This window comes from Papilio machaon, chromosome 5, assembly GCF_912999745.1.
Source record: "Papilio machaon chromosome 5, ilPapMach1.1, whole genome shotgun sequence".
Lineage (NCBI taxonomy): Eukaryota > Metazoa > Arthropoda > Insecta > Lepidoptera > Papilionidae > Papilio > Papilio machaon.
Genome location: NC_059990.1, coordinates 4,785,634 through 4,929,812, shown reverse-complemented (window position 1 = coordinate 4,929,812; position 144,179 = coordinate 4,785,634). Strand labels below are relative to the sequence as shown.

Sequence of the window (144,179 nt, the reverse complement as noted above, 5' to 3'; positions counted from 1 at the left end):
TTTTTTACTTTTTTCCTTATATTAGATTTGAAAGTCATACCACAAAAAAGTATAATTGTGGAATAAAATTTAATTACATTAAAGGCTCGGCTATTTGTCAAGTTACAAACTTTAGTGTAAAGTTTTGATCGCTCAACTTATTACTTCTTCCACCATGCTCATTAATTTTATTATAAAAAAATTTCAGAAGTAAACATTCTTAAACCTCAAATTGAATAAATTTAACAAAATTTTCAATTTCAATAACATAGGAATAAATTCGAAGTTAACCAATTGCGTCTTACCTAGCTGAAGCAATGCTATGCGACATACAGAACACGTGGCGTAGCGTACACAAGGTGACCTAGTTCCGGCTACAGACAAAATAAAAGCGTATCAATGAGCCGCGAGCCGTGAGCAGCGCGCGACCGGGCTGGCACGTACTGCACGAAACAGGAAGCGCGGGCTTTAATAACTCAGGTTAACTAGATCGATCTTTAATGCAGAGTGATTGTCCGACTTCTTGCAACAAATGATTTAATTAAATTAAATACAAAATATCGCACCAGAGTTTTTAAGTCTACTTTTGTAAAGGTAACATACTAACCTAGCCTGTGGGCGCTTCCATACAAATATTAACGAAAATGATCTCCAGTGAAAAGTTAAAAGCTTCTATTCTACAATGTGGTTCAACAACAGATGGACAATTTATTAATTTTTCCTAACGTCTTGAAGAAAAGAATTTGTCTGCAAATGTTTTAATGTACTGCGCCTATACACAATATAATAGATTTCCATTCCCACAGTTAATGTAATTGATAGCAAGTTTATGAAATAAAAAAATATTTTACTATTGTGATATTATTGTATTTCCACATAAGTGATACTTCTCCAACAAACAACACATTGGATAATATAATGTTAGGTAAAAGTAAATGATATACGGACGACAGTCCGACATAAATATTACTTGAGAGCATAGATATTTTATTTTCATTGTAACCGAGGGCAATATTCCATCTCGCAAAATTCTAAATGTGCGTTTTATTGAGTAGCTTTATAAATGTTTACGACAATTTTATAGCAACAGCTCGCACAATGAAACATTACCTTCGGAGCAACATTTGAAAATCAACCATTTTTAACGCTTTCTTATGGTTAATTTACAAATTTATGAAACCGCAAACAAACTTGTATACTTTTACCAAAGTTAAATAGGTTAGTTGCTTGTACAAAACATATATTTCATGAAATCCTGACACATTTTTCACTTCATTCATAATAATGAATTAAGAACACACTAGTTAGTCAGCTACTAGCCTAATAAGTAGTCGTAGTATCTCTTTCATTAAGAGAGGCGTCCACATTGAAGCTTTCACGTCATAATTTTATACTATATTTGTATACTTTTCACTTAACATTTACAATATTTTAATGATTAATGCAATAATGAAAAATTAAAACTAAAGCTTTAATTTTCATTAACACAAGGGTAGTAGAGTTTTGTATACAATTAAAATTATGAGATACCGCAAAACCATAAATTTTGATGCTACAAAACAATTCACCATGGAACATACTGAACGTTTTTTTAAATAAAATAGCAAATTACAAATGAAAGAAAAAGACTAGTTTTTTTTTGTAATCTTAAAGACGATTACTCTACGTAACGTTATTTAATATTAAAAGTAAAATAATTCAATATTGTAAGTAAACGTTTTGTCCAGTACTTGCGGTCTTCATTGTCTGAAAGGTCGGAAGCCGCGATTAGCAGGCGTTTGAAGTCTTTATAGCCACTCATTTCCAGAATAATGTGCCGCTCAAATTCAAATTTCAAAGAGGGTTCTTAGGAAATGTCTTTAGCTCTGTTACTTTCAAATACCGAAACTGTTCAAGTATTTTTGTTTGAAAATTATGAAAGGTTTTTCAGAGCGTCTTAATGATAAATTAATCTCATTTTAAAGCAACGTTATAGGGTTGAAAAATAGCTATTAATTAGTCAAATTAATTTTTATCATTCTTTTTCTCCCATTGTGTTTGTTGTTATAATTTAATTTGAGAAAATTATTTAAAAAGCACTAAAATTATAGAATGAAATTATTTACCATCATCCGTATATTTTTTATCATAAGGTAAAGGTAATAAGCTCTTACTAAGGATTTATGAAGACACAAATAACGTAGCTATAATGTTATTTATTTTAACAGTTGGCGTCTTAATCTCGCCACCTCGCTACGCGAGCAAAGATTGCATGCACCTTAATCGACCTTATAGTTTACGCGATAAGTGATCATTCATGTCCTATACATTTATCATGGAAAGGCTTCTTACAACGGCCATTAATGTGTGAATAATCGAAGTTCTTACGAATTTATATACCTATATATTGGTTAATAACATTATTATTATAATTTAACATCACTTACGTCCGACTAGCTTTCAAACATAGATGTCTGAACGTAAAATAAGCGAAGGGCGTATACAAGGACTGCGCCAAATGGAAATTCGTGATCTCTGCCTACCCCTCCATGTGGCAGGAGTGTTGTTTGACGAATACTATTTTAGATTTCTTCTCGTAAAACATTGGATTAATCGTAATAACCATAAGAGTGTATACAAAATGAGTAGTTTTAATATTTATGTTATTTTCCGTGAATATAAAATAAAGCACACAAAGAGAGAAAAGTCATAGATAAAAACGTTGAAAGGTATTTGCGATGAGTGCGTGACCTGGATAATTCGTATGAACGAGCCGCTGAACCTGTCTCCCATTTCCCTAAAGCTCTAATGCGAGTGACTCATTACATTATAGCAAGACTTATGTTAGTGCATTTTCATAAAAAACGCCGTCCATATAATATCGATGATTTTCTAAAATACTGAATAGATATTAAAATTTTCATTGTATTACTTAATTTAGTAAATGACTAGACAAACCTTGTTGTAGGTTAAACTTTATTACAGTCCAAATTTTAAATTAAAATTTAATTCCAAGGAATTTATTTCTTATAGAAGTTTTTAATAATTACTTAATCGTTTTACTCGTAATTATGCCCAGTGTAGATCAAAAAAGAAGTCTTGAGCTAATTAAAAATGTCATTATCAAAAACTTTAAAATTTGACATAAGGATAGCACCCGCGGTTACGTAACTTCTGTGTTCGCAAAGAGAAAGGTGGCGTAGCGTGACTAGATTTATGGATGAATTTTTAATAGACAGTAACAAAATTTCATATGCATGGAATTAATTTTTGGGGTCAACACCACAGACAAAAGCTGATTGCGTTACATAAATTATAATAACGTGGGATTTATGGAATGGTCGACGTCTTTTTAGAGTTCCGTAGTTATTTAACATAGAATTCGGATGATTTTGCCATGAAACTAGCTTTATTGTACTTATGACATCAAGCAACAACATGTAGAGATTCCGCTTATTATCCTTTTACTTTTCTTCCATGCGACTAAGTATTTTTATAATGTTCATTGTTGGAAAACACATGAATACAAAGACAGAAAAAACAAAGAATTATCTTTCTTTGTACTTCTAGATATCATACCACCTAACCTTTTAGCTATCGTGGCTAATTTGAATGTTATTAGTATTACTATTTTTCTGTACGGAACCTTAATTCCGACGAGCTTGACACACTTTTGTTGAAATTATTTTTGAATTTATTTCTTTGAAATTGCATACGCTTTTGTCGTATTTAAATATGAACAAAATAATGGTTTTAAATAAAACATTTGTTTGTTTGTTATTTCAATTATCGTTAATGATCATTAGTGTTATTGTTGAATTTTATATCTTGTTTATTAAAATGTATATTTAAAAATTTGTTTTACATTTATTAAGCTATATGTTATCTATTGCTATATTTTTTATGGTTAAAGGTTATATTATGATATACCGAATAATTAACCCAGCAAATACCTTTTTTTAAAATACCTTAAACAAAATTTAAAAAATTGCATAAATTTATTTTATCAACTGTAGGTTTAGTAAATAATGCATTCATAGTTTTTCCACTCGTTTTTCCACCACTAAAAATATTTTAAAATACATTTTATAGATAAAGTAACAAAATGCCCAATAAAATTTGACTAATTGTTTGGAAACTTATTAATGTTAAAAATCATCTGCGTAGTTTCCTAAGTTCGAAAGTTAAAAGTTGACGCGGTTTTTCAATATTCAATGATGGCCGCGGGCACACCATCTTGAGCGTTACACAGACCCTCGTTCCATCCTGTGTTTAATACTTTTATGGCCCCTTCAAGTTAAGAAATAAACTTATAAAATTTTTAGACAGCTGGGATTTTTAATGTCATTATTTTTCCAATTGATTTTCAAATATCTATATATATAAAAGAAAGTTGTGTTAGTTACACCATTTATAACTCAAGAACGGCTGAATCGATTTGACTGAAAATTGGTGGGCAGGTAGCTTAGAACCAGGAATAGGACATAGGATAATTTTTACCCCGTTTTTTTTTTTTTTATTCCGCGCGTACGGAGTCGCGGGTAAAAGCTAGTTCTGTATATTTTTTTAAACAACGAGAACAGCTTATGATTATTCCCTTTTAGTTATTTTTTTTAGTTTCTATATTAAGTTTCACAAACACCAAACTTTGAGACAAAAATTAGTTTAAAAGATCACACTATCAAATTATTTAGGTCTGCCAAATTTACCTAATCAATTAGACCAAAACTTGCAATTCTTCGCTACTTAATGAAATAGTATGCTGTGATAATATTTTTATAATTCAAAATAAAATTCAAGTCGCTTAAAATTAAACAGTAAGTACACAAAAAGTGCATAAGCGAGGCAAGGGAAAGTCATAGCGTAGCGCCGAGTGCTCTCTCGCTTAGCACGACAGTCGTTACACCGTCGCCGGTGCCAAATTATTTACTTAAGCCTCATTTCACTAAATCTTTGTTAAGTTTATTTAATTATTATGAAAATAAATTATTTACTTACTTACAAAATGTTCATACGTACAGACAAAACAGGACCACACTATTTTTAATTTAATAATAGCATTTTATAAATGTCCTCATTGCTAAATATTTTATGCAAAGACTACATATATGCACGTTACCATGGTTATTTTTACCAATTTATTGTAACGAAGTCATCCCAGCTTGCGATCTCAAATATTATAGTTATTAGGTATATTAAAAAACTCAAAAGAGTTAAGGAAAATTTGTAACAGAATTATTCAATGTTATATTAACAATACTCGTAATTTAGTAATATCTACCTATTATATAATGTTTATTTTCAAACACAATACAGTCGAATTAGTAGAATCGATGATGACTTGCTACGTGTAACACCTTACGCTTCGTTATGTCGCCAAGTAATCCCCTCTTAACCCAATTGCTTCTACACTAAAATAACAATAGTTTCATAGATAAATAATTCGCGCTTCGGATATGCCTTTTAAAATAAATTGTGAGATACTGGAACGTTATCAATTTATATTTATCATAAATTTAGGCAAATGAATTAGGCTCCTAGCGTTTAAATTCTATTTTCAGTTATCAAACTAAATTTAGCCTGATAATGTTTATACTAAAAGTCTTTGTTCATAAAGACCGTATAAAAATGAAACCTTTGCCTTACGCGTCCTTATGAAAAATACAAACGAAAGTCAACATGAAAACGTTGTAAATATCGAATCATTCGGCTTTTATTACATGCAGTATGCATTTATTCAAAAGCATTTTTATATTCAAAGAAACCATTATTAATAATTAAATCCAGACAAAGAAAATTAAACGTTTTCTTGGAATTATTTGTAACTATAAAAAATATATATTGCATCGCTCCCGCTGTAACAAAATAGTTTAAGTTTAAAGTTTAAGTTGAATTATTTTTTAAAAGAATTATGGGAATCAAAGGAATAAGATGATGCATGATAAGTACATTTAATTCTGAGATTTTAGCACAAATCCCTTATCTCGTGGCTTAAAGTAATGTTATGTGATTTTATTTTATTTAAAAACATTACAAAAGTATTTGTAAGTAACCATTATTGTCATCATTTGTCTTCAATAAATCTTGATTCAATCAAATGACGCTAATATAAAATCATAAAGAAGTAAAACAACTTTTTGTTAGATATTTGTCTAACTACAACTTACAATTTTATTCATAGAAACTTGTGTGTACGTGACATCATATATCTTCATATTTACACTGTCCCTGTCTTTCTGTCCTTATGTAGGCATAGCTCAAACGCCATCAATCTATCTATCTACCAATAAATCATAATACGTCTATTCTAAACATACATTGGAGCATATTAATGATTACAATCGCATGAATGATTACAACTATTGATAATTGCTACCTTAGATTATTCAGTGAAACGAAATGTAGTACACTAAGTTTAATATAATTATCTGTAACTAATTAAATAACTAGTGGGTTTGTTCGGTTATTTTTAATACTTATTCAAAGAAAATTACACAACTATGGTATTGGTATAACGATTTTATGACACAATTTTCAGTACTACACATGAAAAAATACACAGTTTTTCTGTATAAAGTCTTTGTTAAGTTGTTAGCTTTATTCTAAAAAAAAAATAACGCATTAATAAGCTGCTAAATCATCTGGAACAATTCCAACATACATTTTTCGTTAAACCCTAATATTCAAGCAATAAATTCTCTGGATAATTAAACGTTCGTATTTCTTCTAAGAGATTGCTAAGAACCTTTCTCCTTGCGATTTCATCAATTACTCGTTAGTTAGCGAGGGCTCTTTAATGATGCACGTAAAAATAACTAATGCGAAGACAGGTTAGTAATAGTCCGTTAATACTTAATTCTCCTCCCTCCTAATTTAAAAGAAAACATATTTTAAGTTAGTAAATGAGAAAAAAATTGAGAATGGCGCGTTAAAAAGTGAATTTTACAGAATTGTTTTCAGTAAGATAACGTTATCTCTACTTTAAAATATAAAACTATGTATTTATTTTACAAAATCAAGACTTTAGTATGAAAACATATTTCAACAACGAAATGTTTCCACACAAAATAATGCTGCGATATCTTGTCGCTCGTAAATTTTAACCAGAAACAATTGAAATAGTTTTCACGACAGCCGTCTATTACTGTAAAACTTTTAACATCGCTTTTAAACTCTTGTTTGTCTTGTTCATTTATAAAATTCTTAGTCAAATGTATATATACCATATATGTACCAGTTATAAATGACAGAATAATCTATTATAGCACCTTTGAAAACATTTTTATTATGTTTAAATTTCACATTATTAAATAACTTTTATTTTTATAAAAGAGTAAAATTTAAATATTTTTCTTAGGAACGGGAATATGAAAATATCTTCACGGGCTGCCTCGTCATTTAAACTTTGCAAAATTCATCTAATACTAAATTCCACAATAGTTATGACCTACAAGCTCCGGTGTATTCATTATTAACAATTTTTATGATAAAATACCAAGAAAAATATAACACAAATAATTTTAAATATATGTAAAGTTTATGACATAGCCGTGCACATTTCTTTCGTCGATAAATCTAACACAGGTCAAAGTGTTTATCAGAAACAAGACATTTTGAAACAAAATAATAACTTAAGCTTAACATGAGTATTAAGTTTTATCTCAAAAAATATAAAGAAAATTAAATTACTACTCTGTTTTATGATAATTAACTGTTTGAATATTTACTGCTAAAGCGAAAAAGAGAGAATTATCCAAATGAGATTGAAAGAATTAAATCCCAACATTTATGTCAAGAAAAGCGATATTAGTAATGACAAGAAACAATGTAATACAACAAAAAGTAATCAATACTGAGTAATAAATTATTAGGAAATCTATGAAAAATTAGTATACATAAATTCCTAATATTGTATATTTTCGACACATTCGTACATAATACAGTTCTATAAAAGATGGTCAAAATCATCCGACAGATGTTGGTTTTACGCACGAGGCCGGGTAATGGTGCGCGGAATGTATTGAAAAGATAAAGTAGCATTGTAACTCACGATCTAACAATGTTATCTCTCGAGCGTGACCGAATTTGGGTCAATGTCTTGCCGATTACGAGCGAATATCCAAAGCACATTTCTTTCGGACTCAATTTCAATGATACTTTGTTGACGAATAGATTATGTTTGACATTAGCTTCAAAAACAACGCAGTTTATAACGAAAAATAGAATTTTAAAAATTTTTGACTGCCTGTCATTCGGTTCGTTATACCGCGTTTGTTCCTTGTAATCTCCGAAACAGCTGGACCTATTTTGACATCACTTTTACTGTAAGAAGATAGCATATGTATGCGGGAGTAACTTAGGCTTTTTCATTTCGCACTGACGAAGTCGCGGGCAACCCCTAGTATTACACAGTCATTGGTAACTATTTCCCTATTACTTATAAGCCACATGAACAGTACCTAAAATATTTTTATATCAGTGTTTATTTGAACGAGAGTAGTAGTAGTACATGAGAAAATAATCTTTTTTTCCCTTGTAATAATTTTTCGCAACTGCATTTCTTTTGGAAAAAGCCAATGTTGTGACTTTGTTGTTTGAGAAGAGGGTAAGGACCTGTATATGGGGCGCGACGTTCATGGCAACTCCCACGGGAACACCTCGTGATAATCACGCCGACACCGATACCGCTTTCACACAACAAAGTATACGTGAAGCTCGCATTATGACCCTTTTTTCAGTCTTCGGTAACAATTGAAAAAATATTAAAAAGATCTCTTTTCTCCGATGTAAATTTTAATACGTATGTTAAGATTAATCTATAAATCCATACATTATCTCAATATCCCGCTACCGATTTTTAGCATTAAAACTATTATATCTTTTACTATATTTAAATTAACATAATCATACAACAAGAACATCGTTTTTCGCAAAGAGAAAATATTGCTAGTTTCTTTCAATAGAAAATTTGATGAAAAATTTGCTCAATCGACTGTAGAAGATTGCTGTTTTATTTTACTTCGACGCAGTCAATCAGCTGTAGCAACTTGTTCGTTACTCATTTACTTTGCGAAATGTTTACAAAATATTTCCAAAAGATACTTTGATTGATGAAAAACTTTAATAATTGCAAAAAATAAGATCACCTTCACATTCAATTCCCGTAGGAAAACATTTTCTAACTGATGTCTTCAACTTTACTGACACATTTCTTTTGCATTTTCTGATTTCATTTGTCAGTTACTAGTTTTACTAAATTTTTTTTCGGTATAACAGTGACGCCGTAGAGTTAGATCTGCTGGAGCTACAAGCGATGGACTGGCAGGAGACGGCACAGGACAGACGACTCTGGTGATCACTTGTGTCGGAGGCCAAGACCCACTTTGGATCGCTGCGCCAGCGGAGTAAGTAAGTGAGTGATATAATGAGACCTTATCGAACATAGAATCTCTTCGAAATATATTATTTAATTTTAAAAGACTATATTTCAAATATAAAATAATATATCACACCAACATTCACAAATAAAATATGAGTATATCAACGAGAGTTATTCTCTACTTAATACTAATTGCTTTTAGCTTTTAATAGATTTTTACGAATCAATTCTATAGCTAACAATCTTGTTCTAAGAAGTGAACATTCATGAGATGTTTTATCTCTTAAAATATAGCTTTTGTTTCTTTTTATTTTTAACTAGATAAAGTAAGAAAATTGATCCAACAAATTAGTTTAACAGATCAATTTTAAAGAGCCATTAAGTTGATGCTATTAAGTATATCTCAAAATCAATGCAATACTAAGAACTAGTTAAAATATTTTCACACCAAATTTTCAGCCGCCGACTGTAAGCCTACGCCTAAAATAAACCTGTGTGATTGCGTAACACAGAATTTGGTCAGCGCCTACGCCTTGCGTAATGGCGTAGAGACAGTTCGGTGTGATCCTGCAAAGAAATGTGAATAAGGTAACTGAAAAAACATAAAACACATTACTCTCGCTAACTGTTGATGACGTAAATGCTTGTATGTAAATGGAATATCATTAACGTTCACTTAGTGTAATTTACCCGTAGGTATAAACCTTCCTCACACGAACCATGCGGTTTGCTTCCATTACTTAAACTAAAGCTATTACCGTCAATATCTTCTGAGTGTTTATCTATTACTTGAAGGTATTGTTATCTAATATTATAACAAATAAATGGCCTTTGTTTGAGTGTGCAATACCGAATATATAGGTACATAATTTAAGATGAATTATCTCTATCTTGTAGTTACCATACTCCTCCGAGACGGCTTAATCGATTTTTATATGCATATTGTCATATTGTTCACCCCTAAAATTTTATTTTATTTTTTGGACCAAATTTAAATTATAAATTCCTCAGAAATCATTTATTTATGGCAAAACCATGTTTGCGGGGTTCATCTTCAGAGTTCTTTAATAATTATTTCAATCGTCCTTAAAAATAGAATAAGTGCAAGAATTTGCATTAAAAAAGATTTTAAAGTAATATTAATAATTGAATTGTTTCATTCTTATTTCGATTTCTATTGGTTTCTACATTTGGAATACGTTAAATTCAATTTTAGGTGCGGTCGTAACGGTTAGTGTTATGTTTGCAATAGTACTCGGGTCTTAGCTTTCTTGCGATAAAAGCATTTCCTACAATCGTACATAAACAAAACAATAAAGATATAACCGTAAAACTTTTAAAAATAAAATGATAATCAATTATGGAAATATTTCTCTGAACTTAATAGAATAAAACTTCATATAAAATACATAAATATTACGTTTTACATAGGTCCTGTCATAAACATAAATTTAACACTTGTTTACCTCAACAACTATTATCTAACTTTTAATTGTAACGAAATAGGATGGTCACAAAATATAATACAGTTACGGCAACAGAAAAGGTTGTGAGAGAATTTCATAAGGAAGGGCGAACGAGGGTATTATCTCTCTCGCTTGACCGAATATTGGATCTCACTTCAATGAATTCCAAACCTTTGTTTAAAATGAAACGACGCCAAAATAAATTGGATTAACACTTTGTTACCTCTTATAAATTTGTAAGGTCGAGTTAAAAACAAAAATAGATTAATACAATTTGTGGTAATTAATTGAATATTATTTCATTTATTAAGTACGGATTATTACAAATTAATAGTACATAGTATATTTCAGTTCGTAATAGTTGGTACTCAATCGCGTTGACCAAAATCATAATAGAATAAAACATGGTACCACAAACCAGAGATTATTACGATAGAGACATGTGATATTTATCCAACGGATTCTACTTTTGTCCTTACCAAAGTCCTACCCTTATTAAGATAAACAATTGAGGTCATAATTATAGTATTAAAAATGAACCATTGGTATTTTGTAGAGCAAGTTTGGCCGCTTATAAACTTAGTATATTGTAGTAAATTAGAAAGTTAACAAGTTGTACATCGCATAGTTCACGCGTTCAGCTCGCAGCGGCCAAGCGAGCCTTGTTAAACATGCTATTATTAATATTAGTATTTTCATGTTTAGCATAACCTAACTTTTTACATGTTATATACTTTTTTCAAGTTAAATTAAAAGCTTTAAGAGATAATAACAACTAATTAAAAAATAAAGTAACTCGATACAATTCTTATGTTTTTTAATATGCACTTAAAGGAGATGACGTAAAATTTCATTAGAACTTCTGGGTTTATTTTTAAATTTTTTAATCCACAGTCAATAAGTTAAAACTATAGAATACTAATACTGCATGCATGTAGAATAATTTTAAAATTCGTTTTTTTTCAGATATGTCTATCCCACTCAGAAAATTCACCACTTTCTGAAATTACATATGAAGGAGAAACATCGACACGCTGAACGAGTAATATCGTGGAGAGGTTTCATCCTTTCAAATTCTCTTACGTATTAAATTGAATCTCAAAATGACATTATATACTTCCAATTTATATATTTATTCAAACAATTTATATATTTGTTTAAAAAAACTTCAATTGTTGTTTAATTTATCCAAATACGCAAAACAAGCAAATATCTACAAATATATAAGATATTATTCATATCTTAATAAAACAAAAAAGTTTTACTAAATCACTAGTATTAGTTATAACATTATATTCATTAGATTGCTCTCTTACATAACTACTTGAAATTTGTATTTGAACATTGTAGCCGGAGATTTCATAAGAGTTTACAACTTTTAATTTGAAAAAAACTCCTTATATTACAGAGAATAACAGCGTTTTAACTTCGTATCTGTTATTAAACTCGAAACCCTCACCTCAAGAAAATGATTTAAAAATATTACTTAAAAAAGTTTCATACGTACTTCACGAAAAAAAAAAAACGTTAAATTAAAAAAAAAACTTACGTTTAATGTAAAATTTAATTTATTTTTACTACAGAGAATTATTACAATATACTCGTAGTATTTTTGTAACATTTTATTTACGATGAAAATTGCTTTATTTTATAAATCGGTACAACGCTCCAATCGGGGATAGGTGTGCCCGATTGAATTGTTACCTCGGTGGACCACCGGTTCCGGTTAAAGTTTTCTCATTGCCTCTCAAAGTCCCGCAGCTCATTCGAGATTCTGTTGGCACTCTGATATGCAGCACTCTGCTACTGTTTAGATGTATGTATACATATGTACGAATAACTTGTTTTTAACATATATTTTTATTGCATTTAATTTGGATAGTAGATTATGCCTTGTAATTTAGTCTATTCGAGTTTTTGGCGTATGGTAATGTTTATAAATCAAAACTGAAACTGCAACTTGCTAGGTTAAGCTATCAAATCGTTAAGCATTTTTACAATGGATAAGTTCCGGAGTTAATTAAATTTACCTTAATTATTTTGTAACAATAAGACAAATATAAAATATTTAATCCGAAGTGTATAAAGAACACTGGCACAATATTTATTTAAACCTTGGCACACCCAATTCGCAAGAGACCAAAATTTATAGGGCCTTGCGGAGACTTCCGTCTGAATTATATCCCGGTGATAATGACGGGCTTTTAAATTCCAAATGGAACAATTTCCTCTGACAAATCTTAAATCTCTTTCATGCTACTTAAATATCGACGTATTAAGAAACGTTTATGCCGTTAGATTACTTGTCTTACGATCTTTATTTAAATAGCTTTAAAATGTACTTGAGATAATAAAAGATTCAATATTAAATCGCCACTTCCTAATAAAATAAAGAAAAATGTTTTGAACTAAACGAATTATTTGAAAATACTTTTAAATCCGCTGGGACGTGTCCATATGTTGGGCTTACACTCGTTAATATTTTATAAAATTTTTTACGAATCAGTTAATATTAGTTGATGGAGGACCATCCATGGACATCGGCAACACTAGAGGAACCGCAAATACTTCGCCAGCTTTTAAAGTTGATTTAAGCTCTTTTCTTGAAGGTCCCACAGTGATAACTCCAAACACTGCTGAGGGCAGAGTATTCCAAAAACCGCCTGTGCGATTACGCGAAAAAATTGTCGTGGAAGTCCAATTCTTGAAGTAGTAACGATGGAACTTAGCGCTCTGTCGTGCGATGGCGGAAATTATTCCAAACAATTCTTCGGAACACTTCCCTTGGTATAGGCGGCAAAAAAAAAATGATGTTACTTCGCAGGGCCAGTGAGTCAAGTCGATAAGTAAGACCCCGGTCGTTGACGATTCGAGTCGCACATAGTTGTACTCGGTAAAGAGAAATGAATCGGTTGTAGTAAATCTTTGACACTACTTCCACAAATTTACGATTACGAATTAATTATACTTTAGAAGTTTTCTTTGTATATTTGAATCACATAAAATACTTTTCCTAAGTTTAGATCCAACTACAGTAAATATTCAACGCCTTATTCACACACTATCAGCTATTTATTCGTACAGGATTGAAAGCAATTTTAAATAGTATTATTTTAAAATTGCATTTGCAAAAAATGATCATTGTAAAACATGAATTTTAATATAAATTGTATCGAACGGCGACGCTCGAGTCATAAATACAGTACCGCAAAACTATTCAAATGTTATCTCTATGGACCGTTATGGTTAAACTTTTCGCGATACTTTACAAAGTCGAGCTTTGAAAATATTGTAGCAATGATTTACAACATAGCGGTCTACTGGTTACAAATGCGTTGTTGAAGAAACTTACAAATTTAATTAATTAGAAAATTATAATACTAAAGAGTTTAATACTGAACTAATGTAAACTAATGAAATAATAGAAAGACTTTATCCAATGAATATTAGTAATATGCTAGTTTATGAAGTAGCAGAGAAGTTTATATTAGCTTAAATTAAAAAAAATAGAATTCCTAAACTGGTCGTTCATAGCTTGTTGTATTAAGAGGGCTTCTTTATCGCTTACTTTATACTTATGAGCTTTTTAAACTAACATATTTTATTTATTGCATTCATGTTTTACAATAAATTTAAATGTTAAATGTTATTTAAATAATAAATGTAAAGGTGAAATGTACAAAATACAACACAAAGGCAAGCCAATTATCCGCACACGAAGCTGTTTCACTTTACGACTATCTGGAGCAGATTCTCTAAGGCTACAACTATGCAAGGCAATTTAAATCTTTATACAATATACAAGAACATTCTTTAATAGGTTTTACCACTTTAGTATTTTTTATTTGATACAAATCGCTTAACCTATATATTGGTAAACAGAGTAACACAACATTGAAAGTCCTAATCAAGTTCTGTATCCTATAATAAAGTTAAGTTGTATATAATTTAAAAAAAAACACCGAGATGAAACACCCTGGAAGATAAAATATTGTACATAATTTAGGCAAATTTGTACCTTTTCCACGGTGGCGTACTTTACTGGGTGGCGTGAAAAAATTAAGATTTATAGTCAGACAATTGTTATGGGCTTTAAAATGAATACTGAAGATATTTGACAATTACATTATATTTTTTGGCTTTTACACACTATTTAATTATATCTTACAATAATGTACGTGATACATAGACTACAATACGTATTACAGTTTAAACACGTTGCCTTGGGCGGGCATCACAAATGCCAATCAATCAGTCGTCTTGCGGCCATTTCACGTACGATGTATGTAGTTAGCACAGTACACACGGACCATAGTAATTTATAACAATATCGTAATTGTCTCTGGTTTTCACTTAAGAACGTTGATTGAGTTGATGCAAATTGTATCCTTTACATATAGTGTTATTTTACGTCCGAGTCAACGACCACGATCGTTTAATAAAAATATTATGTCAATCGCATTTTGTTTTAGTTTAAACGCTAATTGTCACATCTAAGAAACTAACTAATCGTTTAATCGTTAATAATATAATTTGCTTAGTATACATTTTAGTGAAGAAAGAAGCCCTTAGGGATTGCTAAGTAATGATCCCTGATTGTACTTGATTAAGTCTGAGTTTCTCTGGTAATAGGTAAAGCCTTGGTAGTAATGCAAACGTAACCGCATGCTGCTCGTGGCAGACACATTTGACAGATTCGGTCAATGGTGTCGCATGCGGGTAGCATGTGACATTTACTAAATGAATCCGTTACCTGAAATAATTACTATACGTAACATCTATCAAATGCATAGAATAATGATTAATAAGTATAAAATGGAACTGAAATAGAGTATTGTGCTACATTCTTTTAATACTTTGATATTTACTTTCATGTTAAATTATAAATATTCCTTCACATTTGTTCCTATTATGACAAAAGACTGTTATTAATCCAAGACAATAAATAATACTAAAAAAAATTGCTGACGGTACCAATCTTGTTTGTATTTAACAGCAAATGAATACAACAAAATATTATCATGCTCCGAGGTTTGATTGATAAACAAAATTCAATCACGTTCATTGCTGAGAAAACATTTCATCAATTCCTCGATCTCAGCGGACTTGAAAGAACAAGCCAATTTACTTTGTAATCTCTTTGAGAAAAGCCGTAACGTGTTTTATTCCCATCTGTGTAGATAAACAACAATTATACGCATAATACTTGATACTAACATTTTAAAAATATTCTATAATATAATTCTTCGTTTCCATAAAATACAGAACTCAGATTATATTTGTTTATATAAAATTTTGATTTCTTGCTTGTAATTTTTTAATTTTTACATCTAACTAATCAGAAACAATTACTACGTTAAAGAACAGCTTTTTACACAGCCTTGATTTTTTTTTTCATGATGGATATGAAAAGGTCATTGGTTAATTAATTAAGAAACGGCTTAACTCACGTTTTGATCGTCCGGTGGCGGCACCGACTAGTTTCGGACCCATCGGGGGTCCATCTTCAGGGCGAGTGTTTAATTCGAGGACTTCGCGGTCGCGTCGCGTCTCGCACTGATTAATTAATTATGATGTCTCACGAAAGTTTAAACAATTTAAAGGTCATTGGTATAGAATTTCGCAGAGCAATATTTCAAAATGACAAAAACAAAATAAATCGCTTGGTTAATTTTTGATGTGAAACATCTATAGGATCACTTGTAAACCGAATCGTTGGGTTGGCGACGCTTGCCGTGGCGACGGGTCGCCAAGCTATACTGAGGTATACATATATATATTTTATGTGTTTAGTTTAATAATATTGAATATTGAATATTATTTTTATTATTATTATTATCATTATTATCATTAATATCTAATATCATTATTATCATTAATATCATTAATATCTTTAATATAATTAATAACATTAATATAATTAATGTCATTATTATCATTATTATCATTATTTTCATTAATATCATTAATGTCATTTTTATCATTATTATCATTAATGTCATTTTTATCATTATTATCATTTTTACCATTATTATCATTTTATCATTAATGTCAATTTTATCATTATTATCATTTTTATCATTAATGTAATTTTTATCATTTTTATCATTTTTATCATGAATGTAATTTTTATCATTTTTATCATTAATGTCATTTTTATCATTATTATCATTAATGTCATTTTTATCGCTATTATCATTTTTATCATTATTATCATTTTTATCATTAATGTCATTTTTATCATTTTTATCATTATTATAATTTTTATCATTAATGTCATTTTTATCATTATTATCATTAATGTCATTTTTATCATTTTTATCATTATTATAATTTTTATCATTAATGTCATTTTTATCATTATTATCATTTTTATCATTAATATCATTAATGTCATTTTTATCACTATTATCATTAATATCATTTTTATCATTATTATAATTATTTTCATTTTTATCATTATTATCATAATTATCATTATTATAATTATTATAATTTTTATCATTATTATCATTTTTATTATTAATATCATTTTTATCATTAATACCATTAATGTCATTTTTATCATTAATGTCATTATTATCATTATTATCATTAATGTCATTATTATAATTATTATCATTTTTATCATTATTATCATTGATATCATTGTCATTTTTATCATTAATGTCATTATTATCATTTTTATCATTTTTATCATTATTATCATTAATATCATTATTTTCATTTTTATCATTAATGTCATTTTTATCATTTTTATCATTAACGTCATTTTTTTCATTAACGTCATTTTTATCATTTTTGTCATTAGTCATTTTTATCATTTTTATCATTTTTATTATTATTATCATTAATGTCATTTTTAACACTATTATCATTTTTATCATTAATGTCATTTTTATCATTATTATCATTTTTATCATTAATGTCATTTTTATCATTATTATCATTTTTATCATTAATATCATTAATGTCATTTTTATCACTGTTATCATTAATATCATTTTTATCATTATTATAATTATTTTCATTTTTATCATTATTATCATAATTATCATTATTATCATTATTATAATTTTTATCATTATTATCATTTTTATTATTAATATCATTTTTATCATTAATACCATTAATGTCATTTTTATCATTAATGTCATTATTATCATTATTATCATTAATGTCATTATTATAATTATTATCATTTTTATCATTATTATCATTGATATCATTGTCATTTTTATCATTAATGTCATTATTATCATTTTTATCATTTTTATCATTATTATCATTAATATCATTATTTTCATTTTTATCATTAATGTCATTATTATCATTTTTATCATTATTATAATTTTTATCATTAATATCATTAATGTCATTATTATCATTATCATTATCGTCATCATCGTCATCGTCATCGTCATCATCATCGTCATCGTTATCATTATTATTTCTTTTATATTAATTCTGTCTCCGCCTGGCTGGTTTTTATATGAAAGATAAAGTAAATAAATAATGGTAAAATATAAACTATATAAATATATTATTATTATTATTATTATTTATTTAATATTTTATGCATATTACTTGTACACGATGTTTTTTTCTACAACTGTAACTATACAACTTTTTATAATTCTAAATGGCCTGTTATTTTACACACAACCTCATTCCACAGATTATAATCAGATATTATATTTAATTAATTAAGGTTATAAAATGAGTAGCAATTGCCTTTTAGCATATCTCCGTTTCTCAAGACGCATCAAAACCTTAATTACACATGTAAAAACCTCGAAAATATTGATGTGTGATATATACAACTTTTTGGTTTAATGTTTATTATATTAAGTACTGGCCGTGACTAAGGTATACATGTATATATTTTATGAATAGTTGAGTGAACGGTGTAGCTTCTCACTCAGTTCGACGTTGTTGGTTACTACGGTACACATAACCTGCGTTTTATTTAATTTTGATGTGAAAATTTTTATATTATATTTATTCATTAATTATATTCATATTAATCATATTAGTAATTATATAAATTATATTAAGATTAATAATTATATAAATTATATTAATATTATCTTCAATTAATTATTTTTTATAATTCATGAATGAATAGGTATATATATATATATATATATATATATATATATATATATATATATATATATATATATATATATTATTTTAATATTATTTAATATTATTAATTATTATTATTATTATTCATTCATTCATTCATTCCTGCATTCATTTTTATTTATTTAATATTTTATGCATATTACTTGTACACACACGATGTTTCACATCTGCCAGGCGTCCCGTGACGGCTCACGTTTTTTTTTATCCATTGGAAAATTTGTTGTTCATTTTCGTGTCCTAAAAAGATGTTAACGCCGACTTTTGGAAAAACGTATTACTTATTCACAGATGTAGCATTATTTATTCGATTTTAGAACAGTAATATACGCTTCTGAACACCAACCGTACGGAAGCAATTTCGAGGAAAGTATCATTAAAAGTTTCGTAATAGACCGCCAATTAAAAGTCCATGTTTCCAATACGTACGAACTTTTAAATTTTTTAACGAAACTTTTCCACGTCAATTAACAAAGAAATTGGAACTTAAGTTTACTTATTAATACTATTTTTTGAGACATCTTAGCAATATACATAGTTATTTATCGATAAATTGATCCTCTTTTTGTACAAATTATATTTTTATAACAAAAAAACGTAGTATTTCAAATAAACTTTGTAAATACAAAAATTGGCGGTCATTTCGACACTTATACATAATTCATAGACACTTGGATAGAGTGCAACGGGCGTTTCACTGTATTGAGTACATACATAATTTAATTTTCATATCATAAAAGCTATTGTTTTTAAATTGTGAAACAGTACAATATTTTGTACATTTAAGTTAACTAGAAAACTAAGAAATGGACAAATTATTATCATTTAAAATTTACTTTAAATAGTTGCGTAGGAATTATATTATTATTTTTTTAATGAAGCAAATACCATAATGCGACAGAAATAGAAAGTACATTTTTTTTATTTAGTATGCAAGTTAAAGAAAGTTCTATATGGGTAACAATTATATAAATCCACACAGTATAAAAAGTAACAATTTACAGACATACTTCACTTAAGTTAATGTAAAAAAAAAACTCTACGTAACGTAGGTAATTCTCCAAATATACAAAACTAAGGGCTTCTTTGAATAAACATCATACTGTAAGTTTGACAATAAATGTTTATTTAAACGTTAGAGCACACATAAAGATCAAGTTAAAATTCAGCTCAATGTTTAAAAGTGTATTCAAAGTTAGTTTAAGTTGTATTAGTTACATTCCCCCCGGGCCCAGTTCGCATGTTCAAACTTTCCAAGCCGGACTACTTTACAATTATCCTTATTTCTTCTAATTTTATGGCTCACATTTATACGAACATAATATATCCCCAGATAACACTAATCGTATAACTTAAATTGATTTAGTAAACGGTTAAAAAAAAATTAAACTAATCAGAATCAAGTAACAATAGAACAAAAGGCAAGTAATCAAGCAGTTTGAAATATCGCTAGTAACTAAGTTCACAACCGATATCTGACAAATGCAATAACTTGCTTATTGTAAACTGCATAAAAATATGCAACGCAAAAAACTCAATAAGCTTTTTTATAATTTATGCGAAATAAATAAAATATTGCACAGTACGCAATCAGCGCTGTTAGTCAAGTAGATACTCGAACACCTGGATTAAAACGTTTTTCTAGGAAACTTGACCTATTTAAACCTTAATGCTATCACGTTAAAAAAATTAAATGTAAAATTCGTTGCAACAATATTTTCTTCTGTATATCTCACTCAAAAGCTTTATAACAACTAACGTTATTTAGTAGAAAAAGTGCTATATAATTAAAAAATAATAATTTACACACACGCACACGTATTTTATGGCATAATTTATAATTGACTTTTCCAGATAATATAAAATCAATCGTTTAAGCTACCCGACACCGCGACCCGCGCGGCCCCCCGTAACGGAAAACCGCTTTTTGCAACCTATAGGCCGCGTCGGTCAATGCTGCCTGACGTAAATTATTACCATAAATAATGGCTCAAATTGATTTTAGTTACAACCAAATAACATTTGAGGAAAAGATAAATAGATATAAGCAAAAAAAAAAATGTTTTTTTGAACAGATTTATGATTTTTAATCAGCCTAAGGGGAAACTACACTGACGGTCAGCACTGACCGCGTTAGCAGAGAACGTGTTAAAAATCTTCTTAGAATTTGTACGATTTCAGTGATATTATTTCAGCCGACTGACTCCGCAGCAGTAAAATGAACGCCGTTTCTGCACACACCACTGAATAAATATTTCATATCTTTTTCCTACTTCATTATTTCGCTTTATCAACAGCATCTTTATTTGTACAGAAACTTTTCATGATTACATTCGCATCTAAACTTTTCATCCAAAGAAAGCTAACGCTCCTAAAGTATTAAAATACACTAGTCATAATTTAACAGCATGAACTCATTGATAATCGTTTAAAACATAAAATGAGGTAGTATTAACAATTTAAGTAATTCAATGACAATCATGAAATCTTTATAGATTTAATAAAAAAGAAACGAACATTGCAGTAGTCTATCTATGTCTACACAAGACATTGTAGTGCATCACAACTGTATGTGTGCTCTCACAATGCTACAAGAATATCTGTGTCGGTTTATCTTCTATTCATAGGAAGTGGAGTGGACGGAGCCGGGCTGCGCGCGTTGTCGGATTGAAAACGAGCACGAGCCAAATCAAATAGCGCTCTCGTTCGAACGAATGACACAAGGAAAGGTTAAGGCGTTATATTTACTATACTACGCGATTATTATAGGATATATATCATAATAGGAACTTAAACTTCATGTATTTTATCATATCATAATTTATTTATTAATTTATCATATCATATTATAGGTGTTAAAAATTTCTCTGCTTATAGCGTTAACAATTTAAAAAGCTCATACTGCAACATGTTTACAACGATTTAAACAAAGTGAAAAATCCAAGATACGAGAAGCTTGCAAATCAATTATCAGCAAAGATAAATTTTCTAATTATTTTGTGTATATTAAATTTCGTTTGAATACGCTATTGGTCAAGCTCTACAGCTAATATATAGGTACATACATGCGCCACTCGAAACGTTGAGAGCACTCAATGTACCAAAGTGCCATTGCTGCATACATCGACTTCGAATAAATTATGGGTTTATATTAAAAAGGAACTTTAAATTTTAACACGCCGCCCAAATTTTGTTTTGTTGAAAATAATGAAACATAAATTGAAAATTTTTTCATACGCGTATATTTGTCCCAATATACTCGTATAAGCGAATACCCTATTATTTTAATCATCTATGAAACATTCAATCGTTTAATATTTAATCTTTGTGAGGCTTAGAGAATATAATCAATTTCAAATCTCGTAAAATGAAACGGCCTCGTATATGGATAATTGGTTTGGATCTATTTCTGCCAATTATCTCGTCGCGTTGCAGCCGTTAACTAAATATAGGTCCTTAATCCCAACATAGTTAACGACGGATTGTTTCAACTAACATAAACTGATATAGTATATATTTGCATTAAAATTTGATAACTTCGAGTAGCTCAATCATACCCTGATTTGCATCAAAAATGTTGTAATATTTATTGTAATATATACTAAAAGTTTTGTTCGAGAACTAAACGTACGATAGTCTATTAATCTTACTAATGCGAAAGTTTAAATGGATGAATGGATAGGTGTTTGTTAGAAGGTATCTCCGGAACGGCTCAACAGATCTTGATGAAATTTTACACAGATGTAGAACGTAATCTGGCCGAACACATAGGCTACTTATCAAGTTTTTTTTATTCCGCGCGGACGAAGTCGCGGTTCAGCTACTACAGTACTAAACATAAAGCAATGAATACTAAACATCTTATACTAAATTTTAAAAGGAAACAATTGTTCACTAATACCCGTCATCCGAATTCAAGAAGTGAAACGGTTGTCATAATTATTACCTTTTGCCTTCTAGTTCAGCAACCGATTGCAAAAAATATTTTAACTTTCCACCTTCATCTTTTTAAAACTAAATAAGTGGAAAATTTTCCGATTTTATACTTTCTACACTTGTAAGGTCTCAGTTAACAAAAAAAAATAGAGAATTCTTTCCCACGATGTTATGTTTTGCAAACCTTACTTTTAGGTTAATGTCGCTTTATCTAGTTACTAAACACGAAATTGCTTGTAATTGACGTTAAAACTGTGTTGCAGACTGTATTTCCCAGTTGAACAACACTCGGCTTCCCGGTAACATGCCACTACAACATGCAAACATAGCCGACTTCATACACAATAAGTTGTCCTTCTAATTTACGAAGAATCATTTCATCGTAACGCATCAGATGATAAAGCATTGAGAATTTTACACAAAAACTTAATTAACATACCTAATTTAAAAAAGTTTCTTTCTCTCAAGGCTAAAACTTTTTAAAACTACGAGTATAATGGTTGATCACTTCTTCTTTTGAAAATTAATACATATTAAGGTTTTACTGTTTTGTTCTTTTGCCATAAGACAGTAAAACGTTATTCCCTGGAATATAGAAAAAATTACGTCACGAAGAAGTATCTAAACTTTAACTGTCGGCAATTTTCACAACTTTTAATGACACGAACACGTTTGATATTGGAAAGTGAATTTATAAAGAATATTTAAAACGTTGAATTTATTTTCTGTTAAACTCTATTTTAAATCTACAGCTATAAATAAGCATTTCGCGATTAATAAAATTGCAGCACTGATACTGGGAAAGACAATTTCGTCATCACCCGTATCAACTACAAGAAGTGATCTTGTGGGACACTGTGGTCGATTTCAAAGAATCCAAAATTTCATACAAATTAAATGAAAGTTCATGGAAAATTTTCTTAATACAGATATTCTCATTAAATTATATATTGCGTATTCAAAAAATTGAACTCCAGCGCGTAGGCAAGGAACGCGAATTATTGCAGATCGTCAAACAGAGAAAAGTTACATTGGGCCATATCTTGTGACTGAAAAATGCTCATATTTTTTCTTCAACTCATAATGATGGACAACATCGCAAAAAACGCGTTTGAAGGAAACGAAAATCAGGGTTAAGAAGCATCCGGGAATGGACTACTATTGCCAGCGTTGAACAACTTTTTCGCTTGGTACAGGACAAGCATGAAAAATAAAAGTTGTTACTAATTAACTTGTTTAAAGAACCTTTTAAAAATACGAATGTGCTAAAGGAAGAGCAAATTAATGAACCCTTTCGTAGTAACAACCAGTTATGGTACGGACCATTGCAACTTAAAGCCTTTTCGATTCCTGCTTTGACAATGCTAAACGCTTTAATTTACTATTTCAACTTCTGCTCTGTTTGTTTTCTAATACTTTTGGGTTGATATAAAAAGCTATGGCCAATTGTTTCATTTAAGATTAGGTTGTTTCAGAGGAAAATGTGATTATACTAATTTGTAAATCTTGTTTTTAGTATATTCTCTGATATTAAAAAATCAGTTAAAATATGTAGAATTTCATCATCTAACAGCTATACTCCATAAATCATATTGACAAGTCAAGGATGGGGTAGCTTGGAGGGAGCATGTTGACTTCCCGGTAAAAGCACGCCAGACTGCAAAAATATTTATATCGGTAGGTATATCCATTGACAATAAATATGAAAGCCATTATACATATTAATGTATATAAGTATTCCTAATTAAATAACCGTTTACCACGAATAGATTTTATTTTATAGCCCTTTAAAACAGGTTCGCCATTAGTATTCTAATTAGTTGAAAGCGTTTCGCGTTGAAGTTGTAAGTCTAATTTGGCCAAACATAAAAGCAAATTAATTAGTTATTCAGATCCCGTTCTGTTTATTTTCTAATGAAATACATAAATTCAAAGGACTCGATACATACCTATAAGATTTTATTACTTCTTTCTAAATGGACAATGTTTAAGAAATGGTTTTTGGGACTAAAATTGTTGTACAGTGTCTAATTAAAAAAATGATGAAACGTTTCCTTTAGGACATATATAGGACTAAATTATTATAATAAATTTGGTTCTCTTCCCCTTCCCACTTTTTCTTGTAAGGGAGGGATTGGAAGGGGAGGTGGAAGGAAAACAGAAATGTCTTGTCTATCTCTGTCGATTAACGGTAGACAACGCATCTGCAAAAGCCATGGTCACTTTGCTATTTTGCCGAAATAAGGTGGCCGCTTGTTCGTTTGCCTAAAATGCTTGCAAATATCACTGACAAGTAGCGTACCATCTTGTAGAGAGAGTTGCCATGATTTTCCACTGTTAAATCACTTGTGAAAACCATATTGTCGTCTCTGTCAATATCTTTGAGATAATGATATGCTTACATTCGGTTAATTTTTCCCCTAATTAGAAATACGCACATTGTTCACAAAAATGTACACCTCTTTATGCTTAAATTAAATTGAGTAATTAATACCTAAAACTGTTTTGTTGTTACATATATACGAGTAGATATGGGATTAAACGCTAACAGATAATTGGTGAAAATAGATTCTAGAAAACAATTATCCCAATGGGAGGTTGTTTCATTTTACGAGCATTGATTTTCTCCTCTCTGTTTTCAGCAACCAAATATTAAGCGAGGGAATTCTATTTTTAAATATTTTAATTCTTTTTTCAAAAAAATGTCTGTTGACATCATCTCACAACTTTATTGAGACAGGCGTAGAAATAATCATTTGATTCCCAACCATATTAATGGCTGAGTCTGTAACTATTGTGGGATAAGATGCTAATAATGCATCAAAATGTTGAGTGCTATTCTTTTACAAATATTGTTTATTCTATAAAGGGCTTATTCCAATAATACTATTGTACACAGAAAATGTAAACAACATATTTTGGCTTGAATCTTTTTTATACGTCACCGAGGTTTTTTGGTAAGTTCCTATAATAAAATGTGATTACGTGAGAACATAGGGCCTGGCCCAAATTAATGTTTACTGCAAATTGAAGTTTTCCATTGCTCTGGTCGATTTATTTTGTGAGCGCTTACGGTTACTATATTCCGAAACAGAAGAAAAAAAGTTATAGTGTAGCTTTTTAGTACAATAAATTTTCTATTTTCTATTTAACTTTGTATGCACGCTACTTAATACCTCTTTAGTAATACGAAACATTGGCATACGTTTATTAATACGATATTTTGTAATTAGAGTCATGGATTTAAACCCAATGTATACTAATCAATCTTCTCTTTGTTTCTTTCGTATAGTCAGTGTCATCCGTAGTCCTAATAAAAGTATAACTACGATGTAAAATGTTGTGTTAATATGACTTTTATTAAAGCCTATCGTAACACAGAAATTGTAAATTTTCATGGAAGTTTTACATTAAAATAGTGTATATTATTCCGGTGTCTATGTTTCATAATACATAACTACTAGGTCCTGTAGGTCATTGAAAAATTCCCCAGTGAATAATATATTTTTACGATAAATTGTATTGAACAGCTACGACGGTGCGTCGTAAACATCACGCCGCAAACTATTCAAATGCTATCTCAATGGACCGTCGTTTGCGATTTAACTTCTAGCGATACTTTACAAAGTCGATCTTTGAAAACATTTTACTAAAAACTGTTTGGAAACGCTCACTGTTATTCAAATATTTACTTGATCGACGGTTAAGCTTTTTTCTTTAGAATATAACTAATAAACATGACATGATGAATAACAGATGGGTATCTTAGGTCTTCCCCTATCTCTACGACCCTCAGGATTGGTCGCCATAAAACATTTGGACACCCTGATTATGTTCATCCTCTTCACATGGTCAACCCATTTCACTCTAGTTAGCTTAAGATGAGAAGCAACATGAAGTTCTTGTAGGAGGTTGTACAGAGCTTGATAAAACTGCTCCACTATTTTTTCTCTCATATACAGCGCCAAATATACGTCGCAGGATTTTTATTTTACTTTATTTAAATCCCGTCATTCAAATATTGTCGTGAACCATTTCCTACATATTGGAAACCTATTTGGAACGGTTCTAAACGGGTTTTGAACCTTCTCATTTCTCTTCTCTCGGTTTTGAACGGGCCTCTTTTTGGTTGTATTTCTTAAATAGGCCCTTATTGATTTTTACTAGTAACATTGTAAGAAGTCGTCCACGCCATTATAAATAATACACTAGCATGTTTTAGCTAAAGGTAAATCCAAAAGCAACCCTCCCACCCATTTACCACAATCATGTCAATAAAATATTGAATTGCCATTTTACATAATAATTGACATTATCACACGTCGAGTTCGGAAATTTACCTGTCATGATAAGCTTTAAATTTCAACCGATGTTGTGTATTAAAAATATAATAGCGGATTACTGGAGAACACAGGTGTTGATTTATTATTTTAACCAATTTACATTTATCGATCCACCAACGCTTAATGCCAAAGAAGACTTTATTCTTTTTGGTGTTACTTCTTTGTTTTTTTTTAACACATAGCTATCGATTTTTTGAACATTTGTGTCCGCTTTGATACACATTTCCAGTATTAAATGAAGGGCGAATTTTAGAATTGTTTCTATTTCAAATTTGTATGTCAATCATAATCAGAACGTTGAAATATCAATATATTATGTAGGTGTATACCTACTTGTATGTGTCTTGTACCGCACATGTAATGACGACCCTAAATAAACAATACAATATTATTGTTAGTCCAACCGCCACAAGGCAGGTCCTGAATAAATAGAACTAACCTAAAACATTCACGGCTCACCGGTGAACGTAATCAAAGTTAAGACGTTTACTTCATTGCAGAAATGTCGCCTGATTACAGGAAATACAAAAAAACATCAACGACGTAGTTCTTAAAAGGATAGATAAAAGTCAAAGTACTTAATCAGTCTTTTTGTAATAGTTACGAAAAGCAATTTCCTTTCGCTGATAGAGATCTATTGGCTTTAATAAATTATATAAAATAATATCCATATTTTAAATTTTGCTTTCAAATTTGTAGCACACGTAAAAGACATAAATCATGGTAACAACGGCAAATCGCTGCAGTGTTCATTTAAAAGCCCGTCCCAATTGTCGGACTATAAATCGGGCTCTCTTCTCCACGCGACCCTGTAAATTACGTCTTTCTGTGAGGAGGGCGGGTCCGTTTAAAATATGTATGACATTACCTCCCTAAGGTCTAAAATTTTCACTTTCATATCTGTATTGTACACAAATCAAAACACTAAGGATACGGTTATAATTACTGTAAAATATAACGACACAATAGGAATCGGCTAATACCTCAGGCTACATTCTCTGTTTTACATATAATCTCTTGTAATCAAAGGCTCGAGATTCCCTAACTGGTAAGTTCGATTCCTGGACAAAGGAAAAAATTTGTTTTGTAGATTTACGAACTGCTAATTCCGAGCATAATCTTTATATTGTAGATTATTTGAGTTATATCACATAGTAGATATTTCTTCGTAATAATATACACGGTGAACTTGCATGGACTTTTAAGTGGAAAATCTCATCATGTAAAAGATAAGATAAATACCAAAGCGTTCGGACTCCGTTATACGAAACTAAACGAACAAAAACTATTTATCCCAAATAATCGACATCCACCTAAACTCTGCACCATAAAAATATCAAATAATTTACAACAGTTGGACGCATCAACATGATGAAAAATTATGAATATGCTACTTCCTCAATTTTTTTTTATAAATACATTAAAATTATTGAATACTGTACAAAATCTAACACATCAGTGGAAACTCGGAAAAAAGTAAATTTAAAAGTATGAAATAAAATTTAATACAGTAGTTTATTAATTTAATATACTACAGCAGTAATCTATTTCATATATATAAAAGAAAGTCGTGTTAGTTACACTATTTATAACTCAAGATCAGTCGAACTGATTTAGCTGAAAATTGATGGGGAGGTAGCTTAGAACTAGGAGATAGGAACTTTTTTATCTTGTGTGCATTTTTTTTATTCCGCGCGGACGGAGTCTCGGGTAAAAGCTAGTTTCATATAATTCTTAAGCAGTTGTATTCAGAAATAAATTCTATTGAATATTATTCAATAATTATTAAAACATACACATTTAATGCTCTCTTCCACAAAAACCAAGCAACTTTAGATGATAAATAATGAATTACTTTTACTGCTTTAAATTTCAGGTCATTCATTTTCAAGCAAAGCTTATCTTGGGCATGTAGCTAATTTTTAACTTTTTCTACTGCCAAAACACCCAAAGAGCAACAAACTATTATCCTTGTTCTTACAAAATGAGAATGACCAAAATATGACTTGTATAGCTTTATTGTGATTGCAACTTATCTATTATAGTGAAATGTCCAAAAAATTATAAAAACATTTTTACAAATAAAACACACAAGTATCCTTATATTAAGATTTATTCTTGGCTAGCATCAACATTCTCTGTCTGCAAGCCCTTGATTGAGGCGACTGGCACGTAAGTCACAAGAGTGAACAGTTTGTGTGCAGAGTCTTCATCATCATTGCGTCTACGCGACAGCCTGACGCGGACACGGAAGGGGACATTTCTGAAAAAAATAAAAGTAAAATTAAGTTTCTACATTATTTCATAACTAAACCATCATAGTATTTATGGCATTAATAAAATGTTAAGATTTTTTTAAAACATTGATTGATCAAGTCATTGTCCAGTTTTTAAATGAATTGAAACTATGTGAGTTTTTCTTTACGGACATGTCAAGAGACAAAATTATGTAGCTTTAAAGCACATATAAAACCAAAGTGACAAGCATAATTAAAAATATAATATCAAATATTGGCAATATGTGTTACTAAGTGATATGACAATGTCAAATCAAAGCAATGTCTTCAATCTTTCTTTGCTGTCTATGTTAAAAATCTTATATGTGAAGTGATTTCAAAGTATACTAAAAGTTCTATCATACAAATATAAACAACAGCACCTTAACTTTTTGTATTAAAATGAAACAATCATACTAATATTATAAACTAGCTTTTGCCCGCGACTCCGTCCGCGCGGAATAAAAAAAAAAAAAGAAAACGGGGTAAAAATTATCCTATGTCCGTTTCCTGGTTTTAAGCTACCTGCCCACCAATTTTCAGTCAAATTGATTCAGCCGTTCTTGAGTTATAAATAGTGTAACTAACACGACTTTCTTTTATATATATAGATATAGATGTTTAGATAGATCTATGGATGTTTGTTTAAAGGTGATGTTTGTTTAAAGGTATCTCCAGAATGACTCAACAGATCTTGATGAAATTTGGCATAGATAAAAAACATAGTCTGGAAGAAAACATAGGCCACTGGTTAAGTTTTTTTTATTAAACGCTGACGGATTTGCGGGCAACAGCTAGTCTATAATATCATAGACTCCCTTATTACTTCAATTTTATAATTGAACAACAAAACTATAGAGAATGATATGTCTTATAGATTTTCTTTTCTTAAAGTGTGTGTTTCTATTTAGATCTTTTCTATTGTTGTTCAATAATGCTATGGAGAGCGTTTGTATTACTTAAATTAATAAACATTTGAACATTCATACAGTGAGATTGTAAACCAACCTGTTTATGGTAACAATGTAGTTTACTTACTTACGTTTTAAATAAAAACCGCAATATTATATGGTTTAAATAAATCAAATAGCAAAAGCAACTAACCTTACACCCTTGGACCACAGAAATTTGTTTAAACGAGTGTCGACACGAACATCAGGGGTACCCATTTGTTTTTCGGCAAATTTGCGAATTTCCTTGATTGCTCGTGGAGCCCGTTTCTTAAAACCAACTCCATGAAGCCGTTTATGTAAATTCACAGTGTATTCACGTGTAACTACTTCGTTAATAGCAGATTTACCCTTCCTTTCTCCCTTTGGTTTTGCCATTGTGATCTGAAATTACAAAGAGGAACTTTAAAAATCACTTGATTTTTTAATACATCATACACCACTATTTAGATATTTAATGATAAATAACTATTTGGAACTGCAATTATTATGATTTATTAAGATTTTCATATATAAACACACCTCTACAGACACTCGCCGAAACGAAAAGAACTGTCAAAATTAACTGTCAACTCGTTTCAGACTGTTTTGACGTTAAACTTGGCTCCAAGATCTTCAAACCTTAGCCCTATTTAATTTTTTTTTTTTTTTTGCAGAAAATGTTCTGAAATTTTTATGGTTTTGATGACATAAAATTCTTTGTAATAGTATTTTTCATTATATCGAAAAAACTAATCATAATTTATTCGAAAAGGAGAGATTTTATAGCATATAGAATAATAGCAGTTTTTTTTTTCAATTTCAGCCGAAATATAATCTATACTAAGGCTTATTTAAGCTTATATAATATAATCTATACTAATTCTTCATCTGAGACTAAGGCGGATGTCAACTTCACATTTACACGATGACATTGACAATAAACGTCACAGTATGAGATTTGTATTTTAATTTGTATATAAAATTGAGATTTTCATAAGTTTCTGTTAGTTTCTAAGTTATTGCGAATTTTAAGCAGGTTCCATATGTAGTATGCTTACGATCATAATTTTGTTTTATAAAACAATGAGCATTATAACACTCGTTTTTTAGAACAAAAAATAAAACTAAAGGAATACCTTCCAACTGAATTTACTTATATTTTGAATTTATAGAGATCATGTTGCTTTCCGCGAGTACTCTTATTTATAGAAAAGTCGGTAAAAAATGTTTTCGTATGTTAAATGTGAGATACATGTGCATTGGAAATCGTGGACATTTACAGCAAACTGGCAATATTACTCACGTTATGAAAAATGTAATCTATCGGCATTTGAAGACTTCGACTTATATTTTGGATAAAAGTGAATCTGTAAATCTTAAAAATAAAGATCCAGAATCGGAAGACAAGTTAACTAAAGGTGTGAGAGAAATTGTAGTTAAGACAGAAACGGATGAAAATAAAGTTGTTACAAAAGTCACTATAGAAAAACCACAAAAGACTGCTTCAACATCTAAACAAGAAATTGCTCCTCAAGGTAAACATTATTGAGTAAAATTTAATTCCTTAATAAATGGCCTTTGTCATATCAAAGTATCATTGTATTATTTTTGTTGTAGTCAAGAAAAGGCTATTGATTGATTTTTCGGCGTCCTACACTGAACGTAACTTTATAACTCCAATGCGTGCAATGACTGAGTATTTGTTAAAGCAATCTGATTTAGAATCATTACCAAAGGTGCTACGAAGATCACCATATGAATCTGAACCACCTATTACTGTTCATTACCGTAAAGATGTTGAAGCAAAGGCTATTGAGGTTAGTAACATTTAATGCAACTGTCAATGTCACTAAGATCCTTATGAAAGTGAACTTATACAGTGGCACAGTTAGTTGGCACAAAATGTATTGAACCTTTTTTCTGTGTTTTTCTTTAACCAACAGATGTTTTCAACAAAAAAATATTGACAAATTTCTCTAGGAATTAAAGACTACCACAAACTATGTTTTATTCTATATTAATCATATTTTAATTAAACATATAACTTCAAAATTTGATTTATATGATAGGTGTGGGGATCAAGAGAAGTATTGGAGAAAGAATTATTGCGAAGAGAACTAGACAGAAGAAGATATGAACAAGGTATTGCATTGTATCATGCAATTTATCTTTACAATTTGTTTAGTACTGATCAGATTTGCAAACTTTATATTCTTAATTTCAGATGTATTCACTGTTAAACGACGATTACGTAATTATAGAAGGGAAATGAGTGATAAGCGGCTAAAACAAGCTGAGGAATTAGGTTTGAAGACAAGATCTGGAAGAGTTGTCCTCACTGCAATAGGAATGTAAGTTGCACGTCTTGTAGAAATCAATTTTGCTTTGTTAATCTGCCTACAAATGCTATTTCAATGAGCCTTGCTACCAAGCAAGTGGAAGTGCCTACTGAACGAGGTGTTTTTTGAAGGGGAAAAAGTAATAATATGTAATAAGTACCAATATCTTCTATATTCAGATGATTATTAGTCTAGTAAATACCACAATTTTTTATATGTTTAACTATTTTTTTTTATTATTATCACTTCATGTCATGTAAGTGGACAAGGTGGAATAGTGTAAATTTGTAAGTGGACAGTTTTAAAAATGATAATTAAATATTTTGTTACAGAAATGGATGTAATTTTCTATTTAAACTCTGTGCTTGGTTCTACACGGGTTCACACAGTCTATTCTCAGAGTGCATACATTCCCTCGCAGACACTGTTAATCAACTAATACTAGCTTATGGAATACACAAATCTGTTCAAGTATGTATATTCTTTAATTGGTAGTTTGTTGTTAGAGTATAAATGAAAGATAAATTAAAATAAAATATTTTTTTAACACATTCAATGCTACAAAGCCATCTTGCAAGTTCACTTTAATATGTACTTAAAAAATAATCATAGTGACACTGAACATGTTAAGGAAATAAAGCAATGTTTCATGTAATTTATTTTTCAGATAGCAGATCCAGACCACCCATATGGTTATACAAATATGAGATATGTTTCATCTCTCATCTCCGGAGTGGGAATATTCTGTGTGGGAAGTGGCTTGTCATTTTACCATGGAGTAGTGGGCATATTGGATCCACAGCCCCTTCATGACTTTTTCTGGGTAATTTTACTTTAAATTATATCTAGTATCAACATTTTAAATCCAAATTTACTTATTTAAATCTTCAAATTTTATCAAGTATCAAGGTTTTTAATCCACATTTTTGTAGGCTTATTTCGTCCTTGGTGGAGCTGTAGTATCAGAAGGCGCAACTCTAATGGTTGCTTTAAGTGCGATAAGAAAGGGCGCAAAAGAAGCGAACATGTCTTTAAGAGAATATGGTAAGTGTGTTTTAATATTATATAACACATTAAATGCTACTATAATTTTAAACATCAAAGTGAAATAACACGGCAAATCGGCAAGGAATGTTTGCACATTTCACCTACATTGTGGTTAAGGGCACAAACTTTCCCTGTTAAATACAGTCATCTTGATACTAAGTAAAGAATTTGTTTTACAGTTATTCGAAGTTCAGACCCATCAGTGAATGTAGTGTTGTTAGAAGACACAGCGGCTGTTGCGGGCGTTGTAGTGGCAGCCAGTTGTATGGCAGTCTCACAGTACACCGGTAACCCACTATTTGATGCCGTTGGCAGCATACTGGTGGGCACTATACTGGGTGGTGTTGCCTCCTTCATTATATTGAGCAATGTTGGAGCACTCGTTGGCAGGTAAAGTGTTAAGTTTCACTACTTATCATTATAATATACATGATATGAAAACTACTATAATTGGATTAAAACTGTGATATTGTTAATTGTATATATTTTATTTCAGATCCATTCCACAGGAACAATTAGATGAAATAAATAGTGTACTGGAAAGAGATTTTATGATTAGAGCAATTCATGATGTGAAGGGAATAGATATTGGTAGCAACTTGATAAGATATAAAGTAAGTATTCCTCCTTTTATATATGTGTACATATTAATAAAATTGAAATGTCTGTATGTGATTTCGAAAATAATATTTCGTACACATGATGGATTTGCGTTGCTAATAACGAAAAAAGATTTTTAATAATATTTGTCCATGTCTGTCCACATGGTCGCATTTGTTGCGGGTAATCTCCGGAACTACTGGGTTGATTTTGACGGAACTTTGACGGGAAGGTAGCTGATGCTATACAGATTAAAAAAGGCTTTTTTTAATCTGCGCTTGCAGTCACGGGCGATCGCTAGTCTTAAGTAAAAATGTTTGGTTTTTATTATTATTAGTTGGCAAACGAGCATATAAATGTTAAAACAGACGTACATTTCGGCAGTTATATTTCTTTATTATTATTATTTACTAGCTGTCGCCCGCGACTCCATCCGTGGCGGATTAAATAAAAAGTTAATAAACTAATAAATAAAAATTGTGTCAAACAACCATCCATCCATCCATCTAAACATTCGCATGTATAATTTTAGTAAGATTAACTGTTATTATTTTAAATAATAATGTTTAATGTTTTTATATTTTGTAGGCCGAAGTTGATTTTGACGGTCGAGCGTTGACACGATCGTATTTAGAGAAACACGATTTAAATGTCTTGTTAGAGGTAAATTGATTACATTATTTTGTTGTAAAGTAGAATTTTCATTGGAAAAAGAATAATTTTAATTCGATTTAAAAATTGTAATCTCAGGATATCAAAAAAATCGAGACCATAGACAACGTGGAAGCATTCCTTCTAAAACATGGCGAGAATATTGTGGACATGCTGGGCGGAGAGATTGACAGGATAGAGTTAAAATTAAGGGTAATTTTTATTTACAGCAATTAATAATTAAACTAGTTTTCAGATTCTTTTATGAAACAAAATGAAGCATACCATAATGTAATTGTTTTTTTTTTTTACAGAAAAAGTTTCCACAAATACGACATTGCGATTTGGAGATTCTCTAATACAATATGTGATCTATAACCAAACTCCACTCTTCTTGTTTTTTTTTTTTATTTAACTAACTTATTTTTTATTGTTGAGATATAATTTGTAAGCCACCATGTACACAATAGTTATAATTTAAGTTTTACTTTGTGAATTTTAACGGATTACTTTAAAAATATAAAGGAATATTATTAATATTTGTTATTAAATTTGACTATTTACTATGAAAAAATACATAATTATTTTATTTGATTAAGTACAAAAAAAATATTAACACTGTAATTTTTTCCATGAAAATAACAGTAGTTGAATTTCTATCTAGGTTATTTTTCAGTTTTTACTACAGCTGGTTATTTCAGCGCATACGTATGGGCACTTTTTTTTTTTTTTAACTCTCGAGCTATGAATGCTTTAACATCAATGTTGTTTCCTTAGCCTTCGCCTAGTGCTCAAAATGCAACGCTAAATTGTATGGTAACTACAGCTATGTAATTTATGGTGTTACGACTGTCGTACAAAGTACAACTATTATTATAATTTTGCGTCCTTCGTCTAATCCTCTAAATTATTGAATGTCAACAATTTTGAAAATAAAATTATCATTATCAGTCCCTTTTGGTACTTCCTTTATCAAGGTCACGTTAATTCTCGAACTTTGCACGTCTATAATTTTTGTTATATTGCATTCGGATTATTTTTACCTTTAACTCTTTAGAGGTGCTCCCAAAAAAGCCTTGATTATTATATTCAAAGATAAAAAGAGGTTAAGAAATGTGCCTTTTAGGTGACAATATAACCATGAGTTTACACTGCGGTAACACCGGTACAAAATAATATTGTTACCTCAATTTTTACAATAAGAATGAAAGGGATATGTTTGTTGACGTGTTACGGAAGTGGAAACCGACGGTACGTTGAAAACTTATATATTAAATTAGTCAACATAGACTTGATATTATCTCAATGAAATGTATTTGAAAATTATACATAACTAGCTTTTACCCGCGACTCCGTCCGCGCGGAATAAAAAAAATAGAAAACGGGGTAAAAATTATCCTATGTCCTATTCCTGGTTCTAAGCTACCTGTCCACCAATTTTCAGTCAAATCGATTCAGCCGTTCTTGAGTTATAAATGGTGTAACTAACACAACTTTCTTTTATATATATAGATAATAATAATATTTCCGTTAATAATGTTTAAATGCCGAGTTTTGAAGTACAATTATTAATTTAATATCTGCTGTGCTTATAGTTCAGTCTTAATCTTGGAGTCCCCATTCGATGAAAAGTTACATCTCATATGAGATGTAAATCTGTCGGATCTGTCTCTTAGCACATGTGTTTATGACCAGTGGAATATTTTAGCTTATAGATTCGTCTCAACTTAGAACTCTGTGATTTTGTTGTATATACATATATATATGATAATGGTATGTTATAAGAACTAAGGGTGTTGTACCTTTTGTGTACAGATTGGTGTAAATAAATTAAATGAGCTTGATTTTGTTTCTAATTGAATTGAAACCCTCTCATTCCCTTTGAGTAAGAGATAACTTGTTTATGAACAATCTTTTTAGGCAATGGACAATCTTTGTTATGTTTTTCTATGTTGTTTTGGGGTAATGCCTATTCCTATTGTATCTTTTTTTTTTTTGGCCGCAACAAATCATCTACTTTAAAACCAAAGCATAAACTGATGTGCACTAGATTGCATAAAATGAAAAACATGACTTCAAATTATAATTTTTAATTAGTATAAAATATAACAATTTCATTTAACTTATACATTTCTTTTGTCTCATTATTAAAATACATATAAAATAAACTTAATATTATGCAACTCAAAATTACCTTCAGTTCAATTATATTTAGATAATACTATTAATAAGTAGTGCAAATTATTATTTTATTAATGGTGCTCTAATGTTTTACTATTATATAAAATTTTACGGATTTTGAAACAACCTTAGGTAATGTCTATCTTCATTCAAGATACATTCATTATATTCAATAAAATTACTTTCTTTTACTATATTCTCATGCAATTCAGTACATTATTGGAGGGAAATATGAATAAGTTACTTTAGTTGAGAATTGAATACTGGACCCTTGACAGACAAAGAAGCTAAGCGTAGTAAATAAAAATAACAAACCGTTCCAACATTATTTAAGTTGTTTAACCCAAGTAGTTTAGAGCATAAAATAAAAAGAAATGCATATTAAATAATTATACCTAAATACAAGGTCTAGTTTGTGGCAAACAGAGATTATAATGAGCGGTTTTATTCCAAAAGTCTGATGTCTTCCATCCGCACCAGCCCTTACCTACCACAGTTGTTATGTCATCTGCACCTGTGTAATGAGGGTCAAGAATAAGGTAGCGAGTTTCATTTTTCTCAGAGTTATATTCAACACCTATGATTGTATGTGCTAGTACTCCGCCCCCTGTAAATAGTGTCAAAAAATAAACAAACATTATAATATATTCAATATCACCAAGTCACTCTGTGAATACATATTAGAAGGAGGTCTAATTATAGTCCTCTTTCCCTTCCCACCTTTTTCTTATAAGGAAAGGATGGGAAGAAGAGGTGGATTTGATGGAGGAGATGCATAAAAAGGTTAAATATTCTCTTTTTGTGCATCTCCTCCTTCATCGATTGGGGGTAGGCAACGCATCTGCAATTGCGAATGTCTATGGGCAGCGGTCGCTTCGCCATTTCGGCGAATTCATGTGGCCACTTGCTCGTTTGCCACCTTGTAATATAAAAATAAGAAAAATAATATGTGAAAATCGTTGTGGCACTAAATTGGGTTAAGATTTTCATACAAGATGCTATACCAAGGTATATCTCTCTCACTTCCTCTTAATTCAAACATTTACAGTTCTGAAACGGCTATAGGTCCTTTCTTCAGTATGTCAATAATCTAAGCTAATCTAAGATATGACTGTCCCAGTTTATTTTTGACTTGTGACCCTAACAACATTCATCCATACAACATGACAGAACTAATGAAGCATATATAATTTTAACTGTATTTATTTTGGGAATAGAGTAACGAGTTACGTGAAAAGTCTCTCTTTGAGATTACGTTTTAAGTGATAGTTCTCATAACAACAATAATAAGACTCACCAATCATAATAGGGCTACCATGCTTTTGGAAATGATGAATCAACTCTGGTGTGTAACTCTGCAGCTCCGCTCCGGTGTTAGCAAATATGATCCTTGACTGAACTCCGAGGAGAGTCTCCAGACAAAACATGACTTCTGTGGAGCCAATCCATTGCCTGGACCCAATGAATGTTGTCGGCTTGTCACCAATATTAACGAGGCACTCTTGGATCTCTCTATGTGTTGGTATATTGGTCGTGTTATAACCTTGATACCTACAAAAAAACAGCAAAAATTAATGTAAATATTAATAAAATTATAGTAACATTTAGTTCAAAAAATATAGGATTTTAAATAATTTTACCTGAACCATGAAAAAATCGTTTGCATAGAACGATATGCACAACCCCATCCATCATCATTGAAGTTGTCCTGCATATAATGATGGTAAGTGTACCGGCCTCTTACTAACGCCACTGTCACATGCGGCACAGAGGAGGGCATTGGTAGAGCTTCGTGAGGGTTAACCAGACGACCACCATATGTGATGTATGCATTGCCTCGTCGGAATATAGGCTTGTCAGTAGGTAAAGCTAATTGCTCGTGTAACTGTATTCTCTCGCGTTCTACAATCAACAACAAATTTATTTATCTTTCCAATATTAACTCCATTTATGGTAAACTGCTGCTGCTCTTAATGCTGAGATGTTAAATATAAATTGTAGGAAGGTTATAATAGACTTACCCATGCTCTCGTCCGGTATAGATTTGGGCACAACTCGAGTTAAGAAATGTCCAAGCTGTTCAGGTAAATAGTGGAATGTTTCAGGCAAACGTAATCCAGCTCCATCACCAATACCTTCTTGACCTGTAATAAAAGATAACATGAATTACAAAAATTTACCATATTTACCATATTAATTTACCATATAAATATAGTATTAATGTATCCTATATAGTCTCGCCTCTATAAGCGAGAATCATTATCCGGTCCTCCGTAAGTGAGAAGAGATTAGAGAGAAACCTCTACAAATCAGAAAAATATCGCAGTCCTTGGACTCTTGCTTATCCAGGTTCGACTGTACTTGTTTTCCATTACCTCCTTACAATTTTTTCCCACCCCTCTTGTTCTCTCTATAAAAAAACTGATATAATATGCTTGCATGTTTTTAGCCATGCGAAGTAATTATTACGAGTCTTAACTAACATTATCATAAGTTAACTTAATTTCCATACCTAGTTGTTCAAGCAGTACACTCTCCAGCAATCTGAGTGAACGACACGCTGCTTCCACCAATACTGTGTACAGCTCCGACAACTTTGTGTTACAGTGTATCATTGCCAATGTATCCACTTTCAATGGCATACTGATGCAAAATGCAGCTGAAATACATTTCTTTCTTCATTAAATTACAGCTTTAATTAAAGTAACAAAGGAAACTTTTGTCACACTCAAAACTTTGGTGTGGATATTATTATTTCTATATAAGATGCATTCATTACAAAATTTGTACTAATTTTGAAACAGAAAATGCCAATGAATTTATCTAAAAAAAAAAAATGACCGTGGAATTTACCCTTACGTTTTCTTTGCGTAGTCATCATTTTAACAGCTGTTTTCACAAGCTTATCAGATAAAATATCCTTTGTTGTCTTCATAACTAAATTCACAGGAATTATATTCTGAAAATATACAATTATCATAAAAACTCATTATTAAACTAAAAGAATTGTGAAGCAAAAAGTAAGGACTAAAATTTTTTTCATAGTGCAACACTTGCAAATTGCAGAATATTGACTGGTTTACATTACACCAGTACAGTCATGCTGGCCTGGTGGGTAATGTTTTGGGGCAATGGTGCAAGTTAGTATTTACATTATAATACTGTACTGGCTTGTAAACCAGGCATTTATCTTTTACTGGAAAAGAAGTCTATGTTTGGCAGATTTTATAATTATAAGTAACACATACCAAAGAATGTATATTAATTTTCTTCTTTTTAGATGGTTGCTCTGCACTCATGGAGTCTATCAGTTCACCAATATTTGCCTCAGTGCTTGTACCAGTTACTCCAACATCTGATGCTATACCAAACAGATATACAGCTGTACCATCTATGTGGAATGATACTTGACCAGAAGCTATCTGAAATTAATTAGCTTTCTTTAATATATCTTGTTGTTACAATTAGCATACTAAACCAACAAATGGAAGCTTTATGTTAGAAACCTTACAGACTACACTGCAAATAAACCAAAGTTGGCCTTAGGCATAATTTGAGGGATATATTAGCCATAATAGGAAGTGATTTTTTTTAATAAATATAGATCTAAAAAACTCAAGTTTAGAATAGAGACTCAGTGTTTTATTATGACATCATGTTATTGGATGTTAGATAAAGTTTACCTTTTTTCTTTTATTTTGTAGTGTATTCTTCACACCAGCTATAGTAGCCTCACATGTAAGTGGCAATATAGTATTTAGACGAACATGAAGAAACTGTTTCCATAGCTCATCATTTTCCATAACCTCATAGCTTGTCTCCTCAAACTTGTCATGTACTAAGAAATGTGCTTTTATATTTTTCTCTTTACTTATGATAATAACAAGAGGATTGTCTGTTATATCTACATCCTAAAAAGGGTAAATTGTTTAGTTGTCTTTTAATTGTTTTATTTTTCACTATATTCATGAGCATTAGTGGCTCAGGGGTTAAACATTTGATTTGCAATCTGCAGGTCCTGGGTTTGAATCCCTCCATGTACCAATGTGTTTTTCAATTTTCAATTTACATATGTACATTTATGTGACATTCTTACGATGTAGGAAAACATTGTGAAGTAACCTGCACATATCTGAGAAGAACCAGTCACCCCTAACTTGGGGTAGGCTCCGAGCTCCTCAGTGGGGATGTATAGTGAGCTGATGATGATGACTCTATTCATGTGTAATTAACCAAATGGAAAGGTGATTTTAAAGTTCTTTGAAAATTCTAGATTCTAGATTTCCTGTGCAGTGTTCTTTTTTGCACAGATCATGTCAGACCTACATATTTTTCTTGTTGTGGAATCTACCAGTACTATGCACAGGCTCTGCTGTAGCCATGGTCGTTGATACGCACAGTGTAGTTCCGAGGACTTCGCAATACTTAGACATACTTTTGAATACTAAAATAGTGTTAAAAATAAGAAATTAAGCTTACCTGCAGTATTTCTTTTGCTTTATTTTCTATAGTTAAGGAGTCGCTGAATTTAATGACACCGCAAAGTTCTATCTCGGCGGGCAAATTGAGGAGCAATTGGTTATATGTGTTCTTTTCTTTTTCAAACAATTCTAAACTCAGTCCTACGACAAGTAGGATGCCATCGTACATAAGCCCATACAAACATCCTGTGCTCTCCTCCGTATCTATTAGAGACAACCTCTGAAATCATATGTACCCGGGTAATATTACGCATTGACATTTTTAATTTTGATAAATTACGAGCATTACGATCCGGCAATGCTGACTCCTTTGATGACGTATGAGGTAAAAAACGAATTTGTACAAATATTTTACAATTTAGATAAAGACATTCCCATAGTATTTAAGGTAAATCAATATGAATTGATAAAACTATATGTTAATCAGACAAAAATTTAAGAATTTACCTCAATAACATATTTTGATATTTTGAGACGTGGTGACATTTTGACCGAGTGTTGACATGTCAACGTCAATTGACAGAACATTGCCATTACTTACCATACTCTTTCATCACCACATTTTCTTTAAGTAATCTCGTTGTAGTGTTGAGTCAACTATTTATAAGTTACTAGCTTTTGCCCACGACTCCGTCCGCGCCGAATAAAAAAAAGCTTAATTAGTAGCCTATGTGTTATTCCAGGCCTCATTTCTGCGAAATCCGCTCTGGAGATACGTGGTTGCAAACATTCTCATTTATACTATATGTAAGATAAAGCTATTCGAAGCAACTCTATTTTATAATCTACTGGTCAGATCTCGACAAGGTTTGGGACATAACGATAAGCAACAACTTTCGCTTAAAAAAATCATCAGAATACGTTCACCAGGACTTGGTACAGTAGTTCTCTGTTATAGACTTCAACTTCGACCCCTTCTCAAGTTTTAATTCGATTAAAACAAACAATTACTTTCGTCGTTATTTTTTATTTATTTATTAAAAAATACTCTTATTAATCCTTTTTTAAAATACATGTATCTATAAGTTTTTCAACAAGCTGTGTTCTTTCCTTTGCTACTTTTATAGCCTCCTTTTCTTGTTCAATTGAAAGTGTACCACCTCCAGATTTCAATATTCCACACAGGAATCCATTGTTCCAAGAAACTATCATGTTAGCACCATTGCCACCACACATCTCTTCTTCAAAAGTATTTGGGTCAGTTAATAATATACTTCTGCAATTAAGGAAGTGAATTAGAATAACAAGGATACTAGGGAAAATACACTATTCAACATTTTTTATGATAAATGTAGTAATGGCAAATACCAACTTTTCACAATGGGGAAATATTGCAAAACTCGTAGCAACTGGCAAACCATTTACTTTCAAGGATATCCTATTGTTGGTATCAACTTTCATTTCTTCTGTTTCTGGATCATATGTTACAGTTGGTAGTGACACTGAAATTTTATCATTTTTGTATAAGAAAAATTACACTAGCATAAATTAACAGAAAGAAGTCATTGGGAACAAATTATGCATTTATGAAATTTTGAGAATACAAAGATGTTTTGAAATAAAAGTAAACTAATGCTTACATGTTTTTAGACTTGCAGTTAAAGCTGTTATGCATGCATCTACAATATTTCCATCATTATCTAGACAAACAATATCACAATATAGTACCCAAGCCAGTTTGTCCGATACAATACATAAGTCTTTTAAGTTGACAAACTTTGAATTATTAATGATTTCAGATACAACATTGCTAACAACTTGAGCATGATCTGATGGAGGTCCTGGCCTGAACTTTGGTGAGCACAGTGATACCAATTCAACATTTGTTACTAAAAACCCTGAATCTGGGTCTTCAGCTTTTGGTGCAGCCAACTCCTGAAATATGTTAACAACAAATGATAGTACTTGTATGTTATTCTGCTTAAAACATAGATTAATGTGTTTTTTTTTACCAATTTTGTACCACAAATAACTGTTGTATTTCCATATTTTACTAGTGCACTTGTTTCAGCAGATTTTATTGTGTTGATATTAAGTTTTATATTACGATGTTCATCGAATTTTCTTCCATCAGGACGAACATTTCGTTCAATATAAGAAGTGAAATATTTTACCGGATGTATAACTCTGTAAATTATAACACGTTGAAAAAAACAATAAGAGATAGTTGTGGTTATTGATATAAATTCAAAATAAAGGAACAAACTTGTAAATTTCAGCCATTTCTTATAAATACAATTTACACTTCAATAAACAAAAATTTAATAGATCCAGACTGATGGACTTCTCATACTTTACATATATTTTTCCTTTGATATAAACACAACATATATCACAAATACGTTAATAGTAGACTCAAGAGGTTAAAAATTATAATAATCAAACGACAAATAGATAAATTGATCCACTAGTGATAGAATAAACACATCCAAAAACTAACATAACCTAAAATAATAAACATCAACATCTGTTATTGTCAATGTCAACAGCACCAAAGAGAAAGAGTCAATGAGCACATAAAACATGCGTCACGGTTCAATGGCTTGGCTCCCGACAACAATATAATTTAGCTTTTTTTCAATTTCAGTTTGGTGTTCAACTACCTTAATACATTTCTTTTCACTTTTAATATGATTATTATTATTCATTTCATAAATAAAATATGTTTCCTTGCCAAAATCGGACTGATTTCTCTGCGGTTTTGAGGAGACCGGAACCGGAACTATGCTCGCAGAGTTCCGGTGCTGCTCGTTCTCTATGACTTGTTATTCTTTGCTTTGACTTGGCTTGGTGGAATAATTAGGTTAGAAGTTAGAAAATAAAATAATATTAAAGTTAAGGCATTAACTTGTGTTCATTTTAATCTTTACCAATTGCCAATTATTTACATATACCTTTTGACGCTCGTTTCAAACTTTTCGATCAATTTTCAATAACAAGTTCCAGCAAGTTGCAGTGTTCAAAGTTGTTACTAAAGTTTCAAATATAAAAACTTAATAAAACAGTAATATCATCATACAAAAAGATCTTTTAGTGGAACACAATTACGCAAATTTGAAAAACAGCAATGCCAGCCAGCAGCATTGACTTGTTTCACATGCAGGATGCCAAAAATAATTTCAACGCCATGCGACCTGCTCCAGTTTGCAGTGATTCTACTAATCAATTAATGGGCCATTGCCAGAACGTTCACATATCTAAAAACTGCTACTATGGCTATCAAGAAACGAAGAATTCAGAAAACATTTACAATACTGATTGCGAAATGAAGGAAGCAACTGTAATCAATGAAACGAATTCGTCACAAAAAAATGCCAAGAAACGATGTGCAGAATTTTTCGTCTATCCTGAAAGCAAGCGGTTGCGAGAAGGTAAATATATTGATAATTTTTTATACGATTTCTCATTGATAATGAAGTTGTTAAGGTAAACACGAAAGTGACGTCACAATGAGTCAATGCTATATTTGTTTCATTTCAATGAGAAATCGTAAAACGCTAATGTTGCATTTCTATTTATATTAAACGAATCAGCGAAGCAGAAATAAAACTGGTAAATTTAATATCATAGTGACAAACATTTCAAACGATGCAGCAGGGATATAGTGTAGTCACTGTATGTGGGAAGTCTTGTACTTTATAATAAGTATGAAATACAAATATATTGAAGTTTTGTTGCATTTTCAAATTACCTTGTTTTTCTTATAAGTATCACAAAATACATATACATACATGTTGTGAATGCACTTGATAAACCTGTTGCATTGAAAGTTATTTTTGGGCAATGATTAAAAGAAAATCAATGATTCCATTTGATGAAAGTTCCATAGTTTGCCTAGTTGACTTTAATGCATGCGCACAAAACAGACTCGTTTAAGTAGTTGCAAGAATTTTAGTTTTATGAGAATAATTGAAACCAAAAATAATTTAAAACTTTTGTACCCAATCAAGTTTTTTTTTTGTTCTTTAATTTACAATGAAAATACTACAATAGCAAAAAAAGTATAAAATGAGTATGGTGTACACAAGTGTGTCAATGCAAGGTAAGTCATGTGCATAAATGTTATAGTGAAAAACAATGATTTTATAGTCCAATGCTTCTACATTAACCTAAATAGGAAAAATGTAGAAAAATATCTACGAGGCATAAAATGTAAACATGTTATAGTATTTTTCAACTGTGCAGTGCATCCCTTTGCACCCGGATACAACTAAAATTTTGTTTTGTTCAGTGACTTGCTGACAAGATATTAGATAAATACTGTATTAGTTTGGAATTTCTTTTATATTTACATCAGATATTATTCTACAGTAAAATTAACTGTAGGCTTCTGCTGCCAATGTATAAAAACACAATGTTATGTTTTTTTAGGGAGCATGATATCACAACATCTTTCATTAGTGGTAATATACCATCATCTAATAAGGTAAAAATTCATAAAAATTGTGAGAACTTGGCACGAAAATGCTGTATAATAAATAATTAACATTTACAATAATTTGAATAATGTCAATGGAAATAAATTATTCACTCACTAATGCCACAAATAACTTTGTACACTTAAGCAAGGATAAACATTCTATGAAAGTGATATAATGTACAAAAATAAATCTAAATCTTTTTTACAATCTTGTCTTTACTTTGTAAGATTTTTTTAATGTAGTATAATAGGATAAAGTAAAAAGTTAATTGCATTATTTTTAGCAGACTTCAAAAAGAAGGTTATATACCATTGATATGGGAAAATACAAATTTTAAAATGTCCTCTTATACATAAGCATCTAGGCAATATAGATTTGATTTTTGTGTATTGTTTTTATAAACAATTGTTATTGTTATGAAGTATAAAATAAATTTTGTTTTATAAATGTGAAATATGGGGGATGTGGAAATATAACTAAAGTATTGATGAATCCATTTTTTTAATTTAAAAAATTCTTGTATTAAGCTATTGTTTCCACATAACTTATAAAAATTATTTATTTCTCACTGTTATAGGCAATACTTTCAAGAAACAGTTGATGAAAGTGAGAAGTAAAGTTATCAATTAATTTAGAAATAATATAATGAGTGGTTTGATTTGTATAGGGTGTCTCAGTAAGAGTGCACTTTTTAAAATTGGAATATTTTTTTTTCCATGCAAGTGGCGAGTCTGAAATTTTACAGTTGTCACCTCTGTTTATTCCGATTATTAAAAATGGAGCGCTTTTCGAAAGAACAACACGTTATAATTGTGAAAACTTATTACAAAAATGGGGAAAATTACAGCCGAGAAAGTGCACCTAATGTGTCAACCATTCGAAGAGTGGTCAAAAAATTGATATGATAATAAGAATCCTTTGTGTCAACGTACCGGTCGGTCTCTGAAAACATTGCTGCTGTAAACGAGAGTGTCGCCGAAAATCCGAAAACATCAATCCAACATCGTTCTCAACAATTTTTTGAAAAAAATAATTTTCTCCGATGATCCATATGGATCCATGAATGGCTTCGTGAATACACAAAATTGTCGAATTTGGGACTCATAAAATTCTCATGCAATCCATGAGAAACAAATGCACCCCACAACAAGTAACTGTCTGGTGCGGATTTTGGTCAGGCGGCGTGATTGAACCTTACTTTTTTGAAAATGAGGCCGAAATTGCAGTGACTGTGAACAGCATTCGTTACAGGAATATGATAACGGACTCCTTGTGGCCTCAACTGGACTGCATGAATCTGGACAACATGTGGTTTCAGCAGGACGACGCAACCTGCCCAACGCGAATGAAACAATCGACTTATTGCAGCAACGATTTCCAGAAAACGTTATTTCACAAAATTTTGATGTCAACCGGCCACCAAGATGTGCGATTTTTTCTGTGGTGTTTTGTGAAATCTCGGGTTTATGCGAATAAACCCGAAACAAATCCTAAACTCTGATCGGAAATCCAACGCGTCATCGGTGAGATACAACCACATATCTGTGCAAAAGTCATGGAAAATTTCATGAAAAGAGTAATGGCCTTTCCTCGGAGCCGTGGGGGTCATTTGCCAGATATTTAATTCCATACTTAATCGGAATATGTCTTCTTTACAATACAATAAAAATATCACAGCTCTGTAATAAAATACTTGTTTTTATTTTAAAATGAAAAAGTGCACTCTTACTGAGACACCCTTTACATGAACCTGAACTGTAATGTTGTGATTCATAAAGTTTTATGATTGTTATATTCTTTCTTTTACTAGTAATTTTATAATTTAATTTAATAATGTTTGTAATAGGTAAAGTTTGAATGTTACTAAACTCATATTATGTATTACTTCAGTTACAACGAATGTTTAGTGTGAATTATCAAAATATACCTACTTGTAATAATGTAAAGATTGAGTTCTGTATGTTGATAGAATGCAAAAAAGTGGCAAAGTAACAGTATCAGTAACAGATTGTTTTTAATAGACTTGAGTCCTTCTTTTAAAGGAATTTGAAATGGCAACACAACTTAATCTGAGACTTCCCACTTTTGGCACTTGAGACATAGAGTGATGAAATTTGACTTTATTTCAGAGGGTATGGTGCCAACGACCTCCACCCACAATCCGCGATTACTACGACCAACTCACAACAATCCAGATATTTCTCGTTGTCTCATGGTCCATATGATTTAAAAAATATTCAATTCTCAGAAAGATGACAAAAAAATTAATTCAGCAATGTCCATTTTATCTGCAGAAGTACAAACAAAGAAAAACATTGAACCTGAGACAACTGAGAATCCAAGAATTAATTCAAGCACTGAAGATTTACTGGAAAACCTTTATTGGAACCTGCATGGAGGAAATATGTTTCATCTTTGTTATGTCTGTGACTAATATTAGTGATAAAGTGTGATAAGACTAAAAGGAAGATATCAAAATTGAAATTTTACTATGTTTTTGTTAATACAAAGTTCTTTAGTGATTTAAAATAAAGAATGCATAGGAGAGGGGAAGCTTTTTATTTTCATTATAATAATAAAATACAATGTATTGGATATATGTAATGTTTATTATAGTAAAATAAATATTATTTAAACAGATACAAGATGTACAGTTTATGAGATAATAAGAAAAAAACATTAAATTTTCATTACAAAATATGCCAGCAATTCCTGAAACTTCTTGGTTATTTAATCTGTAAGAAAGAAAAAAACTGTAATTAATTTCTGTCCATTTTATTTTTTGTTACAGATGCTGATGAAGATCTAATAAGATATAATTTCTTTCAGGCTCCACCTAAACGACATTGGAGCTCAAACAGTTCCATGTTTAGGTGTTTAGTGATTATTTAACTAAATATTAATATCACCTTTTTGCTTTTCAGATGATTCTTCCATGTGCAGCCGTGTTGGCACACGGTCAAGCCCGAGCCACTCTGCCTCTGCCTTTAATATAAACATATCACAGTTTTATAATCTGTTTTGGATATTTAAATTTTCTTTTGATATTAACTGATAGCAAATTAATAAAATTGTTTTCTGTGTAAAATTATTGAAATTTAGTTGTTATGTGATGCAACTGTAGCCAGAGATCAGAAGAATAAAGAATTTGTAAATTAAACTGTACTTTTATTTTTAAACCTCACTTTTATTTAGTAATAATGTAAGATTAAAAGACCTGAGAGTGTAAAGAAAAAAATCATTTTATATTTTCGTTTTTATGCACTTTTATTTATATCTAAAGATTACATGTTGGCAAGAAAATTTGAGTACAAATATGACAAATGATTAAATTAATTAGTACATGACATTAAATACGTTTTTATCGATAGCTCAAAGTTATAATGACATAAACTCTACGTATTTCTGTTAGCACAATTAATAAGGGGTAGACATCTACAGTAGAGAACATGTTGCATTACCTCTGTGGGAGTGACTTCGTCAGTGTCCACCACATCGGGCAGGCCTTCCGCATTGTTGGACACCTCGTCGTGGCTGTTTACGCCGCTGTCTCCCATGTCCGCATGGCAGGTCTGATCCGCCTCCGCTAAATCACCATTGTGCATTTCCGAACAATTAATGAGATCAACTTTATCCTCTTGGCTACAACGAGCTCCATTTTCATTTAGGTCAGCTCCGTCGATATCCATGTGAACATGTCCAGGCCACATCTCATATGGACAGCCATTCAGTTGGTGCAGTTGGGTCTCGCTAGAGCTAAATAAGTTCAATGAACCAGCTACATCTTGAAGTATAGAAGTTTCCGAGATTTCACTTGTGAGGTGCGCGGATTCATCACCGTCGCTACTACCAGAAATAAACAGCGACAAATTCTCTATAATGTCGCTTGATATGTCGCAAACTCTCATGCCCTCGTACTTTGACAATAGTTCCTGTAGTCTCTTCTTTGATTGTTTACTATCCGGCGCACTGGTGAGTATGAGCGACGCCAATGCTTCCAATAACTCAGGAGTGCATATCTCCTCACTTTTCATAAGCAAAAACCGAACGATTTTGTTGTCAATTTGCATTGTATTCGCACAAGCGTTGTCAATGGAGTGAGAACTACATTCATGGTAATTACCCGTGTCTCCAGATGTTGTAACCACCTCAGATTCGGAGCCTTCGACACGGTCATTGTTTTCACTTTCCATAATTGAACTGTACTGTGCCAAAACATTTCGTATGGATTGCAGAACTTTTTGTCTCAATGGATCGGAACTTATCAGTTGCAGTTCTCTGAACAGTTGTATTAAAAAGTCGGGATGAGACTCATTGACTCCGATCAAGGTGGTTACTTCCGAATAAACATTTTCTCTCAAAAGGTCAAATAATTTGGATGTAGCTTTTTCCTGCACCTCACGACTCGTTGACGCCAAATTGGGGTTTGGCGTGTCTGTAGTACTCGTTATGTTGATGTTACTAGTTTGGGAGAAATCTAAGGTACAGTTCCTTCTGTTCGTAGAATTTTTCGAAGGTAGCTTCGATGAGGACTTTTTCTTGGCATTTGTTGAATTGTTTAAGTTGTTCGAATGAGATTGTATTATTTCTGGTATCGGATTTGTAATGTTTAGGTTCCTGAAGGTGGTCGCGGTTTCCTGTCGGTTGATGTTTAGATTCAAGGCAGTAGCTTCGTCTACGTTCCTGGAGTGAGAAGGTGCGCTCGCCTCAGCTTCTGTGTTTTGGTTCACGTTCAGTACATCAGGGGCGGATGAAAACGAGAGTGATCGTTCGTAAGCAACATTTCTTCGTGAATGTCTGTTCGATGTATCGTCGTGGTTTACTTGTGGGGCGGGTGCGGTGACCGGGCATTGTGAGGAGCTCGCCGTGTTTGTGTTTCTTTTGGGTGTTATAGAAGGTGATGTGGACGAGGATGTGTGATGTAGTGTGTTGTGCGATCTCTCCACCAGGGGGTGTGGGTTGTGAGCTGTTCCTGTACCTAAATGGCCGTCCGCATTGGTTTTGCTGTTAGCTGAGAGGAGGTTTTGACGTGAATAGCTGTAAAAAATAATTAGATTCGTTAACACTTCTATTTACATATGAAAAATTCAATAATATATTGTTAGCACACGTTTTTAGTGTAAATCATAAATGTGTATATTTCTTGATCAAATAGCAACATTGTGATAATATCAAATAAAAATAGTTATAAAGCTAAGGGCAGGGACACACTCACACAACGCTCACCGAAATTTATATTATGTCGTCTGCAGTGATAAATACTTAAATAAATAATATATAAACTATAAAAATATAAATAGGTTTTCTAATATCTGAAATAGAAACGGACATATGATAATAATTTTACAAAGTAGTAAATAAATTAAAAAAAAAATACTTAGAAAATGGTTACCTTCGGAAGTTGTCCCAATAGTTATTGGCGCGGTTGCCAGGTGGTACTTGGTTGTTTAGAGTATGAGATGCTGTCTCGGCTCGCCAACGTTCCTCGAGCTGTACACAAGAAAAAAAATTCGTTCTTACTACAAAGAAAACAGTGTACAAATACAAATATTTAAGAGATATAAAACATTTACATGATTGAGTTGTTCCCTTAGCTGGTGTATCTCTCTCTGCTGCATGACGAGCTGCTGCCAGCACCACGCGCCCCACAACCCACAGCCGCAACCACACCCGCCCACCATTCCTGATTAATTATATTATGAGAAAACGTGTTCTATTGCTTAATAAACTAAAAATATATAAGTAAATTTGTTTACAAGTTCAAAAATTTCAAAGTTAAAATATTTTTAATTGTGCTTTTCTTGGCTTTTGAATGGAAAATGTTTATAAATATGAAATAGGAAGGATAAAGGCTATAAAGAATATCTCACCATAGGGCATCATCATGCTGTAGGGCATCGCTGGAGGAAAAGACATCTGCGGCGTGCCCAGCAAACGATCCATCGTCTGCGAGTGACTGTTCTGGGTGAACTGATTTGTGCGCATGTCCTTTATATAAAAAAATTAATTTAAAAATATACAGGTCGTCAAATATCTTATCGGCTCGGTACATTGTACGAGTCTATATATAGATAAGTGTGGTGGTGCGTACAACTATATGGGGGAGGTCACTTAGCAGCGCACAGATGACCTTGAGCCAACAAGATATTTGAAAAGTCCTATACTTATTACAATATCAAAATATAAATCACACTAAGTGAAATAAGTCGCAGAATATATATATATATAAACAGAGTTATATATTATTTACCTGATTAGATTTAGTTCCATTCCAACATTGTGGTGGTATTTGTCCATACGGCATGTTCGTAGGATTGTCGCCTAAAAAATAATTACTATTTACAACAAGTCTATTGTTTCAATTTCAAAGATATTTCAAACAAAATTTTTAAATAAATTTTTAATAAATATTATTGTGAAAGTAATTTGTTTCATACCATTTTGCGCAACGGGTGATACCATATTGACATTGGATGCTTCAGGTCTCGGCTCATGGCGAATATTGGGTGTGGCATTATTGACCTGCGGAGTCTAACATATAAATAAATTTAAATATGCATTTTTATTTATTTAATATGTATAAAAAGATATAAGAATTAAAGAATATATTAAACAAATTCAACATATCTGAACACTTACATTATCTTCAGATTGACGATCTTGAGTTTGCCGACGACGTGGTCTGTTCCTTTGATTTGATTTATTCCTTGAAGCACTGTGAACAAAGATCCTTTATAATCCAAGCAACAAAGCCATGAAAACATACAAATTCTACAAAAATATATATCTAACTAGCTATCGCACACGACTCCGTCCGCGCAGAATCAAGAAGACATAGGCTACTTATTAGCCTATGTTTTTATCGAGACTATGTTCTATATCTGTGCCAAATTTCATCAAGGTTCATTGAGCTGTTCCGGAGATATCTTCTAACATACAAACATACATACATCCATTTAAACCAGGGATTCCCAAAGGGGTCGATATCGAACTTAAAACATTGCTAATTCTCACTCTGATCTTACAATATTACGATATACTCTTGATCTTAAAAGTAGATAATTTGGCCATTGGGGTTCTGTGGAAACGATTCATTTTGGAAAAGTGGTTCACTTGTCCAAAATAGTTTGGGGATCCCTGATCTAAACTTTCGCATTTATAATATAAAGTAAGATTAATGTAAAATAATATGAAATACCTGTCAGTATCGCTGCCATACGCACTCTCCAAACAAGATGGCCCTATGTTAATGGATCTGCCGCCGATTGCGTTGTCTCCACCACCCTTTAATACACAAGTCATTAAATTTAACCAATTGAAGATATAATATAATCAAATACATTTAAATAAATAAATACGGGATAACACCAAAATGTAATCCACTTGTTACCACTAGTTAGCAAGTCTAGTGTCAAGTGGCATTTGATGAACTTGTTTAAAGGTAGATTAAATGATTTTACCCGGTAGTTCTCATTTTCCCTGGAGGTTTGTGAATCAAGTGGCAGCTGTTCAGATCTCGATTCCGGTTCTTCTTGTTCACTAAAAATATAATATTTCATCAACACCGTAGATATTTTATATTTTATATTATTCAGACACAACAATTTAAAAAGCAAAATGTAAGTAAACGTTACCTATTATATGACTGGTTAACAACTGACATTGCTCCAGAATCAGGTTTGTTCTGTGACTCCGCTCCCACACAAAGGACCTTCTGGAATTTGATCATTTATTTTTCTTCATATTATCTCACTCTGTATAGAATTCCAATCTTACTATCATACTAATATTATAAATGAAAATCTTTAGATCAGTGTTTCCCAAAGTGGGCGATAACGCCCCCTTAGAGGCGTTTGAAACCTAGGAGGGGGCGATAAGAGGCCCAAAAAATGGGGGGCATTGAAATTAATTAAAGCAATGAAACTGTGGTTTTTAAGTTTTAGGGCTGAATAAAAATTAGGGACACTGAAATATAATTGATTTTCAAAGGGGGGTGAAAGAAATAAGTTTGACAATCACTGGTTTAGATGGATCGATGTTTGAACGTATCTCCGGAATGGTTCAACGGATCTTGCTGAAATTTGGCATAGATGTAGAACATAGTCTGGAAGAACACATAGGCGTTTTTTTATAATTCTGTGCTGACAAAGTCGCGAGTGACAGCTAGTAGTTTTATATTTAGTCTAATCTATTGTATTTTTAAAGAAATATTTATAACTTAAGCATATGTTATAAAGGTATTTAAGGGCCTATCAACTAAACTTGTATATATGTATTGCACAGAGAGCCAGCCCATTCTCTCCTTTGCTCGTGTCCCTCACCTCCTTGTTGAGTAGCGCCTCCAGCTCACGCTGCTTGTCAGCTAACAGCGCTCGCAGCTGCATCTGTCTCCTCTCTGCCGGGCCTGGCACACAGCTCGGACCTGCGCGTACTTCCTCGTTCACCTTCTTCTGCTTTCTACTTACTTCTGCAATACAAAAGTTACTTACTACCAAACTACAACAGTCGTTAAATGATCATTAAAAGTTAAACCCTGAGTTCTGATTATTTATTAGAAGCCTTGTTTGAGTAATCTTGTAACAACAGTGAAAAATATGTTCATTCCTCTCATCATTGCAAACTATACCGAGATAACGATATTTGTTTTACTGTTTCGTTGTTTGATTAAAGGGAATTATTTATATAACTTTTTTTATGTAAAATGTACCTTTATTAGAGACCATATCTTTAATACGCGCACGCTCGCCCATTATCTTTTCAGTCTCCATACGTAACTCTTGCGCAAGTTCTTGTAGACTTGCGAGATTAGCCTCGTGACCTGTTTTATAATCAAATTTGTGAATAATCGTGACAATAAATAGAAATTAACTGAACAAAATGTAACTGGTAGCTTACTGGCTTGTTGTTGGAAATGCTGTTGTTGGTTGTGTTGTTGTTGGTTGAGATGTTGTTGTTGGTTGAGATGTTGTTGTTGGTTGAGATGTGATTGCTGGTTGAGATTTTGTTGTTGGTTGAGGTGTGGTTGCTGGTTTAGATGTTGTTGTTGGTTGAGATGTTGTTGATGATTTTGCAGCTGTTGTTGAAGTTGTTGTTGTTGTAAATGTTGTTGTTGTAGCTGATGTTGTTGCTGCTGCTGAATTTGTTGTTGATATTGTTGCTGTTGTTGATGATGCTGTTGCTGCTGATGATGTTGTTCGTTGGTGAACTTGTGTCGTTGTGGCAAAGTGTTGCGAACACGACAGACGCTGCCTTCGTTAGACCAGTCACCGATGCTACCACCGCCATCAGATTTGCTACAAAATCAAAGAAATGTTATTACTTTCTAATTCAATTCTTGATAATAGAGTGAAATCACAGTTACTTTTTTGAACATTAATCCAGTTAGATCATATTACCTTAGGTTAAAAACGTTTTTTTTTGTTCATAGTACTAGTAAATAGAAAGAAAAACGAGCACATATTTTTTTAAACTTGATAATACTTACTTGTCATGTATGTTTGTATTATTCGACATCGGGAAAGACTCCTCGTGTAAATTTGACAAATGATCTGTTTCAAAAGCCTCTAATGACCTCATCAAATCTAGAAAAAATAAAAGTAAGCATTAATAAGTGTTTTAACTAAATTAGTTCCTAAAAAACAGAAGTAGTAAGTAATTTATTATTTACCTTTAGCTTTATGCAAAGATGATGTAAGTTTTCCACCAATTCTTTTATTTTCGTTTTTCAAATTTCCCGCAGCATTATTACCTATAACATTAAAATGCATACTTTTTCATTGTTTTAAAAAATTACACATAAAAATGCAAACAATTACAGTAACAATCCAACAACATACACTTTCCAGATGGTTCATCTTCAGCGCTATCCTCTCCTGAACTGGAGTATGTATTGTGAGAGCCGACCAGACCTGATGCCATCTGAAGTTTTTGAAATTCAGAAACCTGTAAATGACGTACCTATTAAACCAGGCAACATACATACTCTATTACATCACATCTATTGATACATATATACTATGAAAAATATTAAAAACAAAATCCAAGTCGTCATGTAAAACGTGTGTGGCTTGCATTACAGAGAGAGAAAGAGAGGGAGAGAGAGAGAGAGAAAGAAAGAGAGGGATAGAGAGAGAGAAAGAAAGAGAGGGATAGAGAGAGAGAGAAAGAGAGGGATAGAGAGAGAGAAAGAAAGAGAGAGAGAGAGAGAAAGAAATAGAGGGATAGAGAGAGAGAGTTAAAGAGATATTGCGAGTGTTACCAAATTCTCCATATGTTGTTTTTTGAGCTGAAGCTCGCGCAGCTTGAGCTGCAGGATACGGCCGCGCTCGTGCAGGGTACCTTCGTCCTCCTCTGCCTCACTGTCCCGACCACCGCCGCCAGCCTCCTGCAGTAGTTGTACATAAGTTGTATATATTTCTCTAATTTCACAAGGTAAAATAAATTTTCCAGCAACTCTTATAAGACATTTAATTTTTCATCATAAATAATGTACTATATTATATATGTATTTACATTTATCTAACATCACAGAATTAAAAACGTGATCCCTCATACCGTAATATATTAAGTTGAAAGTTTGTCAAAATTTAAATATATTTTTAATAAGTTTACGGATTTTTAAAAAAAGGTTATGTTAATATTAGGAAATAATAATATTACCTCGCTACTGGCAATGTTGTCATCTCTAATAGAGAATCTCTCATCTTGACTGTGAGTAGATTGATTGGAACGGCCATGTTCTGTTTCCATGTTATTTATCAATTGTCCACTGTGGATACTGTCCGATGACTGAGGCAGTGTGGTCGCTACACCTATCTGATTTGATCCAAACAAACGGTTCGGATGATTGAAGTTACTCGAGAAACTCATATTTTGCTAAAACACAAAATTTTACTCAAATTTATTATAAATTAGGTGACTTTTCGAGAGAACATTTTAAAAGAAAAACGTTCTTTCTCTCTTTAATACTTTTAAAAGTTATTTGTAATTAACTACACACCTGTATGCCAGTAAAGTTGTCATTGGCAGTTGGTTGGTTTATTTCTTGAGCTTGTCTTTCTTTTAATTCTTCTAGCTGTTGTTTAGCTTCAGCCTAAAATGCAAAATATTTGAAGTAAAGGTGGTAATAGTCCTATTTTTCTCATAAGCAAGAATATTGTTTAGTGACCTTAAATATCATTGTAAATACACACAAATGAATTATATAAAATTACCTGATACTTTAGCAACCTCTTTTGTTGTTGTTTCAAAGCAGACAGACGTATTTGAGACATTTCCATTTTGTTTTTAATTTCATTCTGCCACAGTTCATTCTCGCTGTAGGTGGAACCATTGCTCTGTACCGATACAGGCCTCACCACAACATCCTGTTAATATAAAACTAACATGAAATAAAATACGATATAAATGGATCAAACAACAAAACAGTAATGTTAAATAAAGGTTTTGAGTTGTTAAAAGTGTTAAAGATGAAGATATCAAAAACAAAAATATTAATTATTAGAATGTTTCAATTGAAAATCAAACTTTATATAGTTTTGAGGTATATTTCAACAAAGACAAATCCCCTTTTTGAACATTTTATGGGATACACTCACATTTAAAATTAGGATAACACACAACATTTGGAAAAAAAATAGATATTGTTAAACAAAGACGTAACACTGATATTCAAAGAATCATTCAGTACATGCTATGATTATTTCAATCGACAACAAATATGTCACACTTTTTAACAAAGATCCACAAAACCTGGTCATTGTTGTTGCCAAAATCATTGACTTTGTTTTTAATTTCTTCTATTATAGCTACTTTCTCAACACAAGATATTATATTTTTTCTGAGCTCGTCATTACGTTTTTGATTATTATTTGTGATTTCAGCATCACCAGAAATATTTGTTTCTATCTCTTTTATAACAACACCATTTGTATTATTTTCTGCAAGTTGTATTTCATTTGTTCTCTGTGTTGTTGTTTTATTTAATTGTTCATTCTCTATGTTTGTAACTTTTTTAAGGTTGTTACTTATTGAATTACTTTCATTGTTATTCTTTGATGAGTTTTGATCTAAGTTTTGATTAGCAATTGAAGTATCTTCAGGAATATTTTTAGATACATCAGTATCTACTTCTACTGGATTAGCAGAACCTAATTCCAGTAAAGGTACTTCTATATTATCAGGATTTTGGTCATCATCTAATATGCTTTTCAATTTCTTTTCACTATCTCTTAATTTAGTTATCATTTGAAGAAGTTCATCATATTCCTCTTTAGTGTGTTCTATGTACGCCTAAATTAGAAATATAAAGATAATACTATTAATTGCTATGTTACATTAAATCATAAAAATTGCATGAAACATACCTCATCTTCAGAGTTCCGCATTGTATCCACAAGTGAGGATGTTACGCGTATGTATTCTCTAATCTGACCAAGTCTTCGCTCAACCGCAGCAGCGTCAGGACAAGCAGCTACAATCGCCTCTCCTAATGCTCGTGCAGACTCTCTATGAGTCTGAGAAAAATATTAACCATCAGAATCAAATAGAAACTTAATTAAAGTATGTAGCAATTTTTTCTACATAACTACTGTATATTCTGTGTAAATGCAGGCAGCAAACCCCTCTTACTGGAAAACACTATTAACCCTCTGATGTGACTTGCAATCTCCAAATCTAAGAGTCGGAATTAAATAACACATTGCATGCTACTAAGATTCTGTTTTTTGTATGAAAGTGAATTCACAAGGCAAGTTGGTGATACTGAAGGTATTCATTTTCTACAAAAAAAAATAATAACCTCAATATGTTTTCTTACCGGATTATTTTCGTTTATATTATTAAAGCTCCCTTGGCCTTGTTCATACATGTTATTCATTAAATTCACAGTTTTAGTTCCAGTTCTTGAATTAGAGATTGGCGGAGTAATATTATTATTACTTGCGTGAATATTACCATCAAATGAGTTTCGTGTAGAGTTCAGATTTCTTGTCAAATTATTTCTATTCTGATTCGGTGCCTGAAATATTTAACTAAATATAGCTTTCTCTTTATCACTAATGTGATTTTCACATTCAAATATATCAGCATCTTTTTATAAACTAGGAGGTGAACTTTAAAAATATATAATAATTAAGTCTCTTGGCTCTCATCTAATGGACTTTTACTAAAGACTATGTTCACAATTTTAGCCTTGGTACCCCTGACTTAGGGTAGGCTTCAAGCCCCTCAGTGACGACATAGTGGGCTGATAATGATATGCACATATCACAATATCTACATTTGGTAATATTTAAAAAGTAACACACTGCAAACAGAATCCATCATATTTAGAATACAGAACAATACTTACATTAAAAGGTTGAGACATACTCCCAGTCACAGCATTAGGTGTGGTAGGGTTCACTATCATCACAGCAGCTGCACCATGATTGGAGTGAGGAATTAGGCCTAAAAATATTGTGCTCCTTTATTTATATATAATAATTAAGATCATATTAGAAGTGGCAGTATGTATTATACACATACTATTGATATATCCATAAATAACACAAAAGTATAATATTTAGACATATGTATAGAATATATGCTTTACATAATATTGTTTATTATGTTAATGAGTCAAAATAAGTAACATAAAAATATTTAATTAACTATAATAAATGAACTATACAGTACCATTTTGAAAATGATGTATTGTATGGGAAGAAATAGATGAGCCTGCACCATCATCATTATGATCAGAAGAAATGTTTTCTCTATTCTGTACAGTCAAGGGTAACGCACGAGGTTGAGGTCTTACAGGTACAAATCTTCCAAAACCACTTTCAAATGAAACTGAGTTGTCTATAAATAGAAGTAAGTTTTATATTTAATCATTATTTTTTTTATTTGAAATAGTTAAATTGTTAAATGTACTCACCTAAGTCTGTTAATTCTTGATCTGAAGTATTGTTGGTTGGTTTTCTTGATTGATTGAAATTTGATCTTGTATTATACTCGGAAACGGGAACCCAATCCAAAGAAGTCTAAAAAACAAGAATTAAAAATTGCATGTAAGTTCACTATAAAAAATAAGGTAAGATTTAAAATGTGCAAGAGTTATTACAGGCTATAAAAGTTTTTATATCTGTGCGATGAACCAATACCTTCTTCTGGCTGAATTTAGAAAAGCAAGAACCCATATGGCTAATAAATAGATTGAATAAGTAATAACTGGTAAACACACATTGTTATACTAGATTTAAGTATTTAAAATACCTTAAGAATATTATTAGGTTACAATATAGTTCTGAGCTCTATTCACTAGTATTTGAAACTACATCAAATTGGCCAAAGTCCAAATTCTTAACTCTTCCAAGATTCTAAAAATATAATGCGCCATGCGGCTCCAAAAACTGCAGATTGAATATTTGACAGAAGTATTTTTAGCATTAATATTATTTAACAGACAACAAAGATTTGTTATTGTATTGTTGTGCTAGGTAATTTTTTCTTCATGAATCAATAAAATTTATATGTAATTGTGTATTTTAAAAGAATTCTGTCACTACCGTTACAAGGTTTGTTGTCATATCTCTTCTCGTCGGTGTCACAGCTTCTTGGGGAACATTGCAATTGTTTCTGGCTTTCGTTTTGGGAATAGTACCCGTGTGTCCTGGGTGGCGATCTTTGTTACCAGGAGCCATAACACACTTTTTACTGTTACTTTAATTGGAGAAAGTAATTATTTTTTAAGACATATTTTGACAAACATTTTTTTATTCTTTCTCTAATGGTATTATTTTTAATATGTAACTAGACACTAATCTATATTTTTAAAGAAATCATATTAAACAAGTTTTAATTATTTACGGTTTGTTTTATTTTACGTTTTCTTCAATGTAAAATATCTCTTCAAATATTTTACAATCAAAGTTTAAGCAAAACGCAAACGAAACATAAAATGACAGACAGATGCAAGACAGGTGGATAGACAGAGAAAAAGATAAATGCAAAATGACATTACAATAGGATGCGTTCGTTAAAATTTCTGTGTAACCTGACTTTAAAAAGAGAAAATTGATTTAATCAGTAAGTATTAGTAAGCCATGATAAAATATGTAAGTGAAATTTACATCATATATTTTTGCGATAAATTTTATGTTTCTATCCTAATGGCCACATTTCGCGCAAATATCTGGTTAGTTAATAATAACCGTTATAGCTAGCTTTTCAACTGCTATTTGCTATGTAGCAGTAAATATCGTTATCCTGTGTTGCGTTCATAGGCGTTCGGTCGCGTTTATTGAGTTCAAATAAGTTTTTCTAATCTCGTATAAAATTTTCAAAATAATGATTGCTAAAGTTGTGATAAATATTGACATTCTTTTTTGTGCCCAGTGAAAAGTGTCCAAGTAAAATATATTGTGAAGGTAAAATATTTGCGATTGTTTTAGGTAAGTTTTTTTTACTTAACTTTTAAATTTTGCGCCTCTGCGACCATACGAAATAAATAAGGATAGGATAATGCACAATTCTTATTAGCTTCTACTTACGTTTAATAATTATTCTCATCTAGGAAATACGAGGTCAATATTTGGACAGCAATAGAATACATTAAAAATATAATTACATATATACCAATTAATATCATACCAACTTTCTGAATGAAGTTGGTCATAAAAAGGATAACAGTAAATTCTATCGTACACGTGAGACGTTTACTTAAATCATACAGTCTTAAGAAGCATCTCTAAAACTTGAAAATAACGAGTTCATTTTTTTTTGGGAAAATTAATTCACTATATGTTTCACATTTTTTAAGCATAAGCTGAAGCGATTTTCAAATAACCGCTATGAGAAATGAAAGAACATGCTTTTCAATTTAATAGGTACTAATAGTAATCTTTTAGCGCATATAGCTAACAGACTTCTTTTCAGTGTATATAGCCTCTTTCCGAAGCTGAATTATCTAGATATTACTAATAGGGTATCATGAAAGAAATAACAAATTATTTATTTTCTACATATTCGATTAAAATATTACCACCTACGCTTGCTCTACTAATTGCATAATTCTGTTATGTGTATGTCTACAAGGGGTAATGACACAAAAAGCATTGTATTACTAAAATCCGTTTTTTACGGTCTGTCGCACTTGAACCATGACACACGGTGCAGAATATTTTGTAAGACTATTTAAAATATTCATTTTACTATCAGGGTAATTTAAAAATAAGTTTTGCATCTTGTTTTTATGAATTACAATAATGTTTTACTTTGGAATCGAACTCAGGATCTAAGACTTAACTTCGGGGCACTGTTTACGGTTCGTTCGAGTTTTTCGTTCCTGTCTTTAGCTGTATAATTACTTAAGATCGATATAAAAACGTAAATCAATAACTTAATTACATGTTATATTCTATGAAAGTTAAGAATTTTGTGGTTTTTTTTGTAGGAAAATTTATAAGAGTCATTATACTATCTATGAAATAACAAGCAATTTGTCAATCTTATACTTTTTATTTGACCGCGTCGCCGATACGTGTGTAGAAAATAGGGCCAAAGACATTTCAAAGTCAATACCCTCGGACCTCGCGTCGCTTGCAGCTGCCTTTGCCATCGTATTGTGTTCGCTTCTTTAATTTGATAATATGATCTTGGTCTTTATACCTACTTGTGTAAGAATTTTCGCATTAGTTGGGCAAGTAATCAGAAATTTTTTTGATAGTTTATTGTTAGGGCGACGTGCATTTTAGTCTATGAAAGAAATAATACGAATTTGCATTTTTTTTTGTTTTGCATTTGCTTCACACAGAACAAGAGCCTCCGAAAAGGTCCATAGTAAATTATTTTATTTAAGAAAAAATATTAATAATCTTCGACTGTTTCTTTCTTATCTGATTAATTTTTTAAGGTACGTTTTATGTTAAATTATAGTCAGACTAGATAATGACATGTTTTAGGAATGGAAAACACTTTTTATGTTTATTGATCGATACAAGTGGGTGCGGTGATACCTTACAGGTGTCGGCTTCTTAAATATTTGTAAGAAAAGGGGCTGAGCTCAGGGTGGGTGGTGTTCCCAGGGGTCGGGTGACGGGTGCGCCGATCGACCTAAATAACGCTGATCGTGTTCACGTTGATGGTTATTAATAATCACGAAGTTACCGATCGTTGGTGTTCCAATTTTTTAATAGCCTTAATGCAGAAATACGCGGAATCAAACAAGAGTTTCAGCGGGGAAAGTAAACGAAGGAGTTCAAAGCCGCCGGCAACAGCTATTATGTTAAAGATCATTCTGTTTTTCAATGTGTCATCGTACGATTGTTAATGTCGAAGGAAGCGAATATTTTTGTACCAGCATTCGGTTTTGTAAAAAGTTCGCGTGCGGTGATGATGTCATCGATGACGTCATGTGGCGGCGATATTCGAGGCACAAAACCGGTCCCGCCGCCGCCGACGACCTCCAATTATGTTAATACCAGTCCTCAGCACTCCTCGTTTCTAAAGGTTGCATCGAGTATAAACACTACGGTACACTTAGATCGCGCGAAAGTAACGTTGTGAGGTTGAAGTTATTTTTGTTCTCAATTTGACTTTTTTTTTAAATTGCAGCTTTAAATGAAGCATAAAATTCATAACAGCAGTTGCCCGCGACTTCGTCTGCGAGAAATTAAAAAAATCTAGCTATAAATATAGCCTATATCACCACGGGTTAGTGTAGCTTCTCGACAGTGAAAGAATTTTTCAAATCGGTTCTATATTAACAAACAATCAAATCATTCCTCTTGATAATATAAGCATAGATAAAATCACACTTTTTACATACTGAATAAAACCTGAACATGACAGTGTTATTATAACTTAAAAATGACTAGAAAAGATTAATTTGGAAAGATTTAGAAGAAATGTGATCAAAATTAAAAGTATTTAAACCAAAAAAAATATTTTGTGAAGTGTATGTAGTTAATGTGCAAAATTGCTGGTAAAAGAATCTATAGCTTGGTTTGCGTGTATCGTAAAAATAGATTGAAACACTGTAATGTAATAAGGTTGCATAATACATAAGTTGACATGCGATTTATTTCTTAGCCTTGAATTACCGTTTTTCAACATTGAATGAAATAAAATAACATACCAAGAGCAAAAGAATTTTGAAGGGAACGTTACATTTTTTATTCTGGCCTAGCACGATATTTGTGACAATCTCCTTGGTATCGTCATCGTCAATTAACTCAAAATTAGTAAAAGATTTTTGCAGTACTTTACGCTACATAAATTTTAATACAAATTTTGTCGATTACGAAACGATGGTGATTGTCAAAAATATTCGTGCTAGGCACACTGTTAATAATACAATATTAGCACTTCCGTCGACGCACCAATAAAAAGTTTCCCGCCAATATAATAACGGCCGATGCGGTCAATGTGTGCCGGTTTTGGCCAACACATGTAGTAATTAACATACTTCTTATTAATTTTTACAGGCTTTATAAAACTCTAACCTACCATTTATCTTATCCTCTTCCCCATTTAATGGGGACGCCATTTTTCATTATGAAAACCAGTAATGGGTATCATATGACACCAGTTGTCATTTGACGCCAAGATTCTTACCCCTCACGTAACATAAAATAATGTGAAATAAATAACACAGACTAATAAATTTCACATTAAATATTTATTTAATGTGCGTTTTAAACTTTTAATATATGTAATTTCAGGCATCTAAAACCAACCTCCCATAGTGATGCTATTTTCATTGTTTATAAAAACTCTTCTATTTTAAACAAAAGTGTAATAAAAACAACAGTTAATCGTAGTAGTAAAATTTCTTTTTCCCCAACATCGATTTTAATAAACGAATATATCTTTTCGTATCGAAGGGAAGACTCGTTCGCGTAGGTTCCATCCACAGCTTTTCATAAATAATTTTCCAACTTCCTGAGACACATTTGTAATTGTAATGTTGGAGACAAATTACAGTAAAGTTAACCTAACTACTTTTATGTCCAAATTTTCAGGAGGATTTTGAACAATTAGTGATATTTTATATTAAAGTTAAAACCCAAACTGATTTATCTGACAGTATTGTCATTACAATAATGTTATCATTAGACTACATAATGTGAACTATGCTTACAATTTATAAACGACTCATCACTACTTTTGATTAAGTTAAAAGAGCAATTTATAACTCTGATAGTGAGTACGATAAAAGCAATACGTCTTAATAAAAGAGCTTTGAGTAGCTGCATAGATAAGGGCGCACATACATATGAGTAAAGGGCGTTGTTTGTAGCACGCATGGGCACATCAAGTGTCTCATTTTGCCTGTGACGACTGACGACGCCTGTCTGGATCATTTAACGGGATAATAAGGACGGAAACATAAACACTTAACATGAAAGCTTTCTTTTATACGCAACGTGCTCAAGCGCCCGTAAGACGTACCGTTAGCTGTACCTACGTATATTTTCATGACGGTGGTAAGATTGTCTCGTCGACTGACGCTATTTGCAATGATTGCTACAAAAATGTTGTTGTTACTATCAATAAAATAAAAAATATTTGAATAGTACTATACTGTATTTGCATCGGATTCCATAAACAAAACATGTGACGAGTGTTTTTAATAGCATAACAAGCATTGATTGAAGCATTTAAATTGATTGTAACGACACAAATACATAGTCAGCAGTTTGTGCTGAGGCATCGTGTCCCACTTAGCCATGCAGCGACGTTGCGACATGCAACATTGTCATAAAAATATTTGCTTCTAATTCGTCTGACAATGTTATTACTAAGGTAACACGATATGAGTAATTTTAAATGGTCATGATTTCCTAGTTACCTAGTATTATATAAATCGGAGTTTTAGTAAAAGAATACAGCAAAGGAAATACAAGTTGACCTGATTGTATGGTGTGGGTTTCTATTATGGCGTACGGAAAAAAACTTATTTATCTTTTTTTGATCAAAAATTACTATTTCTACTAAGAAAATTATAAATACGATTAGCTCAGAGATTTATTTAACAGTGCTAGGTATATTATGGCATAGACCAACAATGTAAGATTCTATAAGATAAGTGGGTGCGAATTTAATGTGAGAGTTGAATGGTACCAATCTCAATTGCTATTGCATTACACATCATAGCAGCAGACTGAGTAACACTATAACTATAGTGATGAAAGGCGAAAGTACGACGGAACAATTCTACGGTATTATTAACTGGAGGCGTCTTGTACTACGATTTCTGATTATCACTACGATTGAAATTTTAATGAGATTTTAACTGAAGACTTTAGTATTAAGGGCCTGTTTCACAATATCCAGGAAGGTTCTGAATAACCTAATTAGTCCTTAGTCACTAATTAAAGTCGTCGTTGGCGTTTCATACTTATGAACAAGCTATAGAAGGCAAACTATTTTGATAGGAAGTCAGTTAATTAATTTGTTAGTTAGGTATCCAGCACTTTACTTACACGTTGCGAAACCGGCCTTAACTATAACAATTCTTTCAATAAAGATATTTTCATTTGCCGTGTAATGTCCTTTCGTAGATTAAATGTTTGTCCTTAAATGCATTATAAATTAACATGTTAGGAAGTAACAGCAGTAGGTATTTCTTTGATAATTCGTTGAAGTATGAATTAACTTGGCCGGAAATTCTACGCAAGCAATTGTCTGCTTCGCGTTATAAATAGACCCGTGCCGTCATATTATCATGAACGAAAAAGTCAAAGGTTATCATAAATTCACTTGAGATGTCACTGCAAAGATGTTTTTTTTAATAACGCATTCTACGGCAAATAAACAAAATTCATTATAAACAACGCTTATGTTTTTTGATAATGAAAAATCATAAAAAAACTTTCGTTATCGGTGTGTTTTCTCTGTCCCTTTAAAGCTTTAATAACTTTCGATGAAGTTATTAAAGGAAGTTCAAATCTTACGCTCTTTCGGAAGTAAAACATAATTCGAATAATTCGAACATTATTCGAAATAAAGTGTGAATAATTAATACTTAAGTGTCAATACTGATCAAAGATAGGCTCTGAAAAAGTAAGTGCGCGTGTATTGAATATTAATGTATAGGTCCACAATTCATTGCGTTAAAATTATTCTATTGTTAAGATTTATTACAATTTATAATTGTTACCAAGATAAGATTTTGGCATGAAGATGTGTTAATTAAAAACCTAATGATGCAAAAAAATGCTTTGTGATGATTAATGTAACAAGAAAAATTTACTAAAGACGTTGATTCAAAGTTCAACAAAGCACTATTACAACTTTAGTAGATTATGATCTTTTGTAGAAGTCGAAACTTGGGCCGAAACTCCATATATCTATACTGGAATTTGTAAAGATATTTTTATAAAACATCATTTTATTACATTAACCCAATTTATTTGCGAGTTTTGCTGTCCGCCCTATGTGAAGGCGCGCGTCGTCGGTCACGCATCGCGACGGACCTTCGCCGATTATAGCGGTGACGGCATCGACCACTCCCGCCGCACTGCTCTAACCGTAGGTTCCCACTGCCAAGACATCCTTATAAAAATATCATGTTATCTTAGTTTACTCTGAGAAAATAAGAGGGATGACAATATAATGTTGTATTTGTATGTCTGTTTCAGCAGTGGGAATCCACTGTAACATTTTGTCAACAACTTAACTCTCGCGCATTTGCTGTGATTAAAAACAATTTAAAATAGATATTTCTGTATAAATAAAATTCCATGTGCGTTAACAGAAGTTCGTAACTAAACTCGTTTCGGCAGATGTGTGCTGATGTTAACATCCGTCCCTGAGTACTTATTTGATTAAAGCAGTGTAACGCCTTCGTCACATTAGGTATACTTCTTGCATTATTGGTTAACGATAGCTTCCTTCTTAGCTACTAGCTCTTTTATTGTTGCTGTGCCAATTCGTACTAAAGGTTGACAATTATAGTCAAAAGGATTAAGCTAAACTGTAACATTGCCCTACGGTGTGTTCATCAATGTAAAGTTGCTCTTCATTTATCGATAGATAGAGTAAAAAAGGTATTTGCCATTAATTTTAAAAGTCAATCTCAACACATAAGGGCACTTTGAGTGGTGGGAAAAATTGACTATCGTTCTACGCCGTTAAATTAATAACAAAATACATGTCATACTAGTCACTATAAAAGTATGTTATTATCTGCTGATGTTTTTAGACACCGACATACATTTGTTATGAAACTTGGTAAATCACACAAATAGAAAAAGCTACAAGCGATCTGCCCCTTCTGCCCTTGTTCACCTTTGCAATTATAACAAATGACTTACCAGCATGCAAGCTGGCTATAAAGGAAGGCAAGAATGTATCATTACAAGATTATTTTTGTTCTACATTCACTAAGTATAATCTGGTATCAAGGGAACTGATTTCAGAACCATTATCATATATGTACTTATAAATGTTTATGATACACATGACAGTTATAAATTGGTAATTTTTATGACATGATTGTTTTTAAACCGAGTAGTGTCTTCTTGTAAGTGGATTCAAAGAAGAAGCAAGAATTACCATAGATTTGCTTGGTTTTTACTGTATTTTTATAATCACTGGATAAAACATTCCAAATCACTGGTAGCTCTTCTACAAATTCATAAGACTCGTTGTGGTCTCCCTGCTCCGCGTTAAACTCATTTTGTGCACTCAAACGCGATGCCGTGTATTAGAAATGGCAACCTTGTTCGAAAACTTTTCAACTACAATAGACAGTTGAAGACAACGTGTTCACACAGCGAATGATGCGACACGAATTATCCTATAACAATAAATTTTGCATTCAGAGACAGTCAAATTGATAGAGATATACTTTGATGTATACACTTAGTGTACCATGTATAGTATCATATTCTAAACGTACCATAACAGTTGTAATTTGTAGTTTATAGAAAGAACTAAAAGAAAACGAAACCTTTTAGATTTAAAAACAGTAATGAAATTGCTTTAAATGATATTATAATCTTGGATACCAGTATTGCCTTTTGTCCACCACATTTATACCACAACTTTCTCTATCGTGTCAACTAAACTCCAAGCGTATATTTTACATATAACAAATCAATAATAAATATCCTCAACTTTCACTGGTTGCAATAAGATAATAAGTTAAATTCGTATTTTTTTTTTACATAAAATTAACTTCATATTACAAAATTGTTGTTTTGCTGTACTTATAACAACTTTGAATAAAAAACAATGACTCAATTGATAAAATTGAAACGAGTTCTCAATTTGTAAGAAGCATCGTTCGCGTGACAAGTTGTCATGCACAAGTTAAATTAAAATGGACCATGTCTGGTACCGAATTATGTCGTCTATCTTACTAATATTTTAAATGTGAATGTTAGGATGGATGGATGGACGTTTATTAGAAGGAATCTATTGAAGGGCTCCACAGATCATCATCACATCGATCACAGCTATTATGTAACATAAAAGCTTCAAGGTTCTCAACTAATAATAGTATTAACTGTAACAAACAATGCAAGCAACTTTATAAAAAAACACCTTCGAAATTAATATGAAATTACTCTCCTGTAGGTCGGACCAGAGATAGTTAAGAAGTTACAAGTAAACTAAGCAACAACAAATAGTTACTAAAATTCTAAAATAGTGTACCAAAAATGATGTATGCTCAGTGATGAAATAACTCCGCATGTATAATTTATTTAAAAAAATATTTCCTAAGTCTTGACATGATGACGTGATGTGATTGTTATTGTTTACATTTAGCGGTTTTAAATAACAGTTTACAAATCCGTATCACATTGGCGGTCTGCCATGAAGGCAACTTCTCGTGTGAAAGTTTGAGGCACTCGTTTTGTATACAAGTCAAGCAACCCAGATACTACAGACCCTTTTCTACTGTTCAAGGCGACAGCGCTGATTGTATTGACCCTAAATTTAAATGACCTTGTGACATAATGTCATGTTCTAATGTTTTACTTGAGCTGTATTTCTCAATACATTTGGTACAATATTATACCAATAATCAATGCTGATTTAAAGATTGATTGACTCAAATCTCTCTCTTAAATTTGTATGTTCAACACATTAAAGTAATAATGGTCTTAATAACTTAATACGTTAAGAAGTTACTTACTTGGCATTATAGAAATAACAGAATTTTCCGACGGTGACATTTAGCGATTGTGTAAACAAAATGAACAAGCCATTAGTGTCCGATCGAAGCTGGACTGGTGGGCCGGTAAATACAGTTTGTTTGGACAGTCTATTATTATAAGGCGATTATAAAGTCTTTATGGACAAACAGTTATTCACACCCGGTGTAACGTGGGTGGGTTCCCAAAAAATTAACAAACTAACTATTGAATTAATGGTAAAAGTAAAATTTACACGTTAACTAAGTGTCAAGTTTACTTTAAAATGATAAGATTCTATTTTGTGTCGATGAACATCTTTGCGACATTGTTTATCACGTGTTTGACGGTGTGAAAAACATTACGAGGAAAGCCGCATGTCTGGTAAATATTTTGATACGACGTCTGCTAATTGGCTTTGTTCCATCAATTACCAATGCTCTTTTCTACATTTATACTATCTTTGTTTTTGTTTTTGTTAAAAGAATCATAGACTTGACAATATGTGCGTGTTGTATATCTAGAAAAGATGTTTCCGGTATCTCGTCACGCATAGTAACGTCTATTGATTTCCTATCGATCATTTCCACATTATAACTCAGTTTACAATGACAATGGGCTAACAGTACGAGAATAAAACAGTTGTGCTAAATCAATTTATCACAAGTCTGCGGCGACGAATCCGCAATTAGGTCTGTGACACACTAGCTGTATGCTCGCCCTCAACCGCGGCCCGTGTCACTATGAGATCACAAAATACAAGCTCACGTCATTCCTTGACAACTATTTTAAAACCAACGAACCCTGTGTTACTTCATCAGACTAGCACGTGGGCGCGTGGAAATATGACCATGGCCTCATTCCGTGGACAGTTCGTAGAATATTAATAACATTTAATGCTATTAAGTAATTAAAAGGCGGGGCATTTAGCTAGAATTGATGAAACCACAGGTCAAAAATGTTTTAATTTTCAACTAAATGATTCCTGAAAAATTTTGCTAATGATTTTTTTCGTTAATTATTTTTATTTTTAGGCAAATTTAGTATTAATCAAACTATTTTTTTTACAGATACAAGATGTGTAAAAGCTAAGATTTGAAGATACTCAAAATCGAAAAATAAAGAAAAATGAAACCGCTTATCAATAAGAATCTCATTACATTAAAATGTGTCCTCTTCTGTTTTCTATCAGGTAAGTCATTTAATCTTTCTTAACAACTAAGAAGATGGTGACATTGTAAATACTCAAGGCAATTATGTAATGAATCAATATAAGCAAAAATTATTTCAATCCAGTATCGGTTTACAGATTCGTATAGTACAAGTATACGGTCGATTTCTGTAGAAGGAAGTTGTATGAACTTGCTATAGTCGCAGCAAAAAGTGGTACAATATCGAAACCGGTGTGTTGTGGGCCACCTCGTAGCTTTGCAACTTGCCTTACAAGAGCACTCCGGCTCCAGGTATTGAATGATTTAGGGATCGTTCACCTCGCTCCTCGCATTGCGAATGTACTTAGGGTTACCACTATATAAATTAAGAAAGAAAACATATACAAATTATTTTAATGGACAAAGTGAGCTCACTCAAAGTGTAAATTAAAAAAAAATATGGAGCCATTATAAAATGTATTATATTATGATCCAAAAAAGCAAATTGAAGTTGCGATTACGTAAAGTGGCAACATTTTCATTTTTTTTTACATTCAAATTATTACTTTTTTGTCTAGTTTTTTTTTTTCTGTTAGGAATGTGCTTTTTCTCATGTTTGTAATATATCACATCGGCTACTGGCACGTTTCGCAATTAGATCGTGCTATTTAAGATTGCTCTATATCTGTTTGAAGGGATTTTCTCGTAGATACCTGTTAGTATTTAGTTAGAAAGACACATTATCTGGTAACTATTTTTTACTTTGTATTATATTATTTCGCTAAGAGTTACATCAGATAAAGAGGATTTTAAAACTAGATTAAAAACTTTCTAAAGAATATTCAATTCTGAAATAACGGCCATGGAGCTATCTTTTCTTAACTTTGCTTATTTAAAAAGCGGTACTCAATAATGCTTTATAACAAGTCTGGCGCAAAATCTTGTTAATAATTATCTAACTTTATTCGCTTCTACTTTAAAACTCGTCCGATTTAGATCAATTATAAATCTAGATATATTTTACATCAAACCAGTCTAAAAATTTTCATTATAAAAAGTTGATAAAACGCAGTTGAATAGGTATTGATATTTATCTTGAATAATTTGAATGTTTAGTATTTTACGCATTTGTTCAAGTAATTATTGATTGGATTATTTGACATTGTTAAATTAAAATTAATGCTTAATCACGACGTTTGTTAAAAAAACATCTAGGACTGATGATGTGTATGTTTGTTACAGGCATAGGATGCATTTACCCGTTCCTCCCACTGCACATGCTGGCGACGGGCCTGGACCGGGCCGAAGCACGTCTCATCTCAGCCGTCGCGCCTTGCATTGCTCTTCTCGGACCAGCAATATTAGGGCCTCTTGTTGATAAGTTAGTATTCATTTCACCAGTTGCAAGTCTAATCTACTGGCTTTTAACTTTTGATACTAAATTTTATCGAAAAGTGTTTGTCGTTTCATACATCCGACAATATAACATATCTAAAAAATGTTACTTGATCGTTTATATGACTAAAGATGGATCTTTACGGATAATCGGTGATAATAAAATACAGTCTGTACTTTCATACGTTTACGTATAAAGAATGGTAGTTAGCTTTCCATTCTTAGAGGGCATCGGAGCGTGGACTAACACACTGCCCTACCTGATACATGGAAAAAAAACTGTACACACAGTATACAACACATTCCTTACTCAAGAAAAATCACAATCGTTTGCTTTGCTTTTTTTTTCAAACCATCCGGCTTTGTCGCGAATGTTCGGACATTGAAAAGCAGGTGGCTGCATATTTAAAGCTTTCAATAATAGCTTGTAGCTACAATGTTTTCAGAAATAATACGTCTGAGTAAAGAATAGATGTGCATGCAAATATAAAGGTACAATGTATCTGTAGAGTTATTATTTATCACTATACAATTCTGAGAGATTTTAAAATGTCAACATTTCGTCGTAATTGTATGTAACACATTCATATAATTGATCGTTTTTTTCTATTGTTATTTTTTTTTTCAATTGAATGAACGGTTTGGTCAAGATACTGGTATAGAAAAGACTTTTGAAAAATATTATATAGTTTTCTTGTCAGCATCAATATACGTAAATTTCAATGTATTATCGTACTACTTCATTATTTGTCGTTTTCATCATAGCGACTTATAGATGTAAACATTTTACTCATCATTTAAAAGATCTAAACGAACACAGATCGCAAGTATCATAAATTACTTTAAGATTGTTTTGTTGTCTTCGGAAGTTTATAAACAGTCAGTAACAACAAATAAGGCCTGTGTCACCACTCATCGATATAATGAGTAACAAACTGGCCACGCTCGAAATACGAATTGATTATTTAACTTGTAATTGTGCGGAACTAAATGCTATTTCTGTATAAAGTAGGTATGTAGCGAATAGCTCTAGTGATAGTGACTAATGCTAATGATTCACGGTGATTTTTAATGTAGTCGTGATTTATTCCAGAATACAATAGTTTTCAGAATACGTCATAATACGTTGAAAACCTACGACTAGGTAATGCCATGCTGTACCGACTCCTCTTCTGACGAGTGAGGCTGTAGTGGATTTATACGTTAACGTTCTTCCAGGTTGTCAGTAGGGCGAGGCTCAACTGGAGGTGGCCATACTCCGAGTGGTTCTGGTCGGCTGTTGCGATTCGTCACTGCCGCCTGCCTCATACTCAGTGCGGTGTTCTACTCTTTGCTTCTCGCTGTACCATATACTGAGCGACATGATGTAAGTTTCTGCAAACCGTTTCATATAAGAATGAACATGAACCCACGTTATATTGTGATGTCACAGCTCGCAAATCGATTAGGTAATTTAGAAATATCACTTATAAACAAAGTTAAAATAAAATGTTTACGGAAATACTTTTTCTATCTGCACTTTTTTGCCGATAGATCGAGGTGATTGACGAGTACATTTATATTTGTAACATACAGTAAGTTAATCTTTATTTGCAGTAACAACGCTTCAATATAAAGGTTCATGTAAGTATATGTATATTTTGTTAACATTTAGGCGCGTCGGCCGCAAGTGCTGTTCATGTGCGACTCGGAGGGCGCGTACGTGATGCAGGAGGTGTGCACAGAGGGCATGCGCTGCAACACCTGGCCCGGACAGAAGGTGACTTAGAGGGTGGCTAACGGACCCTAAAATTAATGTGGATACACATATCACATGACTTATCTGTTTCTAATTTATCAACAACCTTAATTAACTAATGCAAAGATTAACAAAATAAGAAGGTTTCATGTACCCAAGTTACCTATGGTAGTACCAACGTATTATTTGATAGTTTATCTATAATTTCACAAAAAAAATTAATGTTATTTATCGATTCTAGAACCCGAGATTATTTGATTGATATTTTGTTCAAACTTAATACAAATTGTTCGTGTTTGGTTTATCAGAAAGGTGTGCTGGCGGTGGGCGCGTGTGAGTACGGGTGCGCAAGCGACGATATGAGCTGGTTGACAGAACCCTTCCTAACCACTACCACTACTACCACGCTCAGTCCTATGTATAACAGCGTCGCCAACGCTACTGTAAGTCAATACAACTTTATGTAAAAAACGTTTTATTTTTTATTTTTCAGAAGGTTAGAACTTTGGCCCTATATGTTCGTATATAATTTATCTTTAGCATTAAAGTAACTATACAATCCTTACTTCCATACCTCGTACCTCCCTGAACTATTTTACATTTTAAAGTCAGTCAATTTTAAAGCAGACATTGTGTCGCTACGCATTCTGTTATGAATTTCAATTATAACATAGTTTTTCGTTGCGTACGTTCGAGCGGAAAACGTAATGAATGCAACACGCATTATACAGCAACTAGCAGCGAACAACTGATTGCAGAGAATGCTTTCACCGATAAGCAACTGGAGCGAACACATTTCTGCAATGAGTAAATAACGGTACTTATTTGCAGTGCGTTTTATGAATAAACTTTTCAGTACATTTTCATGTATTAATAGGTATTTTTCTGTTTACAAGACTGCTCGAATAATAAAGTAATGCCTTAATTTTATTTCATTATCACCTAAATCAGAGCGATTCTATAAGCCGATAGTATAGACAATATTTTCTGTCACCAGCCGTCGTCAGAACTGGTGACTGATGACGGTGATGAAGGTCCCGAGTTCGAGCGCAATCCGCCACATCTATGTACAGACGGGCAATGTCTCGTGTACATGCAGCACGCCGCCCGACTCCGCGTTCCTCTCACACTGAACGCACCTCAACAGCACAACATCACCGATGTAGAGGGCGATCTCAGCGAGGATAACACCACTAATGACAACTGGTGCACCTACCGTGAGTTCATTTAAATACACACAAATAAAGCCTTATCTTTATAACCGTGGGTTTCTGAGATCAATATCCACGTTTAAAACATATTGATATCTCTATTTTGTCAAAGATAACGACAGAGAAGACGATATAGTTTTTACAGTGGTAGATCCCGCAACAACAATATTTGTTGGGTGCACAAATTGGTCGGGTCGACCGGTGAAATACCACGAACACACAGAAGACAGGCGTGAAGTGGAAGTAATTCCGCGTACAGTCTGATGAGTGTGGTGCCGGAGGCCTAATTTTAGTCCTCTTTCCCTTCCTATCCTTTCTTAATAGGAAAGGATGGGAAGGGGAAGTGGATTCGGCGGAAGAGGGGATGCATAGGAAGGAGAAATGTTCTCTTTCTGTACGTCGCCTTATCCGTTAATTAAAGGTAGGCAACGCATCTGCAGTTGCGGATGTCTATGGGCAACGGTCGCCTCGCTATTGTGGCGAATCCAGGTGGCCGTTTGCTCGTTTGCCACCTTATGATATAAAAAAAAACAAAGATTTTGGTTTCAGAAACCAACGGTAAGAATAGCAGTTGTGTAACGGTTAACCGCTGAAATAAATATTCGATGTGAGAATAATTTTAATTACCTGCTTTTATATCAAAAACAAAATTATTCTAGCGCTTTTGAAATAATAGATCGTGTTTTTAGATTGCTATTTTCATTCTAGATCGGTTTTCAATTTGAACCAAGATGTGTAAAGAGGGTCTCAGAAAGACAAAAATGTTTAGCCGTAAACATAAAGCTATCTCAACATTAATAAAATTTATGTAAGGCGGCCCCTTCCAATGCCTGGTGCCGGAGGACCGACTGGCGGAGATCAACACGATGGACCGACCATGTCGGCCCGCCGTGCGCTGTCAGGTGCTCGACCCATACGACGAGCCCGACGGCGTGCTGGCCGACGCCGAGTGCCGACTTGTCATCGGAGACCCCACATACACTTTCTGGACATACTTCATAGTCAGGTATGGCAAGAGAATCAACAGTTTTCTTGCTAACGTGAGACATATATATTAGCCACAGTGTCATTCTTTATGTTGTCTATGGGATCCGATAAGGAAACTAAAAAGCTAAATCACGAATCTGTCGAGTTTAAATCTTTTGTTTCAACGAACCAATTTCATGTTTGTCGTAGTAGTTATATTTGTGTTTAATTTCGTCCTAGTTATATTTGTGTTTAATTTGCAGAGTGTTGGCGGACATATGGCCGACGTCAGCGCTGGCGCTGCTGGGCGCGGCGTGTGTCATAGCGACGCGGGAGACGTCTCTGGGGCGAGGGGACGTGGGCCGGCAGCTGGCCGTGGGCACCATCGGCCTCGCCGTGTTCCCACCGCTGGCCGGCCTCGCCGCGGACAGCATGCCCCACGCGCCCTACCTCGTGCCCTTCATTCTGCACGCCGTCTTCATGCTCATCGGTGCTCTCATACTTCTTCTTGACAGGTTGGTGTCAAATGTACACTTTGATTTGCAATAAACTAGGTACAGTCAGGGCCCTTCGCGGTGTTCCACTTATAGCAAAATTGCCTTGTTCCTTTCGCCCATTGTTATAAATAACCAATCAGGTAGCAGTGAGTTCCGCAAACAACGAAATAATAGTAAAAAGCGATTAGTCGTGTACCACTGACCATACTTTTTTAGTCAGACCCAGAATATAGTTTCCATATCATCAGTTTTCCCGATAGTACATATATATGTATTTTGCTAAACGGTTAAATTTTTTACGCTAAGTTCAGGAGAAGATTATACCTTTTGGTATATTACAACCGCGAGCTTTTTTTTCAATGAAATCGTAATAGTATTGAATATGCTAAACTCCGTGCAGTCAGTTGGTGTTAGTGTAGACGGTGTATGTATAGTACGAGATGGCATGTAGTGAATGTGTCTCAGTCACATGCCGCTGTCTGCGCCGGAGTGGTGGTGGCACACGGCGACGGGCGCGCTGGCGGTGCCGCTGAGCGCAGTGCGGCGATACGGCGCGGAGACGGCCGCCGTCGCCGCAGTCGTCGCTCTCCTCGGCGCGCTCTGCACCACCATAGACTCTTACGTACCCTGGTCAGTCTCTACCCTCACACACACTCTTTACTGTAACATAAACGACCTGCCTAGTCATATTTGTCATCAGCTGCCGAAATCAATATTCGATCTGGAACCATTTTTGTTTATACGCTACATTTCTTATTAACATTTTTAATTAATTTCATTAAAATTTTACAAATATAAATATAGCAATTGATTTACTTCAGAACACCTTCCCAAATACTGCTATCCTAATTATTTTCTAAATGCATAATGTTTTATTCCAGGACTATAGTGGAGCTGAACGGCACACTGACACAGGTGGGTCTGATGATGACGGAGGGCGCGCTGCCGGCCGTGCCCGCGCTCTGGTGGGCGGAGGCGCTCGTCGACTACATCGGACACTCCAACGTCTTCATCAGCGCCTTCACCTTCTACTGTCTGCGGTACACCGGTGTGTGAACCTGTTATACCAATTTAATTTTAACTATTCATCCACATTTAAGTTAAAATATTTTAACATTACAGTTATCCGCGATAATGTATATAGTTACTATAAACTTGTTTATTATGCTAACACACACATTCCTATGTAGGTTTAGATTTGTCTAGTTCTAATCCAGCGCTGTGGATTGGACTAATGTAAACTAGGCATTAGTATAATATGAAATGTGCAATGTGTATCGTCAGGTCTGGCATTCAGCACTGGGTACGGGTGGGTGGCGGTGTGTGCGGTGCTGCAGGTGTTCACACTGAGCCTGGTGTGGGTGACCGCCGTGCTCTACTTCCGTCACCTCGTACCCAAGAAGTACACCACCACAGGACAGGCGCTGCCCGTCATCGCGCACTTCTGCATCGGTATGTTATATTATACGTACTAACGGACTAGTTTTCATCTTAAGCTATGAATTACAATTGAGGAAATCAAGAAACTTCAAGCCGAGCAGCTTTCTTCATTCTTAAGGTCTTAAGTCAACATCTCCCAGTAGTTTAAAAGAGTAAAAACCCAAACTGAAGCACGCAAAGTCCAAACGAAGGACCATTCAAGTTTAGTTACCCTCAAAGGTCAATATCAATATGTTGCTTATCCAATATTGCATTTTGTAATGGTGATCATCTTGGATTTAATACAGAATTCTCTATTCTATTTGTGCCTTTCCCTTTGATACCCATGTTGCACTGTTTGTACAAAAATAGGTGTTTCACCATTTTGTAGCGATGGCCGATGGCCTGGATTTTTCACGGTCATCATCATCATTATCAACTTGCCCTTATCCTTATGAAGGGCCAGCACAGTATGTACTACTTCTCCATACATCTCTATCAGCCGTCATATCCGAATTTACCCCCTTCTTACGCATATCCTCTTTCACACAATCCATCTACACTTTCTTTGGTCTTCTTCTACCTTTATAGCCATTCACGTTCAATCTTATTACTTTTTTTGATTTTTTCCTAAAATAATTTGCTGATGGTATAAATTGACTTAAAAATATTTTTAATTTAAATTGTTTGTATGTCATTGTGTTAAGGTCGGTGCATCGGTGCGATAGTTGGCGGTCTGGTGTCGCTGCAGGCGCCGCTGGAGGCGCAGCGCGGTGTGTACCGCGCACTGGGTGTGGCCGCGCTCGCCGCCGCCGCGCTCTACCTCGCCCTCTACCATCTGCTGCTGGCCCCGCGCTGCGCCGCACAGCCAGCACCACCACCCCACAACCTCCTACAAGGTACGTGTACCGCGCACTGGGTGTGGCCGCGCTCTACCTCGCCCTCTACCATCTGCTGCTGGCCCCGCGCTGCGCCGCACAGCCAGCACCACCACCCCACAACCTCCTACAAGGTACGTGTACCGCGCACTGGGTGTGGCCGCGCTCTACCTCGCCCTCTACCATCTGCTGCTGGCCCCGCGCTGCGCCGCACAGCCAGCACGACCGCCCCACAACCTCCTACAAGGTACGTGTACCGCGCACTGGGTGTGGCCGCGCTCGCCGCCGCCGCGCTCTACCTCGCCCTCTACCATCTGCTGCTGGCCCCGCGCTGCGCCGCACAGCCAGCACCACCACCCCACAACCTCCTACAAGGTACGTGTACCGCGCACTGGGTGTGGCCGCGCTCTACCTCGCCCTCTACCATCTGCTGCTGGCCCCGCGCTGCGCCGCACAGCCAGCACCACCACCCCACAACCTCCTACAAGGTACGTGTACCGCGCACTGGGTGTGGCCGCGCTCTACCTCGCCCTCTACCATCTGCTGCTGGCCCCGCGCTGCGCCGCACAGCCAGCACCACCACCCCACAACCTCCTACAAGGTACGTGTACCGCGCACTGGGTGTGGCCGCGCTCGCCGCCGCCGCGCTCTACCTCGCCCTCTACCATCTGCTGCTGGCCCCGCGCTGCGCCGCACAGCCAGCACCACCACCCCACAACCTCCTACAAGGTACGTGTACCGCGCACTGGGTGTGGCCGCGCTCTACCTCGCCCTCTACCATCTGCTGCTGGCCCCGCGCTGCGCCGCACAGCCAGCACCACCACCCCACAACCTCCTACAAGGTACGTGTACCGCGCACTGGGTGTGGCCGCGCTCGCCGCCGCCGCGCTCTACCTCGCCCTCTACCATCTGCTGCTGGCCCCGCGCTGCGCCGCACAGCCAGCACCACCACCCCACAACCTCCTACAAGGTACGTGTACCGCGCACTGGGTGTGGCCGCGCTCGCCGCCGCCGCGCTCTACCTCGCCCTCTACCATCTGCTGCTGGCCCCGCGCTGCGCCGCACAGCCAGCACCACCACCCCACAACCTCCTACAAGGTACGTGTACCGCGCACTGGGTGTGGCCGCGCTCTACCTCGCCCTCTACCATCTGCTGCTGGCCCCGCGCTGCGCCGCACAGCCAGCACCACCACCCCACAACCTCCTACAAGGTACGTGTACCGCGCACTGGGTGTGGCCGCGCTCGCCGCCGCCGCGCTCTACCTCGCCCTCTACCATCTGCTGCTGGCCCCGCGCTGCGCCGCACAGCCAGCACCACCACCCCACAACCTCCTACAAGGTACGTGTACCGCGCACTGGGTGTGGCCGCGCTCTACCTCGCCCTCTACCATCTGCTGCTGGCCCCGCGCTGCGCCGCACAGCCAGCACCACCACCCCACAACCTCCTACAAGGTACGTGTACCGCGCACTGGGTGTGGCCGCGCTCGCCGCCGCCGCGCTCTACCTCGCCCTCTACCATCTGCTGCTGGCCCCGCGCTGCGCCGCACAGCCAGCACCACCACCCCACAACCTCCTACAAGGTACGTGTACCGCGCACTGGGTGTCGCCGCGCTCTACCTCGCCCTCTACCATCTGCTGCTGGCCCCGCGCTGCGCCGCACAGCCAGCACCACCACCCCACAACCTCCTACAAGGTACGTGTACCGCGCACTGGGTGTGGCCGCGCTCTACCTCGCCCTCTACCATCTGCTGCTGGCCCCGCGCTGCGCCGCACAGCCAGCACCACCACCCCACAACCTCCTACAAGGTACGTGTACCGCGCACTGGGTGTGGCCGCGCTCTACCTCGCCCTCTACCATCTGCTGCTGGCCCCGCGCTGCGCCGCACAGCCAGCACCACCACCCCACAACCTCCTACAAGGTACGTGTACCGCGCACTGGGTGTGGCCGCGCTCTACCTCGCCCTCTACCATCTGCTGCTGGCCCCGCGCTGCGCCGCACAGCCAGCACCACCACCCCACAACCTCCTACAAGGTACGTGTACCGCGCACTGGGTGTGGCCGCGCTCTACCTCGCCCTCTACCATCTGCTGCTGGCCCCGCGCTGCGCCGCACAGCCAGCACCACCACCCCACAACCTCCTACATGGTACGTGTACCGCGCACTGGGTGTGGCCGCGCTCGCCGCCGCCGCGCTCTACCTCGCCCTCTACCATCTGCTGCTGGCCCCGCGCTGCGCCGCACAGCCAGCACCACCACCCCACAACCTCCTACAAGGTACGTGTACCGCGCACTGGGTGTGGCCGCGCTCTACCTCGCCCTCTACCATCTGCTGCTGGCCCCGCGCTGCGCCGCACAGCCAGCACCACCACCCCACAACCTCCTACAAGGTACGTGTACCGCGCACTGGGTGTGGCCGCGCTCTACCTCGCCCTCTACCATCTGCTGCTGGCCCCGCGCTGCGCCGCACAGCCAGCACCACCACCCCACAACCTCCTACAAGGTACGTGTACCGCGCACTGGGTGTGGCCGCGCTCGCCGCCGCCGCGCTCTACCTCGCCCTCTACCATCTGCTGCTGGCCCCGCGCTGCGCCGCACAGCCAGCACCACCACCCCACAACCTCCTACAAGGTACGTGTACCGCGCACTGGGTGTGGCCGCGCTCTACCTCGCCCTCTACCATCTGCTGCTGGCCCCGCGCTGCGCCGCACAGCCAGCACCACCACCCCACAACCTCCTACAAGGTACGTGTACCGCGCACTGGGTGTGGCCGCGCTCTACCTCGCCCTCTACCATCTGCTGCTGGCCCCGCGCTGCGCCGCACAGCCAGCACCACCACCCCACAACCTCCTACAAGGTACGTGTACCGCGCACTGGGTGTGGCCGCGCTCTACCTCGCCCTCTACCATCTGCTGCTGGCCCCGCGCTGCGCCGCACAGCCAGCACCACCACCCCACAACCTCCTACAAGGTACGTGTACCGCGCACTGGGTGTGGCCGCGCTCGCCGCCGCCGCGCTCTACCTCGCCCTCTACCATCTGCTGCTGGCCCCGCGCTGCGCCGCACAGCCAGCACCACCACCCCACAACCTCCTACAAGGTACGTGTACCGCGCACTGGGTGTGGCCGCGCTCTACCTCGCCCTCTACCATCTGCTGCTGGCCCCGCGCTGCGCCGCACAGCCAGCACCACCACCCCACAACCTCCTACAAGGTACGTGTACCGCGCACTGGGTGTGGCCGCGCTCTACCTCGCCCTCTACCATCTGCTGCTGGCCCCGCGCTGCGCCGCACAGCCAGCACCACCACCCCACAACCTCCTACAAGGTACGTGTACCGCGCACTGGGTGTGGCCGCGCTCGCCGCCGCCGCGCTCTACCTCGCCCTCTACCATCTGCTGCTGGCCCCGCGCTGCGCCGCACAGCCAGCACCACCACCCCACAACCTCCTACAAGGTACGTGTACCGCGCACTGGGTGTGGCCGCGCTCTACCTCGCCCTCTACCATCTGCTGCTGGCCCCGCGCTGCGCCGCACAGCCAGCACCACCAGCCCACAACCTCCTACAAGGTACGTGTACCGCGCACTGGGTGTGGCCGCGCTCTACCTCGCCCTCTACCATCTGCTGCTGGCCCCGCGCTGCGCCGCACAGCCAGCACCACCACCCCACAACCTCCTACAAGGTACAATTGACGACATTTAGTTCTTAACCAATTCAGTGAAATAACATTTGGCGAAATAAAAGCGATAATATATATAGAAAACTAGCCGTCGCCCGCGACTCCGTCCGCGCGCAGTTAAGAAAAACCAAATGGGGCGGGGGGGGTTATGAAAAATAGATGTTGGCCGATTCTCAGACCTACTGAATATACTCACAAAATTTCATGAGAATCGGTCACGCCGTTTCGGAGGAGTACGGGAACGAAAACTGTGACACGAGAATTTTATTTATTAGATATAAAAAATGCGATCTGTTTTAAAGCCAGCACCGTCGACGGAGAAATGACCGGTAAAGGTATGTGCGTAGTAAACACACGAGCACCTTTAATCACATCAAATATGGGTTTCCACGGTACGTGGTTCTGCTAACGAACACAAACTGACGCAAGCCATCAACTTGCAATAAACCACGTTGAGTCGTTAATGCGCGTTGATTTACCATGGTCGTCAGTCGTCCGCAAAATCTTTCAGCTTTGGAACCCAAATTCAGATGCACCGTACCGCTTTGTTATTCTATTGCAACAAAAATTATAGAAAGGACGTTAAAAAGAACCTAACAAGTCCGATAGAAAACATAAGAGTTCCTTTTTTATCTGTATATTTAGAATCAAATAAAATAAACGTTTATTGCCACACAAAAGAAAGTTATGAACTAATATTAAAACAAAAAGATTAAGAACCTGGCAAAAGGTGACTCAGCTCAGCTCATACAGGGACGACATCGGCCCTCCCTGCGCTGGTTTTCAACAAGCCCCTTTGTTCTCACACCATTTGCACTTAGGTGGTAGGGTAACTAAACTTAATAACAAAAAAAAATAGTACATTTTTTTTACATTTTAAACACTGTATACCTATATGCTAAGTTAATAACAATTTTAACTTTCAATAAGTTAATTTTTCTATTCCAGGTTTGAACGCTAACGGCGCGTCGAACGGAACGTACTCGCCGATGCGCGTATATCACGAGGAGCGCTCGAGGAAGGGACATTTCCGTTATTGAGTTCATTTCACTCCGCATTTCTTCTACTTTTGATGTTTCAGTGACCCATGACAACTTCTATAAGTACATCGTTGTGATATAATATATTCTACTAATTTTTCTGATTTAATCAGGTTTTGCTTTGAGCTATTTTAAAATGCCTTTTCTGCATTTGTTTAATTTAAAATAATAATAACTTTTAAGGGATATTTTAATTAAATAAAATTATGTCGTAATAAAAATTCGTCATTTTTGTTTTTTATTTCCACATCCCGAAATCGACAAATCTTCCAACCCAAATGAAATTAACATAAGCCAGTTCCAAAATCTTATTTTTTTTAAGTCTGTAGATTTACTGGCAAATTATTGTGTTTTATGTGAATTTCTCGAATCATTTCATCCCCAATTGAGTCAATAGTATCATTTTCATAAGTGTATTTTAATTTCCCCTTTAACTTTATTCACTTTGAGCACTTGTTGGTAGGATTTCTAATTGGATAGAATCAAATAACAGAGCGTCGGTGGCTCAGGGGTTAAGCACTTGACTTGCAATCTGCAGGTCCTGGGTTCGAATCCCGCCATGTACCAATGTGTTTTTCGATTTTCGATTTACATATGTACATTTATCCGACGTTCTTACGGTGAAGGAAAAACATCGTGATGCAACCAGCACATATCTGAGAAGAAATTCAATGATATGTGTGAAGTCAACCAACCCGCACTTGGCCAGCGTGGTTGACTATGGCCTAAACACCCCTAAGTTGGGGTAGGCTCCGAGCCCCTCGGTGGGGACGTATAGTGAGCTGGTGATGATGATGATGAAATAAAACGACCATATTATATTGTACCACTGTGTATTTCTCTTTTAAAAAAATTATATGACAGATATTTATATATATTACGACAATATATTATTTTACATTCTTACTTGTTGCTTAATCATCTTGCATCCATTTAAACCAAAATAAACATTTTAAATGCACGCATTTTACATGTCACCTTCACGTTGTTGTAAACTAATATAAAACTATGCAATGGAAAATGTGATTAAATCTCGAATCACGAAAGAATTGTAATTTTCAATAACTGAAACTTTACTCGTGTAAACATTGGACTTGATTCCGATAACGTCACAGTGACTTTACTGCATTTTTCACACATTGCGGCTGTGAATTGTATTTTTTTAAGTCAAAACAAAATCAATTATCCTCAGAACTGGTAGTCAAAATTAACAATTTAATTTAAATCCTTGCATTTTATAATCCATTCAGTTTGTCATCGTCTCGTCTTACTTTATTTCATCAGAACTAGCGCCTTTTGGTGACTAGTTATCAGGGCTAGACTTTTTTTACTAGTAAATAAACAGCAATGTTAATTCTTGTAAATGTTTAAAAAATCACACTTTTTACAGTAAATTTTCGATAAGAATTTAGAAAAAATTATATAATTTAATAATGTCTTAAAAGAGAACAGAATTTATATCAAAAAAAAAAAAAAATTGCATTATCTTGTATCATACAAGCACGTTTTGGATGGACGTAAATGGATTTTATACAAATTTGACGTTAATCGCTAGACATTTTTTTTTGCTCGTTGTGACATTGTGTCTGCGAAATATCAATGTAATATATGTATAATTAAGAAAACAATAAACATTAGACTGTACAACGGAAGCATCTCATAAACTAAGGTTAAATATACATAAGTAATGAACGAATCAATCGCTAAATGTGTATAAACCAAAAACCACAAATCTGTGGCTCCTACGTAGACTACTGTAAGTCACATTTATTGTCATTTACCCCTTGTTTTATGTCTATTAAAATAAATACTCATTTCTATGTAAATTTGAAAGTAACGTTAGAAAGAACAATATTTTGGTTGCTTATTGTGTTAAATAATTTTTTTTTTAAGTTTTATTTTGCAAAATTTGCGTTTCAAACATAAGATTGTTTACGTAAGAGCCATATAAATTTGAAGTGTGGCATACAAGAATCTCATTAACTACATCATTTTAGTGGAGATATCACAATATTACAAACATAAAGAAAACGAAATACAAATGTTAAAACATAATGCTTTACACCATTACCTTAAGAAACAGAAACCATTAATGTAAACAAACTCGTAAGTTTTACTTAAATTTAATTTAATAATGAAAAATACAGATGCATTACCAATTTGAAGTTTTTTTTTTAAAGTAAAAAAAGGAAAACTAGAATATTGGTAATGATTTAGAGATATGAATAAAAATACAGACCCATTGGTCACTCACCAATCAATTGGTCATCAATTGGTCAATCCCACTCACCCTGATGAAGAGCCCCGAAGGGCTCGAAACTAGTCGGTGACGACACCGGGTATCGGGTAAGTTAGACCCATTGGTGTTAAAGTCTTATTAATAAAAACATCACAGTCAAACGACAAAATAAAATAAAAAATAGAATTTCCTTTTTGAACCTAAACATTTATTTTGGAAATATATTGAATTATTTACTGTCAATTTGTTGCAAAAAATACCTAAAATTGTATCGCTCTCAAAAGAAATTATTTCTTCATACATGTTGTATAACATACAACAAGGTGACTAAACTGTCTGTCTGTCAACATACAAAAAAAATGTGTTTACAGTAGACCCGAGGTAATCTGACAAACATTTTGTAGAACAATGTCGGACTATCGAATTTGTCCAGATATTTATCCAAAAGAGTACCTCTGATAAATTACGGATTTTTTATGTTATACAGAAGTTACTCTGAAGTAAAAATCTTACTACACTAGAATTAACATCATTAATTTTAACAAAAATACTTACTAAAATATAGTAAATATAATGTTCGTAAGAAACGGGATTCTTACCACGATTATGCTGTTTGAGCTCCCGATATTTCGGCACAGTTGCATGCGCCATGTTCACGGGTTGACTGATGTTGTGCGGTAGTGTAAAAAATGTTAGAGGTAGCCGTATCGGTCTACCTTCTTTCTGATTCGGCGACCACTACCACTGTCCGCGTTCTCACTGCACATTAAGTCCGCACTCGATGTTATTTTTAAGAAGAATCCCGTTTCTTACGAACATTATATTTGTAAAAACCACGAAAGTTTGAAGTTATATATAAAATATAGTAACTTTACCTTAGGAATTTATTGTGTAGAAATAAATGTATGTATTTATGAAGCATGAAAATGGACATGGATTAAAAAGTGCTCCGGATTATTATTACCGCGGGTCGACTGTATCTAGATTATAACAATATTAAGTAATATTTAAAAGATTAGGGTCTAAAATTAAACTTCTGCGTAAACAATAATTATTTTTCAATTTTATGTTGAGTTAATAAAAAAGAGTTTGTTTCAAATGGAAGCAGAATCCAACATAAAGTACGATATTACATTTTTTGTATTAGCAATAAATATTACAAAAATGTATTCTTACATAAAGAACTTTAAAAAGATTACAAAAAGTAAATAATTGTTGACAATAAACATAGCGGACATTTTGATATTTAATCCTGGCAACATTGGAATACAAAACATACTTTTTCTATATACACTGAGTATAATTGAAAATAAATTGAAAAAATAACTGGTAAGTAAACATATGCAACATTTTTAATATTCAATTTTTTTTTACTTTAACTAAAATAAAAATTCGGAAAATAAATGTTGAAGTGCATTTGAAACATAAACAAAACTGTATTATCTAGATTTTCAGTACCATTTTTTTTTTTAATTACAATCTAGAAAAGCAGCTATACAATAGACTTATCATTAATAATCCAAGGCTCATTTCAAACACGAGCCTTCGCATCAATCAATCAGAAATTTGTAATATTAATTAAACTTAGAAATAATTCGCTATGTATTTTATAATTACTTATCAAATACATTTATACTAGAATTTATATGTAAAGTACTTACGATTCCTCGAGTTGTTCCGAAGCATTAGCTACGTCAGTATCTTCTAATGTGCCCGTTCCCTCGCTACTACTGTTTTTTTTTAAATCTTCATCACCTCCACTAATTTTATGATCATCTTCTTTATGTTCAGTAGTATTACAGTCGGACTGACCATCCGTCTCACCATTAAGGTCTTTATCTTTCATTTCATTCTTCAAGTGGTCGACATCAGCACTGGTCTCTTCATTCTTAACTTCCTCATCTTCACCATCATTACAGTTATGGTTTTTTAGGTCAACGTTGAAGTTACTTACGTCAACGTTAGTATTGACGACGTTCGAATCATCATTATCAAGACATTGATCAGTATCCTTTCTGTTGGCCGCTTTATCAGGACTGTTATCACTGATAGTCCCCGTTAGATCAACTTCTTGATTTTCATTGGAGTCTGACGAATTTTCATCAATAAAAATGGGATCATCATCGTCCTCGTCTAAATCTGGTAATATTTCTACGTCGTCATCCTCCTCGCTCGTATCGTTAGCGGTCGAATTGTTAGCTGTGAACTTTTTCTTTGCAATGTACTGTTTCATTTCTTTATTGACATTATGTCGCACTTCATTAAATCTACTCACTGATGTAAATAATAATCTATCCAAGGTTCTATGTAGATTTCGCATTTCATTAACAGTCCTCGTTCTTAAATACACGGTCGTCGCTTCTCTTTTCAATTTGTGAAGCCGGGACAAAGAGTACTCCAAAGCATCAACGGCATCAATCAGATTGTATCTGTACCATTCGATTGGTACGTTTAGATCGCATTCTCTGACTGATGTTTCTGACTTTCTGTTCGCTTTGCTGCTACTAACTCTTGCGTGCATGATCTCCGGCTTGCGTTTTTTACTCGAACGTGTGGACCTCGAGCTGCAGGATTTGACGGAGGAGGGCGGCGTGGTGACCTGCGACGTAGTCACTGCGCTAAGTTTGGCCGCGAACGTCGCTCCTTTAGTGGTAGCTTTCCCTTGTTTTGCTTTGTCCGTAACCGCTACGATGGTCGCAGAGTATCCTCCGGGCAATCCGGGGTTCGCATTGATCGCAAACACGCGGCCGTCCGGTAGCCGATACATCTTGTTGGATGATAAAGTCTGCGGATCGACTCGGAATTTCAAGCCACCCGTAGCTGTATTTACAGTAACGTCGGATTCCGTCATCTGAACAATATTTTCTGGAATTAATTCTGGCAAATTGTTTCCGGCGCGGGATACTAATGGCGGCACAGACGTAACCTTGGGCGCTGTGATCGGTCCAGGAGTTATACACTGAACATCATCATCCGCATTATCTTCTGTAACCTATTAAAATGAAAGCAGGAAAATGTAGTTACTTTTTAAAAGTTAAGTTAACAAATTTAACATCTGTCAAGAAATTACCTCGCACATTGGTTCCAATGGCAAATCTGGAGTGCAGACTACATCATCGTCTTGATTAGAACTGGACATTGCTGCTACAGCTGCCATGTCCAGCCCCTATTGGAATATTAGTTATAACTTCCATAAATCACAAAAAAAAAAACTAAAGTGTGAACAACTATGCAATAACTCACTAAATAAAAGATATAACACATAAATATCATAAAACAAGACAATTTTTAGTAAAACAATCAGTTTTGTAATTTCAAATTGCATTTTTTTCAACCCCACACCTCAAATCACGCAATGCGTTGCATAAAAAAAATTGTGATTTTCAATCAAAAATCAATATTTCATAAATTGCGAATATTCTTCGCGTTGCCAAACCATCAAACTGCAAAAATTTTGAGCAATACATATGAAAATAAATAAATTCAAGCACAGCAAAAAAAAAAACAGCTTTGCAATTGTGATGTCAAAATGAGAAGGGTAAACTGTTTTTTTTTTAATAAGACAAAACTTACAAAAAGTGAGATAATATCTAAAAATAAATAATTGTTGCGAAATAAAATTAAAAATAAAAAAATACTGAAATAATTACCTGTGTCAAATTATCCAATGACAAGTTGATGTTGTCATTTGATGCAATAGTAGTGTAGGGAATATTGAAGCTGCCATTATAGTGTGTACGAATTGGTATTGGTTGTCTTTGAGATTTGAAGCGGGGAATATAAACGGAGGGCATTTTTTTCTCACTTGGGAATCTTTGAGTACTTATCAAAGGCGGAGGTGTCATCTATAACAAAAAAAATTATTCGTACCAAAAATAATAATTAATTAAACGAAATCTTCAATGTATTGAATTAAAGTGGAATGAAATTCTAACCCGTATTTTTTTAACATTCTGATTAGGAATAGTTGGACCCATGCTTTGCCCAGACGCAGGAATAGCATTTTTTATTAATATTGGTTTTTGTTTGGGACTTGCGGGCCGTTTCTGTGGCTTTTTATCAGGTTTTTCATCAGGTACAATAGAAGCAAACTTTTTAACCTAAAAAAATATTATCAATGTTATACTTATTCAAACCAAGTCATTGAAATATTTACTATAATTGTACAAAAAAAGAACCTGAATAGCTGGGGATATTTTAGAAATTATAGATGCAGTAGATCTTTTGGGTGTATTTTCAGGCTCTTTCTTTTTTTCTTTCTTTTTATTTTTACTTTTGCAACATTCTGTATAGTCAATTGCACAATCCTTTTGATACAAGTCCTTTTTTTCAGGATCTTGAGTGTTGTAAGCAATTCTGAAAAAAAATATAGAAAGTGAAATTTTTTGTTAAACAAAAAAAAGTATTATTTTATATGAAATTAATTTCAAAAATTGTTTATACAAAAAGATGTATTGAGAAATAATTACTTATTTTTCTGATCACAATAGCGCAGTACTGCCCAACACATAGCTCGTATGTCCCACAGGCACTTTGAGTTGCATTTGAAACATTTCCAATCATCCATTTGTTCAATTTCTTTTATTTTAGGCGTCCCTAAGTTTCTTCTGATACATCTCTGTAAAACCATGAAATATGTCTCATTCACGTTATTTATAAAATACATATAGAACATCTGTAAAGTTTGACTCTAAATAAACATTTACCGCACAAAACACATGAGGGCAATCAGAACAGCAGTACACTTGTCCACCTTGACCGCACCAACGACAGTAGAGTTCCGATCCATCATCACCCTTTTCAAACTCTCCACTATTGTAAAAGTTATGACATGTGTGGCATACAAGAGTTCTGAGCATAGGATGTGGACGCATGCGGCTCTCGTTGCGTGCCGCACATCCTAGATGTCGATCGCATGCAGTACAATGTAATCTTTGTGTTTTAATGATGTTTAAATCTGCAAAAAATACAATACAGTCGAGTTTATAGAAAAAAAAAATTTTAGGTTAAGTTAGCCTTCTTAAGGCTTTATGGCAGATTTTATAGCTACTTGTCACATCTTTATGTTAAAATGACACTGTGACAAAATCGAAAGTTATTTGCAACTATATTAATGAAAACCAGAGATTCCGATATAACATGAAGTTATAGAGGGGACTTTGACTTTGGCAGGAATTTACTTGTGATAATTTTTACCTATGAATGTAATGCTATCTGTTAGAATATAGTCCAAACCACATATCAACATGTTTTATTTCAAAAGTTCCATTAGATGTCCTAAAATTGAAAATATTATATGATCTGAAATATATTACTTGCATAGAATATAACGTAAAATGCACAAATCTGCAACATTGATAATCATTCCTTTATGTGGCTTGTATATGTATGATACATATATGTATTTTTTAGTGCTTTTATTTAATTTTAACATTGTTTAACAACAGTAAGCTTATTACAATACTGGTATATGTAGCATGTCTGTCAAACTTGAAAACTTGAGAAAGAACCGGTGGAAAAATTTAGTTCATTATGTCCTGCACTCATATAAACGTGAGGCATATCAATTTCACTGAAAGTTCATCATGCATCATGTAAAAATAACTGCTATAATGTATAATTAAATTTTTGCTTACCTTTGTACTTTTCTTTATAATAATTCCTTTCTTCTTCTGCAATGTCATCATCAAAATCATCTTCAGTTGGATCTGAAAAATTTGTATTATTATTACTACAATTGCAAACAATATATTAAACGAGAGATGTTGTTGTTGTTTTAATAATGTTAATATTACATTGTACATTCTAATGACAAAAAAATATAAAGTAAAAAAACTCCAAAATACAACTTTAGCAGAATTATAAGCTTCCAAACAAACATACAAGTCAATTAAAAATGTATACATTAAACATTATTTTTCAAGCAGAAATAGTAAAACATGTTAAATGTAAGCCATGCAAATTCCAAAAAAAAATATTTCACCCCTAACAACTTATTACTGAACTTGTAATTATTAAAAAAATAATACTAATAATTAAATTCAATGTAAGATAAAATGCTAATTAATAAATTTTATGAGCGTATATTTCTCAATTCAATAAATATTGGACACAAATACATATTATTCGAAGAAATACACGATTAAAACATACCTGGGAAAGGCGGGAATAAAACATCTTCACTATGCACAACAACCGGCTTTTCTTCAGGGCAATCATCACTAGCATTTTCACTCATGGTAGACTTAGCTGTTTAGTAAACAAAAACATAAACCAATACTTACAATATCTATGATAGGTTTTTAAGACTATATTAACACGTACAGTAACTAACGGAAACCCTGTCAGGAAATCTTTTCTAAATTATACTAGAAATAAGAAAGATATTCGGCCATTTTGACATTACGAAAAAGACAGGAACACAGAGACAGGTAATATTTTGCCGCTACAGATTTTCACAGATACAAATAAATAATAATATTAATTTTTACAATCATTTATTAAAGCTCTGTTTCGTGATAACTGCGTTGATATTCGATTAATATTTATTGGAATGTTCCTATTTTTAACAAGATATAAAATAATATGGACTTTCATGCTTAGGTGCCATTTCATTACAAATCATCAATAACAACATGAGAAGGGAGCTAATATAATATTTAATCTCATATAAAATACTAATTTATGTCGCACTTCAATGAGGGTAAATTGTGTTTTAAATAGTGCGAAAATATAAAAGTTATGTGAACTAACAATGTCATCTTGACAGCGTCATACTTGTACCAATAACGGAGCGGCAGCTGCACGGTTTAATGCTGCCATTTTCATAATTTCGAAATTCCACAAAATTATCACGCATGACGTTACGACAACATGTAGGTTAATTTTGCTAATGCGTTTGGATGTATCAATTCTATTAGTAAGGAATTACAACAAGAATCCCGGTCGAAAATTGCAAATCAGTTGCTTGAAGTTTTTTATAAGATAACGGGGCAAACATTGAAGTTGTTACATGGACGACTTTCGGAAGAAGTTAGGAAATTTTTGCTCACTGGTAGTCCTAAAACTTGGATGTCATTGTCAAAAAACTGCCATGACATCTTGTTCCTCGTGGTATTAACGTCTGTCAAAAATCGTTATGCTTAAAGTATTGCTGGCAACATTGGTTAAGTTCCATGATCTGTCTATGTCAAAACTTAATGTTGCTTACAAGTTACTAACTTCACTCCACTCTACATAAGCCAACATTAACATAGTGTAGTCGTGTGTAGTCCAGTTTGACAATCCTATGTTTTTGTGATTGTCTTCGTTTCAATTCAGTTTAATGTTGCGTGTTTTCGGTATTACGGTGCGTGGTCTGTGTTGCAGTGTTTGTGTGATTACGTTTAGCTAATAATGTGGTTGCCTTATTTTGATATATATGAAATAAATTTATTAGTGTTTTAAGTCAAGACTTAACTTCTACGTTTACAGTAAAATACGGTGACTACTTTAAGTAAGACAAGATATTTTTGTCTTTTCGACACATCTATTCCGAAAAGTATTGCTTTGCGTTATGAGTTATAAAAACAATAATAATTGGTACCTAACAGTAATATTATAGCTAAAATCAAATTAAAATGACTGTTACATACACTGGTGAAGTAGCTACTTGTCGCGGTTTTGGAACATTTTTAAAAGTTTTATACAAGTAAGTTTCGTTTTTTACAGAATTTAGCCTATCTGTTTTACTAGAAAAAAAGAATATAGAGAACTAATAGTCGACGTTAAATAATATTAACAATACTGAAATATATAACATTAAGTATATAATTATAATAACAATGTTAACACTTTAAATGATTTTAATGTAAATATGTGTAACGTTTAGTTAGGCTTATTTAACGTGTAAAACATTACAATATTCTATACCCTTTATATTTTGATTTTATTCTACATGAAGTGATTAAGTGTTTACAAAAGACGTATAGGTACCTGTACAAGTACGGTAAGTTTTGTATTTTATAGCCCACTAAGTCAAAGTTTTGTTTACTTAACAACAATGCTACAAAAACGTTATGTGCATGTGAAAATTAAGTAGACTGCTTATTATGTCAAAACAAAATTTAGTTATACCTATCTTATTAATTCTACATATCGATATTATGTAAGTTGTCTTTAAGTAATTCGAAAATCGTAACTCGAATAATTAGTGTTTTTAAAAATCTATAAATACGATTGTATGGTGCTTAGTTGCTAACGAATGAAATCCATTAGTAGGGGAGCCGAAGTGGTAATTTTGATATTTACTCGAGCGTGGCAGTTAAACAAAAAGGGGAACCTTGCACCCAATCGAGTACACTTACCACAAATAAATGCTCCATATAGAGCCGCGCTTTTAGGATAGCCAATTAGGATACTGAGAAAAATAAATCTATTGTTAAAAATGATCTAGTCAGTTTGAGACAGTTAACTTAAGTACCTGCAGAAAAATCTAATTTTTAAATATACGTCACTTTGCATGGTACATAAGGAAATAGAGTCACAGAGTTGCACGGGAAAAATCGCCACATTGTCGAGCGGAATAAATATTAGACTCGCCCTGCCTTAATCTGACGCGCTTAAGTATTTATAATAACCGATTTCTTATGACCAAATATCCTCAAAGCGTGGCTCTATTTGAAGCGTTTCATTAGTGGTAAGAGTACTTGATTGTGTACAAGGTTCCCCATTTATGTTTAACTGCCACACTCAAGTAAATCAAAAAATTTCCGCTTCGCCTCCCCAACTACATGGATTTTTTTGAAGATTGTTCCAATTCGGAAATCACATTTCAATTATAACGACGTTGTTGCAGTCCTAAATATTGTATCATTGTATCAGATCACTTATATGAAAGCTATTTGATAGTAATGCTGTTCAAGAACTGTAACTACCATAATTCTGATCTATTAAAGAATTTCGTAAGCCGTCCTTTATTTTTGGACAAAACTGAAAATACAATGCTTGTTGACAAGTCCCTCTAACATTAAGTAGAGATGCCATAATGTCATACTTGTTTGTTGTCATAGTTGTTTTACGCTTAATACTTAAGCAGTCCCTTAGTGTAGATTTCTCGTATAAAATATACAGGGGGCTCACTTTGGGACATTCCATTTAACGAGTATGATAGTATGAGGTCTTGATGTCAATGTCCATTTATCCTTCATCCTGTCGCGCCCACATTGTAATCTGACAAGTCTAAATAAGACAAATTAAGTCGTTTATTTGTCACCGACACACTTCAATAAGAACTAAAAATAAAAGAGCGTCGCTAAACGCTGAAACAAGTGAAGGTAGCTATTGTTTTTCACGCACAGTATTGGGTTAAAACTGTGTGGGTTAAATATAACAACAAACCGCAGATACATTTCGGACCTGAAAATATATCTTCGTTATTTGATAATCAACTCAGGATTTCGGGTTATCAACTAATAACAGCATATCTCTAATCGCCAGATTTTAATACCATCGAAAATAGTATTCGAGGTAATTTAACTACTTTACGTTTGCGATTTAATGGGAAACTAATTTGACTCTATCTTTAGAAACGAAATATCTATCTATACTAAAATCAGAAATCCATACGATGTACTTCGTTACTATGCGATGACCGCCGGGACATTCATTATTCAGTCCACCCAGTGCACTTTCGAGAGCCCTACATTCATTCTACACTTTTAAATCAATAAATATAAGGCATGTTATTTGTAAGATTAGGATTTCTTTTGTCCATAGGGCACAGTAACAGAACTTTTTTGTTTGTTTTTTCTAAACTTTGACCGACCCGACAGATGTTTTGCCCTTCCACAAAATATGGGTGACTATTTTGAAACATCATAGAAATTTGTTAGGCAACCTATTTCTAAAGAACTTCCTCTCTCCTTCCTATTTCTAAAGAACTCTACCTAACTTCACAGGTTAATTCTACTTAACTGATAGTAATTAGTTTAATAAAGCGTGAGAGTGATCGCTTAACTATCAACACTACTTGCTATATTTTTGCCATGATTTTTATTAAATACGATCTTGGGACTCAAACGTAAAATTCCAAAACTGTATTTTTTATAGAAGAACTAGCTTTTGTCAGCGACTTTGTTCTCGCGGAATTAAAAAAAAACACAAAGAACACTACATTAAGTATGGTTCGAGACCACGTACTATATCTGTGCCAACATTAAGACATGTTAAACTGTTGCAGAGTTATAGAGTAAATATGTAAAAACAAAACAATGAACGTACATATTTTCGGGATCATATTATTGAGCCTATGTGTTCTTGCAGACTGTGTTCTCCATAAAGCCGTTTTGGACCTAACAACGAACATCCATCCATCCAAAAATCATTGCATTTATAACATTAATTACTATTTCCTTAAGTATTAGTAAGATAATATTAGTATGAAGTAAAATAACGCACATCTATCGTGCAGAATTGTAACCCGTAGGTGTCGTCAAAAGTACGATCTGAATTAGGGTTTTATTCAATTGGATTTAATCGAAGGGGTAGTCAAAGCAAACAATGATCGTATCGTATTTCAATAGGTAATGTATGATGGAACTAAAGGGTGCGTAGCTAATTCATTTAAGGTCGCAATTAATGTTCGTCATTAAGAGCGTCGGTGGCTCAGGGGTTAAGCACTTGACTTGCAATCTGCAGGTCCTGGGTTCGAATCCCGCCATGTACCAATGTGTTTTTCGATTTTCGATTTACATATGTACATTTATCCGACGTTCTTACGGTGAAGGAAAACATCGTGATGCAACCTGCACATATCTGAGAAGAAATTCAAGGATATGTGTGAAGTCAACCAACCCGCACTTGGCCAGCGTGGTTGACTATGGCCTAGTCACCCCTAACTTGGGGTAGGCTCCGAGCCCCTCGGTGGGGACGTACAGTGAGCTGATGATGATGATGATGATGATTAAGTCATTGCGCACTTATTTATTACGAAGATTATCAGGTTTTGTATGCATGACAATTTAATTGTAGCCTAAATAGATGAACTTATTTTGGCAATTGAAATATCAATCGATTCACTATTCTTACCCAGATTGTTATAATCACTGGGTACAGTAAGTTATAGTTGTAACAATTTAAATTATAAACTAGTTGTCTATTGTTTTGGTTTTTGAGTTTTTTTTTTAACGTTGGTACAAACAGTGCTCTTGTGACTGGCTTTTTCTGATAAGTTTTTAAAGTACGAGTCAGGCGTACATTAAAAAAAATGACGATAAGAAATGTCTCGTAAGGATTAAATAAGTGCGAACAAGATCTTGGTGTGGCCTACAAAAAAAAAGATGGTATGATCTAATCGAATTCTCGCATGCTTTGATCACTGTAAAAGAACCAATTCGCGTTTTGAATCGCAATTTATAATATGGCATTGAAAATAAATAAAAGTTCTACCCAAAAAATCTGCGTTTATTCGTGTATATAAACAGTGAGTTATCATAATATATGGTTTTCCAAGTTTCTGATTGATCATGTTGATAGCATATCGGTAGATAAGATGGTTCTTATATGAAAAAAAATGCAATGTGAAATTCTCACATGGTTATATTGAATCGTAACACACTTTTGCAGTGGTGGAATAAAAAATATAGTAAACAATTTGTATAAAAGTGTCATTGTGTAGGCTATTACGAATTTTTCCATACTTCATGTCAACAAGACTACTACTATATATAAACAGGTGCGTTAAGCTACGCGTTATTCTAGAATATTGACATTGATTGATAAGTTGCGATAGTCATTTTTGTCTTACTTTTTATCGTCATACTTTGCTTATTCATTCAATTAACACAGTACAATATAAAATTAGAGAAGTGTACTGGTAGGTTGACGTAATGCCGTGTTATTGACCTTAAACCGTGCGAATAATTCAATTGGGCTCAGAAGTGTTCTTTTTTTGCTTACGCGATAATAATCGACGCAAAAATGTCTTGAAATAAAATATGTCTGTTCCGCTTTGGTAACTTTAACTCATATTAACTTATGTACCTTTTAAAGTTCAAATTTTAAAGTTTAATTAATACGACGCCACAGTTTCTGGGGGATTTAATTGATTCTTTTAAGCACGACCCACATCGAAAACATTGCATAAGTTAAAAAAATCTCTAAAAACTTCCTTTTTAGGATTTTATTCATCTTGATGGTTACAAATCCTATATTGTATATTTACGGCCACAACCAGAATTACTGTGCGGAGACATCAAAGAGCCGCAGTCTGGTTCGTATATTGATCTAACTTTAGGGTGAATGTCCTTTGATGTTGTACAAAATCTGAAAATATTCTCATGTTTATTTGGACAGTGTAACTAACAACTATAGGACTCAACTTATTAATAGGTTAAGTATTTTTAAACTAAACAACTGAATTAAAACTCTTTTGAGTTTAACTTTTAATTTATCATTTTGGCGTTTGTAAATTCGTTATTACCATTGCGTATTTGCTAACTATTAATTAAGCGAATATTATGCCAATGTAAAGTATGCAGATGTGTAACGTAAATACTGCTAAAAATTATCCTGGTTGATGAAATAATCTGAAGAAAATCACTATTGAGCGAATAAAATATTTTTTGTACTTAATGATTGTTTTGTACTTGTGGGTATCTACGTATTTTTGTTTTTAATAAGTAGTCGACAAATAGTTGTGATTCCCTGAAGGAAAAAATCATTGTTTAAACACGAAACATCAATATTTTTTAATAAAACATAACTTATTCTGTTCAGTCATAATATTTGAGTTTCTTTTATGCGATCTGTTATACCCATTGTCATTCTAGTGCAGATATTATAACCAATAAAACGTTAAATTAGCACTAAGCGTTATGTACTGTATACTATATAATTTACACATGTGTTAGTTTTTGTTAACTATGTCGATATCGTTTCACACGAACTATACGTTCATACTTCAAACAAGAGATGTCCCCAAGGATCGTCCTAAATGGAAAATCATCATCTCTGCCTATCCCTTTGGGTGGCGTATGTGAGTGTTTTTATTTTTTTAATTTTATATATTTCCCAATACTACACATGCGATGAGTGGAGTTGACTTTATTGTCTTTACTACTGTACTTATTGCAATATATGTGTATCGATAAATTTGATATTGTACTATTATTTTTATTGCATTCATAAAAAAATCAATGAGTTATATGATTAAGAGAAGATATTGTAATTTTTTTTTGTAATGTTCCTCAACTAAGTATAAACCGATTTTTGTGACCTTTGACCTTGAAATTTAATAGTTGCTTACACCCTACCATATGTAGGTTTTGAGATAACTTTTAGGGTGTCAATATACAAGTATTTACAGACTTACAGCTGGGTATCTCGAATTCCGAGGTGAACTTACTATAACGACTGGATTATAAAATGGATACTAGTCCATTTTATAATTTTAAGGAATATAAATGAGGTTAACATTTGGGTTTTAACACACTAAACTTATTGTTTTTCCTCTATTCTGACCTCGTTGTTACATTTTAATTTTCACATAGTGTTTGTATTCAGTTGAAGGTCGCTACTACTGCTGGACTTGAACTAGTTCGCACTAATCTGAAAATGTTATAGTTACACTCGTAGCAAGCGTAATTATATCTTTTTATTGAGGTATTCAAAATTTATCTCAATAGTTAACTAAACATAGTAGTAAAGATAAACTCTTTTACTGAATATTTGTTCAACGATATTAAGAAATTATCAACGTAACACTGCGGGCTTTTCGAACACAATGGATGGTACTTTATCGTCTTTCGTTACCTTTATTTATTCTGTTAATAAGATCAGGGTAATCAATTCGCTTGGAAGTCAATAACAGAATCTATAAGCGCTCGATAGCTGCGTGGTTAGATGTGGCATCTTAATGAACAGTAAAAAAGTCATTATGATCGGAAAAAAGCATATTGCTTTGTAACACAATTCGTATTACATTTTTCATAATACACTGCATAGATTACTTCATTATCAGAACATTTCTTCATGATGCATATTTTATTAATGAATGGTAATCTTATTATCTATTTAAGATACATCTTCCTAATCTTACTAATATTATAAATGCGAAAGTTTAGATGAATGGATGGATGTTTGTTTGAATCTCCGGAACGGCTGAACGGATATTGATGAAATCTAGCACAGATGTAGAACATAGTCTGGAAGAATACATAGGCTACTTATTAAGTTTCTTTTTATTTTATTCAGCGGGGACGGAGTCGCGGGCAAAAGCTAGTCAATAATTTAAAAAACACAATATATATATGGGTCGACATTGAGATTCGTAGTATTTTTGGTCTATTCGACGTCATTCTGACTCACGAAGTTCTTGCATTACTTGCTCATTAACGTTAATGTTATGTTAAACACAGACTGAGGTAAGTACTTAGCCGAATTGAATCCGGCTGCCGATATGCTCTGTGTATTTTTCTATTACTCATCACTATAATTCTCTTGAATTTGTTTCTCTTGTCTGAGAATAGGTACAGCTGTTGCAGCCAAATCTAATTCAAATCAATTACTCGACAATTGTAAATTTGTATGTGTTTAAATTCCTATTTTTGATAAAGATAAAAACGAATTGAACATTTTCCTTATATACTCAAACACGTTAAAAGGTTAAAATTACGACTTCAATTAAACTTTTCATTTTTCAAATTTTCGTTCAATACTTCGATGTTCCAGCTGCTCGTTTGCCCCGTTATCTTACAAAAAAAATCTTTTCAAGTGTTAAATTTGAATTTTATGGTTTATGTCAGTTGGCGCAAGGTTAATTACTTAAAGTATTAAAATAAAATATAACTTAAATGACGGGTATTTGATATGTCACTTTCGGGAACAAGATCTTACTTTTGTTGCTTTTTCTTCTATGATCATCTTATAACAATGGCTGATGTTGTTTATGTTACTTGCACGTTTTGCTGCTTGATAAATTTGACATTATGCAAATTGGTTACCTATCAGTCCATCATTTGTAACAAATAAACTGATTGCAAGGTTGTTTTTGCGGCCTTCAAACATTGGCCGTCGCGTGCTAAAGATCATTTTCATTCAATGTTATAATTATTTGTAGATATCATTATTTTATTGTTTCTCGATAATTGACTCCAATAAATAAGGTTGATTATAATATCGGATTTTACGTTTGTTGCAAGACAAAAGACATCTTTTCGACGCCCCCATCGAATAATCCTGTAATGCACTCTTACCGGGTTGTCCTTTTCCGAATTCAGCATGTAAAGGTCCTATTACATGTTGTGATTTTTTTTTATATTTTTCTTAATTTTAATTACGGAGATAAGAAGTTATTATTGAAACAGTTTTTTTTTTAATTTCCAGTATTATCATTTTTCCTTCATAGCACAGAATACGCCCGGAATACATGAATGAAAATTAAATACAATGAAGCTATAAAAATTGCTTTTGTTTTGGTATCTAAAAGATTCTTGTACAATAATTATTGATGAAGTTATTAAAGAAATACGGTTTTTGGCTTCTCCTGAAAAATTTGAGTTTTCCTATTACGGGGTTATTCGGTGGGGGCGTCGTTTTCTGTAACTCCAATACCACGAAAGAAGGCGACTGTACAAACTGATATTATTTTCGTTTTGTCAGTTATTTTTGTTTATATAACACATCTGAGCTCGTACAAATTGTATCAATTCTAGGCACATGATTACTGTGATTAACTATAAAATTAAGCTATTCACATAGTCCACGCCTCGACATGGCCCACCGGCGTGATGCGTCATTCCATGACGTAATATCCTTCTCAGTGATTTCCATATTAACACCGCCTTGTGCACTGAAACCAACAAACAATTTGTTATGTAATTGTCATGCATAAAATGCTCGATCCAAATTCAGAGAAATAGTACATACTAAACGTAGAGTACCTATATAGTAAGAGCCTCTAAACGACTTTTAAGACAATGTATTACATAATAATCTAAGTCCACAGTGCCGTCATGTCTGTAATTTTCCGAATTGTTCAGGAAATACTTGTAGTAAGAGTAAAATTATCATCGTACATCAGTAATTAACAAGACCCGGAAGTAAACAGATATTTGAGTTTAGAAACACGTTACAAATGACGGGAATGTAATTAAGAAAAAAAAACTTTTTTTTACTGTGAAGTTGTTACTTTATTATGATGTTAGTGCCTGTTATAATATTACCGCGATTTGATAAGATTATAAAGACGAATGATAAGAAAATAACTTTTTACATTTTTAGAATATTTTATTCTATGTCATACTTTAATTGTCCGAAACAGGTAGATAGCTAATTTAAACACTAAAAACATTATTCATTAGAGTCCTGACTGGTACTTAATAAAATAAAGAGTTCCTTCCATGCATTCAATTTGTCTGTTCTAATCAAAGCCTTCGTCCGCTTGCATTCGACCTTAGACATTAATTCTATTCTAGATACGTGCCAGTTCTACACGGAGTACTTGACACCGTTCGATTTAAAATACAAACGTATTCCTTACGCATACTTATTATCTAACTTATGAGTATAGATAGATTTCCTCGCAGCACTAAAACAGATTGTTATCAACGGATGTATGACAAAACGCACCATTCGTGGCAAACAATAATTGATATATGAACGTCATGATGTAGTGCAAGGTTATTTATCCAAAGAATAAAATATGTAATTTGTTCTAAATATTCACGGTTCATGACATATACGTGCACATGGCAATATGCTCAGCCCTTATCCATATAAGACAGTAAGAAACTGAGCTTGCTGTTAATAAACAAGGATGACGACTGTGGTAACAAATAATCTGAGATGCGTTGCCAACGCAGTTGCCAGCATAGACGTCTGTAGTGAGTTTATCCAAGTGTCAACTAAACCTATGCCGTGGGCTGTAGAGCTAGCGATGAAGAAAAAAAGGGTAGTTTTTATTTCCAACTGGCCTCGACGCGTTGAAAATATTTAGTATAACCTAATAGTTTTGCTAACCTTTGATATTTGGAGTTCTTCGCGTTCAGACAAATTGACGCCGCGTCGTATGGCGACTCATTATATGTAGACTGGCTAACAACGACTATACTGATAATTAACATGGGGTTAAAATTAAATTAACAATTGTGTTACAGTTGTATAGATACACAATACAAGTGCAAATGTAATTTATACTTTCAACTCGATGAAGGGTCCGTTAACAAGTGTTAGCGCAAAATCTAATAAATATTTATGCTGATATTTGTGGTCATAGTAAACAATATAACACATTTTACACTCGACTTCTTATTGCCGCATAGAAACTGCTTAAAACGACTACTGTCGGGATACGTTTTAAAAAAAAGTTGTAGCCTATACTTTTAAAACTAAAAAAGAAGAGAATTTATAAATGCATTATAAACGATGAAAACTGACTGTGAACAACACGAACTAATATTTTCTATTAGTCTAGTAATAGCTAGAGCGATTATTTCGTCATAAAAATCAAAAGTAATCAAGTACGAATGCTGTATTATTATAAGAGAAAAGCGACATATTTATAGATATGTAGTAAATTACATACTTAGCATTAACTTTTCTTCTTTTTGTGAAAGTATCACGCATTTGAAGAGATTCAAGAAAGTCAATTATTGATGGGAAAGCATTCCAATTGCGCGCGTCATGTTTAATAATATGTAACCAAGAAAAATCATGTGTTTTTGATATCAATATTTAAAAAAAAATTAAAACAAGCAGTTGTAGAGTACCAATTGATCGTGGGACAATTCTTTTTTCGTGGTGTATTTTGCGTTCAGACGGATAGCTATTATAAACTATTTCGCTATAGGAAACTATATTAAAAATGTTATATTCTTATGAAGTAATTAACTTTAGCTACTACTTTAATGTCTTTTCAGGAATCAAATCGATCTTTTATTTGCACTATTATTTACACTTTTTTTTTTCAAAGTGACATTTTAGACGTAATAAGTAATAACCCCGAAAATTTTCATGTTATCATGAACTAACACATCAGATAATACCAATGTTGCCTTCGTTTTATCAACTCTTACAATATAAAACATTGCAAATGTAAACTTGAGACATGTTAAATCATCACTATCATTGTGCCACCAGTCGTATGTACCATGACGTAATCAAGTCGCGAAGTAATCATGTTAGGCTTCTTTAATGACAGCAATTAAACTGAGGCAAATGTGTTGTTAGTTTCTTCCAGTCGAACATATACATTACGATTATCGTAAACAAGGAATTAGAATTATCACTATGGACTATTATCAAAGATTAAATTAGCGTTATTGTCCAAGCTCAGGTATGTAAATTAGGAATGTAATTGTTAGGAAAGATAGTTTTTAATACAATTAGGGAATTAACCATGTAGGAAACTTAATTTTGGTTCAAAAGATACGTTCCTTCACTTGAATTACCACCTGCCTTTTTCACCCTATAAAATAATAAAAGGCAAACACGCAAGCTGCAAATTTTTTGCCAGTTAATAACAAATATAATAAATGCATAGCGATCAAATACTACAAAGTTCAAGTAACGAATAATTAAAAAAGTAAATCGATAAAAATCTTTTTTAGGAACTATTCAACCTCTGTTAATAACATTTTCATCATACATTACACGCACATATTAAGTATATAACTAAAGATATAGAGACCTTAAATGTTTTATACCTAACATAGTATTCATGTAATATTTTGCAGTAAATTGTGAAATATAACTCAATCTAATTAAATTTAGATAGAGAGAACTGTTTATCGTGTATATTAGCGGTTATTATAATTTTATAACGCCGCATATTATTTATTCTAGTTAGTTATAACCGTTTTTAAATATTTACTTGATGGAAAAAAAGCTTTAGTTCAAAATGATTATATTGTTTGCAGATGGCGGGGCAGTATATACAAACTAGTGTGGCTGGACCTATTAGTGTTTTTACTTTCGTATTATATACTCAATTTAACATATCGACTCCTGTTAGATGAAAATGCCAAAAGGTATGTATTAAAATGATAACTTAGTGTTGTAATTGTTATAGTTTTAGTAAGTATGAAGTAGAGTCGATCGCCTCTACAAATGTGTTTAAGACTGTTAAGAGTATTATTATTTTCATACCGTGGTTTTCTAAAATCAAAATCTTTGTATAAAACATATCTTCATCCCTATTATTATCTTAGACAGCACAGAGATAACAATATGTTTTAAACTGATATTCTGGTCTCAGAAACTCACGGTTAGAAAATGATACTATTACCATTTTTATAATTGACGGTTTTAATTTTGTAACATGTTTTAATTTGGTATTTGAAAGTTGTATCCTTTATTGAAACTACGATGTTAAGTAAACAATCTGGTTCATAAAGCTTGATGGAATATTTTCCAAAGGCATTTAGTTTATCCCAGATTTACATGTGTAGATAATTTTACTTTATGTCACATTTGGCCTCCTCGTATAATATAGTCATTTGGTCACGAGATTAAATGCATAATACACTTGACATATACACAATAGGTTTATATTGCAACCATTAAAATAGTCACTTGCCTTCATTTATTTCAATTGTAGACTCGATTGTATATCTACAGGATGTTCGAAGGCGTGGTCAACTACTGCAGTTTTCATGGTAACGTGATACCCCTGTCTTTCGTCCTGGGCTTCTACGTGACGGTTGTAATGAACCGCTGGTGGAGCCAGTACACGACAATACCCTGGCCCGATTCCATCGCTGTCTTCGTCTCTGCAACTATTCACGGACAGGTAAGGATTTTTTTGTTCTTTGTGTTTAATTTATAATTACTATAATAAGGGTAGGCTTCCACTGTCAACACATTCGTAAAAAAAAATGTTTTACTCTCAGTACAAGTATGCCGGCAATGGAATTTCATCATTTTACTTTTAATAGACATAACTTCATCTTTGTTGCCGTTGTAAGCACCAAGTTGCCATGTTTATATTTTTTGTAAATATTTTAAAATAAATATTTACAATAAGTAAAAATTACATTTCGGTGAGAATACTTAAAAAAAAACTAAGAATGCTCGGGAACCTCCGATGTAATATTTTTATACTGCTCAGTGATTGATGATCAGGTCATTCGCCTGATGTTAAGTGATAATTATAACAATACGACACAAAGAATCTTGATATTTTGGTGGCGTTGAATTTTTGCTTGTCATTCAAGCAAGTATAGCGTCCTAAAAAGAGCAAATATGTATATTGTTTTTGGTGACAAAAATAAGTTCCGTTTGGAACATATACAGACAAATCAGAGTCACGACAAAGGTAAAAAGATATAGAAAGATATATTTTCCTTTTACTGCTTCTATGTTTAACACTATGTGTATTAAAATAATTTAAACCAATTTTAAATGTCCTTAACACGGTTTACTAATAATTCAAATACTGAATGTATTTATGTCAAGAACTTTATACATATATAATATTAGCTATTTTTATATTTCATTACATATTTTTTACAATGCACTTCATGAAAGGCGGTATTTGTTATGCGATAAGACATCGTTCTTTTTACGTAACTCAGAAAAATAATACTTAATCTACGCCTGCTAAGATAATGTCCACGATATCCGTGTTACGTAAGTTTGTATGTTCCTTCGATTAGAACAAACACTGTCACAGATAACAGATGTGAGATGGACAGTTTGTACTGAATCAGCTATACACAAACATATTCCTTTTGAAACTAGTGAAACAAATTATTTTATTATACTATACTATGTTGCCTTAAATATTCCCTAGATAGAAACACAGGACACGTATGTCTGGTTTTTACATTCTACTAGTTTATGTTTTTTCAAGTAATAAATGTCCTCCTCGGTTAATTAAAAGTAGGCACAGCGGTCCCTTCGCTATTTCAGCGAATTCATGCGGCAACTTGCTCTTTTGCCACTTTATGATATTAAAAAAAATCAGTGATAATGTAGCTTTCTAATGTAAAAAGAATTTTTTAAATCGGTCCAGTAGTTTTTGAGTTTATTCGGTACAAAAAAATGCATATTTTTCCTCTTTACAATATTAGTATTGATATAACATAAGATATTTACATAAAAATGTAAGAACACGCCTTAAATGCTGACTAAGACGGAATGCCCCATTTTTCGGGTTTATCGCATATAAGAATAGAGTCACCCATCGCAGTAAATAATGAAGCAATTTACGCCATTGCGAAAAAATTATAATTTTAAAAATGTCTGTGGAAGTTTTGTACGTAGGCAATATTTGTCAAATAATTTGTTATATAACAATTGTGAATATAAATTGCATATTTTGAAACCTGTATTATTAACAAATAAAGCGGTAACCTTGAATTTTTTACCAATATCACATTTAGTAATGTTCCCGTCACAATTATGACTGTGTAATTTCACTCGTCTTGACGTAGTCTGGTTTTTCTTTATCGATGCAAGGACTGGCAATGGCAATATTGATAATCAAATGAGAGAAAATAGGGCATTTGGTCTTGTTATAGGCCGTTTAACATAATGAAACTTCCAGTGATAGAATATATATAGTTTCCTGTGTAATAAAGTGGTAATAACGTAAGGATTATTTCTGTATACTTATTGTAAGTAAAAAAATAATGTTTTATTGTCAGGATGAACGTGGGCGACTGATGCGGCGTACAATTGTACGCTACGTGTGCCTCTGCTTAACTATGGTACTAACCATGATCTCACCTCGCGTCAAGAAACGTTTCCCAACGTTAAACAACTTGGTCGAAGCCGGTCTATTACTGGACAACGAAAAGACGATACTCGACAATCTTAATAGCAAATTTCCGAAGCCTTCAAAACATTGGTATGGTTCTTATTACTTCTTAATGTTCATTGATTTCGTAATATTGTATCGCATCTTATATTATTGCAAGCCGATTTAATTATATTGTTAATTTCTATTGATAAAACGTTGCTTAGATTCTTGGGAAACTAACTATTATATTTTTAGTGAATTAGAATACCAACTCATCAGATAGAATTATATTAAATTGCATATCACTAGGTTACCCATAGTATGGGCTACAAGTATAGTGACGAGAGCTCGAAAAGAGGGCCGGATAAGAGACGACTTTGCTGTGAAGACAATCATTGATGAGTTGAACAAGTTCCGAGGACAGGCTGGGCTGCTGCTCAGCTACGACACAATCAGCGTGCCCTTAGTATATACTCAGGTAATTTACAGATATCGATATTACGGCCGAACCCAATAATCGATCTAGGGATATCACTAGGAGTCGATGTTATATATCAGGTTTGTCGTAGGAATATGTATGTTTATTTCTCAACGTCGTCAGCAGTAAATATTTAATGTTTTAATACATTTTGCAACTCTGTGGGCTTCCACAGTTATAAAATTAGTTGTTGTTTAATTTCCTTCCTGTTAAATATTGATTAATTGTTGTCTAATATTGAAAAGGAGTATACCAATATTGTATTCATCCATGGTTCCTATTCTGACTTCATTGAAGAAATTAAATAGACTGTCGCGCAGTAATCTTGAGTTGCCAAGGGCAAAATGTGTGAGAGCGATGACCAAAATCCAACCTTGATAAGAGAGAAACCTCAATAAGCGAGATTCATTGTCCGGCCCCAACGGAAGACCTCCATAAGCGAGAACTCTATACCTAAGCGAGAAAAATATCGCGGTGCATCTGCATTGACAGTCGCAACCAACGGTAAAATTTGTATTGTAATCAAGACTCGTAAGTTCTTTCAAAGACTTGGTATAGTCGATTATAAGCAATGTATTACAAATCGTATAGACATGGTAATACAAAATATACACAATAATTTACGCAAGTGAAGTTAGTGCTTGTTAGTTTCTTAAAACGCCAGTAGAGTACGGGTCAGTGACATTTTAACTAGTGTTTTATTGCTACTCGCTGAAATGTTAAGTCCTTTGGAGGTTGGCTAATAGCGTCATAATACATTTGACTGCGATTCGCTTACGAAAAAAAGTTTTTCTTAGACAAACATTTTTCTTATGTAATATTTTTTAAGATTACTTACTTGTATGGGTCATAATGTAAGGTAAACTTTATGTTTCTACATGTAGAAACATAAAGTAAATCGTAAAAGTTAAGAAATTGAACAGCTCATTTCTAGGTGTCTATATAATTTATACACTTAAAAATGTTGATAGATGTTAGTTAAAAATTGTTTTAAATGAAATCACTCATGTTGTTGAAAGTATTCTTTTGTTTGGGTGCTCCAGACGGTCGTCGACATCGTCGAATTGGCGCCGAATTGCTGGAATTGTGACTTGTGAAACTTAATTCAATCCCAAGACTGCTCAGTTGTGAAATACAATCTATTATATTTTTAATCAGTTTTATAGTATGTATTTTATGTGTCTGAAGAGTTTTGACTTCACGTCAGTAATATCTCACCTCGTCAAAATACTAAAGTAAACGTTTATTTCAGGTGGTAACTATAGCCGTGTACTCTTACTTCATAACGTCCGCGCTCGGCAGCCAATGGGTCGACAACAAATTGCAGTCAGCGCACAGTGATGTCTACATCAGCAATATAGACCTTTACTTCCCAATATTCACGACATTAGAGTTCTTCTTCTACATGGGCTGGCTGAAGGTGGCCGAGTCTTTGATCAATCCTTTTGGGGAAGATGATGACGACTTCGAAGTTAACTGGCTGATTGACAGAGACTTGCAGGTTTGTTGTATTTTTATTTTCACTGCCGAAACTCATATATAAAAATATGTTATCTTTTTTCTCATTCTTTATGAATAAAAAAGCATAAAACATGATTTTTTTTGTGTTTTGGCGGTGGCAATTTAAGTTAAGATGTCACTTTCAAATTAATAATTTTTTTTGTCAAACCCGGAAAATATTAAGTACGGGTATGTTAAACATGCCGCAATTTGTGTTTAAATTAATAAATTATTACGTAGATACTTGGCAACAGATTTTCCTTCCTTCTTGACTCACGATGACTTTCTATGGGATACCTACTTTACTGCAAAAATAGATTTCAGTTATTATTAATAACTTGGCATTGTTGGAAGTATGCGCAGAAAGCAGTTGATGTAACGAGTTAATTTCAATTCTCGTAAATGACTTTTTAAATAGTTTTTTAAGTGATTCAGAAGATTTAATTCACTTTTAATTGAACATATTAACATTATCTCTTGAAACTACATCATAGAATAGTTTAATCGTTTAATTATTTGTCATGTTTCGACTTTTTATTATTAATTTATTAATCAGAAATTTTATTTTCATTTGTTATCTTACATTATCCAATAAAATTTATTAACTAGATATGAAAAGATAAGATGTTGAAACAAAGTTCATAAAATTGTAGTCATAAAAAACTGTAATAATGATTCACTTTAAGTTCATATGAAAATTTGCGATGTAATAAAATAACCCGAATAGAAAAGATAATCGGATTCAACATCCATTGTCAGCTTTTAATTTGTCTATTTAAAAATCTGAAAAATATGTATATTACCATAAAAATAATTGGAATTGGATCCCATCCAAAACAATTATATTTGCTATGCGCTACCTTTGCAGCATTGTAAAAATAAGAAATGTGAATTTGCTCTTTATGGCTTCAATTTTATATTTTGATACCTACAAATTGCTTTTATTAGCAGGCTAGGTTAAGATCCTAACACGATTTAACAATAAATTATGTCTATTTGTAATAATATCAAATTAGATTTCAAGCTTTGAATAGTCTTAAATCGTTGTTGTTTCAAGGTCAATTTTCAGTAATCGTTGATAGCTCCCTCATCTGGAATTAAGTCTGTTACTAAATGAGGTGACGTGTTTCCTGACACAGAATTATTCACAATAATTCCCTTTCAACACCGACCTTAGCATGTCTTAAACCAATGGAATTAATGACTGAGCAGCATGCTATGAACGATACATCAATGGGGAGTATTCGTAGAACAAGTGCATTGATGCATCGTTTTAAACGAAATACGTAGTCCGATACCTGGTACTTTCCAAGTCTAAAATTTAGGTTAGCTAAAGTGTAGTCAATATTTCTAGAAAAATAAATTTTATCATTATGGAGCTTCGTCTCTTATAGGGTACAATTTTTTTATTTTTATAAAAAACTTGTAGAAGTGTAGCGAGTTATGTACTTTGAATCGATTCGTTTTTGCAAATTATAGGAAATTTATACATAAATACTCATTGCGTACCAGTAAACATCCAGTGATTTAACTTCTTTGGTTATTTTTAGGTTTCATATATGATAGTCGACGAGATGCATCACGAGCATCCGGAGCTGATCAAGGATCAGTACTGGGACGAGGTGTTCCCCGCCGAGCTGCCCTACACCATCGCCACTGAGAACCAGAGGGAGGAGCATCCTGAACCTTCGACAGCGCGCGTCGCCGTCCCTGTGCGCCAACGTAGCATGGTCACCGTTGCGCCGTCCTCCGTCAAAATAGAAGAAATGGTCCCCTCCAACACCGTGAGTTACAAGTTCACCCCGCCAGAGGTTAGATTTGACCATATTTATAGCATGCTGCACGGCTGTATGGAGCTTCGCAGTGTTGCGGTGTGAAGGGTTGCCAATGACGTCATCTGTCTCTACCTTACGTGATTACTACGCCTGGTGATCGGGTGACTACGGTTGAGGAATTGTATTGTAATGTATTCAATATTCGTTCATCTATCCTATATCTTCAGGTCTAAACTTCTCTACAATTCTAGGAGACTTAAAAACAAAAAAACATAGGTACTATTTTTTTTTCATAGTTTCATATTTCTTGCATCACTTTATATTTACCCGTAATAGCATATGTTTGGACAGTCCGGGCGCCGCTCACAAACAACCATGTAATTAAAAATGTTGTAATTTCTTATGATTCGCCGACTCTATTACTCCTTATCAGTTCGAGATATAATTATAAATAATAGATATCTATGCTTATCTAATAATATCTGGATTATAGATAATCGGTATTTATCACTCCAGGAAGTAGCTTTATCTTGTTTGTAATCTTACCTTGGGAGATTATTTGGTTACATTCATCTGTTGTGCTTATAAAAACTTTAAAACAAAAAACTTGAGAGGTGTGTTGGGACACCCGGATGGAACAAAGTTCCTTTCTATTAATTAGTGAAGGAACCAATGTTTATTCTATGAATAAAAAACTTAAGTCTTCACAAGAAGTACATTTTATTTCTATGATTTTTCGTTATATATTGTCACGTCGTTGCCATGGTGAAGTAGCGCTCATTCGTCGTTAACATACTTACTATAGCAAAAAGTGTCGTGACAGCTTTTCGTAAGAATTTTTTCCGTCTAGCCCCCTTTCACAACGCGCGATAAGGAACTTCGTTCCAAAAATGAAAGTATGAAACCGTTCTTCAATTATTATAAAACCAGCAGTCAGTAAATCCAGATATGGCTTTAGAAGACATTTGAATTTAGGATAAATTTAGGATCATAAAAGAAACTATTACGGCGGATTTAATAATTTAAAGTATAAATATTACAATAAATGAGGGCAAAAGTGAAACAATTAATCTTGATATGTGAAAAAATCTCTTTTATATTACTCGATTCGGTTGAGGTTAAAATATCTTTACGTTTCTCCTTTTACTTAGTATCTACCTACTTTTCGTCTTATTCTTATAGAAAATGTTTTGTAGTATATAATATAATAACTGGCTGACGCATGTATAATCATATTTTAACAAATATTTTAATACTTAATATATTAACAAATTAACTCTATATTTTTATAGCTTCTTAAATAATTATATATCAGTTTCTATATTAAGTTCTTTTAATGTAAAAATTTCATGTGTTTGTTCTAAACGTTAAAATTATACTAATAATTGTATGTGACTAAACAAATATTTGTTGTAAATGATCGTTAAAATTGTTTTGGTGCTGTAAATAATGCTCTTCGTTTTTGTGATTGTTGAAAACTTTGGTAATCTTCTTTTGGTTAATCTTTACTACCTACAACTTTTTATTTTAAAAAGTATCAATATGCGTATACATTTATTTCTGTTTTTAGTAACAGTTTTTAAGTTTTATTGTGTAAACAAAAAAGAATCAAAGTAGACAGTTATATTAGGTCCTTACATATGAAATTGGCGTTTTGTATGGGAGGAACAAAAAGTCGAATATTTTTTAATATAATATATTTAATTAATCAAAGTATGAACCATTATTTTCTATGCACTTTTGCCATCTCATAGGTAGTTCATTGATCCCTTTACTAAAAAACCAGTCGGACGGGAATCAATAAAATCTTTGAAGGCGATTTGGACTGCCCCATCGGAGTTGAATTTTTTCCCTTGCAAGAAGTTATCCAAATTTCGAAAAAAATGGTAATCTGTTGGAGCAAGGTCCGGGGAGTAAGGAGGATGTCTTAGACTTTCCAATTGAAGCTCTTCTAATTTAGTAGCCGTCTGTTGCGCAGTGTGTGGTCTAGCGTTGTCGTGAAGCAGCAGTGGCGTGGAGCGATTGACCAGCCTAGGTTGTTTAGCCGCTAGCTTTTCCATCATGGTTTGCAATTGCTGACAATAGACATCAGCCGTAATAGTCTGGCCAGATTTGAGAAAACTGTAATGAACAATACCGGCACTAGTCCACCAAACGCTTACAAGTAACTTTTTTGGGGTTAATTTTCGCGTGGGGCAGGATTTGGCTGGCTGGCCAGGATCCAACCATTGCGCTGAGCGCTTCCGATTATCGTAAAGAACCCATTTTTCATCACAGGTAATGATTCGGTTTAAAATACCTTCATTATTGTGCCGGTTTAGTAATGTAACGCAACAGTCGACGCGCGTTTGCCGGTTTGCTTCAGTCAATTCGTGAGGTACCCACCTTTCAAGCTCTTTAATCTTCCCAATTTGCTTCAAGTGAATTAAAACAGTTTTATCACTAACATCGCAGCCTGCAGCTAACTCGGACGTGGTTTGCGATGGATCCGCTTCCACAATAGCCTTCAACTCTTCATTATCAACTTGAGTCTCAGGCCGTCCACGGGGCTTGTTCTGCAGATCGAAATTTCCAGAACGAAAACGTTGGAACCAAAAACGAACTGTGTTTTCTTTTGCAACATGACCGCCATACACATCATTCACCCTTCGAGTCGTTTCCGCAGCACTAGTGCCAAGGCGGAACTCGTACTCGTAAATAATGCGATATTTTAATTTTTCCATTTTGTAAAATGAGTGACGCAAACAGAAAAAAACAGAAGAAAAAAAACAAATGAATGACGGTCATCGAACCACAAATACATGAGTCTATAGCTGTACAAATTTGAATTTGGAATTCCTTACCAAAGAGGAGAAATTTGTGATTAAAGTGGCCAGTACGAAAAACGCCAATTTCATATGTAAGGACCTAATATTTGCTTGCGAGCAAAAAAGTATGGACAAATTCATCTCCCAATAACGGTTCGATTACGTTATCTTTTCTCACTGGCCCTTGTGAAAGTAAAACAAAATATCGTATTCTAGTTTATGAAAATATTGTTTTTCTCATCGCAGCAATTACAAATGAACGACGACGCAGTATCGGGCATTCATTTCATCGTGTCAAGAGGCAGTAAGCGCGGGAAAAAGGAGGACAGGAATTCCATGGGGTCGAGTAACTCTATGGCGTCGCTGCAGCAACCTGCAATGACGCGCACTAACTCAGTCACTTCTATGTTGAAGAGATTGTTCTCGAAAGAAGAGCAGAGGCAACCCTCTACGCCCGTTAGCACTCAAACTGATGGAGGTGAGCAACGGTTTTACGGTACTTATTTGTGAAGCAACGACGATATTTGATCAGTTTTTAACACTACACTTCTCACAAATCACCACCTCAACTAGTATAGTAGTATACCTAGAACACTACAACAAAGACTCCAATATCCCCCCCCCCCTTCCCCCCTGTTTCAATTTATTGTTTCTTATAACCACGTTTCAAGTGGCTCACTTGATGTGATTCCTAAAATATACCCTCTACTCGCTAATTTTAAAACAATACGATGTAACGGTTTTTTACGACTTACGCATGACAAAAATGGCGCCTATGAATACCACATTAATAAGGAATTTGCTATTTTTACTAACATTGCATTCGCGGCTAAAGCATCGCGTGAGTTCGTCGAACTCATTACATTTATGGTGTTCAGGTTAATGACTGCCCTGATTTGTAAATATTCCATAGCTTTGATTCCTTTAGTTTCGTTAAAATATATATAATCTACGTAATTTTCGTAGCATAGTGCATATTAGGAACCGTTCCTGAAATATGTTGGTTTAAAATGTACGTAACATTTTAACTTTAATTTATCAAAAAGTCGAGAGGTCTTTTAATGGACATAAAAGTCAATTTTACATCGTCACATCCACAGAATATGTATTATAAATGTCTCTATAATAACTCCAGGAGGCACTCGTTTCCTGATATCAGCGAGTAATCCGACTTTGAACAAGCCGGCGGCGACCGCAGCGGGCAGTATGAAGATCGCAAACGAGGTCATCGAGGAGGTAGACGAGCAGGCCACCATCACCAGTATGGCCAAGCGACCGGAGAACAGGTTAGTTAACAAAAAATATCGGAACACCCTTAACTTCATTTTCAACAATAGAATAATAGAAGACCGCACCCTTGTATCCCTAAAGACAGGCAACGTATCTGCAATATATCTGATGTTGCGGATGTCTAGAGTAATCATTGTAATTGAAAACATTGAAACTAAATGCAATAATATTATAATTTCAGACCGACTGCGATGAGTTTGTTCGCACAAGGGCCACCGACCGCGAGCGATCCAGTTAATGTTCCGACGAGAAACTCCAGTCATAATTCCAGTAAGTTGTATTTTTAATTTTACGTATGTTTACGCTTTCAAAATCTTGTGAATTTAGTGCGGTGCTCTACTATTTTCTTTTCTATATGAGGTGAACATGACAAAATAAATAAGACGAACATTTTCAATTATAGTTTGTCTTTCTTTTACATTCTAATATCAAGTCTTAACAGTTTGTATTGTTAATCAATGAGAACAAACGTATGATAAGATTACATTTGATGTTATATCGCTGTTCAATCGTACTTTTTATCACAATCTGCATTGTCTTAAGAAAACTGACTTTTCATTATGTAAGGACGATAATGTGTTCAATATTGCTCAAGGACTCAGTATGTTAAGACCATGAATAATGTATTTTTTGTAGACTATTTACTGTTATTACTTTTAAAATTTAGCAAATCTCTAACCAACACATGATTTGATGAACATTGAACAATAAATTATGGAAGATTATTTGAATTTACTTTTATATTGTTTCGTTGTGTGAATATGAGTGCATTTTCGGTGTCGGGTATATTATATGGCAAAGTGAATCTAAAGTACTTTTCTCAAAACTGAAAAAAATATTTGTTTATCTAAAGTACAGTATTTCTGAGAATCTAAATTTTGAGCAACATCATTTACATTTTATCATCAAATGTGTCACTGCGTAATACTGCTATAAAGATAGTCATTTTTATTATTTTATTAGTTTTTGCAATTTCAATGCGACATTTATTTAAAACATTAGCTGTATGATTTTGTACGCGTTTTATATATTAACTGTTAAAGTAAATAATTGACGTTTTTTTATTTATTCTGGAGTGAATTAAATGGTCATCATATGACATCACATGAGACGCATTAGGTGCTTTGTTGACTGTTAAGAAAGCTGGTTTAACTATTCTTATGTTTTCAATGAAAACAGCGACGCGTCTATCGTCGTCCGCGCCGTCGCAATGGGCGCGTGCGGCGAGCGCCGTGCTAGAAGGCAGAGGAGGAGACACGAGTCCGACATCCAAGTCCCTGCGCGCACAGGACTCATTCCCTGGCCTCGAGCGTCCTCGCCTGGACAGCGATGTCGGGCCTTCGCTCAGCGCCGCCGGCAGCCAGACCCTAAGTAAGTCACTTTCACACAAAATCTTAACATCCATACAAAAGACCATACTTGACTACATCATCATTGACTGGTGCAATGCAACTACAATTGTTACTCATTAAAGTCAATTTTGAGGGCGTCGTCAGTGGCATTGAACGTGTTAAAGCTATAGTGATTTCTTTATTCCAGTGGATGACGTAGACGGGGTGGATGGAGAAGACGACATCGACGACTTCGACCGGCTGCGCAGCGTGCGCGAACAGGAGAGGAAAGAGAAGTACCGTCAGAAATTGATGGCCCGGTCTGTTAGCGCACAACAGGTAATTGCATTTCCTTTTGTTTACAGAATTGTTTTCAACATTTCAATACATTTAGTCTTAATTAAGGACTGGTAATACAATTTTTACAAACATTTGATAGTAATTTACAGAAATATTCAAATTGTATATTTTTTCCAGCCAACGGGCAGTCAAGAATTAATAGACAATGTGCTTTTATTAGAAGAATTACTGATGCAGTCTGAAGCATTGAAAAAAGAAAAATCGGAACAGGATTCCAAAGAAGAGACATCCTGACAGTATATATTTGATTGGAATGAGTTTTGAGTCAGTATTATAAAATGTGATACTTTTACTAGTATGTATTGCTCTAAGCTAACATCCACAAACCATGTGTTATTAATTTATAAGAGTATTGTGTACATAGATAATGAAAATTGGGGAATAAAAAATTGTACTATTTGTGTGTTTTTATTTTAATTTTAAAAAAATGTGAGCCGTTATGGGACGCCTGGCAGATATGAAACATCGTGTGCGTATAAGTAATATGCTTACAAGAGAATATTAAAATAAAATATATATATATGTATACTTTAGTATAGCGTGGCGACCCGTCGCCACGCCAACAATTCGGTTTACAAGTGATCCTATAGATGTTTCTCACCAAAAAGAAAAAATATTTTTAGTATAGCGTGGCGACGGGTCGCTATACTAAAGTATACATATATATATTTTATTTAAATATTCTCTTTTATGCATATTACTTGTACACACGATGTTTCACATCTGCCAGGCGTCCCATTACGGCTCACAGTTTTTGTTTACTGTGTTTTTTTGATAACTGATGAGTTCTCGTTTTGCAACCTGACCTGACTTTGTATATGAAGAAACAAAATACAGAAAAATAGATAATTAACTCAATTACGAGATTTATAAATAAAATTATTTGTGAAGACATTGAAGTAAATTCTAAAAATCTATAAATGAACGATCTATATTATATGAACTATAACTAAAATCATTCATTGTCGTTGTGAGTTGACACAAAATAAAAGATATGTTGGGAGATTTTTAGGACTTTATTAAGCTTAACATGTACAAGGTAACAGTTTACAGCTTGAGCTTAGTCCTTCTCCAGTGACGCCTCTTAGCGTTGTACCTGAAATTAAAGATAATATTATTGTAAACATCTAAAATACACAATCACAGTACACAAGTAGTCTCGCTTTTTGCTTGGTATCTGGAAATAATCCATACAAATATAATGAAGAAATATTTGATTATTTGCATTGAATAGGTCTCGAAACTTATGAACCAAGATGAAAAATTCTTTCAGTATTAAGGGTCCCACACATTAACAGTCCGCCGGTCGATATGAGTCTGTCAATTAATTGCAATAGACCACACACTCACAGGTTTGGCTGCTTACAAGCAGCCACACACGTGTGATTAATATAAGTTGTCAGTTTAAAACCTGTGAGTCTGGGGTCTATTGTGATCAACTGACAGAATAATATCGGACAGCGGACTGTTAATGTGTGGGACCCTTTAGAAAGCTACATTATACTAGGGTGATAGGCTAAATTTTTTTAATAACGCACGGACGAAGTTTCAGCAAGATACTACAATTTTTATATACTAAAGTGAAACCACTAGGTATCACGGAATCTAAGACAAGACAATCGCTTGATATCAATAGTATTAAATTAATAATTATTATGATATATACTGAAATATGTTAGTGTATATTTTCCTTCTACAACTCAAAAGAAGTAAATTAGGTCTCACCAACATTAAAAAACAAAAAGAAAATTAAGTCAGACTACAAATTAAATATTTTCATAAAACTTATTATTTTCAAACACAAAAAGTCCAGCTCAAATCCTTCTTAATTAAACTTCTAAAGTTTACATCTGCTGTTGTAGTTTTTGATGTAATACATATTGTTTTTTCACAATACATTACTATAATCTTGAACTTTTATAGTTAAAGAGAAGTTCTGGTAATGGATGAAAACAATCAATGGCAAAATACTGCTAGTCTTATTTCCTTTATATGGTGCAGGGTTACAAAAGACTAAATCATTAATTAGTATGATGCCACCACATTCTATAAATGTATTAAGATTAAAAGAGGGAGGATTTGGAAACAATTTAGGCACTGAAGTTTTTGTTAACATTTATAGTTTAACGAAATAAATTTTGAATAGCAGTTTCTATAAAATCGGAATGTTATTAGAACTATAGTAGAACCATTAAAATAACTTATACTTACAGAACTCTACACCAGTAATGTTTCCAAACAATTCTAGATAATTTGTTTCATTGGAAAATAAAAACAAGACTGGATCTAATGCAATGCAATATTTCTATTGTACTAGACCTTCGCATACAATGACATTTTTTCCAACAAAATCATTAATTTACTACTTACCGGATTGTGTTTCCAGTGCGCATTCTAACCCATTGTGGAATTGGTCTGTTCTGCTTGAGTTTTTTAGCAAGCTTGCGCTTAATAATAAATGTTTTGTGAGCGGACTGAAAAAAAACAATTGCAATATTTTATATTTATCACTATAAATTGTAAACGATTGATTAAATAATTAAAGATTTAGTAAAACAAAATTTACCATTGCTCCGTCTCTGAGTGTCAAAACAAAAAGAGAAGTGAAATCTTCTGTTATTGGCTATAGTCAAGTTAGTGGTGACGTTTCAAAGAGTAGTTAAGCACTGTCTAAGTCTTGAGTTATAGCTAATGATAATACTGCAGCTTAAAAATATGTAAGATGTTAAAATAATTAAACGTTTGGTAAAGATCTAAAAAAACGCATTAAATGTACCACGAATCATTCTTAGAGAAATTTTGTATTTATTGGTTGAGAGGCAAGCAAAAAAGGAAAATCGATTTGTTACTTTCGATTCCGACATTGAAATATATATTTCAGAAAAAGTATTAACTTTCAAACGATTTCTCTTTTCTCTCAATCACTCTCTTACCCTTCTCTACCTACACAATAAATTTGAAACGTCCAAGTGCTTGATTGCCATATTTATTTCGGAGCAAAGGAAAACCGATCTGTAACTTTCGATTCCGAAATTGAAATATTTATTTAAGAAAAAGTATTAACTCTCAAACGATTTCTCTTTTCTCTCAATCACTCTCTTACCATTCTCTACCTACACAATAAATTTGAAACGTCCAAGTGCATGATTGCCATATTTAATTCGAAATAAAAGGAAAATCGATTTGTAACTTTCGATTCCGATATTGAAATATTTATTTCAAAAAAAGCATTAACTCTCAAACGATTTCTGTTTTCTCTCAATCACTCTATTACCATTTTCTACCTACATCATAAATTTGAATCGTCTAAGTGCATGATTGCTATATTTAATTCGGAAAAAAGGAAAATCGATTTGTTACTTTCGATTCCGACATTGAAATATATATTTCAGAAAAAGTATTAACTCTCAAACGATTTCTCTTTTCTCTCAATCACTCTATTACCATTCTCTGTCTACACCATAAATTTAAATCATCTAAGTCCATGATTGCCATATTCAATTCGGAAAAAAGGAAAATCGATTTGTTACTTTCGATTCCGACATTGAAATATATATTTCAGAAAAAGTATTAACTCTCAAACGATTTCTCTTTTCTCTCAATCATTCTCTTACCATTCTCTACCTACACAATAAATTTGAAACGTCCAAGTGCATGATTGCCATATTTAATTCGAAATAAAAGGAAAATCGATTGGTAACTTTCGATTCCGATATTGAAATATTTATTTCAAAAAAAGCATTAACTCTCAAACGATTTCTGTTTTCTCTCAATCACTCTATCACCATTCTCTACCTACACCATAAATTTGAATCGTCTAAGTGCATGATTGCTATATTTAATTCGGAAAAAAGGAAAATCGATTTGTTACTTTCGATTCCGACATTGAAATATATATTTCAGAAAAAGTATTAACTCTCAAACGATTTCTCTTTTCTCTCAATCACTCTCTTACCATTCTCTACCTACACAATAAATTTGAAACGTCCAAGTGCATGATTGCCATATTTATTTCGGAGCAAAGGAAAACCGATCTGTAACTTTCGATTCCGAAATTGAAATATTTATTTAAGAAAAAGTATTAACTCTCAAACGATTTCTCTTTTCTCTCAATCACTCTCTTACCATTCTCTACCTACACAATAAATTTGAAACGTCCAAGTGCATGATTGCCATATTTATTTCGGAGCAAAGGAAAACCGATCTGTAACTTTCGATTCCGAAATTGAAATATTTATTTAAGAAAAAGTATTAACTCTCAAACGATTTCTCTTTTCTCTCAATCACTCTCTTACCATTCTCTACCTACACAATAAATTTGAAACGTCCAAGTGCATGATTGCCATATTTAATTCGGAAAAAAAGAAAATCGATTTGTAACTTTCGATGCCCAGAATTAAAATATTTATTACAGAAAAAGTAAAAACTCTCAAACGATATTTCTTTTCTGTTAATGTCTCTCAAACGACTCTCTAACGATTCGCATTGAAAAAAATAAAAAAAAGTAAAGTGAGGGGGCCAACTTCACACTAGAATTTGAAATTGTTTTTACGGAGAAAGTAGGAACTCTCAAACGATATATCTTTTCTCTCAAACCCTCTCAAACGATTCTCAAACGATTTGCGTAAAAAAAAGTTAAAAAAATGAAAGTGAGGGGGCCGACTTCACGGAGGTATTATTTAGTCAGACTTGAACTCTAGTTCTACTCTTTGGTCTGACGTCTATGAATTGTGACAATATATCTTTGACAGTGACAGTTGATTGATCAATTTGATTTTGATTTGACTTTGACAACATGTCAATAAGGTTTATAAGTCAAATCAATACATAACAGTGTAACACATAATCGTACTCCTGTATATCTTAAGTATTATTCGATATGTATTTAAAAATCTAGTTGGTGTTCCGTCTAGAATTCTCTTTAAACTATATGTATTTTTTATACCGTGTTCAATTAATAGTTAAAGACATTTTTACAAAATGAATAGGATTTTTGCTTTAAGCAATTTCCGACGTTTAGTCGATCACAATAGATTTGTATCCATGAAAATAACAGCAGAAGGAAAAGATGTACCAAAAAAGAAGAACTTTGAGAGTCGGATAACTTTAATAGGATCCGATAACTCCGTTAGTATCACAGATCTAAAGAGCGCACAGAGTTTATCTGTCAGACGAGATTTAAAACTAGTTAAAATACAAGATATCGACACAAAAACTAGACGTCCAGTTTATAAGTATGCATCTAATATATTTAGCTTATCTCATTGTTAAATAAATATTGTCAATCGTTTTTTTTCACTGATGGTACAATGATTTTTAACTCAATTTACTCAATTTACAGGTTGTTAACAAGTGCTCAATATCTGGAAGAGGAAATTGCAAAGAGAAAAGAAAAGAAGATTTCTAAAGAAAGTCTACTTATAAAGGGACAAAAATTGATCACATTAACAAATAGAATTGCTGAAAATGACCTCATGACAAGTGTGAAGAAAATGATAAAACTCTTAGACAAGCAATTTGAAGTGAAGGTTGTTGTGACTGGGCCAGACAGTGAGGCTATGGAAAATCTGGTATGCAGTGACACTTCTTAAAAATGTAGCTAATACTTTGTTTCGTAAATGACTCTAAAAATTTTCTGATCCTTAGTAGTGCACAATATAAAGCAATGTTCAAATCACTTCAATGAAAAACAAAAAGATAAAGTGAAGTCGACAGCCCATATTATATCTGAATATTTAATTTAAATTTTTGTTTCAGGATAAAATATGTTCTGTAATTGAAAAGAATACAAAATCGTCAGGCAAAATTGTTCAAAAAAGGAATAAAGGGAACAGTTTGCGATTTCAGTTGATCCCGGTGAGAGATAAATCTTCCCAAAATGAGAATGATGACTCCAACCAGAACTCAGAAAATAAAGATCATGAAAAAGGCCCACTATGACTAGCAGTTGTTTTTTTAAGCATTTTAATAGTAAAATATATTGTATACAACAAATATTATTTTAAATCATCTAAACAAGACGATGTAAAAAATGAACTTAAATCATGCAAGGAATGTTAATTTATTTTAAGTTGAAATGATTTTATTTGTGTACTTATTTGTAATTATGTAAATAAATTATTTTAACACTATTTAGCATATTTCAATGGCCGTTAAAACATTATGTAGAAGAAATCCCATTATAACTAATTCTTACTAGACTGGCAGACGGGTAATTTTTTCGCACTCGTAAGTTTGTTTTTATGTATGTGGATTTGCATGTATTTAAATTCCATTGGTTTTGAGAGTTTAAAAAGAGTAACAAAATGCCACATGTGTAACTTAGTTTAATTTTTTTATCTTTTTTTTTATAAAAAGCAGCCAATAGATGGCGCTATCTTACCATTAAAGTGAGTTATTTAATCTTTAATTTTTTTTACCTTAGGTTATTTATATTATCAGGAGCTATACAGATGTCCAATAACAAAACTAATTAAACTTAAGGTTTTTTTTTAAAGAAAATTTGTAACCTCAGACTAAGTATTGCTTAATTTGCATTTTGTCCACACGGGAAGGTAAAAATAAATGAAACAAAAAAAAAGAAAGAAATGAAAGATTTAATACAGCATCCATTAATTCAGTCACTTTTTCCTAGTTTAACTTAATAAGAAAGTTTCTAAAATGGCAAGGAAATACTTTATTCTAATTGTGGTATTACTAAAATAGTTTATAAGTTAATGTTTTATTTAATCAATTGGATTTATCACAGATGCTTAAGAGATCTTTAAATCTTATATGGTAGATGTTACATTAACACAAAAAACTTATAACTTATGTAAAGACCTTACTATTATTGTGTAATAAAGCGTTACTTGTAGGCCATATCTTACGGATAACGTTTAACTACATCTAATTCCAATCCAACGACGAAATATTTTTCTTTTGAACAAACTGCACATTTTCGTGTCCTGTTTTTCTCACATAAAATTTTTGAAAAATTGAATGAACGTAATAACCGACGATGATATTTGGGATTTAAGCGCTGGATTGAAATCGATGAAACTTAAATAATTTATGCTTTGACTATTGTAACAAATTATTTCCTATAGTGTTTTAAATTTTTAGAACAAGTCAATTTGTACTAAATATAATAAACATTCTAAAATGATATTTGTCATATGAAATAATAATTATGAACTAAAGTTGTTTCGGTGCTATTATGACATAGGTGATGTATTAAACGACATATAAAGTAAATAAATAAATACAAATGATTAAATTATGGTACAAGATACGTAAAAGCTTGTTATGACATATCCAAGAAATGTGTTAGTTCCTTACATTCGAATTTAATACATTTTATGAGAGAACAAAATATTCATATGGTCAAAGTGGCCTTTAGACTGTGTGTTTTCTCTGAAGACAAAGTTGTACAAAAACATTTCATTTTTACAGGTGCATCTTGATAAAATATTAAAAATATTGAAATATCGCCTAATTTTTTTATTAATTAAATCGATGTTATTTTACTACATTTTTTATCTGCTCTCTGACTAGCTGCAGTATCATGTTTCAAAACAAGCTTAAAATTCCAAAGACAATCATACAGCAATTAAAAGCATTTCCAGAAGATCATTAGCTATACATGAGATTTTCATGAGCTAAATTCTTACAAATATACTCACAAACAGATTACAACATCAACATAAATGCACACATAAATATTAAACACTTGGACGATAACTCAATTTCCTCGCTTTATCTGTTATATTATCTTGTTCGATCCGTCACAAACTTCTTCAAAGTACCCACTTGAATTTGTATACGCTCTGTAGATTTTTCATCTGGTCCGAGCATTAGCATTTGATGTTCTAATTTACGCATATATAACATATGCGTAGCGATCGTTGTCGACCGTTGGCAAGTCAGTGTTTAGGGTTCTGCCCCAAGTCAGCAGTGGTGACACGGTGCCCACCACGGGCGCAGCGCGCGCTGCACCTTTTATGATGTGCTGCTGACAAAAGAAAAACATTTTCTATAACTTAAGTTGTTCGAGAAGAAATATAGTTGTCAATATAGCAATCGTAAGGTACACGTAATCAGTAATTGGCATTACTGTAAGTACAATTAGCAGAGGTTATTATCAGTAGTAAATAGCAGTGTTTTAAGTTTTATTCAGTTATTAAGTTATAAAGGAAAGTCGTAAGATATGTTTAAATAAAGTAAAGTGCCAGGTAAATAAGGTTGAAGATAAGTTTCTTAAAAATAGTACCTACATATATAGAGGTCTTCATTATTGTATAACTATATAATAATTACTTTACGTCAGACATACCACTTATTTGTCGGTCACTTAATATATTATGTAACATAATACATAGTTTTCATTCAGTTGCAGTATATCTTCCACATGCAAGTGAGCGAAGAGTGTTACGTGAAACAATTTAGTACACATGCGGAAAGCATTAGTATGAGGGTTAGTTACCACTATCTTGTTCTCTTTATTGGAAATTTATTTTGTTTTACTATAATTACTTCAGTTGAGAATTCTTATTTTAGACATACTTAATTCTCGAATATCTACTAATTGCTGTTCTATTTAAGCAGCTGGTCTATTTTAAAAATATTTGTGTTCCATAATGTCAATTTTCTTATTCTCGCCAAAAAAGCCAACTTTAGTAGATGATGTTGATGTAATAATGTAAAAATGCATTATTGAATTTTCGGCAAATTAATATTTTACCCAATGTTAATGCAACCTACTAAAATAAAGTAACAAAACATGCTACATAGAATTTAGGTTGACTGACATAAACATCTAGATTTTTTTCTTCCCGCTTAAAAATACTGTAATTAGGAGTTCATCTAAATACATGGGTTATGCCTTTTAAATGAAAATTACGGTGTGTGATTTTTTTTTTCAAGTTGGCTTTAATGTTGAGCAGGAACTGATGAGTTGGTAGAGAACAAGATGGTGGCGTACGTGAGACACACCATGTTACCCATGAGGGTTGGGCGCCGCCGGCGTGAGCGTCGGCCGCGGCACCGACATCGGCGGCGCCAGCCCGCGCGCCCGTACCCGCTCGCAGCGCGCCCCACCTCGCGCGGCCCCGCGTACACATCGCTGCCTACCGCCGCAGGCGCGCGCGCCGCTGTTGCCATCCCCGTAGCCCCCGCAGACCCTGCCGATCGCGAGCCCGTCGACTCCGCAGAGCGATCCTCGATCATGTGCGAATCCACCGAGGTTTCTGAACTGAAGATAGAAAAAACTATATTAACCATAAGAATACAAATAAAAAAGTTAGACGTTGAATTAGGGAAGACGGACTTTTTTCATTATAACACCGGAGGAAATTCAAATAACACCTCGCATTATGAAATTTACCTAGTAGTAGTAAATTAAGCTACTTTTGTTCACAAATAAACATATATGAGTACCCATGAAAAACATTACCCTCTATAATCAGTCGGTCAAAAGCAAAGTAAGGAAAAATTATTTGAGTTTAATATTTATAGTACTCTATCAGTTATTATCAAACAATTAAAAATACTTATATTCTCAGCCACTGTTTATAATTGCTTTTAATCTTTATGGGACATAACTTCTGTAAGGTCAACCTTTGGCCGCTATCCCGCTCGTGTCAACTACTTATCAACGCTTCTCTGTTTTCGTCAATTTTTTTTTATTAGTAAACGGACTTAAAATCATAATAACCAAATAGCCATATAAAAAACAAACACGGATGCCGAGGGATTGTGGAATATTCTGCAATAGGTTCCATAATAAGGGTGTGATTCTCAAAGTTGACTGAGCTTCGACCTATCTAAGATTTTGTTTTAAATCTTCAAACATTTGTCTGGTGGCTGTTGTGTAAAAATACATCTTGGTCATATTTAAATTCCTTAGTAGCGAATTTAGGGACCATTTAATGTTGACTTTTTTATCACATAAGATTCTATTTCAGGATACCAACTCAATATTCGCGAGTTTAAGAATCATTGTGGATATGTAAGTACTTACGTGACTTTAATGGTAGTGGCGCAGTACTCCGTGAGATGTTCCAAAGTGCAGCCCTGCGTGCAGCATTCGTATACGATACCGGTTTCCCGCCGTCGCCTCACCACCCCCGCCGTCTGCTCGACCACTGCGAATATCAACACTTTTATTTTTAAATATTTCATTGCTATAACTCACACCTCGATGACGTCTTGATCGACTCGTAGTAGTCAAACTCACTGACTACAACGATCTATTAATTCTAATTATTATTTTTTTCTTCTTAAACATTTTTTTTAAATCCTTACTAAATTATTAATTTTATGTGAAAGTATCTCTGTGTGTCTGTCCCGCTTTCACGCCTAAACTACTTAACCGATTAAAATGCAATTTGTTACACAGATAGTCTAGGTCCTGAGAAAGGACATAGGCTACTTTTTACCGCGAAAAAAGGGTTGTAAGGGGTAGAAAGTGGGTGTGGTAATTTGTATGAAAGTATCGTAATTTTTACAGTTAGAAGCTTGAAACTTAGTTTTTACGCTGTTCATTTGATATGAATAAAGATGACATTCAAAGTTTGTAAAAGTTTTACCCTCAAAATAACAATAAGGATAATTTTTTAAAGTTTGCATGTGAATATGTAAGGTTTTAGTCGAATGTTTTGTTAAAATGTTTTATAAGTTTAAGTCGAATAATTAGCCTAAAAAATTAAAATGCTACCCGAAGAAATGCGGATGAATTTGCGGGCACAGCTAGTGTAAAATAAAAATAAAAAGTAGGATAAATTAATAATTGCACAATATTAGATATCGAATATTGAACAGAAAAATACATACTCGTTTTGGCTCGCAATTTCGTCTACGTAAAAAAAATATTTAATACCCTATGCACTAATAGAGATTATAGCGTATTATCTGTCTCTGTTCCTTTCATTCAAATTCCTTTAGTCGTTAGTAATCAACATCCATACATCCAAACTTACCAATTTGGGATATTAGTAAGATATTTATTTTATTTTCTCTAATAATTCAAACAATCATGTCATCTATATATATTAAATTGTAGAGTTAGTATGTCACATTAAGTCGCCTATAATTACAACAGACTAGCTGTCGCTCGCAACTTCGTCAGCGCGAAATTAAAAAAAACGCAATTAGTAGCCTATGTGTTCTTCCAGACTAAGTCCTACATCTGTGCCAAATTTCATCGAGATCCCTTTAGCCGTTTTGGAGATATCTTCTAACAAACAACCATCAAATTTCAAATCGTTTGCATTTATGATACTAACTAGCTGTCATCCGCGACTCCGTCCGTGCGGAATTACAAAAAACATAAGTAGCCTATTTGTTCATCCAGACTATGATTAAGATCTATGCTAAACTTCATCGAGGTTTGTTGAGTCGTTCTGGAGATACCTTCAAACAAACATCCATCCATCCATCTAAACATTTGCATTTATAATATTATAAGATAAGATAGTATGCACCTAGCTCAGAGTATAATTCGTGGTATGTACAAATAATTAAGAGGCCCTTAGCATCTTTCTGCGACAATGTTATCATTATAGAAGCTTGTCAGCTTATCAATTTGCTTATGAGAAGCTAATTGTATGGGTTTGGAGTCAACATACTAGAAGTGAACAAGTTGAATTTTAAGATAACAGAATAATTACTAGTAATTTAATAATGAAATCTTGTATGTAAAATGTGTTTGTAAAAGGTACCCTAGAACTCCAGTGAAGTGACAGTTGTATTAATCATCATCATCAGCTCACTATACGTCCCCACCGAGGGGCTCGGAGCCTACCCCAAGTTAGGGGTGACTAGGCCATAGTCAACCACGCTGGCCAAGTGCGGGTTGGTTGACTTCACACATATCTTTGAATTTCTTCTCAGATATGTACAGGTTGCATCACGATGTTTTCCTTCACCGTAAGAAACGTCGGATAAATGTACATATGTAAATCGAAAATCGAAAAACACATTGGTACATGGCGGGATTCGAACCCAGGACCTGCAGATTGCAAGTCAAGTGCTTAACCCCTGAGCCACCGACGCTCTTAGTTGTATTAATACATTCTGTTAATTGTCTTCTTTTTATAGATTCGCCAGAATAGTAATGTGACCGCTGTCCATAGACATCTGTATTTGCAGATACGTTACCTAACTATTAATCGTCAGAGGAGGAGATTAAAGGCAGTAAAAGAGGATATTTTCACTTCCTATGTCCTTTTTGAGGGAACGCGGAAAAGCTTTCACTTCACACTTGTCTTGGTCACACTTGTCGTGGTTTTTTACCAGTCGAGTCGGACAATTCGTGCAACAGAAGAGATGATATTGCTAGTTCTATTAATGTCTTTGACAAAATAAAAACTACATATAATACAAACATCTTTGCAATAGAAACCCACAGCTGGAGTGAGATGTTTATTATCACTTTTACTACATTGCTAAATTTAGTTAAACAATGTTTTCGACCTCAGCACATTTACTCAAGCGATAAAAATTGTACTGTTTAATTCTACTTTGTGTAATAGTTAAATACAATGTGCTACATATCAGTGTATTCTGGAATATTCTTGCTCTCTTGTTATTGCTAATAGAATATAAATAGTTTTTTTTATGAAGCTATCTATAAGCTTTTTTTATATGTGTACACATACAGATTAAAAACAGTAAACATGACCATGTGAATGTGGAAAATGTTTAAAGAATGGGTAAGAAACGAAAACTGATAATCACCGAAGTTGTAAAAGTCCTTCGTGTGTCTGGTACGGTGTAGAAGCTCTTGTTGCATATAATATGTATGTTATAACCTGAGTGTAACCGACAGAGGCACGAGAAAGATTACACTGTTTACAATTTACAATAACAAGTTTACAGATTTATATACGGCGACGACGTGTATTGAAGGATATGGAGCAAAAACTGTGATCAACAACTTTTAATGTTTGTTGATTGAAGAGAAAAAAGTAACCTACAAATAATTCAAATACTTAGCTCACAAGCTTTGTGATATTCCTTCAGTTACGTGTGTTTTATAAAACTTGGTTATTATGAGGACAATGAAATTTGACCGAAGTATCATTAACTATTAAGCAGCATCTAATAATGTATCGGACAAAACATATGTCGGTCAATGTAATCGCATAGGGTATAAGAATAGATAATCTTATTACTTTGTTACCGCACCGCCAGAGAAGCCGGCAGTATCTGACCTTAGATCTTCATGATACGAATACATCGCTTGACTCACGTCGCATCCAAGCATTTAGAAGGATTACTCTTGACCTCTTTAGTACCCTTCGGAATATGCAAGGTATGGATCATTCGTTAAGCGTATTTTCATGCAGTTTGAAGGGTGACCCCAGTACGCATAATAATATTTATGAATTACTGGTTTATTATTTTATAAAATGTCGTCTACATGTATAATTCTTATCTAAATAAATAACAAGTTTGATTTTTTCTAACGACATCTTAAATTCCGGAACATCCAATTCAAGATTTATTTCCCGTAAAGGTCTAAAAGTCATTATTTGATTTTATTTCCTTTAAAAGCGACCTTCAAGCATTAGTACAGGCCACGGAATAGTTTCGTGATGAAGCGATAATGACAGAATGAAGGGGTCATATTAAATAAGAGGACGTGCACCTAAGTAGTCGTCTGTTTTCCTGTGATTATATTAGATGTAAACACTCAAGAGGTCGCTGAATGTTGCGATAAAAACGAACTACATTTGTACATATATGTATGTGTTGTAACTTATGGCAGAACAGCTTGAATTGAATAATATACCTATTTTAATGACTCAAAATTATTTAATTAGAGAATAAATGTTTAAGCAGGTGACATTGAACAATATCAGAACCTAATTTCAAGAAGATAAACGTGAAAGAGATTAAGAGATATAATGTTATTGAGATTTCTCTCTCAACTCTCTCAACTCAACAGCATTATTTTTATATTTTGACAGCTTGTTTTTCGAATAACATTTGGATACAAACCTAGCTAGTCAGCTCTTAAGCAAAAACAAATAAAGCTGAGGTCTTATTGTTTTGGCTATGTATGATAGGTTCAAAGTTTTAATTATGTTTTGATCAGACATCTAAGGTTTCACGATTGTTTTTTTTATCGCCTTCGATAAATATTTACAAAAATCATATCACGATATCTGATTCATGTTTACATATACTTGTTATATAACATGGCTTTCCTTTCAAACTCATAAAAGGATAACGTATAAAGTATACTCACTAAATAACCAGAGCCTTAACGTGTTTGGAATTATAATTTAATTTGGTCGGTTAATTTATTTTAATTGTTTTAATTTTGTAGAAAGCTTGCGCAGTAAGTATGACTGTTCAGCTGAGTAATGTTATGTAAAATTGTTGATCATAGATAACAATTCTTCATTCTGTAAGCCTTGACTTGTTTAAAGGTGACCCCGAATGTTGTTTGTTCCTATCTTAAAGTAAGTTTACTAGATTTTTGTATTATTTTCGAATACAAATTGTACCAAATTACTAATTTTAAATTGTATTACTAATATGAGAACTGTAAGCTAAGAGAAAATCATGTCTACATAGCATGTTCTATTATCTTTAAATTATGTTTAAATTTGCTAGAAAATAAAAAATATTTACCAATTAATGTTAACATTTAACATTACTATCCAGCTTGGATAACAGATAGCACACTTTTTATATATTGTACTAAACAAAAGAGATATGGATTTCTATTTCTCGTTGATATTGTCTGTTGACAGGCGGATGCTGTCAATTATTTTATTTCTTTGTGATAGACTGATAGATAATAATAAACATAATACTATTGGATAATTACTACTACTAGTTAATTAAAATTGATATTATAATATTAACTTTGATGACACTGATGCGATTATAATAACGTCTAGTTAAATATCTTGGAAACAGTTCTAATACCATTAAATATAATTATTGATTACTTTAGCGTTATTCTATTCTTCTTCTTTATGTATTTATTATTAGAATTTAAATTATACTTATAATCAGAACGGGGTACACGGATAAGGTTATGCCTAAGAGATTTTTTTATTTATTAATTACAACCTTACTACAGAATAAGAATCAGAATCTTTATTAAAGTCTTGTTATATGGATTGTTTGCTTGAAAGTTGATATGGTTAATAAGGGAATAGGGACTGAAATAATTTAAGATAGTTAGATCGACATGGAAGACGAGAACCTGGTGTGTAGACCCTATATGAGCGCGATAAGGTCAAGAAGATGATAACTATTTTATATTTATACGATTTCATGAATACTTTAAGTTTCATCATCAGCACACTATATCTCGAGTCCCCACCGAGAGGCTCTGAGCCTACCCTGAGTTTCGGGATGATCAGGCCATAGTCAACCACGCTGGCCCAGTGCGGGGATGGCTGACTTCACACATATCCCCGAATCACTTCTCAGATATGGTTGTATCCCGATGTAAAAACGTCGAATAAATGTACATTTATGTAAATCAAAATCGAAAAACACATTGGTACATTGCGGGATTTGAACCCAAGACCTGCAGATAACAAGTCAAGTGCTTAACCCCTAAACCACCGATGCTCCTGAATTACTTAAATGATAATCTCTACAACTTACAGAGTAGCAGTTAGTTGCAACTTGTACAGTTATAGTAGTCACCCGTGTAAAACGACACAGCTTTCACTATAAAGACAAGGAAGTAATTTATATAGTTAGTGAAAGTAAACGCAAACCATTTTAGTTCAAAATTCCAATCTTCACGAAATGCGTTCAAATAATGCAGGCTGAAAAGCCAGACCATTTTAAGGGGTATTACGAGTGTTATGCGAGTCCCTGGTATCGCTGGATAAAGGAGATGAAGATCTACAGATGTCCCAGGCACAAGAAGGAGTCCGTCGAGTTTTATAATTGACTTGCTTACTGGGTTATTACTCAAACTAATTTATCTCCATTTTTTTAAAGAATGATTTGGTATCCGCAACGAGATACATACATAGATACAAATAATATATGTTTAAATCTATTTTTTTTTCATAAAGGCTTAATTGAAGTCTTATAACCTCTCTGTAATTGTAGAAAGCAATATATATATATTTTTAAATCGTAACTTATATTTGTATTGTAGACAAATAAAGCAATTCGGGTTTTACGATAACCAAGGTAATATGACGTTATTTGTTATGGTATATAAATAGTTTTGGGTACAAAGTATATGTGAATGACCGTCATAGGTCATATACACTTATCGCCACCGAATGTTTCGTTTTGGTATAAGACACGTGTATTGTCTCAGTGTGTGTATTGCGTTAACGCATAAATAAGTTGTCGAACAAGTATACGACGATTTTTGAATCTCACGTGTACATTTATCCGACCTTTTTACGATAAAGGAAAACATCGTGATGCAACCTACACATATTGACGAAGAAATTCAATGATGTGTACGAAGTCAACCACGCTGACCCAGTGCGGGTTGGTCTAATCACCCTTAAATTGGTTAGGCTCCTCGGTGAGGCGTATAATGAGCTTACGACAAATAAATATGTATCGATCTACAAGTGTTGAATTTAATTTTTTCATTTATTTAAAACTAGCTTTTACCCGCGACTTCGTCCGCGTGGAATAAAAAATAAAAAAATTATCCTATGTCCGTTTCCTGGTTCTAAGCTACCTGCCCACCAATTTTCAGTCAAATCGATTCAGCCGTTCTTGAGTTATAAATAGTGTAACTAACAAGACTTTCTTTTATATATATAGACTAGCTTTTACCCGCGACTCCGTCCGCGCGGAATGAAAAATAGAAAACGGGGTAAAAATTATCCTATGTCCGTTTCCTGGTTCTAAGCTACCACCCCATCAATTTTCAGCTAAATCAGTTCGACCGATCTCCGAGTTATAAATAGTGTAACTAACACGACTTTCTTTTATATATATAGATTTTAACAAGTACCAGTTAAAGTTTTATCAAGAAACAATATCAAGATGAGATGGATCAAATGAAGACTACAAGCACCTAACACTGCGTTCGAAGGTCACTGATTGAATGATAGTAGACAGAGGTAGTGAGTAGTGACATTCACGACAACTATGACTTGCTTTACATTCCGCTTTTCGCTTACCGGCGGAGAATATAAGAGGTTGTTAGGTCGACTGACCTGTGGGTACATCCCAGGCGGGGCTGTTGTAGGCGCTGCACACACGGCTGAGGATCTCTCCGAGCTTGCGGCCACACAGCTTCATGGCGACGCTGGCCGAGTCCGCGCGCCCGCACAGCGCTGCGCCCGCCGCCACCGCCAGCAGCGCCGACACAACCCGCCGCAACAACATCTTTATATCTGCAACAAACAATTATACCTTTACTAATCAAACCAAAGAACGCTTGAAAGATGCTTATAGCTACAATGAGGTTCCGTCAGAGGTATTAATAATCTGTTAACTATAAGGGACAATAAAAGAAATAACATTGGCTACCATGGACTGCAAATGTAAACAATCATATTAAAATCTTATACATTTAGCTAACCTATACGAGTTTCCACTGCAGAAACATACACAAAACATATAGTATAGTAACAAAAACGGTTGATGACTATAATTATGATGATCACAAACTATGATGACCATTATATGTTCTCAAAATATCACAATTTAAGAAAAAATATGAGAACTTGACACTTGATAAATGTAAAAAAGTTTAATGCAAAGTGTAGTAACTTCAATATCTATTTATATCTTTTAAAGGTCAACTTTACGCACAAGTTATTATCGAAGATTGATATAAAAATAAGACCTACTTTAAACGAGTTTGCGGCAAAGGCTAAATGTTACTGGAGGTCATTGTTAAGTTGCTTTGACGCAAACAAACCACTGAATGCAAGTAATTCGAGAAGCTTATGCTTTTATAGTGAAGGGACGGTGAAATACGATACCAGTTGCGCCCTTTGAAACCCAATACTGATACTTTTCATTTCCTAAGTATAGTCATTTTATACCGTGAAATGCATTTTCTTTAAGTAGATAAAAAATCTTTACTTACGTATCATTACTACAATTTGAGTATTAATAGAAATTATTTCAAGAATATATTTTTTATTTTCGCCTGTGCATATTTCGTTTGTTAAAAAAAAAACATTATTTTACACATCTGCTAAGTTCAATAAAATTCGGTGACAAAACGTAACCGCTTCTTCGTAAATTTTTAAAGTATAAATGCCACAGATTTTGTCGTTCAATAAATTAAAGCGAGGCATTACAGCGACTCGGAGCAAGATGACTTCACCTACATACATCTCCTCATTCATAAAAATACAAATCAGCTCCTTCCTTTCCTTAAGTGTCATTCCGAGAATAGCAGGCATGGGCGCAAAATTTTTGTTTGGACGTATTATAAAAATAGAATTTATTTTATACCAAATTTATAAATAACATTTGTTTATTCTCGTATTTATAGGTATAGTAATGATTCAATTATAAATATTAACTAATACACGTGTTATACGTAACCGTCGCATGGAATGCATGGCGCTCATAATTTATGTGTCATTTTTGCGCTTGCGCATGATATTGTGCATCAACCAGGAAAGTAGGAGAAGTAAGAATTGATGTTATGTTATTTTGCAAGATTAGTACACGATATCTTTAATGAGAGACTTTCTGAACCAGAAAAGCGAATGTATAACAGATGAAGTATGACCTGGGAGAATCATACGTGAGGTTAAACAAAGGCAATTGAATGATAATGTATCAGGCTTGTAGGCAGTGCGGGAAGACGCGATGCAAGGATAGTAAGCGGAAGGTCGCACTTGAGTTGATTGCTAGGGCGACGCCGCATTCGTCGAGGGAGGCGAAAATACATTACGAAACATTAACGAGACGCAATGCAGTTAGCAAACATACAATATTTCATACAAGTCCTTATTGCACCATTTAATATTGCTATTACCTCACTATCTTACTAATATTGTAAATGCGAAAGTTTGGATTTATGGATGGATGGACAAGGATTTAAAATACAAGTTCATATTAAATAAAGGTTTACCTCACGTTTACTCTGGTGTAGGGACCGAATATTCAGAAATCAGCCGTTATATAATTAAAATAGTAAAATGTTTAACGAGAGTTTTAATAATTTTACACTTGATAGTGGTACTAAGTTTACATTTTCATACTCCAAACAAATAATTTTAAAAAGATGTTATGATTTTTAATAATAGATTTATTTTGTATCTTAATTTTATATCATATCATAATTATTGTTAATTTTTTTTTGTAAACATGTCCCCGACCCATCACCTCGAGATCTTATCGGTTTAGTCGACGCTATCTTTTTGCTAAGTACGTTATATTTCTACTCATAAGTTCATATAGTCTGGTATATAAGATGTTGGAGTTAGACACGAGTACTTTGCAAGTTTTAATCCGATTATTTATAGATATAACGGTAAAAGATTGCTTGGAAGGAAACGATTATTCTAGATTATAAATAATATTTCCAGTTAATGTTCGAAAGACGTTGATGGAATAGTCAAAGTGGAAAACTACTTTCAAGTCTTAATAACATTTAAAACCACTTTAAATCGGAGTAAACAATAAAACCGGAACACATTTTGTAGTATTAACTAAATACTACTATGACATTCAAAAACACCGTTTTAAAAAAATAAAGATCTACAGCATACTAAAAAGAAAATGCTAAATCTTACTTCTATAGAGATACACTTTTCTTGCTAAAGTAAAAATATTAAAGTCGTCGGAAAACAAACTGGTGCCTCAAAATGTGGGAATTGATTTTAAATGCAATTAATATACCTAGCATTTTAAATATTGTAACAATCGTATTATGTCGCTCCGCTTGTTCAAGTTAATAAGCAATTACTTCTGATATGATTAAAAATGTATGAGATACATTATTGATTGTAATAGTCTATAATTATTTCTCAAAGGTGTTCTTGTAACAACTATAATATCACTATTTTTTTTAATATTCTAACAAAATTTATAAGAACAACCTTATTATTTTTGTGTGTGAACCTCACACGTATTACATTTTATTTTACTAAGTGTCATATTATTGAGTCTCGCCTGAATTAATTGTGGGCGATCCCTGTTGGAACAATTATTTACAACACATCCACTTAATTTCAAACAAAAAGTATTTAAATTTAATATCATACATGGACTTTGTATATCAAAATATCGTAAACTAGCAGTTGCCCGCGACTTCGGTGTGCGCGGAATTAAAAAAAGCCTAGGTCACACCCGCACACATTAGCTACCAGCAAGTGAAAGTCCCGTCAAAATCGGTCCAGCCTGTTCGGAGATTACCCGGAACAGACGCGGATTTGCGGACAGTAAGAAAGGACTTTCGTAACAAGCAACGCAAATACATCATGTTCAAGGTTTTGTTTTTCGATGACGATCGAGATAAAAATTAAACTTTTACATTACAATATCAAAATTGATTTGCTGTAACTGTAAGGCTCAATTTGTTACATAACTGTAAGGCGAATTTAATTTAAAATTAAAAGGTCCAATTTAAATTTTATAACACTGGAATACTTTAAAAGTCCAAGATTAATATATAGATGGCTAAATGTATAACTTTGAGTATAAAATAAGCTAACTTAAAATAAGTCAAGCTAAAATTTTTTTTATGCGTTGTGGCATGTAAAAGTGAAGACAGCGCATTGCATGAAGTCAATGCATTGCCTGTTGCAAGAGACACAGGTCCGGCTGTCGGTCACGTGCGGGCCGCGTGCGTGGCGGAGGACTCCCGCGCCTCGGTGCGACTGCACTCTATTAAATAATGACATCTATAGCTCGCTAGACCTGTAGCCTTACTTCATAGCTACATACAAGTTATACCATTTATAACATGTACTAATGCTAAATTTGAACGCACCTTTAATCTACCGTTAAGGAAGCGATCATATTTTTGCCGAGAACCGTCATTACGTTCGAGTGCCTTTAGCAATTTAGTAATCAAGTCCGCGCGTAGCAACTAGAGATGCGCGTCTCGTTTTATCTAGGCACTATCCGATGTACTGGTCATTAAATTTATGCCATGTTGCTACGCAGCGACCTCTCAATTATGTATGTGCAAGATAAATTAAAATTCTTACGATGTTATTGCATTTAATGACTTATTGGAAACTACATTTTACTCGTGTATTTATTTGGTTAATACATAATTGGATGTTTTACTACAATTTTGTTTAACAGCTTTTTTCTACTGTTTTATATTACATTCCCTTTTTAGGATACAATCATTTAATAAAGAAGTACTTCCAACTTAAAAATATTCAATCTTACTAATATTATAAATGCGAATGTTTAGATGGATGGATGGATGTTTGTTTGAAGGTATCTCCGAAACGGCTGTGGCACAGATGTAGATGTCTGTAAGAACACATAGGCTACTTATTAAGTTTTTTTATGATTCCGCGCGGACAGAATCGCGGGCGAAAGCTAGTGTTTTCATAAGCATTATTTCATCTCTGATATTTTTTAAATAAAACTAAACATGTTTCATTTAAATTAGTAAGTTTTAAAATTAAAATTTTACTTTAAAAATTAAATAAAACTTTAATCTTACAGTTTAGATTATTTTAGATATACAAAATTTAATTAGAAAGTCAAGTGGAGAAGTATTATGATAATTGAAATTAAACGCTCGTTTGAAATATCGGATAGGTAACGCCGACTAAGATGTAAGTCAGCGTGAGTTTCCATTGCTAAAACATTTGTACAAACCTTAAATTTGTGTCTCTTTTTTTAAAGTGAATGAAACTAAAGGTGTTTCGAGACTGGAGACCTGCGGCTAGTTGAAAGTTTGATGGATCACGCGTGTGTAATCGGCAGACACAATTGACGTTTGGCAGGCGGTCAGTGCCTCCTACAACTTGGTACAGAGTCCGAAACATTCATATATGTAAGTCGTATATCAGACCAGTGATGCTCAATCTTTTTTTATTTTATAAAATTTAATCTTATATTTAAACATGTTGTCGTCATCTTATATATAACATTCTCGTGCCACAATGTTAGTTCACATACTCCTCCGAGCCGACCTGACGGATTTTTATGAAGTTTCATATTGTGCATAAAATCGGCTACTATCTACTTTTGATCTTAAGTTTTTTTATCTCCGCGTAGACGGAATCGCCGGCGATATCTAGTCTTTACATCAAAACGTAAAGGTAAAACTTTGTATCCTTGTGCGAACGGATGAAAGAGGAATTTGATACAGTTGAAGTTAAAGTTATTTTGCATCGAAAAAATATTCGATTATGAACTATGATCAAATTTCAACGACCAATGGGCAATCATTAGTTAACAGAAATACGTAATTACTCAACGGATAAACAGAACAACTACATATCTTATTTAATCTATAAGTTGATTTGGTAAATTAAAATTAATTCGAAATCGATTTGATGGTCTATCGAGTTCTTGGTTACTATTAGTACTACATTAGTACTATTTTAAAAGTTACACAGTATGTTCGTGTGACATAGTGACTATGTTTTGATACCCTTTCTGAAGACCTTGACCTGTGACTAGCATTGACTCTTATATTAGCAATTCTTAATTCATGACAAATTATTTTTGCACTTATTTTGATACACTTTAATCGGGCATTTATAATTATAACAAGTTAAAGCGATATTAATTACTGTTCTAGTACTTATACAGTTGGCAATTGTACCTATAAATGAATTTCTTATTAGAAGTTTAGTTACAAAAATGTACCAGTTTGGGAAGCATGTAGCTAGACTGTTGTTCGTCAACACAACTGTTATAACTCGTACTAGAGACTTGAATAGTATTCTCTCCACGTGTTCTTCGAAGTCGTAATATGTTTATTAACCGTATCAATAACAATAAAGTTGTATGTCAAGAGGTCAATCTCGACTGTCTGTATTTTTTCGCTTGCATAACAGTCTATAGAATGTTCCAGAAGTTTGTAACAGGGAACAACTAGTGCTTGCCACTTTCTTATTACTTATATGTTTTAGTTTGAATACTAAGTAACTACTATCTCTTAACTTGTTGCAACTTAGCCATTATCACATATTCTAACGCTTTAGGAAAGCTGTCTGGAAAAACCTGTCGCCATTGCCCATACAATTATACAAAGTGCGAATGGGTTAGCTCGTTAACATTTGAAAAATTTTAAAAGATAATTCCCGACCCAACATTCAGATGTCACGAATAGATCAGATAATTGGCAAACATTTATTTAATAGTCTAGTTAATAATGTAAAAAAAAAACAGTATAAATGAATGCCATAGTAGTGCAGTGCTGATTCTATTCATTATTTACTGATAAAGAGTGCCTTATCAGATCAGAAACATAGACTTGAACATTATCGGTATTAAGAAAACGATGGCCATTGACTTGAAAAGTGCCTTACATCCTACGACTAGGTTAATCTTTAATTCTTACCGCAAAACGAAAAAAAGAATGACCAGTTAACACCACACATTCTAACCAAAACACATTGATGTCCCCGTAGTAATTCGGGTCATACCCGAAGAGGTGGCGGCGGCTCTCTTGGCGCGAGACAAGGTCACAAGTGAAGCCAGTGGCCGGCGGGCACGGCGGCCGAGAGAATGCTTTCGACCCCACTTTAAACGTTGACCCCCACGCAAAATATAAATTCGCAACGGTCGTAGTTGTAAAACTTTTAAAAAAGATCATCATCGTTTTAGCCTATTATCATGAAGTTTAATAAATAACATTATATGTAAAGATTAGTTATAAACCGCTACGTCTATTGATAAAATCTTTTTGGCATTTTTTCAAGTTTTCCGCATTCAGATTACGCCATATAAGTAACTTTGATTTTTTTTTCTTAATTTTATATAAAATTAGCCGTAGTGTCCATACACCATATATCTTGTCAGTTAAATATAACATTGATAATCGTTTAAAAAAAACTATGGATAATTAAACTCTATTTTAATATCGAAAATTGATAAGAATTAAAAAGACAGAGCAGATAATAATCTGCTCTGTCTTTTTAAATCAAGGATTAATTAGAGTCAAATTTTGATAAGCATTATATTCAGCCGTTTAGTTTAGATTTGTGTGACAAATCTATTACTCGTATATCGAAGTATAATAGGTGCGAATAAATTGCGCCAAGATTAAAGTGTTACTTGGTTATCTCTAGGGTTCTAAGTGATCGATAAATGCAAAAGTTTTCATGAACATGCAAATATTACAGTTAATTATTAGAAATGGTCAAAGAAATTATTAAAAGAAAACAAATACGTAAGTTTTATAACATAGGAAAATACAAGTATGTATTGTGAAAAGCATTTCTGCGAATACTCTGTGAAGTTTCTAACGCTCTTAGACTTACCTACACGTTTAGCGAGCTACAAAATAGGTAAGTTTTAATGTTAAGTATTACTTTTATAACAATATTTATTTCATAGACTTCAAAAGAATCTAACCATTATTTTTAATTAGTAAAAATATAGTGATTGTTAGTAGCTTACCTTTGCATGCAGCCAACAACGTGCGTGTAGAGCGCGGTTGCGGTCGCCGCTAGCTGAGCGATCTGCAGCACGGCAACACGGGAGCGTTCTTCGGGGTTTGTATCACGGTATAGCAACGAGTGGCACAGAGTCGCGCGACACGGTCAAGACGCGGTAGCGGTATCGGCGAGAGAGTGAAGCGGGCCGCAGACGTGTCGCTGTCGCACCGCACGCTCTAGCGTCGTTCTCGGGCGCCGGTCACGCTGTGCGGCAGAGCACGCCGCGCGCGCTTATAACGTGGTGGGCGGCGCGCGCGCACCGGCACGCCCCGCCGCTCGCCGCCCGCGCCCGCTCGTCCCGCGTCTGCTGCCTCCTCTAGTCTGCGACGTTCTACTCTCAGCGACCTTCTCATTATCCTTATCACTTAGACATATCATTATCGCTTCAACTAAGATTCAACGTTAATATCAGTAACGTTTAAGTTGAGAGGCTCGACTGACAGAGTATCATTGCCTTTTATTTATAGGAGAAGAGAGCAAACGAGCAACAGGTTGCCTAATGTTAACCGATCCGAAGCTCTTGGACATCTGCAATATCAAAGGAACCGCTGATGCGTTGCCGGCCTTTAAGAAAAAAGTATGCAATTTTCTTGAAGAACCCAGTACGGACCCAGACACATTATTCAACGTGGCTATGCGAGGTAGGAAGTAACGCGAAATCCTCGTGGTTGAAAAATGCCATCAAGATGAGGCGGTGGTGGAGGTACAGAGGTTTCGTGCTCTGTCGACTCCTACGATGACGTACATCACTCAGCGTGGTACAGGCTGTAAAAATGCTGAGGGGACTGACATTTCACAGAATGCGGGCAGAAAGTGTAGATCTTTAAGAAATATACATCTGCCAATTTCGAAACTCAAAACACGAGCGAACACACTCTTGGACGAATCATTTAAGTACTGATAAGTGATGATTTTCGTGCGCCTTTTCCTTTTATTTTACAGTAAGAAAATTACAGAGTCAAACTTTTGACGCTTCTCATCGATGTGTATCATCTTATGACAGAGAAGAAAACAGAATAGAGAATTCATACTGTGATATTTTTTGTCAAATTTGTTTGATATAAAACATTCATCAAACACACAGCTCAGATGAAATTCTAATTAGAAAAGTGATTAATTCACGAAGAACACAATGTCGTGATTGTAGAAGGTGATGTTAATAATTATTTCGTTCAAAGACCACAGCAGGCTCGTATGATCGAATATGAGCCACGTTTCGTCTTAAAACAACGCATTATCGTGCTCGTATTCTGTTGGTGATTACTTACCTTTTGTGATTGTTGCCATGACAGTTTTTACATATTAAATTTCTAATCAGTTGATTCAGTGGCGTTGATTCAATGGATTCAATGTCGTGAAATATATAAATTGTCATGAATTGTATAGTCGTGAATATACAATTCTATTCTTTTAATAGTTGATTAGCCTTAAAGTTAGTTTTAAATCAAACATAAAATATAAATTTTTCTCTTTTCTTATTACTAAGTAATAAATTCTTAAAAATTATATTCGTAACTTGGTTGTTAATCATTACCTTAAGTGTTTTAGATATGAAGCTAAAGCAGCACTTACGTAGGCAATGAACATTTATATTATCCCGACGCTTCGGATCGGACGGGATCGACTTCAAATTACTTCTACACTTACATGAAATTCAAGATGTACTACAGTTGCCTTCGTTCGCAGTATTCCATTTATAAAAAAATTGCAACTAGAACAAATCTCTGCCTCTTCTTATAAATAATAATTAGGACACAATCGATATTTTGCTACGGGTTACCTTCCCTCTACCTCTAACCGCTCTTATAGAGCGGAATATACTGTTAATACAACATTAACAAACTTTTAAAGTATACATTTCAAGGCGTAAAGTTGAAA

At 33.7% G+C, this 144,179-nt stretch overlaps 12 protein-coding genes across 24 annotated transcripts; 5 read left to right on the top strand and 7 right to left on the bottom strand.

The window, feature by feature from the left end:
- Positions 1–29,325: 29,325 nt before the first annotated feature.
- LOC106708751 (60S ribosomal protein L31) lies at positions 29,326–31,055 on the bottom strand. Its single transcript, XM_014500301.2, has 3 exons — positions 30,979–31,055; positions 30,611–30,840; positions 29,326–29,493 (listed from the first exon to the last, which is right to left on the bottom strand). Exons 2-3 carry the CDS (start codon positions 30,832–30,834, stop codon positions 29,343–29,345), a joined length of 375 nt encoding a protein of 124 aa, XP_014355787.1. The 5' UTR covers positions 30,835–30,840; positions 30,979–31,055; the 3' UTR covers positions 29,326–29,342.
- A 491-nt stretch (positions 31,056–31,546) lies between these two features.
- Positions 31,547–35,572, top strand: LOC106708718 (zinc transporter 9). Its single transcript, XM_014500264.2, has 12 exons — positions 31,547–31,973; positions 32,056–32,255; positions 32,508–32,580; positions 32,663–32,789; positions 33,110–33,248; positions 33,445–33,600; positions 33,710–33,821; positions 34,004–34,214; positions 34,321–34,438; positions 35,013–35,087; positions 35,175–35,288; positions 35,390–35,572. The coding sequence occupies exons 1-12, from the start codon at positions 31,616–31,618 to the stop codon at positions 35,432–35,434; spliced, it is 1,728 nt and encodes a 575-aa protein (XP_014355750.2). The 5' UTR covers positions 31,547–31,615; the 3' UTR covers positions 35,435–35,572.
- Positions 35,573–37,318: 1,746 nt separating this feature from the next.
- On the bottom strand, positions 37,319–42,248 carry LOC106711261 (ufm1-specific protease 2). Of its 2 annotated transcripts, none has more exons than XM_045677928.1 (10): positions 42,185–42,248; positions 41,736–41,957; positions 40,940–41,167; positions 40,505–40,678; positions 40,110–40,215; positions 39,769–39,915; positions 39,278–39,400; positions 38,897–39,158; positions 38,554–38,807; positions 37,319–37,863 (listed from the first exon to the last, which is right to left on the bottom strand). In XM_045677928.1, the coding sequence occupies exons 1-10, from the start codon at positions 42,221–42,223 to the stop codon at positions 37,652–37,654; spliced, it is 1,767 nt and encodes a 588-aa protein (XP_045533884.1). In that variant the 5' UTR covers positions 42,224–42,248; the 3' UTR covers positions 37,319–37,651. The 2 variants fall into 2 exon arrangements, with proteins under 2 accessions (XP_045533884.1, XP_045533885.1); XM_045677929.1 differs by having other exon boundaries at positions 40,116–40,215.
- Positions 42,249–42,696: 448 nt separating this feature from the next.
- On the bottom strand, positions 42,697–44,173 carry LOC106708797 (exosome complex component RRP43-like). Its single transcript, XM_014500351.2, has 5 exons — positions 43,944–44,173; positions 43,690–43,864; positions 43,318–43,612; positions 43,050–43,179; positions 42,697–42,953 (listed from the first exon to the last, which is right to left on the bottom strand). The coding sequence occupies exons 1-5, from the start codon at positions 43,958–43,960 to the stop codon at positions 42,731–42,733; spliced, it is 840 nt and encodes a 279-aa protein (XP_014355837.2). The 5' UTR covers positions 43,961–44,173; the 3' UTR covers positions 42,697–42,730.
- Positions 44,174–44,521: 348 nt separating this feature from the next.
- On the top strand, positions 44,522–48,698 carry LOC106708833. Of its 2 annotated transcripts, none has more exons than XM_014500396.2 (2): positions 44,522–45,108; positions 48,453–48,698. In XM_014500396.2, the coding sequence occupies exons 1-2, from the start codon at positions 44,805–44,807 to the stop codon at positions 48,590–48,592; spliced, it is 444 nt and encodes a 147-aa protein (XP_014355882.2). In that variant the 5' UTR covers positions 44,522–44,804; the 3' UTR covers positions 48,593–48,698. The 2 variants fall into 2 exon arrangements, with proteins under 2 accessions (XP_014355882.2, XP_014355883.2); XM_014500397.2 differs by having other exon boundaries at positions 44,535–45,108; positions 48,288–48,535.
- A 201-nt stretch (positions 48,699–48,899) lies between these two features.
- Positions 48,900–60,941, bottom strand: LOC106708832 (probable WRKY transcription factor protein 1). Its single transcript, XM_045678140.1, has 28 exons — positions 60,711–60,941; positions 60,080–60,185; positions 59,836–60,003; positions 59,510–59,607; positions 58,976–59,176; positions 58,524–58,673; positions 57,910–58,449; positions 57,372–57,524; positions 57,158–57,250; positions 56,818–57,033; positions 56,417–56,542; positions 55,995–56,100; positions 55,826–55,906; positions 55,643–55,739; positions 55,054–55,451; positions 54,866–54,976; positions 54,480–54,625; positions 53,793–53,872; positions 53,619–53,697; positions 53,357–53,442; positions 52,798–52,873; positions 52,596–52,689; positions 52,409–52,479; positions 52,029–52,146; positions 51,732–51,841; positions 51,551–51,648; positions 49,620–51,195; positions 48,900–49,143 (listed from the first exon to the last, which is right to left on the bottom strand). Exons 1-28 carry the CDS (start codon positions 60,843–60,845, stop codon positions 49,051–49,053), a joined length of 5,406 nt encoding a protein of 1,801 aa, XP_045534096.1. The 5' UTR covers positions 60,846–60,941; the 3' UTR covers positions 48,900–49,050.
- A 480-nt stretch (positions 60,942–61,421) lies between these two features.
- On the top strand, positions 61,422–84,435 carry LOC106708597. Of its 2 annotated transcripts, none has more exons than XM_045678160.1 (14): positions 61,422–61,571; positions 71,360–71,481; positions 72,683–72,821; positions 74,054–74,201; positions 74,490–74,594; positions 74,882–75,016; positions 75,571–75,790; positions 76,598–76,790; positions 77,014–77,265; positions 77,713–77,877; positions 78,129–78,295; positions 78,532–78,699; positions 79,374–79,565; positions 84,164–84,435. In XM_045678160.1, the coding sequence occupies exons 2-14, from the start codon at positions 71,418–71,420 to the stop codon at positions 84,253–84,255; spliced, it is 2,040 nt and encodes a 679-aa protein (XP_045534116.1). In that variant the 5' UTR covers positions 61,422–61,571; positions 71,360–71,417; the 3' UTR covers positions 84,256–84,435. The 2 variants fall into 2 exon arrangements, with proteins under 2 accessions (XP_045534116.1, XP_045534115.1); XM_045678159.1 differs by having other exon boundaries at positions 61,422–61,595.
- A 3,570-nt stretch (positions 84,436–88,005) lies between these two features.
- Positions 88,006–92,894, bottom strand: LOC106708659. Its single transcript, XM_014500195.2, has 9 exons — positions 92,648–92,894; positions 92,131–92,202; positions 91,201–91,451; positions 90,964–91,112; positions 90,673–90,850; positions 90,430–90,594; positions 90,145–90,339; positions 89,565–89,660; positions 88,006–89,486 (listed from the first exon to the last, which is right to left on the bottom strand). Exons 1-9 carry the CDS (start codon positions 92,730–92,732, stop codon positions 88,152–88,154), a joined length of 2,526 nt encoding a protein of 841 aa, XP_014355681.2. The 5' UTR covers positions 92,733–92,894; the 3' UTR covers positions 88,006–88,151.
- Positions 92,895–93,724: 830 nt separating this feature from the next.
- Positions 93,725–118,132, top strand: LOC106708899 (bestrophin homolog 1). Of its 4 annotated transcripts, none has more exons than XM_014500496.2 (13): positions 93,725–94,184; positions 105,391–105,501; positions 106,091–106,262; positions 108,121–108,323; positions 108,525–108,693; positions 109,946–110,194; positions 111,744–112,004; positions 115,022–115,253; positions 115,911–116,061; positions 116,247–116,335; positions 117,245–117,436; positions 117,605–117,735; positions 117,874–118,132. In XM_014500496.2, exons 1-13 carry the CDS (start codon positions 94,114–94,116, stop codon positions 117,988–117,990), a joined length of 2,148 nt encoding a protein of 715 aa, XP_014355982.2. In that variant the 5' UTR covers positions 93,725–94,113; the 3' UTR covers positions 117,991–118,132. The 4 variants fall into 4 exon arrangements, with proteins under 4 accessions (XP_014355982.2, XP_014355985.2, XP_045534135.1 ...); XM_014500499.2 differs by lacking the exon at positions 93,725–94,184 and adding an exon at positions 98,160–98,207; XM_045678179.1 differs by lacking the exon at positions 93,725–94,184 and adding an exon at positions 99,343–99,509 and having other exon boundaries at positions 111,744–111,977.
- Positions 118,133–118,753: 621 nt separating this feature from the next.
- On the bottom strand, positions 118,754–120,422 carry LOC106708772 (60S ribosomal protein L39). Its single transcript, XM_014500325.2, has 3 exons — positions 120,323–120,422; positions 120,127–120,230; positions 118,754–118,852 (listed from the first exon to the last, which is right to left on the bottom strand). The coding sequence occupies exons 1-3, from the start codon at positions 120,323–120,325 to the stop codon at positions 118,804–118,806; spliced, it is 156 nt and encodes a 51-aa protein (XP_014355811.1). The 5' UTR covers positions 120,326–120,422; the 3' UTR covers positions 118,754–118,803.
- A 2,212-nt stretch (positions 120,423–122,634) lies between these two features.
- LOC106708769 lies at positions 122,635–123,803 on the top strand. The gene is made up of 3 exons (XM_014500321.2): positions 122,635–122,990; positions 123,098–123,326; positions 123,514–123,803. The coding sequence occupies exons 1-3, from the start codon at positions 122,737–122,739 to the stop codon at positions 123,694–123,696; spliced, it is 666 nt and encodes a 221-aa protein (XP_014355807.2). The 5' UTR covers positions 122,635–122,736; the 3' UTR covers positions 123,697–123,803.
- Positions 123,804–124,948: 1,145 nt separating this feature from the next.
- On the bottom strand, positions 124,949–142,538 carry LOC106708935 (bombyxin B-9). 7 transcript variants are annotated; one of them, XM_014500547.2, is made up of 5 exons: positions 142,264–142,538; positions 134,910–135,089; positions 127,757–127,880; positions 126,730–126,988; positions 124,949–125,746 (listed from the first exon to the last, which is right to left on the bottom strand). In XM_014500547.2, exons 2-5 carry the CDS (start codon positions 135,079–135,081, stop codon positions 125,612–125,614), a joined length of 690 nt encoding a protein of 229 aa, XP_014356033.1. In that variant the 5' UTR covers positions 135,082–135,089; positions 142,264–142,538; the 3' UTR covers positions 124,949–125,611. The 7 variants fall into 7 exon arrangements, with proteins under 7 accessions (XP_014356033.1, XP_014356034.1, XP_014356035.1 ...); XM_014500548.2 differs by having other exon boundaries at positions 124,949–125,749; positions 126,835–126,988; XM_014500549.2 differs by having other exon boundaries at positions 126,835–126,988.
- Positions 142,539–144,179: the final 1,641 nt, after the last annotated feature.

Coding starts and splice junctions, on each gene's coding strand:
- LOC106708751 (XM_014500301.2), bottom strand. CDS start 30,834: ATGGCAAAACCAAAGGGAGAAAGGAAGGGTAAATCTGCTATTAACGAA. Junction 29,494..30,610: donor CTGTGGTCCAAGGGTGTAAG/GTTAGTTGCTTT, acceptor TATTTTTTTCAG/AAATGTCCCCTTCCGTGTCC.
- LOC106708718 (XM_014500264.2), top strand. CDS start 31,616: ATGTTGCTTTCCGCGAGTACTCTTATTTATAGAAAAGTCGGTAAAAAA. Junction 34,215..34,320: donor GTTGGAGCACTCGTTGGCAG/GTAAAGTGTTAA, acceptor ATTTTATTTCAG/ATCCATTCCACAGGAACAAT. Junction 35,289..35,389: donor GGATAGAGTTAAAATTAAGG/GTAATTTTTATT, acceptor TTTTTTTTACAG/AAAAAGTTTCCACAAATACG.
- LOC106711261 (XM_045677928.1), bottom strand. CDS start 42,223: ATGTCACCACGTCTCAAAATATCAAAATATGTTATTGAG. Junction 41,168..41,735: donor AAGCAAAAGAAATACTGCAG/GTAAGCTTAATT, acceptor TACCCTTTTTAG/GATGTAGATATAACAGACAA. Junction 39,916..40,109: donor TACGCAAAGAAAACGTAAGG/GTAAATTCCACG, acceptor AATGTATTTCAG/CTGCATTTTGCATCAGTATG.
- LOC106708797 (XM_014500351.2), bottom strand. Junction 43,613..43,689: donor TTATTTGTGGTACAAAATTG/GTAAAAAAAAAC, acceptor AACATATTTCAG/GAGTTGGCTGCACCAAAAGC. Junction 42,954..43,049: donor ATATTTCCCCATTGTGAAAA/GTTGGTATTTGC, acceptor CCTTAATTGCAG/AAGTATATTATTAACTGACC.
- LOC106708833 (XM_014500396.2), top strand. CDS start 44,805: ATGCCAGCCAGCAGCATTGACTTGTTTCACATGCAGGATGCCAAAAAT. Junction 45,109..48,452: donor AAGCAAGCGGTTGCGAGAAG/GTAAATATATTG, acceptor TTTTATCTGCAG/AAGTACAAACAAAGAAAAAC.
- LOC106708832 (XM_045678140.1), bottom strand. CDS start 60,845: ATGGCTCCTGGTAACAAAGATCGCCACCCAGGACACACGGGTACTATT. Junction 52,874..53,356: donor TATGGCAGCGATACTGACAG/GTATTTCATATT, acceptor CTTTGTTCACAG/TGCTTCAAGGAATAAATCAA. Junction 52,480..52,595: donor ATCACCCGTTGCGCAAAATG/GTATGAAACAAA, acceptor ATTATTTTTTAG/GCGACAATCCTACGAACATG.
- LOC106708597 (XM_045678160.1), top strand. CDS start 71,418: ATGAAACCGCTTATCAATAAGAATCTCATTACATTAAAATGTGTCCTC. Junction 75,791..76,597: donor TGACAACTGGTGCACCTACC/GTGAGTTCATTT, acceptor AATTTATGTAAG/GCGGCCCCTTCCAATGCCTG. Junction 76,791..77,013: donor TGGACATACTTCATAGTCAG/GTATGGCAAGAG, acceptor TTTAATTTGCAG/AGTGTTGGCGGACATATGGC.
- LOC106708659 (XM_014500195.2), bottom strand. CDS start 92,732: ATGAGTGAAAATGCTAGTGATGATTGCCCTGAAGAAAAGCCGGTTGTT. Junction 91,452..92,130: donor TTATAAAGAAAAGTACAAAG/GTAAGCAAAAAT, acceptor TATTTTTTGCAG/ATTTAAACATCATTAAAACA. Junction 90,595..90,672: donor AAATATCCCCAGCTATTCAG/GTTCTTTTTTTG, acceptor ATATTTTTTTAG/GTTAAAAAGTTTGCTTCTAT.
- LOC106708899 (XM_045678178.1), top strand. CDS start 99,397: ATGTCGATATCGTTTCACACGAACTATACGTTCATACTTCAAACAAGA. Junction 115,254..115,910: donor TAGCACTCAAACTGATGGAG/GTGAGCAACGGT, acceptor TAATAACTCCAG/GAGGCACTCGTTTCCTGATA. Junction 117,736..117,873: donor GGTCTGTTAGCGCACAACAG/GTAATTGCATTT, acceptor TATTTTTTCCAG/CCAACGGGCAGTCAAGAATT.
- LOC106708772 (XM_014500325.2), bottom strand. Junction 118,853..120,126: donor CGCACTGGAAACACAATCCG/GTAAGTAGTAAA, acceptor CTTTAATTTCAG/GTACAACGCTAAGAGGCGTC.
- LOC106708769 (XM_014500321.2), top strand. CDS start 122,737: ATGAATAGGATTTTTGCTTTAAGCAATTTCCGACGTTTAGTCGATCAC. Junction 122,991..123,097: donor ACTAGACGTCCAGTTTATAA/GTATGCATCTAA, acceptor CTCAATTTACAG/GTTGTTAACAAGTGCTCAAT. Junction 123,327..123,513: donor GTGAGGCTATGGAAAATCTG/GTATGCAGTGAC, acceptor TTTTTGTTTCAG/GATAAAATATGTTCTGTAAT.
- LOC106708935 (XM_014500547.2), bottom strand. CDS start 135,081: ATGTTGTTGCGGCGGGTTGTGTCGGCGCTGCTGGCGGTGGCGGCGGGC. Junction 127,881..134,909: donor CGCCTGGGATGTACCCACAG/GTCAGTCGACCT, acceptor TGATATTCGCAG/TGGTCGAGCAGACGGCGGGG. Junction 125,747..126,729: donor CAACCCTCATGGGTAACATG/GTGTGTCTCACG, acceptor TTTTGTCAGCAG/CACATCATAAAAGGTGCAGC.